This window comes from Dermacentor andersoni, chromosome 6 (genome assembly GCF_023375885.2).
Source record: "Dermacentor andersoni chromosome 6, qqDerAnde1_hic_scaffold, whole genome shotgun sequence".
NCBI lineage: Eukaryota > Metazoa > Arthropoda > Arachnida > Ixodida > Ixodidae > Dermacentor > Dermacentor andersoni.
In genome coordinates this window covers 70,761,100-70,884,145 of record NC_092819.1, presented here as the reverse complement: position 1 = coordinate 70,884,145, position 123,046 = coordinate 70,761,100, and the positions used below count along the sequence as shown (strand labels likewise).

At 45.4% G+C, this 123,046-nt stretch overlaps 2 protein-coding genes, 1 long non-coding RNA gene and 3 other non-coding genes across 10 annotated transcripts; 4 read left to right on the top strand and 2 right to left on the bottom strand.

The window, feature by feature from the left end:
* The first annotated feature begins 17,659 nt into the window (after positions 1-17,659).
* On the top strand, positions 17,660-21,795 carry LOC126522366 (uncharacterized). 2 transcript variants are annotated; one of them, XM_050171106.3, is made up of 3 exons: positions 17,660-17,967; positions 19,787-20,019; positions 21,316-21,795. In XM_050171106.3, exons 1-3 carry the CDS (start codon positions 17,662-17,664, stop codon positions 21,722-21,724), a joined length of 948 nt encoding a protein of 315 aa, XP_050027063.3. In that variant the 5' UTR covers positions 17,660-17,661; the 3' UTR covers positions 21,725-21,795. The 2 variants fall into 2 exon arrangements, with proteins under 2 accessions (XP_050027063.3, XP_072144623.1); XM_072288522.1 differs by lacking the exon at positions 21,316-21,795 and having other exon boundaries at positions 19,787-20,228.
* Positions 21,796-24,264: 2,469 nt separating this feature from the next.
* Positions 24,265-52,689, bottom strand: LOC126522950 (sodium-coupled monocarboxylate transporter 2-like). 4 transcript variants are annotated; one of them, XM_055066379.2, is made up of 11 exons: positions 52,416-52,689; positions 51,146-51,286; positions 43,470-43,558; positions 41,551-41,746; positions 39,509-39,618; positions 35,666-35,733; positions 34,288-34,374; positions 33,632-33,804; positions 26,999-27,102; positions 25,351-25,493; positions 24,265-24,469 (listed from the first exon to the last, which is right to left on the bottom strand). In XM_055066379.2, exons 4-11 carry the CDS (start codon positions 41,646-41,648, stop codon positions 24,383-24,385), a joined length of 870 nt encoding a protein of 289 aa, XP_054922354.1. In that variant the 5' UTR covers positions 41,649-41,746; positions 43,470-43,558; positions 51,146-51,286; positions 52,416-52,689; the 3' UTR covers positions 24,265-24,382. The 4 variants fall into 4 exon arrangements, with proteins under 4 accessions (XP_054922354.1, XP_054922353.1, XP_054922355.1 ...); XM_055066378.2 differs by lacking the exon at positions 52,416-52,689 and having other exon boundaries at positions 51,146-51,724; XM_055066380.2 differs by lacking the exon at positions 52,416-52,689 and having other exon boundaries at positions 35,666-35,699; positions 51,146-51,717.
* Positions 52,690-53,230: 541 nt separating this feature from the next.
* On the bottom strand, positions 53,231-65,544 carry LOC129382365 (uncharacterized). Its single transcript, XR_008610439.1, has 3 exons — positions 65,476-65,544; positions 62,133-62,184; positions 53,231-53,299 (listed from the first exon to the last, which is right to left on the bottom strand). It is a non-coding gene; the product is annotated as an uncharacterized lncRNA (long non-coding RNA).
* Positions 65,545-102,132: 36,588 nt separating this feature from the next.
* TRNAT-AGU (transfer RNA threonine (anticodon AGU)) lies at positions 102,133-102,206 on the top strand. The gene has a single exon. It is a non-coding gene; the product is annotated as a tRNA-Thr (tRNA).
* An 8,447-nt stretch (positions 102,207-110,653) lies between these two features.
* On the top strand, positions 110,654-110,727 carry TRNAT-AGU (transfer RNA threonine (anticodon AGU)). Its single transcript has one exon. It is a non-coding gene; the product is annotated as a tRNA-Thr (tRNA).
* An 8,020-nt stretch (positions 110,728-118,747) lies between these two features.
* Positions 118,748-118,821, top strand: TRNAT-AGU (transfer RNA threonine (anticodon AGU)). The gene has a single exon. It is a non-coding gene; the product is annotated as a tRNA-Thr (tRNA).
* Positions 118,822-123,046: the final 4,225 nt, after the last annotated feature.

The following is a 123,046-nucleotide window of genomic DNA, read 5'->3' as shown; positions in this document are numbered from 1 at the left end:
AAGCGCTTGTTCCTGCGACGAGCGTCGTCGTCGGCGTAACCGAACCAACAAGCTAGCACAGCGAAAGATGAAAGCGAACGCGGAGCGCAGCGAGGGGACGAAAGACGCGAGGAGGAAAGTGTTGAGGAGAGTGCTGCGCAACCAGAAGGCGGAAAGCGCAGAAGGGAATGGCGAAAAGGGCGAGGAGGAAAGCGGAGTGCCGACAGAAACAGGCATGCGGCCAGCGCGTAAACAAAGAGCTGGCGTGGGCTTCGGACCCGCTGCGCATGCGCTACTGCGCCTGTGGCGCCACCACCGCTATAGAGTATGCGCTCTGCGCGAGCCACGAGTTCCACCGTGTTCACGCTTTCTTTCGGAACAGTGAGCGACGCAACCGGTGGAAATGCATCATTTGCCGCTGCTGCTAAATGAGCTGCGCAAGCAGGGGCTCGGCGATACCGCCGAGAGCACTTTGTCATTCAGGATCAAATCCTTTCCCATAATATATCGCGAATTCGCAACACCTAAACAGCTGCGCTCGAAATTCGCATCAGGAAGTACCGTATAATCGTCGGTGTTTTTTTCTTCTTTTTTTGCTTAATATGTAATCCCTTCTTAGGATATAGTTCGTGTAATCACAAAATAACTCAAGCTGGTGCCTGTGCCCTTAAGGGCGGCCCCCTGGCGGCTCCCGGTAACTTCAGCGCGTACGACGCGAATTTTCGGTACGAATCGGCCGGGGATTCGGGCGTTGCTGTCTCGTCGGCTGAACCTTTGATGCCGCAAAGAGAACTGCATATGCACAGCATTCAGCACATGTACAGTGCAGTTTTTCAGGCATAATAATCGTGCTTCCAACACTTATCTATCTTAAATTTTCGATGTATACTTTAAAGGCACTTCAACGCAGTCGGAACACTTCAATATATATAGATTGGTCCCGGATTGTAGGCATGCTCCGGTTGTTTGAGAAGCCATTACAAGCACTGGCTATTCCATTGACCCAACTTTAGTCCTATATAAGGAAAAGGTACGTGGCCGAAAGCCTAAATTTTGTCAAAGGTAATCTAACAAACTGGCAATGGTGGCGATAATTGCTACACAAAAAATTTAGCCGCCGTGTCCTTCGATGGTACTTTGTGGGTTTGTAGTTTTCAATATATGTTACAAAACGCTGAAAGTTTTGACTGCACACAAAGCATAACATAAAAAAAATATGGGGTCTAACGGGCAAAAATCACGCACATGACTATGAGGCACGCAGTAGTGCGGCTTACGCGTTAATTTTGACCAACTGCGGTCATAATCTATAATCATATAATTAATTTTATTATATAATTAATTATAGTGTAGCATAAGTCTGCTACGCAGAACCTGAAGGACAAATTAGTCCTTTTCAAGCTGCCGTTTGAGGCCTGGCTGAGTGGCCGCTGCCGCTAGGTGGCGGTAGCACAGCATGCATCTGCGCATCCTTGTAGGCCCTCCGCCTAACGCAAGTGTGTTATGGAAATAATTAAATTTCACAAAGTAAAATGCGTCAGACAATTCATAAAGTATGACTTGCACGCAACCTACAGATATGGTAGCATCGAACTGTAATTTGAATATACGAGAAAACATAATTCTGTTACGCGTTAACTCAAACACCTTTTCCAGCTCCCGTTTAGTACGCCACGAAAAATCCCGACCAACTAGAGACTAAAGGCTAAACCCCATTAACGTGATTTCGTGCGCGACAGCGACGAGCGACGGCTTCGAGCGACGGATCGGGCCGTCGCTTTACTTGAACAGATCGCTCGGTCTTGTCGCGCGATCACGCGGTTCTGCAAATCTAGAATTTGTCGCCCGGAAGTGCTATGAGCGACTAGCCAATAGTAGGCAGCCGGAACGGGATGTACATTAGTGACGTACTACCGGTTTGCGCACGTGCGTGCTTTTCAGTATACAAACGGAACGAGCGGAACGAGCGAACTACCGAATTTTGATATGTAAACGAAAAAAAAAACCTACTGCAAGACCTTCAGAAATACTTTACGTTGCTTTGTACAGCCAAACAAATCAACTTAAATAATTACAGCAAGTGCCACGCCAGGTTTGGCGCTAACTCAATCCCCTAATACCGGCAACACTGGAGAGCCGTCGCACGAAGCGGTCACTCGCTTGGTCACTCACTCGCGGTCACTTCTGGGCGACGAGCTAACGCGACAGCCATCTCCATCGCGTCGCTTGTCGCTGTCGCGCGAAAAATCGCTTGCATGGGGTTTATACTTAAAGGAACACTAAAGCGAAACAATAAATCAGTTTAGACTAATGAAGCATTGTTTGAGAAGCCTGCAGGCAGTCATTTAAAAAAAAAATAGTTTGATTATTAGATGATAATATGAAGGTCCAAGTATCAGTATTTGAATTTCGCGCCGAAACCCCAGCGCCGGTACGTCATCGTGACGTCAGGGATTCCAAAGTAATGTTTTCGCATTTGGGCCGCGTTGGCTGAATAAAGGTTCCCGAAACTTGCTATGTTTGATATTTGGTTCCTTTAGGACACAATGTAGTCAATGTGTACAGATAAATATAATTAGTAGGCCCTAGAAGATGCCATCAAAATCCAATCCAGGTGCGGGAACTTAAGTAGGCGTCGCCACCCGTATTTCGTTCTTGCGCTTTTTCTGGCTTACCAAACGTCTTTTCGTTGTAAGAGTGGTGTTTTTGGTGTTGTAGAACCATAATTTACTGATGCAGAAGAAATCATTTTTCACTTTAGTGTCCCTTTAACAACGTCCCTACAGTAAAAAGTTTGTCGATGTGCCTCCTGATGACCTACGGCACTCCGTATTAAGCATCAAGGTACATATTAAGTGTAAGGGAGAAAACCCGTTCCAGTCACGCACACACACAAACGACTCTTACGCTAGATTTGTTTCGAAGAGAAAATTCTAGCCAGTACTGTTGCTGGACATATCGTTTAAGACGGCGGCCGGCCAATATCCAAGAGCACTTATAGAAACGAACAGCTTTGCGAAGTCAGCCCCAGAACAAGTAAGACCATGTACCTCACTGTCCGGATTCCATGTTGTCTCTTCCGTTGTTTCAGGAGCACCATGAGTCGCAGTGGCCGGTACTTCTGTCTCCTTGCCGGTGGTTTCAGACACTGCGTCCTCATCAGCATATCTTGGTCCGTGGTGGTGGACATCTGTCCTCAGCGTCGACGAGTCACGTGAGGATCTCGATGTGCCGACCATACCGCGATGCGTCGAAACCTTTTCACCGCGAGTCAGAATCTTCGTGTGTAGTTCAATATCTGATGGAGGACTCCACGATATGGGCTCTAAATCGTCGTATTCCACAAAGCCGTGCTCTTTGTGGGGCCAAATATTCGCTACAATGTCCTCGTTCATCATGAACAGTCCAATGACAGCGATGAGAAACATCGCAGCGAGCGCCGTGATCACAAGGGTAACCTGTGTTGGGGAGTACTACGTCACCTATCTTGTACATAAGCTGGCCTCATAAAAAAAAAGCAAAGGGCAAGCAAAAAAAAAAAAAGGGAAAATTTGGAGCACGCTTAAGCTTCGTCTCTTAGAGTGGAACGCGATAGCATTCAAAGAACCCTGACTGGTTCTCACGCTTCCCGGCAACTGGAGCGTATGTAACCGTCATGTTTACCTGGAAACGGTGGCGGCGAACGGTATGCACGAAGGCGGGCTTTGTGGTAGAACCACGATTTCTTTGCGTGGTCCACGATGCGGTAAGGCCCCTTGAACTTCGTAAAGTAGCGACACTCTCTTCCTCCGCCTTCACTCCTCCTCGTTTCTCCTCTTTCATGCTCCCTCCTCGACCGTGACGCCGCCTACACCGCTCGAGCGTAGCAACGGCGCCAACATGAGCTCCTCGCCACTCTGTAGACGCTTCTCGAGCGAAAATGGCGCTGAAGCACGGCGCGAGGGCCCACGTGATGCTATTAGGCCAATAGCGACGCGGCGTTGGCCTCGGCCAGAGCGCGCGAGTAGGAGGCGGCATTCTTCAAAGCGTGGTGCTACTTTACGAAGTTTAAGGAGCTAGCGCCAGCTGGAGTTCATGCAAGGAACCGAATGCGCCTCGCCGTGGCCCCCAAGACACCCACCGTGCCGGTGTGCGCGAAATGGCGGACGCCGCGGCCGGTTTGTGCATGTGTGTGAAGGGGTTTCTTTGAGTTTTCGCGGAACAGAATTATGTTTTCTCGTAAAGTCAAATTACAATCGGAGAGCTGTCATTTCTGTAGCTTGTGTGCAAGTGGCAGTGTACGATTTTTCTGTGTATTTTAGCTTGAGAAATTAAATTAGTTCACTCAGCTCCTTGCATAATGTGGAAGGCCTGGGTATATGTGGTTAGAAAATAGCTTGCCGACGTGACGTCTGAAGGCGACGGCGACCCGGGACGCTGTCGCGTTAAAATCAGCATTGAAGATGATTGTAAATGTAAGTGAATTGCCGGAAAGAGCTGACAAATGGGCGAAGAGCGGGTGACCGTCCCCCCTCCTCTCTTTCCCACTCGCCCATCTTCGCCACGCGGTTGCCCGAGAGCACACGCCCTTTTTCTCGTTGCCTTCCCTCACCTTCACGGAGTGCTGTCATGGAGGGGAATGCGTTCACTTCTTGCTCTCCGTGATGCGTCGGCGTCAACGCCTTTAGCGTTCTATGAAATGTTCGCCTGCGGTGTATTTTTCGTGGACGAGAATCCATACAGTATCCACTATGGATTCTCGTATTCCCGTCCTCCGCATCGTCCACGATGGGCTGGCCACTACTGAGCGGCCAGCGAGTGGTGCGCAGGCGACTGAGCGCGAGCCTCAATTTCCTCCCCGTCACTAGGTTATGCGGCAGCTCACCTACGACGCCCTCAACTCATCCTCCCCACATTTTGTAACTCAGTTGCCCAAGAGCATGCGCCCTTTCCTTCGGCGCGTTCCCTCGCCTTCCCTCCACCAAACCACCGACCTACCACCAAAACGGCCGAAATAGCCAAAGAAAACTATTCGCTTTAAAAAGAAATTGGCACCTTTTCGGTATGAGAAATTTTAAGTGCCCGGTATGCATGGCAACAATGTTTGATGAGTCATTATCTTGTACTTTGACGAAAAGTTCACTACAGACAAGATGCAAGAACGCCCCCCTCCCCCCTATCCCCCAAAACAAGATAATTAGTCGAAGAACAGCGCGATAAACAAGGGACGAGAAAGAAACACGCGTTATCCTTCGTCAATATGCAATACCAATTGACTAAGCATTCAGTACTTCTAAATGAATAACGCTATGCTTTCGTTCCCTGTTCCATATGTTTGCAGTGATTGTTTCTTTTTCCAGTATGCGTACTCTAACGAAGCAAGGGACGTTGTGCGCCTCCGACCAATGCCTTCAGCGCAAAGACGAGTGTGTTATTCTGCAAAAATTTAACAAAGCTTCTTGCAGATATGTCTCAAAAGAACGTCTGTTACCAAATTACTGTTTCCATTGCGCTGCCCTTCACTACACCGCGGCTATTAAAGCTGAGTAGTTCCCTCGGCTATCTTGCGAATTACTCGCAGGCACATCGGTTGCGTAAAGATACACTTAGCGTGGACTTAAAATAGGTATAATATGTGAAAGTTTATGTACGGATAGCCTCAGTGTAATATCCGGTGTATAGTGTGGCTACTCTTTCTCATGCACTGCGCTGCAACCAACGGTTTGCATCCACACGCCTTACCCTGCACTGTGTCACGTAATAGAAGAGCCTACGCATATTTGCTACGTAGCGTGAACACGCGTACATAAAGCTTAACACGTACATAAAGCATACAGCCAGTTAACTTTTGCCTGTTGGCTTCGTGCCGAGCGCGATGTGAAGGTATCAGCTCTAAATGTGTCCCTGATTAATTAAATATGCCAATTCAAAAGATAGTATGCCACAATTTCTGCGTACCGTCGGAGGCCACGAAGCCGCGGTGTCCACGGTGCCAACCTCAAAGTCTGCGTTGTAAACTCGTGGTAGCGAGCTGGTGCCAGTGCCCTGAAGGACTTCCTCCCGGTGTCCTCCAGGAACTCCAGTGCCTACTCGTACGACGCCTATTTTCTGTACGAATCGGCCGGGGATTCGCACGTTGCTGTCCCGTCGGCTGAACCCTTGGCGCCATAAGGACGCCAAACGGGACACTGAGCTACTCGACGAGGCGTCTTCGGCTCGGGGTCTCCTGGCTGCTCCCTTGATAAAACTCATATTGAGCAGCTGTAGGCTTCCTGTCGTGGCCATGTCATACAAGTGGGGGCTGTGCACGAAGAGAAGCCGGTAGAAAGACGGTTGTATTATTCTTTTTTTCCCTCAAACCTTTAGGTACGTACCCACAGCGAGTGGTGGCGATGGTGATGATGATAGGTTTGAAGGCTATAGTAAATTTGATCGGCCAAGGCTAAAGTAAATTTCATAAATTTATTCTTTGCTTCACGTTTTTTTACACACATCATTAAAGGTTTATCCTCAAAGCCGGGGAAAACAAGATCGGCGTATCCCACGCTTATGTGAGAATAGGTGTTTAAGGAGGCTTTGCTTGATGTTGGCACAAACGCTTAACAAGTGTTATGAAAACGTAACGCTAACGATCGATATGTTTGCATAAAAAGACGCACATGAAGTGAGTTCTTACGCAAATAAATTTTTAGTGACGCAAGTGCAATACAATATTAGAAAACTTAGAGCGCAAGAAGACACTGGATGGCGCAAAGAAACGCACACCACAAGTGTTCACTCACAACTTATCTTTACTGAGCGCACGCACGCACGCACGCACACACACACACACACACACGCACACACACACACACACACACACACACACACACACACACACACACACACACGCACACACGCACGCACGCACACACACACACACACATATATATATATATATATATATATATGGTTACGAATAGGAAGCTCGATGCACACATGTATTTACAACTATTTACACGTGAAAAAGTTAGTGGTCATCGCGCAGGCTGGTTGTTGTTCTCCTGAGTGACTACAAAGGTCGCAGTTCCAGCAGATAGTTACCACTCCCGCTTGTCTCCCTCTTGCGCGCACGGTCCTGTCGAAATGCACTGCAACATAACCCGCGGGGCTGGAGCGCCGTCCCGGCGCTTTTTAAAATGATAGCGAACTAGATGAATAGTATGGCTTTAAGCGGGACACGTGGACGACGTCATTTCATAGCTGGGATGAGGATGACGTGCCTTCAACAGGGGTGATTTCGTAGTTTATTCCACTTACTTGTCGCCACATCTAGGACCCGGTATAGTGTGGCAGCAGTTTTTCGCACAGGCCACATGGAGTCCACATCAGAACAAGATTTCCGGGAGAGAACTGAAGGTTCCGGTGGCGACTGTCGTAGCGAGTCTTTTTTGATGCCTGAGCCGCTGTAAGTCGATCACAGGCAATGTGGTGAGCCATAAGAGCCCGTCCAACAGCGCCATGGGCGCATTCTGTGGTATGCCGCGACGCCGAAGGTTGCAAGGTGTCAAATGGCAGAGTGGCATGGCGACCAAAAAAGAGGTAGAAAGGCGAGAAACCCGTGTTATCATGACATGCGGAATTGTACGCAAATGTCACGCAGGGCAAAGTGCTATCTCAATCGCGTCTTCTGAAACGTGCATAGACAACATCTCTGTAAGAATGCGATTCAGTCGTTCGGTCAGTCTGTTCCCTTGTGGGTGATATGCGGTTGCGAGCTTTTGTTCGGTGGAGCAGGAACGAAATATGTCTTCGACAACTTGGGACAGGAAGTAGCGGACACGATCTTCAGCAGCTGCCTTGGCGCGCCATGGTGAAGAATCACGTCTTTAAATAAACAGTGTGCTACATCTGTAGCACAGCCGGTGGGCAGGGCACGTGTAATGGCATAGCGCGCCGCATGCATGCATTTATTTCCTTTTATGGATGTGGGAAAGACGTCAAGAAAGTCCATGCCGACACGGAAGAAAGGCTCCGTTGGAACATCGATTGGATGGAGGGGGCCAGCAGGTTGCGCACATGGCCTCGTTCGACGCTGGCAGGGGTCGCAAGCTGCAATGTAACGTCGCGCAGAGCTGTAAAGGCCTGGCCAGAAGAAGCGACGTCGAACTCTGTCGTAAGTGCGGGACGCACAAAGGTGTCCGCAGTGGGTGCGTCGTGCTCAGCAAGAACAGTAGAATGGTGATGACGAGGGACAACTAGCAGTAAATCTGGTACATCAGAGTTGAAGTTGCGTCTATAAAGAATGTTTTCATGGAGCACAAACATGCTGGTTGAGCGATCTGATTGTCCTGAAATCAAGCGATCAAAGATGGACTGGAGAGAGCCGCCCTTTCGCTGCTCAGTAACGATGTCGCGAAACTCAGAAATGACCAGAAGACAAGTGTCGGCATCCTGTTCGTCGTTGTCAGGAAGATCGAAGGTATGACGAGACAAGCAGTCGACATCCAGATGTAAGCGGCCGGACTTGCACGTCACAACGAAAGAATACTCCCGAAGTATATGAGTGCCCAGCAAACAAGGCGGCCAATCGGGTCTTTCCATGACCATAGCCAGCACAGGGCATGGTGGTCAGTGATGACAGAAAACGGGCGGCCAAACAAGTAAAGGCGAAATTTAGCCACTGCTCACACAAGAGCTAGGTACTCATGCTCGGTGATAGGAAACTTACGCTCTGAAGGGGACAAGAGGCGACTGGCGTAGGCAGTAACGCACTCGACTCCATTTTGCTGTTGGGCGAGGACAGCACCTATGCCATGGCCACTGGCGTCTGTGCGAACTTGAGTTGGTGCTGATGGATCAAAGTGGCCTATTATCGGAGGCTTTGCTAACAAGGGGATGAGGGTGTCGAAGGCGTCAAATTGTTTGCGTCCCCGATAGAACGCCGTGTCCTTCTTGAGAAGGTCAGTCAATGGCCGGGCGATATCCGCAAAATTAAAAAAAAAGAAAACGACGAAAATAGGAGCATAAGCCTACGCAGCTGCACACATCTTTTGCTGAGCAGGCTACAGGAAAGTTCTTGACTGCGTGAATCTTGTCATAATCAGAATGTATACCGGCAGCACTTACAACGTGGCCAAGAACTTTGACTTTGCGGTGTCCAAAATGGCACTAGAAGAGTTAAGTTGAAGGCCAGCCTCCCTAAAGGATTCAAGAATAGCGTCCAAGCGACCAAAGTGGCTGTCAGACCTTGGGGAGAGCACAATGACACCGTCCGGATAACATAAGCAGCTGGACAACTTATATCCCTGAAGTTTAGAGTCCCTCATTCTTTCAAAAGTTGCTGGTGCGTTGCAAAGTCCGAAAGGCACAACCTTAAATTGGTACAGGCCATCTGGTGTAACAAAAGCTGTTTTCTCATGGTCGAGTTCACCAAACAAGATCTGCCAATAGCCTGATCGGAGGTCGACTGAAGAGAAATGTTTCTTTTCGTTAAGGCAGGCGAGAGCGTCATTATTCCGCGGGAGGGAGTGCACATCCTTTTGCGTGACCAGGATCAGCTGACGGTAGTCGACTGAATATATATATATATATATATATATATATATATATATATATATATATATACATATATACATATATATATATATATATATATATATATATATATATATATATATATATATATATATGGACACTTCGTGCATGTCACGATTAGGTAAATCAAACATACATCCAAGGTACGTGTTCAACATCGATGAGTGAAACTGAATTCCCTGTCAGCGGGCAATAGAACAATTCTGTAATTCTGTAATAGAAAATGCAGCCAGAACGATGTGAATCGTCTTTGGCGATTCTGTTTCAAGAGTCATGTACAAAATTTCCCTTTCCTGTGGTCATATGTATATTGGTCAAACAGGCTGATGCGTTATTTTGTTGTAGCGCAAGCTGAACAAGGACAAGAGAAAGGCACATCTGACACACACAGCGTTAGATGTGCGTGTCAGATGTGCCTTTCTGTTGTTCTTGTTCAGCTTGCGCTACAACAAGACAAGATTTGCCGTACCAACAAATCCCTATAGCTATCCTCATCGATGTGTTAACACACGCTTCAGAGAACACAGAAATTAATTAAATGGCGCGCCGTCCTCTCATCTTGCCTCACATTGTCGATTGACATTGACATTGTCACATTGTCAAGTGTAAACTCCTCTTCGAAAACAGGATAATTTTCACTGTCACCCTGGCCAAGGCACACGAGAAATCTCGTCAGGATATCATATCATTAAGAACTACGCTCTGTGAGTAAGCCAACCATCGTTATTACTGCATGACAGAGAATTCAATTTCAATAATCGATGTTGAACATGCGCCTCAAATGTATGTTTGATTTACCTCGTCGCGACATGCGCGATGTGTCTATTTTTTATATATGTATATGCTTCCATACGTGCAGTAAAGATACGTTGTGAGTGAGCACGTGTGATGTGGGTTCTTTTTCTTCGTCGAGTGTCCTTTTGCACTCTAAGTTTTCTAACAATCAAATACCAACAAGCCTACCTATCCATCGTATTGCAATGCAATGTTTAACCAAACTTAACGCAGGCGGGCAGGTGTAACATATTGACGGAAATGTTTCGATGCAGGTACTGCCTCGGTTTCAGGTCGAAAAAAGGCAGATTTAATGCACACATTTTCTTTAAATTGCGCATTGTTAGAAATGTGACTGTTTGTAATCGCCGAGGCCATTAAAAAAAGCATCTAAACAAACTCAGGAAAACGGCAGTTGACAGAGCATACGGCCGAGGTAAGCAAAGAGGACGGCAATGAGAAGGCAACGCTCTATTGACGACAATGGAAATATCACAATGATAGTGAAGGATAGCTGCATGACGATGACGGCAAGACGACAACTGGCGTGATAACGTCAGCTGCATATTGATGCCGATAAAAGAAAAAAAATACTGCCAGTACTCAGATATCTGCGATCCGGAGAGCTACAATATTATAGCACACAATGTTGCATCAGAACTTGAAAATCCGTTAAGCAAATAAAAATCTCTTGAAAAGTCGGTGAGCAGCGCTGCGAAGCTCTTGGCAGGCGACTTGTTGTCGCCCGCAAGATGGCCGCCGCCGGCTTCACCCGAGCCCATAGGCCGGTACAGGCGACTTGCACTACAGCACTTTAACCTCCTTGGAAGGGCCGCGTGCGCATAGCCGGCTCAACGAGCAGGGTGACACGGAGCATGTATGCGCTACCACTCTCGGCACAGAACGGCGACAGCGGGAACGTGCCTCGAGTGTCTATATAAATGCTATAGACACTCGAGGGAATTAGAGCGGAAAAACGTTGGTTTGGGGGCATTACAAATCTCGTATGCAAATTTTAGAAGCCTAGAATTCTTGCACGTTGAAGTAAGTAGTAGTAGTAGTAGTAGTAGTAGTAGTAGTAGTAGTAGTAGTAGTAGTAGTAGTAGTAGTAGTAGTAGTAGTAGTAGTAGTAGTAGCAGCAGCAACAGTTCCTTGTTTTTTCAGTCGGAAGAAAAAAAAAAAAAAGAAGGTCACCGTTTTCACACCGACACCACATATTTCTCCTTCTCATCCCTACATTATACGAGGACATAATAAGAACATTACTTCGAATCCCGAGCTTCTTTTAATTAGGAGGTGTAGAACAAGGGAAAGAGCAGAGCTTTATGTAAGTTTGGCAGTGGGTGGATTCGAGAGATACTTGTTTTGTTGCTGACCTTATGTGTGGGTTATCACTCATAGATATGTCCGTCAAAAAAAAAAAAGAAGAAAGAAAGAAAGAAAGAAAGAAGAATAGAAAGGAACCTAAGTTGTTCATCTAGATTTACGAAGTTACTTTATGAAAATGAGAGTGTGCAATTGAAGAAACTTCCAGACGAAGTAGAACATTAAATTTGGATTTTCTCAGAAAAATAAAAGTCAGTCAGTCAGTCAAGAACTTCAGTGAGGCCCTGAGGAGTTTTAAGCCGTTAGAGATCCCATACGGGGAGCTCCTCGGGCCGAAACCGTAGGCGACGCCCAAGTCGGGACGGGAACGTGGTGACGCTCCGCCAGTTCTTGGGCCCTCTGGACGGCCTTGAGTTGGAGTTTGAGGTCCGGGCTTTTGAGGGCTTCTTCCCATTCGGGCTCACTAGAGAGAGGGCCCTTTGGTAACGCGGTACATTGCCATAGCATGTGCGAGAGTGAGCAATAAAGTTCTTGGCAGTCTGGGCAATTTGCCGGGATGTCTGAGTTATAGTGACTCAGTAGGCCTCGTGACGGATACGAGTCCGTTTGTAGCATTCGAAACGCGGCCGCCTGCGCGCGTTCGAGTTTGGAGTGCGGGAGCGGATATTTCATTCTGCCTTTTCGATAGTATGAGGTGATTTCGTGATAAGTGAGTAGCGGGTCATTAAACTGGATGTCCAGCCCCTCGGAGGCCGTGGGACCGTCGCGGCGGGCAAGTTCTCGCGCACGGTCGTGGGCCGTCTCATTGAGGTTCGGTTTCCGCGGGTGAATGTCTTTCCCCATGTGAGCGGGGAACCAGGAGAGGCGTCGTTTGCTCTCCTTTGAGCTCGCTAGTAGTATGTGCGCCACTTCTTTACATACGTTGCCGCTTTCGTAGGCCCGAATCGCGGCACGCGAGTCCGTGAGGACATGAGTAAATGTGGGGTCTGCCATGGCGATGGCTACGGCTATCTGTTCTGCTTTAGCGCTGGTGGTCGTTTTAACCGATGCGGATGATCGTAAGGTTCCGTTACCGTCCACGACTGCTATCGCGAAAGTGGATGTGTTGCCGTACTGGGCCGCGTCCACAAATGCGGTGGCTTCGCGATCCGCGTCGGTGCGATCGAGAATCGCGTGGGCGCGGGCCCGGCGCCTGCCCATGTTGTGTTGTGGGTGGACGTTTCTAGGAAATGGTGAGACCTTGTAGTTGTCTCTAATTTCGATCGGTAGGGTAATCGCATGCTCCAAATAGGGAGATGGGGAGATATTAGCTTCGTTTAGGATTAGTCTACCGGCTTTGGACGAGGATAGGCGTAGTATTTGCGCCATCGTCTGAGCCTCGATCACTTCGTCGATGTTGTTGTGCATGCCTAGCTGGTCAACCTTTGATGTACTTGCTCTTTGTGGAATGCCCAAGACCTGTTTGATGCTCTTGCGAATGAGTGTGTTTAGTTTCGTCTTTTCTATTTTCGTCCAGTTGTGAGCAGAGGCGACGTAATTAATGTGGCTCATAAGGAATGCGTGGTATACGCGCAAAAGGTTATCTTCGCAGAGACCCTTTCTGCGCCCCGAGACTCTGTGGATGAGTCTGATCATGTTTTCGGTTTTGGTGGTTAAATGTTTGATAGTGTGTCCGTGGCATCCGGTGGCTTCGATTAGGAGCCCAAGAATGCGTCTGTGGTCGACTCGCGGAATCTGTTGTCCGTCTCTTGTGTGTAGTGCGATCGGAAGTTCGTCTAGAGGTGTTAGGTAGCGGACTCCTTGGCAAGACTTGTGAAATGGTAAGAGTTCCGATTTCTTGGAGGATAGTTTCATGCCTGTGTCTAGTAGGTAGTCTTCCGTGGCATCTAGGGCAGACTATAATGCCTGCTCCATGTCTGCCAAGGAGCCTCCCGGGCTCCAAATGGTGATGTCATCTGCGTATAAAGCGCAGTTTACGTTCGGGATGTCTCGCAGTTTGTCTGCGAGTCCCTTCATCACTATATTAAATAGTAATGGAGAGATGACTGAGCCTTGAGGTGTTCCGACGGAGCCCAGCGTGTAAGGGTCCGACTTAAGTTCTAAGACTCGCAGTCGGGCTTCTCTGTCTTTCAGGAAGGAGCGTACGTACTCCTGAAATCTCTGGCCGAGGCCGAGGCCTGCAACAGACTCCAGTACGAAGCGGTGCGAGACGGTATCGAATGCTTTCGTGAGATCGAGGGCGAGGATGCCTCGAACGTCTCTTGTTTTAACGTCGAAGATCTGTCTCTTTAGGAGTAACATAACATCCTGAGTGGACAGGTGGGGTCGAAACCCTAGCATGTTGTATGGGAGGAGTTCGTGTTCCTCAATGTAGCGTGACACTCGGTTGTGAATGACGTGCTCCGCTACTTTACCCACGCATGAAGTAAGAGAGATGGGTCGTAAGTTGTCCAGGTTAAGGGGTTTGCCGGGTTTGGCAATGAGGACCACCATGGCAGTGCGCCATTGCGTTGGTACCTCTCCTGTTTCCCACACGTGGTTGATGTCTTTCGTGAGCAATGTAGTGGATTGGTCGTCTAAGTTACGTAACATTCGGTTGGTTACCCCGTCGGGTCCTGAGGCCGACCTGCTGTTTAGGTTGTGTAGCGCCTCTCGGACTTCTGCTTCCGTGAAGGCAGCGTCTAGATCGGGAGTGGATTCGCACTTTATGCTCGGGTAATCGTTGGGGTGAGCGTCGCCTAATGGAAGGTATCGTTTGGCGATTTCTTCCACGAAAGACTCCTCCGTTCCCCCTTTCTCTTTATGTGAGTGTAGAAGTCGGTCTAGCGTGTGGCTTTGATTATCCTTCTTTTGGCTGTCGTCTAAAATGCGTTTCAGGAGGTTCCACTTACCTCCGGTCCGTATGCGGCGGTCGACCGCCGAACAGAGTTCGTGCCATTGGAGTCGTGTGAGTTCCGTACAGTATTGGTCGATGTCTTGGTTGAGGATCGCGATGCGTTTGCGCAGTCGTCTGTTTAGACGTTGCTTTCTCCATCGCGTAAGTGTCGAGGCCTTGGCCTCGAGTAAGTGTGCGAGGTGAGGGTCAACCCTTGGGACCTCCAGTTCCGTTTGTATGGTTTTCGTGGCTCTAGTTACGTCGCCTTTTATCGCAGAGAGGAGTTCCGCGAAGGAGTCGTACGTGTTCGTGTCTTCCTTCCGTAACTTACGGAAGGTATCCCAGTCTGTGAGGGTGAAAGATCGGGGTGGGGCGGTCGTGTTTGGTATTTCTGTGCGTATGACGAAGTGATCGCTGCCCAGGTTCTCTTGCGTATTTGTCCATGTGTAGTTTTCTACATTGCGGAGTAACGTGAGGTCCGGCGTAGTATCGCGTCGCGTCGACGTACCCAATCTGGTGGGAAACCTGTGGTCCGTCACCAGGGTGAGGGACAGGTCGTCTATTGCGCGCGAGAGGTTGTTGCCGCTCGGCTTGATTGTGGGGTAGCCCCACGACGGGTGGGGAGCGTTGAAGTCACCTGCGATAATGAGTGGTGAGTTTCGTGCCAATGATGTGACTTTAGTAAGGATCGCGTGGAAGGATTGTTTGTAGTGCGTGGGGGAGCTGTAGACGTTCAGTACAAAAATGCTTTGTTTTAAGAGTCGGTTAGGTACAAGCTCGATTAGGATCGCCTCGATGCGACTGTTTTTCGGTAGGACGTCATGAACGATGTGCGCGAATTTTTTATTAACGATCGAGCGTGGCGATGCCTCTCCTGGCGTCCCCTCCTCTTTGGGAGACGGGGCTGTACCCTGCGAGCGTGAGGGTTTCGCATAGAGTTTCTTGTAATAGTATTACGTGCGGCTTTTTGGGTTGAATTTTGAGGTACTGTTGCAGCGAGGATTTGCGTTTCGCGTAGCTAGCGCAATTCCGCTGCCAAATTTCTAAGGTATCCCATGTCGTGTTAGCCATGATGGTTTTGCGGGGGATTTATTGCTGGTGAAGGGTGCGTCGTCGTGTCCATCTGTTGTAGCGGACTAGCTTTGTTTTTAATTCTTATGGCGACTTTGTTTTCGACCACCTCTACATGGTTTGCTAGGGTACGAATACTTTCTAGGTTCTCTCGCGTGAGGCGCAGAATTTCGCCACCATACAAGTGATTACAGAGCAGCTTAATGACGCGAAACAGCAGATTCAAAGCCTTAAAGCTCCCAAACAAGCACCACCCCAAGAGACAAACGTAAAAGTAAGCACAGCCAAACGCAAACCCCCTCCGCTCCCAGAGACGGAAGAAGAGAGTCACGCACCGCAAGACACCTTGGGAGAAAAATAAAACAAATAATTATTTGACTTAACAGAAATTCAAGAGCAAGGAAGACATAATCTGTGACGAGACCACTGGGCTCATATTAAAGTAAAATCTTCGTTTATCCTTTCTGTTGACGTAAGTCCAAAACGTTTCATCCGCATGCACGTATTATTTAATGTCGTGTAGTACGTTACAGCTTCAATATATATTTATGCTGTGAAAGTGTCTGCGCAGCATTGCGGTTCAACCGTTATCGCACTGCGTGCCATGACACTTAGCGGGTCGGGAGACCTACGCGATATGGTTCACTCTGAAAAGTTACTTGCTCACTAAGTGTTGTAGTCATTATGAGGTTGCAGCGATGCAGTAGACATCGCAGGCGAGATTTGCATTGCATAGTTGGCACGGGAAGGACGCCAAATTGATCGCGGCACCGATTATTTGTTCATGTGAATAATGCACTTTTTATATACTCTTGTTTAAATTCATGTTCAGCACATTGTGTATCTGTATAAGGCAGACGGACTTTTGCTTTGAAAAAAGAGGTGGTGAGGTGGCTTTCCTAATAATTATTTTTGCTTTTTCCTGTAGATCTTGTTACAGGTGAAACACATTCGCGAACCCATCATAGAGGATAGAAAGGAAACAGCCTAGTACGCACAGCGGTTCAAGAAAACTGTGTGCAAGGAACGTCGTTTAGAATAGCCTCGCAACGAATATTGAAACAACGTTAAATTTTTACGGGCACCTTAATCTTAGGACTGTCGTGTAAATTGATTCAGGTGACGTTAAATAACCTCAGGTGTTCGAAATTAATCCAGAACCCCTTCTTTCCAAAGCAGCCTCGTTAGAATACTTGTATTCCTTTGGAACGTTATACCCTATCATTTGAATTTAGGTTCCTCCATGGTCATTATCATTACCGTTTCCCCGAGCTAGGATTTCACCGAAGCAGCGTGTGGTTGGTCGGAGTGGAGGAAGACGTTGACGTTACTATCGCGCGTGCCAACGCGAATGCATCGGCCGATTCTTGTGACAGCGATCACCGATACAGGGGCGAGGACAATTCTCAAGAATGGCTTCAGGGTCGCAGCGAAGCCTGAAGAGTGTCAGCGAGCATTCCGCAGACGCGACTCGGCAAAAAGATGTACTTGTTGCAAACCCGGCTTTATGCAAATCTGTCTACCAGTTGTCGGAGGATCCTTTCAAGCAGCGACTTGCGTCGTCTGGCAAGAGCACGGTGGCTCTGATGGCGTCGTCCCTGCCTTCATCGCAAGGCGTTCCACCGCAGGAGACAGCGGCGCACGCGGAAGTCGGGACCGCATCGCGCCCGTCTCCGATCCTGAGCAGCACCAGCCTAGGTGGCTTCAGCGACGTGCGCAGGCTGTCGCCGGTATTCTCGCGCGACGAGGACCGCTGGAGCCCGCGAAGTATGAGCCGCCTCTTCTCGCAATCCACGTACGGCTACGACTTCGACCTGGCGTCGCTGTCGCATCACCTGAGCTCCGCGGCCGAGGAGCGCCGTCCACGCGGTCACGCGGGTGCCTGCCCGCGGTACACGCTGGTCACGTTTCTGGTTGCGGTGCTGGTCGCCTGCCTCACGGCGGTCGTGGTGGACATGAAGTGGACCGCCCTGGCCCGCGACCACTGGCGACGGCTCCTGGTAGACGGTGACCTTCCTCCGGTGGCGCCTGCCGAAGGTAACGCGTCGGTGCAGGGCACCTCGTATCTCTCGTGGACTCCCATGGCCAGAAACGAGTCGTTGTCGAAGGCCAGTCAAGAGTTCGAAGGTGCGGCGGGTGACGTAACGATTGCGCACGACGGGCGGGAGGACGCCGCCATAATCATGAAGGTCACCAAGCCGCCAAGAAGCGAGAAAGGTGGAACGAGAGGAAGGAAGCGCACCGTAGCGCTGAGGCGGGCCACGTCGTCTCTGCCGCGGCGGCCCTCGAGTACGAAACGCCCTCGCACGCCACGTCCTACGGCAACGCGACGGGAAGGGAAGTTCGATTCTCGACGGAACGTCCAGTCGGCACCGATACGCATGCCTGTAAGTTGACTGCAGCGCCGTAACCACTTCAACAGTTGGAGCTCTATATTAAGAAAGTCAAAGAAGCAGCTCTGACTTACAACTAAACTTTACAGGTCACCGCAGAGCAATGTACAGGGTGTCCCACGTAACTAGAGCCAAACTTTAAAGATATGCAAATGCCACGTAGCTGGACCGACCCAAGGTAATGTTGTTTGGCATCGCTTGGAGATACTCAGATTATTTCTTGTATTCCGCTTAATTGAATAATTAGTCCTAATTAAACGGCTTCGTAATTATTATAATTACGTCAAAGATGTCAATTAGAAAATTATAGAGCAGCTTGAAAAAACGCCCGGCACAGCTTTCTGCTGCTCAATACGTGTTACACAAAAGCATTTCTCCGAGCGTCAAGGAAGCCCGCGAATACATGCAAAATTGCCGCGCGACTGGCTGCACGAGGCACTTTGCGTGTATGCGCGGGCTTCTTTCACGCTTGAAAAAACTTTCATGTAGCACGTATTGAGCGGCAGGAAGCTATATCGGGAGTTTTCCATGCTGCTCTACAATTTTCTCATTGACAATTTTCATCTAATTATAATAACGAGGAACTTGATTAAATAGTTAGACCAATTATGCAATTAGGCGGAATGCAAGAATAATCTGAGTATCTCCAAGCGATGGCAAACAACACTACCTTGGTTTGGTACAGCTACGTGGCATTTGCTGCATATATTTAAAGTTTGGCTCTAGTTACGTGGGAACTCGCTCTCTGTACTACAAATGGGACTTAATGATATAAATGAAGAGGAAACATAAAAGGGCTAAGAACAGCTTTGCAATATAGCTCTACAGAGCAATCTTGGGCTTGCTCTGTGAAACATGGAGATCGATTTTTTTTTTTTGTTATTGACGTTACTTTGGCTGTGTGCATGCGCTTATACAGCGATATTGTAATTGTTTTTAGCTGTTTTACGTTTACTTTCTGTCTGTCATATTAATTTGTTTCTTTAAGTGTCCTTTCGTATGCAGTATGAGTGTACATTGCCTGTGGTGACGAAGAAAATTTAGTTGCAAGTCAGCGCCCCGTCCGTGTCTTTTTTCTTCTCGTGTCCCAAGTTGTTGCGCTGTTTTAGAATGTCAAGTATGTAGTACTAACTTGCCCAAGCTTCCACTTTAGCAGCATTTATGTCCTCGTTCGTTGATATGAGAAAAACGACCCTAACAAGCGGACCCAGACGCGTTATGAAAAACTACGGCCTCGACAAATGAGCGGCAGCAAATCATATGCAGGCATGCCTGGTCAGCTGGCACATTTAAGATAAGGCTCATTAGAGATCGCTCGAAGGAGCCTTCACCCTGTAGGAGGCGTAAAATTAAAATGATGACGATGGCGATTAGAAATGAATGAATGCATGACATTTTTGCCTATGTGAGCTTGGAGCATGCGGCTGTCTTTGTCGATAAAGGTCAAGAAAACTGACCTTTTGGCGTGTTGGTTTAGCCTCATCTGTGATAACAGCGCCACAAAGACAAACAGGCACGAAGGAAATGAACGGGACAAGCGCTCACCTGTCCCTTCTGTCACGTCTTTCATTCAGAGCGTGTCCCGTCACTTCTTTCGTCCCGGTCCGTGTATTTGTTGTGTTGTTACCAAAGATGTCCTTGCAGAATCGCATTAGGTATATTTATGGGACCATACTGTGCTATTATAACCTCCAATGAATATATCTCGTGGATGTCCTTTAATCTAACAGGTGTCCTACAAGCTGGAACCTAAAAAAATTTAAAGAAAAGGACCTTTGTTTTCGTTCTTGTTTCTTTTTTGCTCTTTGTACAGACTAAGCACAAGTGCGGCCTGGCCTTCTACACGTACTGTTCGACGTTCCAGCACGAGGCCTACTACCGCCACACAACACGCTCGTGCGTCCGCACTGTCACGGACGACGTGCACGTGTGCAACCACTCCCCAAACAGATTCACCTCGCGCAGCGAGTGCCAGAGAAAATGCGTCCGCAACCAGATGCCCTCGGATGCCTGCTTCGAGAAGACGCTGTTCTCCTGGTGCAACAGGTATGCACTTGCGTAATACTCGCTCACGGCGTTTGGTGCGCCGCATGAAAAAGTTGACACCGAAATGCGCTTAGTCGGCCACGAGCCATAACAGACTACGCTGCAGTCGTCATAGACTGCTACAGCATGCTACAGCTTGCTACAGCTTTGAACTGTGAGAAGGGCTGTCATTGCCAATATTATGGAAGAAATGGGTCCTGGTACAAAAATGTTTCGCGGAGATCACAAAGTTCAGCAGCTATGCGCAATTCAGAAATACGAATAAAAAGGAAATACAAACAGCAAGCAGCTGCAACACCGCAGGCAGTATATATTCGTGCATCGAAAATAACACGTGTTGTGCCGATACCATCGTTCTCGGACTAAGATCACAATGAGTATATGCGGTGTTTGTAAGGTCGACAAGCCTGGGCGCAACTACTTCTGTGGTAATCAAGGCTGTGCGTGGCAATGCATCTATTTCTCTTTTGCTGCCATTGTGTCGCCTCGTTGCCCTAGTTGAGGACTCTCATTTACTTTCGCGCAATGCAAACTGGGAGCTCCAAAGGGCCGTTGCTGCATTAAGAACTCGCACTTCGTCGAAACGATTGCGATTTCAGCGCCTTGCTGAATCTCAAGATTGAAAGTTCATCGCTAACGCCAGACGGGGGAAAAATAACAGTAGTTCAGAGAGTCCATTCTCAAGCGGGAAGTTCCAAGGATTGACACCGGTTGCGGTGCCATCTTTGCTTCAAGCTTTAGTAATCATAGTTGCGACATTATGATAAATACTACTGAGGGATGATACACGCGTTGGCTAGCATCGGCTTGGAATGCGGCAATAATATCTGCTCACATGCTTGGGTAAAAAGCAACAAAGGAAGAAAGTACAGAAACTGCGCTTCTATTATGAGTAACGTGTGCTGATGGAATAATTGGTTCATGATTCAATGTTAAATAGTGCCAAGTAAGACACGGTCGAGAATAAGACAATGACGTTTGTCTTGTCCTTGTAGTCCACGTCCTATTTTGCTCTATTCTGATGGTTGGCCTCCTCTGAGTTACAGAAACCACGGTTCTATTATGACTGCCATGTGTTGTTGGAATAACTCGTTCATGAATCAAGGATAATAACAGCGCAAAGTAAGACATGGACGAGGAGGAGAAGATGGCGCTTGTCTTGTCCGTCTCGTCCACGTCTTCTCTTGCGCTATTCTTAGGCTTGGCCCCCTGTGTGTTATGTTGCTTGCATTCGTAACTGCTCTTGTTTGACTGTTCTCAAGCCACCGTATAATATTTCTTTTTTGCTTCCATTAGACGAGACGTTAGCGCCAGCTGGTGGGTTTTCGACGGCAAGCGATGCCGGCCGTGGCATTTCCCCAAGGGCCTATGCCCGAGCCCCTACGACAGCGACGTCTTCGGCAGCCTCGGCGAATGCGAGCGCCGCTGCTCATCGCCGGTGGATGTAGGCGTTGACGGGGCCAGGCGCCGGGTCACGTGTAGGGGACCTGGAGACGGAGTCACCTGCGACTCCGACGTCCTGCGGTTCCCGTACTTTGCCGACGTGTCGGCCGGCGGTGATGGTCGCGTGCGATGCATCAGGGCATCGGCAGCGACGTTGCTCACGCACCGGTGCCTCGTCGGCTCCAACCGGTTCTCCTCGGAAGTAGCCTGCAAGCGAGCCTGCGTGGACGGCGTCACGCTCAGGCGCGGGAAGAACGTATAGTCAGCTTAATGAAGTCGCTTCTACATTTACATCCGTCTTATTTCTTTCTACGCGCGTACTTTAGTCTATTTTTGTAACGGTTACTCGCTTCTTATCTCGTGGATGAACTGACGTCTGGGTAAGTATTTCGTTAAATATACGTCATCCTCACGAGAGCCCTTCACTTCAATACAAACTATTGAAGGGATCTGTCGTCAAACTAAATTTCAGAGCGGGCACCCTGCCTTTGTTGTCCCTTGTCAGCAGGAAGCTTGAAATAATGCAACTTTATTGTTTCTGACACTTGGGTACCACGTAAAACCTACTCTACAGCGCTACATTTTATATATATTAGCCAACTATAAGTTAAATTGAGCTCTCCTAATGCTAGGTTGCTTAGGTAGCCGCTCACATGAATTATCCGCAAAACTCTTAGGGTCTGCAGGTGCCACATGAGTTTGCTTGACCAATAGAGACCTGCAGCAGGACGAGGTCGTAGGTTCAACGTTCACCAGTTGGCCTTTTTAAGTCATGCTTTATTTGCCTACCAGGTACAGATAATTTGCTGCTAGATCTGCCTGCAAGAGTGCCACTTGCGCCGGGTAGTGAGACAGTCTATGCGTGCGACTTTAACAAACGTGTGGAGTTGCTTGCCGCCTCGGCATTCAGCCACGCTCAAGTGTTGTATTCATTGTATAATGCGTTCTGGCAGATTTTCTTGGAGTTATTAAAAATGGGCGCGCGCGTAGCTAATATTCCGATAGGGAAAATCTACGGTGGCTGGTACCGGAGCAGTTGGCAATAGCGCGTTCCTCTTAAGCGTCTTCGCGATTCGAGCCATGGCCGAGAAGTTGTCTGGATTCAGATAAGTGGAGCCCGCATTCGGAGATTACCGAAATTAAGCGATTTGTGTTGAGACTTTTGCTCATGCTAAATGAATCCAGGTGGGCGTATACGATGTTGCAGGGATTCTGACAGCTCTTGTAAGCGTCTGAGCTGTGAAACCAAATCGCGAACTTTCGATCCAGTTGCGGCATGAAGCCATAAATAGTGGTAGAACAGGGACTGTTTCAGACGTAATAGTTCTACGGAAACCCGCAAGGTGGAGAGAATTAAGCTAAAGATGAGACATCCACCCAATCCTTTGTAGCAATTGCTACGATTGGGTGGATGTCTCATTCATCCCTTAATTCTCTCCATCTTGCGGGTTTCCACATAGCTGTTACGTCAAAATTTTGCCTTTGTTTCGAGTCATTGACAAATTCGACTTCGCCCTGCCATCTGCAAGCTGCCTGGTAAACTCGTATGGTAGAGCGGCTGCTCCGGAAACGCGGCGATACCGGGCTTGAGTCCCGGACCAGTAGGAATTTTACAGCGAAGCTGTATACCTCTACCGTCCAAGGAAATTTTCGTGTCGTTGGCGTGGTAAGCAAAAAAAAAAAAAAAAAAAAAAAAAAATTCCCATGCGTGGGCCGATTCCGGGGATAGCGCAATGTCGGGCCGACCCGCTGCGGAGGTTGAAGCAGGCGTTAAGCACTCCCCATACGTAGGCCGATCCCGACGATAGTGCAATGGCGGGCCGACCAGCGGCAGAGGTGCAGTTCGGCATTAAGGGGCCCACATACGTAGCTTCGCTGGTCATTCTTTTTCACAGTGTGGTAGGGCACCGAGTTTTTTTGAACTGCAATGCTTTCTTTTTAAGGATCCCATATGGGTTTCCTTTGTAGCAGTTGCTACGACTGGGCGGATGTCTCATTTTCCATTAATTACTTCTCCACACTTTGCGGGTTTCCGCATAACTATTACGTCAAAATCTTGCCTTTACTTCGAGTTGTTGACAAATTTGTCTTCGCCCTGTCATCTGCTATCCGCCTGGTTAGCTCAGATGGTAGAGCGGCTGCCCCGGAAAGGTGGTGGTCCCGTGTTCGAGTTCCGGACAAATTTTTCAACTGGAAGGTTTTTTTTTCTTTCGATGAACCCGTATGGGTTTCCTTTGTAGCAATTGCTACGATTGGGTGGATGTCTAATTCTCCCCTTAATTAAGAGGGTCTTTCAGGACAAGAGGACTTGTCTTCAGGATGCAGACAAGTCCCGTTGTTTAAACGTTGGCTTCTGAGTCAGCGCTGGAGTTTGTCTATTCTTCGTCCGTGTTTTTTAGTGCGCGCTGTGTGTAATAGTTCTGAGACATACCTTAGTCGACCCCTGTTAATAGCTTCAAGCGTCCATTGTGTACAGCTCTTGTTTGTTTATGTGCATCTATTTTTCTATAATTAAATTGATAACAAAGCTATGAAGCAGCCACACAGCCTGGTGTTGTTCTTATGCCACGTACTCCGGCTTCGTGCTAATATGTTTGGTTTTATTCCTATTATTTTACAAACCGGACGCTCACGATTCTATTGTTAAAATTGTGTGCCTATTTGGGTTTACTGTTTAAAATGTTCGCTACTTCTCTAGGCTCGACCTTCTTTAACGCATTGTCGTTCTTGTAACTGGAGAAAAGCGAACATGAAATCTTTTGAGTCTGAACATTCGGCGAAGACTTTCGATAATTCTCAGTGTCTGACAGTGATGCTTTTATTTGATATTGCCAGTAGTCATCGGAAGGCAAGAAAAATTTAGAAATTTACAGGTATTCGTCGCTTCTGTGTTAGTCAGCGGAGTTCACTGAGCGCTTGGCTAAACTTGAGAGTCCTCCTTTAACACGAGAAGGTTCTCAGCCTCAGGCACGCACTGCGCTGCTCCTTCGGAACTTGTCAATGTAACCTGGAAAGAATGCAAATTTTTTTCTTGCTTTTTCAACGCATCTTAGCATCCATTCTGCATGGTATTCACTTGCCAGCAATTGTTGTTGCGGCGGCCTTAAAACATGCATCAGACTCACGGATGATGGAGGGTTGGGGGAGGGAATTGGCTACTAGGGTAAATGAAAGGAACATAAAAAAATATTGGGCAACATATGAACAACAGCACATTGATTGGCCGTACTCTTTAACCTCCCTGCCTCTCATTTAACCTTTTCTGTATTTAGTGCTTGACCGTATTCGATAAAATAAAAAGAAATCACCTTCATCGCCAGCACTAGTAGAGCAACGTTTCAGATGCTTAGCACAGCATAAAATTAAGATAATTGAAATCGAGTGAATCTGCGGTAGCATAGCGCGAAAAGCGTCACCTAACGGTGAAATTATCACGCCGACGAACCTCCATCTCCATCTGAAGCCGCAAAAATCACTGTAAAATAGAGCAAATAAACGTTTTTCATCATCATCATCATCATACTGTCTATTTGTTGCCTTCGTCTTGCGTCACGTGTTTTGCGGTGCGTTGCATTTGTTTCTTCCGGATTCTTCAACAAACTCATGCAGAGCGATTAATAGACCGATGATCGATATCTAACTGACGTACACAAAATGCCAACAAATTTGATGTCAACAAATTTAAACCTGTACTAATAGCTCGAAGTGCAAGGAATATTCAGCGGATGGATGAGAAACGGTGGCATGAAAAAAAAATGGGATCGATTGTCTCGGTTTTCTTTACACAGACACACACACACACACCCAAAGAAAACAGAGGTTGGTCATAGAAAGACCACAGCTAAATATTTGACGCGGAACATCACAAGAGTAGTTTAACAATGTCACCTGGCATTGCCGTGAAAAGCAACTGCTGCTGCTTCGGCGCACCACAATTTTGCTTTCTTCGGTTGGCTTGGACAGCTTTCGCCAAAATCGAACGAGAGCGTCGCTACATAACGAAGACTGTGCTTGGTTTTTCTTAATTTCGCCTGCGAAAAAAAAAGAAACACGCTATTAGGCCCGATGACCACCCTTAACTTCACAAGGGGGAGAGAGAAAATGTTTTTTTTTTTTTGTGAGAACTCTGCTACTTTGCGTAGAAGAAATGGAGCAGTGGAAAGGAAAAGAGAGAAGTTTATGAATATAATGATAATAATATACCCACATATTTGTTTATTTATTTATTTATACTGTCAGTACATGCCAAGACAGGAGTTGCGGTTACATAGCTGTTGCGTACATACTAAACATACTACATGTTTATACGATTCTATAGAAAGTAATTAGGATAGGAAGGCACAACATATAAACAAATACAAAAACAATAAAGCGCACGAGTTGTAATTAACAAGTTATATCGCTACATAGGTAGGTAAACGGAAAAAACAAAAAAAAAATAAAGGAGGGGAATAAATGATGCGCCCAATAGCGGCAGCCGAAAAACCGCTAACAATAAAATGCATTTTTAGTCGTTTTCAAATAATTGGTAACACCCTTTTCAAGAGCTTGTATGTTCGGACAATCTACTATCTCTTGTGCCAAGGTGTTCCAACTGTCTATATATGCTTCGAACTAAGAACGAATGTTTGAATGCTTCCGTTCTATAAGTGGTTTAATATGTTTTGAATGCTTTGTTTTGTGGCTACCATGATTCTGTAATGTGATGTGTTTTCCTAAGCCTGCTTTATAGTCCCCGCATAACACGTGTAGAAAGAATGCCAGCTTGTTACGCTGCATTTTCTGCTTGACAGTCATGAGACCAGTTCTGCTTCTAAGTTCGGTGACGGACTGGGTTGTAGCGTATGTGTTAAAGACAAACCTCAAGGCATTTTTTTTTTGCATGCGCTCACATTTTTAACGTGTTTTGTTGAGTTTGGTTCCCATACATGACTTGCATAAGGCAGTACAGGAAGTAAAGTGATTTTATAAGCCATTGTTAAACTCCGGGGTAGCGTCGGGAAGTTTTCGTCCTAATGACGAAAGTTTACGCATGGCCTTAGTACAAATGTTGTCACCATGTACCGACCAGTTCAAATCATCCGTGAGATGAATCCCTAGATACTTTATTTCCCCAACCTCCGCTAATTCTGCTCCGTTGATACTGCATGACGAGCAAACATCGCACATTCTGTGAGCATCTTATATGAAGATTTCGCGAGTTCTGCGCTGCAAAAATGTACAGGCAGGTGAAAAAAGAAATAAGGAAAAAAAATTCTAAGGGCCACTTAGTTGTTCTTGGCCATGGGCGGGTTGAATACTCTGTTTTTTTTTTGCGATAGGCAGTAAGCGCGTTTATACGTTGGAGCGCTGAAAATTCCGGCCAGTGCCCGCGAAAGAAGTGAAATGAATGCATTCGCAGCCAGTCATTTTAAAGAGCTGGCATGTGAGCAAAATCGTCGCCGCACTTTGCCGTGAAAGTAAATGTTTGTTTCACTGTATAACACCCACGATAAGACCGCTTTACAACATGCTCCGAAATTGCCAATGGTCTTACCCGTGATAGCGCTCACCAGAACGCCGATGAATATAGTAGCAAGAATCGCAAAAAGACTGCTCCACATGGGGGACAGACGAAGCAGGAAGAACGGTGCGACGGATCTGTAATGTAGAGAAATAAATTATTCGCACAGCTCAAGGACGGAATTGTTGGCAGCTCATTGACATTTAACTCGCATCCTAAGGGTGTGAACTCTATAGTTGTCGTGTACAGAACACGCGGAAACAGCGCGTACAAGCCAGAGGAGGTTCTTACAAAGCTTAGTAGAGAAATATGTTGCATCGCGACCGTCCAGCCACCATGGGAAGGATGGTTAGTGCATCGATCTGTCTAAACTTCATGCTTGTGGGTTCATTCGTTCGTGTTGCGTTATTCGATCCGTTATTTGGTGTTTTATCTGTGAGTTTCCAATGAACCATAGTTTACTATGATGCATTAACATTATCAATACTTCGTAGGATATGACCAATTCGCAAAGTGACAAGGCCATTTGAAGCCAGAAGGACGAGGTTAGGGCGAATTCGTGTACTGCCATCATTCTCGTGCTAGCTACATTTGCGTACTTGCGGGTCCCACCACAAGCGCTGGATTTGCATATTGTAAATTTTGTGGGAAACCCAACAGATTCAGCCACTTACACGCATAAAGAGTAACCAGAGTGGTTGTGCAGGCTTGCCACGGGTGCTCTGCCGCGCACGTTTTTCTGCTAGTGAGGCCTTTCACTTAAGAGCACTGCTGGCCATTATCGAAGATACATTTATCTTAGTTCCTATCCTAGATACTCACTGCGTGGCTTGTATCTGTATCACGACGCACCTGGCAAAACGGGTATCAGTATCTGTATTTTCGATACACGCAAGAATGGATCGTGTATCTTAGGGTACAAGATGCTGAAATCGCAACATCATTGTGCTAACCTATAAGCGTTTGCTTAACTCGGCTTCTGAAGCTGATACTGCGGCCACTAAGCCACCTCAATGAAACTAAAGGAAGCGACATTCTTTTATCTGTCCACCATAGCTCTCCAGCGAGGGCAGGCGATGAGATCTGCGCGTCCCTATTGGTGGAGTAGAGTCACGTGGGAGTGCTCGTGCCGTCTCGACAAAAACGAGCACGCGAACGTGTGCGCGCAGCGAACTTTCTTTCTTGATTTTTTTGTTTTTAGTGGCGGCTGTGCCATGGCACTTGTTTGTAGCCACTGCACTGTGCTGCGTACGCCAGTGCGGGCGGCGTCTTTCGCGCAAATTCTGAGGCCGCCTTCTTAGGAGCAAGCTTTGGCTCGGGCCTAACTGCGTTGACTTACGTGGACGACTAAATTCACGACATGAATCGAAAATTCACAACAAAGAGTCACTAGATCTTGACTTTTTCCTTTAAATGCGACAAACCTCATCAAATATGGTGCACCGGTTGTAGAGAAAAACGATTCATGTTTTTCCATGTAGCTGGGAGCCTCCGAGTTAGAAACACGCGAAATGCGACAGAACGTATATGTGCAGTGTGGTATGCGAGGGAACACACAGAGCGTTATTACTAATACTCTATAAAACCTGTTGCCTTGGTAGCAGCCGCTGTGCCTCCGTGACTATGGTGTAATGCTGCTGAGCACGGATGCGTGAAAGGCATGTTTCCCGGCTGCGCGGCCGCGTTCCGATGGTGGCGGATTGCATAACATAACCCCACGTGGTCAAAATTAACCCGAAACCGGGCAATACGCCGTCTTCCATTGTGAGACTGCCAATTCAGGACGCGGACCCCGTTATTCTTTGTCTTCCTTATCCTCTTACAGTTTCCAAAGGTTTATATTTTGTTTCGTTCTAGTCTTTATGAACGGCGTTTGATGGGTGTCATCTGCCAGGCGTCAGTTTGGCAGTTTGTAGAACAGTGCCAGGGTGTCACTGTCCCCCAAACCACCCGCTTCTTCGGTCTGTTCTGTGTTGCTCATCATCATCATCTGCCTGGTTACGCCCACTGCAGGGCAAAGGCCTCTCCCACACTTCTCCAACTACCCCGGTCATGTACTAAGTGTGGCCATGATGTCCCTGCAAACTTCTAAATCTCATCCGCTCACCTAATTTTCTGCCGCCCTCTGCTACGCTTCCCTTCCCTTGGAATCCAGTCCGTAACCCTTAATGACCACCGGTTATCTTCCCTCCTCATTACATGTCATGCCCCTGCCCATTTCTTTTTCTTGATTTCAACTAAGATATCATTAACTCGCGTTTGTTCCCTCACCCAATCTGCTCTTTTCTTATCCCTTAAAGTTACAGCTATCATTCTTCTTTCCATAGCTCGTTGCTTCGTCCTCAATTTAAGTAGAACCCTTTTCGTAAGCCTCCAGGTTTCTGCCCCGTACTTGAGTACTGGTAAGACACAGCTGTTATATACTTTTCTCTTGAGGTATAATGGCAACCTGCTGTTTATGATCTGAGAATGCCTGCCAAACACACCCCAGCTCATTCTTATTCTTCTGATTATTTCAGTCGCATGATTCGGATCCGCAGTCACTACCTCTCCTAAGTAGATGTATTCCCTTACCACTTCCAGTGCCTCACTACCTATCGTAAACTGCTGTTCTCTTCCGAGACTGTTAAAGATTGCTTTAGTTTTCTGCTGATTAATTTTTAGACCCACCCTTCGGCTTTGCCTCTACAGGTCAGTGAGCTTGCATTGCAGTTGGTCCCTTGAGTTACTAAGCAAGCCAATATCATCAGCGAATCGCAAGTTACTAAGGTATTCTCCATTACCTCTTATCCCCAATTCTTCCCAATCCAGGTCTCTGAATGCCTCCTGTAAACACGCTGTAAATAACATTGGAGAGATCGTATCTCCGTGCCTGACGCCTTTCTTTATTGGGATTTGGTTGTTTTCTTTATGGAGGACTACGGTGGCTGTGGAGCCGCTATAGATATTTCAGTATTTTTACATACGGCTCGTATACACCCTGATTCCGCAATGCCTCCATGACTGCTGAGGTTTCGACTGAATTAAACGCTTTCTCGTAATCAACGAAAGCTATATATAAGGGCTGGTTATATTCCGCACATTTCTCTATCGCCTGATTGATAGCGTGAATATTGTCTATTGTTGAGTAGCCTTTACGGAATCCTGCCTGGTCCTTTGCTTGACGGAAGTTTAAGGTGTTCCTGATTTTATTTGCAATTACCTTAGTAAATACGTTGTAGGCAACGGACAATAAGCTGATTTGTCTATAATTTTTGAAGTCTCTGGCGTCCCCTTTCTTATGGATAAGCATTATGTTAGCGTTTTTCCAAGATTGCCCACCATCCTTCAACAAATCTGCTGTTACCTCATCCTCCCCAGCTGCCTTCCCCCCTTTGCATAGCTCCCAAGGCTTTCTTTACTTCTTCCGGCGTTACTTGTGGGATTTCAAATTCCTCTAGACTATTCTCTCTTTCATTATCGTCGAGGGTGCCACTAGTACTGTATAAATCTCTATAGAACTCCTCAACCACTTGAACGATCTCATCCATAATAGTATTGATATTGCCGGCTTTGTCTCTTAACGTATACATCTGATTCTTGCCTATTCCTAGCTTCTTCTTGACTGCTTTTAGGTTTCCTCCGTTCCTGAGCGCGTGTTCAATTCTATCAATATTATATTTCCTGTCTTACGCTGTCTTCCTGTTTTCCAGCTGTCTTACGCTTGTTGAATAACTTGGAAAGTTCTGCCAGTTCTATTCTGTAGGTTTAGAGGCTTTCATACATTGGCGTTTCTTGATCAGATCTTTCTTCTCCTGCGATAGCTTACTGGTATGCTGTCTAACGGAGTTGCCACCGACTTCTATTGCAGACTCCTTAATGATGCCCATAAGATTGTCGTTCATTGCTTCAACACTAAGGTTCTCTTCCTGAGTTAAAGCCGAATACCTGTTCTGTAGCTTCATCTGGAATTCCTCTATTTTCCCTCTTACCGCTAACTCATTGATCGGCTTCTTATGTAGCAGTTTCTTCCGTTCCCTACTCAAGTCTAGGCTAATTCGAGTTCTTACCATCCTATGGTCACTGCAGCGCACCTTGCCGAGCACGTGCACATCTTGTCTGATGCCAGGTGAGCGCAGAGCATAAAGTCTATTTCATTTCTAGTCTCGCCATTCGGGCTCCTCCACGTCCACTTTCGGCTATCTCGCTTGCGGAAGAAGGTATTCGTTATCCGCATCTTATTCTGTTCTGCAAAGTCTACTAATAGCTCTTTCCCGCTATTCGTAGTGCCTATGCCATATTCCCCCACTGCCTTGTCTCCAGCCTGCTTCTTGCCTACCTTGGCGTTGAAGTCGCTCATCAGTACAGTGTATTTTGTTTTGACCTTACCTATCGCCGATTCCACATCTTCATAGAAGCTTTCGACTTCCTGGTCATCATGACTGGATGTAGGGGCGTACACCTGTACGACCTTCAATTTGTGCCTCTTATTAAGGTTCACAACAAGACTTGCCACCCTCTCATTATTGATATAGAATTCCTGTACGTTACCAGCTATATTCTGATTGATCAGGAATCCGACTCCCAGTTCTCGCCTCTCCGCTAAGCCCCGGTAGCACTGGACGTGCCCGCTTTTTAGCACTGTATATGCTTCATTTGTCCTCCTAACTTCACTGAGCCCTATTATATCCCATTTACTGCCCTCTACTTCCTCCAATAGCACTGCTAGACTCGCCTCACTAGATAACGTTCTAGCGTTAAACGTTGCCGGGTTCAGATTCCAATGGCGGACTGTCCGGATCCAGGGATGTTTAGCACCCTCTTCTGCGTTAGAGGTTTGACCGCCGCCGTGGTCAGTTGCTTCGCAGCTGCTGGGGACTGAGGGCCGGGGTTTGATTGTTGTGTTCATATGGGAGGTTGTGGCCAACTACTGCACCAGGGTGGCCAATCCTGCTCTGGTGAGGGATGGTGGGGGATTCTGTGCTAAACACCAATATTGTTAATGACCTGCTGAAAAGACGACTTTGCTCGAAACAGTGAGGAAGCCGAGGTGTTGCAAGTGGTTCGCTCGGGTTTGCACTATTCGTGTGTCCGGCACTGTGCCTTCGCATGAAGGTGTTTACTGGGTATATTTTGTGCCATTCGCGTCACGTTCGTGACATTTGGTGAGTGTGCCTGATTGTCATTCATTGACTTATTGTTCAGATGTGGCCCGTGACTTTTCATGTTTGTTACTCCTAGTTTATGTAATATGCACGTGGCTTTCTGAAGACCATGGATCCTCCTCGACTGATAACTTTGAAGGCATTGCTAAGCTAACTCGCCAGCAATCCGCATCGCGATCAACGTTGATTTACTGCCCACCGCGGCCACTGAAGCAAATGTTTGATGGAGCCCGAGAGGTTTTCGTCGGAGTCGCGTTGGCAGCAGGCCCAGTGTATTTTTTTCTTAAGCTGCAGGGACAGCGACTTAGCCACACATCGCCCGCAGGTAGTGATCAAGCGATATCTCTGTACACGACGCTTACAGCCTACCAGCCACGTGCAGACCACAACGGCTTGAAAATGTCTTCGCTGTGAACTCCTTAATTACTGCAGCAGCAGCAAGAACGAACTCTGTGGTGTAATTTGCAAGCAATCGTCATTGAGAATGTGAGACAAGGCGGTTCAGTATGTAGACTATATTGACACACCCTTATAGAGGTTTTCTTTTTTTTTTTGCGATAGTATTTTCAATATTTTAATAACCTCCGCTTGTGGTGCACTTGAATTTTAGTAAAAGATTAGTCTGATTTGGTTCCCAGAGTACCTGCTATTCGTTCCACGGTTATGACAGTGTCTGTAACTAAGCCGCCGACAGGCCCAAGACAAATTGTTGAGGAACGGTTTTCGCATAATTCTGTTGTGCCAGCCTGACGCCTTTTCCCTTAGAAGCTGTTTCTATAGGCGTACCTGTTACTTTCTCTTTTGAACTCAATTAGTGCGGCGTCACATAGAAAATACGCTGAGGCCATCTTAGACTCTTTGTCGGAAGCCGTGGTGTGCACTCCTTGCTTCGTTTTCATGTTGATGAGAAGAAGAATGTACTCCACTCAGTCGTTCAAGAATACCCGGCAATGGGGAATTTCGCATTTACTGATAGGGCAAGTATCCATCTTTTGGAACGGGCCAATGGTCAGGAACAGCTGAAACATAGGAGCAGGCGCACACGGGAATTGCCTGAGCCGTTTGATGAAAATACAAACTGTTGTTCGTATTGACACGTGCACTTATTCACCTTTCTCCGGCGACCTGTTTTGACCAGTTAACAAATGTTAAACGCCATCGCTTGGTGCAGCCACGCCTGCTTACGTCAGAAGTTCCTCGTGTTATTGATTGCTGTATCCGTTGTCCGTTTTCACCGACCCTTGCGCAATCTGATTGGATGCGCTACGAGAATTGTGCAGCATTCTTGAAGGCAGCAGCGATTACGCTGGAACCTTCGACGAGCCATGCATAAAAGCCCACGCGCTTCACTCGTTTACCAGAGTTTCGACGACCACTGACTGTGCTCGCCGCTATCGTTGTGCTCGGCTGTCGCTTGTTTTTCATGAGCGCAGGTTCGTCCAATAAGGAGTTACTTTCGTGATTCATAGTTTTCGCTACTGTGTTCTACACCGTCACGACACCGTGGCGGTATTGTACCTACTCGTTGCTTTCCAAAACGGGGCTGGTGTTCGACGATGTGGTGTCTGAAGTATGATTTCCGGGACAGTAATCCAGTGACACGGGCATTCTCGGAGGCGTTTTTCCGATTCGTATTACTTGTGTCATGTGCCAAAGTTGGAATGCTGCTGTGACAGATGTCGCAACTCCGGCACCCTGCGAATGTTTGCACGCAAGCTAGATTCACTTTCAGACTTTCAGCGACACCGAGGTAGTATTTTTCGGCCTTTCGAACAAAAAGTAGGCGACACTGCTACTCGTCACGGAGTAAAATTTGGTATTTGGATTAACGTAACACTCCACTCGCTTGTACATTAACCTTTATCTTGCATATTTCATTGGATTGTTAGGGCGGATGCACTCAAATAAATTAGGGAGAGAGAAGAAGGTATCTTTGACATTCTTATTTGGTTATTAGCTCCGTATCTACTATTATTATACTCATTAAATAGGTTGAGAACTCAATGATTTAGCTTGCGTTTTTAATACCATAGCATCCCTACATTACGATTCTCAAGTAGTGCTGAAACGGGAACAGCGTTCGGCATTTAGGTAGCCTGCATATTCAGTGAAAGCTGTTGTTATGTCTACTGCGATTAGGTGAAATAGAAGCTCTGAACATGAAGGAAGACTACGTACCTTAGAATGAACGAAAGGAAACAGGGCAGCCAACAGACATAACCCCACAAAAGGCGCTGTGATCGAAGCGTACACCATTATAAACAGCTAGAGGAGAGAAAAATAAAATGGTTGTATAAGAGATGGTTGCTTACGCATTTGGGGTCGCGTCAGAAGGCCGTGCAAGAAGATACAAACTATTACGCCATAAATTATTCTTTTTTTTCTCGGAACATGGCGCAGGCTCGTGCTGCCTGCCGTTGAGAGCACCAACACGCTGGTATCGTCAGCTTCGTGAAACTGCCGATAAACGTCCAGCTCGTACTATTCCTTTAGCTTTATTCACGGTTTCTTTGAGGATAGCTTACCATGTGCACAGCACCTACGCATGGCTGGTTTCTTATCCTCTCTACTCTTGGTTGGAGGTTTCGAGACACAGCACGAAACAGACATTGTATGATGAAGTCGAGGTTTTGACGGAAACCCGTCCGGTCGGGCATTGTATGATGCTTCGCAGAATGTGTTGGAGCGAGCCACTTCTCCAAAATTTAATTATTTCACTCGAATGCCGAATTGCGAGGAACGCAGTAGGAAAAATTTGCTGCGACCTTGAAGCGTAATGTGCAGTTACGCGAATATACCCGCCTGTGTCTGCATTGCATAGTTTCACCATAGGGTTTGCAAAGTTGCAGGTATCTTGAGGTCTCCGCGGAAACTACCGTTGAAGAGAGTCGCGTCCCCCCACATATTTCCTCTTCGACTGCGGCGTATATCATAATGGCTTGAACTATACGATATTGGAGATGAAGCGTTTATTGTACCTGGTGCGTATTGGAGACCTTCGTACAGCGCCTATAAAAACAGACATTGAATGTATTTAGGCTCACTTATAATTCGTTAAGGTCGACTACGCATGACGGCTCTTTTCTGTACTTTCGTATTCTTTTAGTTCATCATACGTACAGTTCCCACCACAAGCAGCCATAGTGGTAACGTCTTTGTTATCGGTGTTCTTGTAGCACGTCTTTCGATTTTAGGCATTTTTTTGCGTTATTGAAATAGGGTGTCTACATTTCACAGTCTGTATATTATAAAAATGAAGGAAGACAAAAAGCGACAATCGCAATATGATAAAACATTTTCTTGGGCGAATTGGTTCATAACTCAGATGCAAAACAGATTAGCGAAAGAAATAAGGACTAGACAAATGCACACGGCTGGTACCAGTCCTCTGTACTCATCTCGTCCTTGCTTCTTTCGCACGTCTGCTTTCCTTCTGTAAATCTGATGAGTGGAGTAATCTTGCGTGTAAAACCCAAAATCAGAAAGAAACGGAACTAGTTTCTCTGACGATGTAAGACAGGACGACATGAAATGAATTTGAGATTGCCGTACTCACCCTTGTCAAAGATCCCATGTATACGCAGAGGGTACTGTAAACGGTCATGATGACGCCTAAAATTAGGACTGTGAAACGAGTTATGTTAAGTTGTATAGAAATCAGTTCAGTTAAGAATTCATACGCTTACGGTCCTCTGTGCAAGAATATGTTGTCAGCTTGACCTAAGCCTACCAAATTCCATTACATGACACTACATACATATGTTACAGCTGGTAAAACTTAAGGCAATTTGCAAAGCCGCCCTTTCCTAGAAACATACGTCACAGATCTTAAAAAGAAGGTATTTCGCAACAGCACTTTGCAGTAATAAGAAAGTGAATTTCACTCGTTCATTGATATTAAACATCGACACCCATACTATGGAGACAGTTATATCAGTTAAAGATTCCTTAACCAACTGCACCAATAATTATAACCGTGCAAAAGTTTATCACAATGCAATAAACAAATACTACTAAAACACTATAGTTGCAAAGTCAGAAGTAGCTGTGTAAACTGTTCTTTATAAATCCTGTGTATGTTAGAATGTGCACTTGGGACTGTATTTCCTATTAAGTGTGATTGTTCAGCACTTGCGCGTGCACGTTCTACATTTGGGGAGTTCGTCCGCATTAATTGCTGGTACGGTGTCCTAAGGTGGCCAATACGGAAACTTCTAGCATGTGCCGCAAAAAAATAAACGCATTATAGTTATCTGTGCTCGTAAATGTTGCTTATACGTAAATAAAAATTAAGGGCGAGAGCTTATCCCCATCCCACATGGTTTGGACATCAATGTTATGCCAATAATTTTGCTCGTAACCGGCTATCCAGCATTGTTTGTGGTTTTGCAAAGTGTTATCCGATGGCACAGAATGCCCACGTGAGACGAGCAACTAAGCATGTCACGCCAGCGTGAGTGTGTCGACAACGGCGAGGCGAGAGCGTGCAACGACCCATTAATTCTACACTAGCGATGAAACATTACAAACCTGTTCCGTCACTACCTGGGCCATTGAGGAAGGTGCCCAATCACTGTGAAAACTGGACCGATCCCGATGGCGGTGCAATGTCACATAGAGTTTCAAAGCGCCACCTGCCACGAGGCAGTAACGAGAGACACATGCGTGCTTTCTTACGAATAGAACGAACGTTTCTATGCGCTAGGCAATGCATGGCCTTTGAGATCAAGCACGCAAGCAGCAGGCTTCGTGACACAAGCGGCAACACCATCTAAACGCTATAGGGTTGCGCATGGGAAGGACTGTCGCAAGGTGCAGCGTTAACGGCCCGATTCGGAGACCATCGGACTGTTGCGCTGTGAAACGCTGGTGTAAATCCTACCATCCCGCAGATAATTTTCTGTTGAAAAGCCCCCAAACGAAGCGAGACTAGAACTTCAGAAAGGTGCAGAGGGGGGCTAGTGGGCGCATATCTGTGGTATTGAAGCATGAATAAAGGCCCGACAAGCGCTTGTTTTGTCTCGGTTTTCCGTGCGCGTCTTTGTTTGCCCGTTTCAATATCATGAAAACAAAAACCCATCGTAGAGTGCCTGGCCAGAGGCAAAGGATGTTTCGCAATAAAATGCGCTTTCCTTATTGCAGAAGTGAACTAAATGTTTCTTATATTACACACGAAATTGAAGCACCAAAGCCTTCCTAGGTTAATCTGTATTGCCGAATGCGGTGAAAATTGCACAATAATTTAACCAAGACAAAATTAGCGCGCCGTGTATCTACCTTCGCGAGAAGAATAGCTATGCAACGTGCCATATCACCATGCAACTGCAAAAAGTTTAATATATAACTTGCCGTGAACGCCCGAGCCTAGATGACAAAAATTTAGACCAAAATGTTTTCTTGTCTATACGTCTCTAAGGTTCAATTCCAAAAATAATAACACTTGATAACAAAGTTTGCGTTTCCCTTCACTAAAACCAGTTTTTATCGTTGTTGCAGGCAAAATGTGCCTGTGCCGGTCTAGAACGGCTTTAATAGGCTTTCTGGCAGCCTCAGGCCATTTCATATTGACTTTGTAAAGAGCTCATTGTGCTGTCCTGGCTTGTCGAAGCTGCACACTTAACTTGGTTATCAACTTTCTGAATATATGCAGTACTATTTGTGATCGTGAGCGAGACAATAATGATATGGATTATCATTTATAACCGCAATTCTTTTCTGTTCGCCCTTGCGACATGGTTTCATAGTTTTCTTGATTGCATATATGTTTTTTTATGGATTGAAGAATGCTGTCTATAAAAGCAGGGATAATCCTCGATACGTTTGTTGACTTGGTTAGGCCCTACGTCGGGTACCTAACACAGTATATTAGGGCGGGGGTGCGGGATTGAAGTCGTGCAGAATATCATTGAGAGAGACGTGTCAGTCTATGACATACACGATGCGTTTGTATACATCGCAGCCGGAAAGAAAATAAGCTAGCAATGGTAATTGTTATCCAGCAGTCATCGTATTCATGTGGTAGCACAAATCAGTACGCCTTTTAGGAAGGTAAGATGAACCTGATGTCCGAAACTTTATGCAGCACCAACCGTCCGTATTCTTCAGTGCAGCGACAACGGCCTATCACATACTGAATATATGTTATTGGGAGCAAGGTAAGCCGTAGGCGTGAGTGGTTGGGCAAGAGCAGGAGAGCGAGCGATGTATGCAACTGGTCTGGCCCTTAGCTTCTTAGCTGGTACAGTCCCTGAAGTGGCGCATGGTGCCTGGGTATCTGTGCAGCTGAAGAGATCTCTCCAGCCGTAAGCTATAGGGTTTGAAGTTTACGCTCTGTGTCTGCCGTTCCTTGGTAGCTTATGGTGGTTACACGGCAGAACGTGTTCTTTCTTGGTAATAACCTGACCACCTTATGTGTCATTGTAGCTTTGCGAGCCAACAAAAAGCCTGGAAGCCTCAGCAAGTCAAGTGGAACCACCACGAGCGTACTTGAAGCTTATGCTCAAGTATTACCGGTAGTTGCAATGCTACGGGTGTCAGCTGCACCTTGATCACAAGCATTTGAGACTCCATGGTTGCCCTTTACCCGTAAGGGGCAACATTGAGTCGTTGATAGAGACAAAAGAAGTTGTCTGTTTTGGTGACCTTTTGTGGTACGTAAACATGATGAGGGCGAGGACAGACGACCCTAAAACTACCTAAATAAAACATAGTTGCTATTGATTCCACACTGTCATGTCAGTTACTTCGATGTGCACTAGGTGGTCAGACACAGTTTTCACCAGCGGCTTCTCTAATCTGAGCAGTGGTTTCACTTCGCCACACTTAGGAGCTAAGAATTTCACTTTCTAACTACCGGACTTAATCTCTGGGCGCCTGTCTTTGGTTTAAACAAGGTGCCGCATTCGCATGAGCCAGCTTTCTTGATGGAACAGCAGTCTTGGGGGGCCATTCTGGACATTGTCAAATTCGGCGCTATCGTGAAGTTCGTCATCTTGTACCCTCTCATTCGCCCACAGGGCTGCTATAGCCCTTTTCACGGGCGCAAATCGCCTCCATTAGAAAATTCCACAATATTGTGAAATTTCGCAAGGCCAATAACAGCACACTTGGTAAATATATGATCCTTTTGAAGTCGAACCTAGTTGTGATGTAACAAAATGCAAGAGCTTGGCAGGGCCATTCCTGCGCGTAAGGGTCGTCGTCTTGGATCTCATTTGCAATGTTTCCAGTTCGTAATTCTCCAAGCCTTACAGGTACAAGGCACAGGTGGCATAGATGAAAGCAAGTCAAAAGAAAATGTAGCCCTCAATCGAAAGAATTAGGCAACAAATAGTTTGTCAAAGAGTTCATCACACTATGTTAAAGTTTGTGGGGGCGAATATACACGCTTTGTTCTCACCTGTGCATCGCGTAATCCATAACACGTGTTGGTCAGCGTTCTTGCAGTGAGGAGATATGACGTCGACATATATTATAGTCGCCTGAGAATTGATTGTCGAAGATATTGTGCTAGGAGTTGAAGATAAAGAAAAATACCAAAATTAGCATAAGCACAGCTTTGTAACCATAAATGCGTTTGAGTGCGTTGCGCTTACTAAAATGATGCCGGGTAGCGAAAAAAATCGCCTTCTGTTATTCAAAGCCACGACAAGTTTTATGCTTAGGTAAAATTCGGAAATGCCAATAACATAACACTTTCAACAAGATCATAACCTTAATAATTGTTACTAGCATACACAGTTATTTCAATGTGAGCAAGCGTTCTAGTGCAATCTATATCGCAAACGGCATCGAGGAAACAAGCGCGAACGATGTGTACAGAGTATGATATGTCGAGTAACTTGTGCGTTAGAATAATAAAATTTCAATACAAGAACAAATGACCCGTAAATTATAGCATGTAGCGCTTGCGAATACTTGATAATAAAAATAGCAGGACTTGCATAACTCCTTTTCCATAGTCATAGTACAAGAGCAACACCTTGACCAGAGTTATGACTCCGTCCACTCACTGGTCAGTGCCCAATAGCCGTAAAAGCTAGCTATTCTGCTAATACAACGCTATTTGTCCAAGTATACCGGGTGTTGAAAATTGAGCTTTATGGTTTTCTTAAAGTTGGGCACTGGGAGGCACGCGAAGACCACCTGTGCAAATAAATTATGCGGCCAGGGGGACGCAACGTGAGATGATAAATATCGCTGTCAGCAGCTCAATTGACTAAAACTGAATAATTAACCTTTTGTTAACTGCAGTAAGTGGGTATGTTTGCAGTCTAAAATTAGAGTCAGTCGTGTTTCTACACAATATCAGTTGGAAGAATTCTTCTAGCGTGTCTGTGCCCCGAGATATCCGACTCCAAATTTTAATTGTCGTTCGCATGATTACGCATGCAGGATAGTGGGGATCGGCGCAAAGCCCCTCCTCGATGTGACGCGGTTGTTGCGTGCGGTGTTCAGTCTGACAACAGGGCGGAGATGATAACTGTTCTCCTTCCCCTCTCGGCTGACGAAATCGAGATATGACAGCGTGGTGTGCCGTGCAGTTGTTGCTTTTGATTCCAACAAAACTTACTGGAAATCAGCAGTCACTTTATTTGCGTAGCCCAGGCAAGGGCCATGCCCGCTCGTCCAGTCACTATTACGCACGCAGACTGCCCTCCGGTTTCTCCACTCGCGCCATTACCTGCTTGGCAGCTGCTGCCTTGTTACAGGCTGCGCGGTCGCGTGTTACGACAGCCGTTCCGGGTTCTTCGATTTTTTATTTCGCCAGCCGAAAGCGGAAGGGGGTCAGTTATGCTTGCCAATGCCTCCGCCTCGTTGTCAGACTAAACGCCGCACGGAACAGCCGCATCACATCATGAAGGAGCTTTGCGCCAATCCTAACTCTCTGACATGAGTAATCATGCGAATGACAATTAAAATTTCGGGTAGGATATCTCGAAGCACAGACACGCTAGAAGAATTCTTCCAATTGGTACTGTGTAGGAACACGACTGCCTCTTAACTTTTTAGTACAAACATACCCCCTTACTGCAGTCAACAAATGTTCACCATTTGATTTGGTTAATTGGGCTGCTGACAGCAATAATTATCATTTCACTTTGTGTCCCCCTGGTCACATAACATATTTTCACAGGCGGTCTTCGCGCGCCTCACAGTGCCTAATTTGAAGAAAGCCATAAAGCTTAATTTTGAACGCCCTCTACATGACATTTGAACACTTCGTCATCATGTAGCAAGGCCGAAACTTGCCTTCTTCATTTGCATTACTCTGTCAAGCGATTTTCTTTATTTCTTTATCTGTGCTTAGCATGGAATCATTTAAAAAGACGGAGGAAGCTTAAGCTTCGCCTTTAAGAGTGTAACTCGATAGCATTCAAAGATCCCTGACTACTTCTCACGCTTCCCGGCAACTGGAGCGTATGTAACCGTAACGTTTACCGGGAAACGCTGGCCGCGAACGCTATGCGCGAAGATGGGCTTTCTGGTAGAAACGCGGCCTCTTGCGTGGGCCGCGATGCGGTGGAGGCGAGCGCCATCTGGAGGTATTCCAAGGAACCGGACGCGGCGCTCCGTGGCCACCGAGATACTGACGCGCCGGCGCGCGCAAATGGCGGACGCCGTAGCCGGTCTATGTCTGGTGAAAAGATGGAAAAGGGGTTTCTTTGAGCTTTCGTGTAACAGAAGTATGTTTTCTCGTATAGTCAAATTACACTCCGACGCTATTATGTCTGTAGCTTGTGTGTAAGTCGTACTTAGGTATTTTTCTGCGTATTTTAGTGTGAGAAATTCAATTACTTCAGTAGCTTCCTTGCGCCACATGAAGGGCCGGGGTACGGCTGGTTCGAAAATAATTTTGCCGACTCGATGTCCGACGCCTTACGCGGGACGCCGAAGTGTGATTTTTTTTTTGCAACACGGGACCCTTAACGCTGTCGCGTTAAAAATTGACTCGACATACCGTCCCAGCGAAAGCGGATGTCCAGCGAACCTGTTGAAAACGAGCCCTACAACTGCTGAGGGCGGTATGCAATTCTTTATTGCTGTGGAGTATTCGTAGCAACGGTGATTTAGAGTAATAATAGTAATGCCAGTAATAATTATGACAGCATGCCGCCGCTGATCGTATTGTCGTTTCTTTTTCACTTTGCCGCTCTTCGTATTCACGTTGTTGCTCGGGAGTCCTAACTATGCGTTGCCTACCCATAGTGGTGCTGCAACAATAAAATTAGTTGCTAGGCTGAATCTTTCACATACGAATGGCTGGTGACGTCACTCCTCACGTCGCAAGCTGCCGTCACCGCGGCAGCTTGAGCAACAGTAATCTTTACCGGCAAACGTATGCCGGGAGGGCTAAGTGCTTCACATTTATATCAGGAACGCCTTATCATCAATTAGGTGGTTAGGATGCTTGTTTTGTGCTCGTTCTTTATTGAAACGAATGATGTTATGTATGTTGTGCATGTGATTGCCAAGAATTTATGCACTTTTCGCATCACTTTGCCTAGCACTTGAAGCCTGCTTCAACTCCGCCATGGGTTGGTCCAATATTGCGCTACCTCAGGGATAGGCCCATATTTATGCCCCCGGACACGGACGCGAAAAATGACGACCAACAGGAAGGTAACAGCTTCCGTGTAAAAGCACTTTTCATGGCAAAATAATTTTAACGCTAGTGTCACGGGCCCCGTGTCACAGAAAATCCGTGAACTAACATTTCAGTATATATTTAGGCCTATGTATATGTCACGCCTTACTATAGCATGCGGTATATGCGGGTTATATTGCCACACCATTCTACCACTAAAGTTGCTCATACCATTTCTTACATACTTAACAAAGTTATTCCTCGGAATTTTTACAATAACAGCCCACCAAAAGATGTCATGAAACAAGACAACGACAGCGCTTGCCTTTTATGTCAAATCTTTTCATACTTAAATATTGAAAGCAGAAAACAATAACAGAAACCTGAAAATGATGTACTTTCCACTACCTTTTGCACTAAATTAAGCTTTGCACAAACTCCGGAATCGGCCCACGCAAGAGGCCGCTTTTCTACCAGAAAGCTCGTCTTCGAGCTTAGCGTTCACCGCCAGTGTTTCACAGTAAACACCACGGCTACATAAGTCGCAGTTGCCGGGAAGCGGAAGAAGCAGTCAGAGACTTTTGAGTGCCATCGCGTTCCACTGTTAAAGGCGAAGCTTAAGCGTCCTCCAAGATTTTATGCTGTATGACCGCAAAATGCAGCGCCGAAGCCACACAGTTTTGTAGCATTTGATAATAATTCATGAAAAAAATGGGAATAATCGGGAATAAAAATTGGGAATAACGAAAATTAGGAAATACACCCGTCATACCTTGTGGCAGCACAGACGACTCCAGCAAGAAATAGGCCTAGAAAACCGGGTATGTGCACCAAGTATGTGTTAATATAGTAGGGCAGAATCTGCAACAGAGGAAATATTTATAAAATATACGTAGCTCTCGAGTTAAGTCACATGTTTGATTAGAATGCCTCAAAGGTGCTTTGTGGCGGGAAAATATATTGCGTGGACTACACAACAATCTCCAAAGCACATGCAGTACATTAAAAATATTGTTTGTTCCATTCTACCCATTATATCAAGAAAACGTCAGCGGGTTCACCATATCTTATATGCCGTCATAGCTCTTACGGCTGCACACCTGAGCTTAACAACTTAATATAAGCAAAAAAAGGAGATTGAAGTGAAAATTAGGCTATAGGAATATGAAAGGAAGCAAACAACTGCATCGTCATTCCTTCTAGTAAAATCAAATAAAACAAAAACAGATATTAGTTCAATCCGAGGAAGCATATAGTAAGTTAGGGGTGATTTTTGATAAAGAAAACTTCGATTACCGGTGCACATCACTTAACGTTTTGTGCGGTCTCTGCTTTCTTCGCGATCTATGTTTCTGTAACTTAACGAGGTTCATTCGTTGCAGTATCCGAGGGAACAATTCGAGCAACTCTGAGCAGTAACGTTAAAACAATGACTTAGTGGAAACTACGTCTTCGGCCTAACAAAGCATAACGAAAGCCATTTTGACCTTCGTTATTGCCTCGAGCAGCAAAGCGCTTACGCCTTCACCTAGATGTGCATGAACTGGAACAAAACGTGATATTGGATGTTTTAGACACAAGTTGGAGATACGCCGATCGACTAGGAACATTGGCAAAAGGCCATATGGCAACTTTAGTGAAATTTTAAGAAAGTATTCAACATATCCCGAATAACTCACATGAAGGTTTGGGAAACGATTGTCTCATAATTAAAGCGCGTAATTAAGTATCGTAATTGTAAACGCGGACTTGAGCGGAAAATGCGGGAAGCCAGTATCTTTTGTTGGAAGATTGACGTGTTTTAACATGTTGCTCTTAGGTCCAGCGCACCTGGTTCAGCGGAAGTTTTCCAAGATACCAAAGCTTCAGTGAAGCCTTTCTGACGGGCAGCATGGGAGGCTTGGTGTTCTACTTGCTCGTTTAAAATGACAAGGAAGTCCTCACTAGTGTAGGCACCCCTAAAAGTCTTCAATGAATGGCCGCATGAAGGAATCCTTGTATACAAAAAGGGATGTCTGCGAGAAAACAGATGTTGAGTAATCGTTGAGCGTTGTTGAGAACACTAGTTCTTTTTCAGTAGTGTCAGTTAGGAGAAAGGTAAAAAGAGGACAGTGCTCGCGTAAGAATCTTCCTCGATAGATTCAGCAAATCTATATTAAGGAAATGTAGCTGCAAAATAGCTAATTATCGCCTGCATAAATGTTTGCAAGAGCGAACCTAGCAATAAGTCAAAAATGGCTCTATTGTTGAATTTTGCCGGATGTATCACCTCACAGACACTCGCATCCACTTTAAAATACGAGAGAGGCTGCAAAACATTCGTCATGCATAATGACAACCTTTAGAATGAAGCCTTGTGCGAACATGGTGCTGGTGAGCTAGAAATGTTGATAGTGTCTGTCTGCAATATTTGTTTGTTCAATAAACTGTTCTTCACGGTGAGTACGGCAGATCACTTGATGAAGAAGTGTGGCTTGTAGTCAGCGTTGCCATAATTTCTTTAAGGGTGTCGATAAAGTGAGATGAAAAAGTTGCTAAATGTCTGCAAAATTTTGCTGCAACATAGGTAAAATGGTGACTAGAGCTTGTGAGTAAATTTTGGGTTACGTAGGCATATTGGAACATCATATATAAGCTAGTATGGCGAACATCATTTACTCATACGTATGGCGTTTGCCTAGGATTTGTGTGAGTGCGGGAGAAGCAGTGAATTCACCAACAGTTTATAGGGGTCTTTACTTTCATATTCAATTTACATAACAACGGATGATGAGAGCACAAATTTGTTGTTTGCCCTCAGATTGGGAGGTTCCAAGTGCAGCACGATTCGAAAGAACACAAGCTATCTGATTTTACTAGCATAAAGAGGCACTTGGGGCTCCACATTATTCCTGAAAATGTTCTGGTCAAAATGTTCGGCTCTCCTGAATATAGCAATGTGCTGCAAGATTCACAAGGCAGCTTATTAAGAGGGTGATGGCATTTAAGTGACCTTTATACAGGTCAATTACTGTGCTTCCATGCCGCTCTCTGAACTACTGATTTGTCCAAAATCCATGCGATGAGAAAGTAGTTTGTTTAGGCTCTCATGTATCAGCCCAGCCACTCCTATGTACACGCCTTTATAAGGTTGATATATCATCCACGCACTTCGTGCAAGATCTCACAATAAAATTTGTAAATGTCCACCAATCGAACGTATTTAGTGAGAATGCATAATCCCGAGCCCTAAGGCCCTTTCAGCTTGGTTTCGTGAAAAAAAGAACGCATTTTGTGAGCACACTGATTGCTTTTACGGCAAGCATTGTTTCATCGTGTTTGCAAAGACTACACGTCATACATCCCGTTTTGGCCGTTCACATGTCGTTTTTAAATAATAAAGTATGTTCTACAAGGCTGTTCTTGAATCAAATTCCCTAAATTTGATGACGCTAAAATGTTGCCGATTGCTGCGTCACGTCACTAAAAAAAGCTACCGGTCACTGCATAGAAAAGTTGTTTGCTAAACAGACAAGAGAGTCGCTAAATCTAGCGAAGGAATTGCTAAAAATAGGAACACTGCTTGTAGCAAAATATGTTTCATTATTCGCTCTGTGTACTGTCTGTCTGTTTCTGCCTGTTGTCAGATGACGGAGATTGCATAAGAAACAGGCTGTAAAACAGAAAAGGGCCAGACTTTAGCTGGAGCGAAATTGAAAGTTTAGGAACATGGCCCTTATTTTAAAATGATCCCAAAAATAGCCAAATAATTAAAAGATCAGCTATAAAAATTATAAACGATAAACTTTCGCACACCATCACGCGAAGCGTTTGCGAAAGAAGAATGAAAGCAAGTCTCCAGTCGCCCCTGTAGAAATACACGAGATCATCGCCCGCAACACCACGTAAGAATACCATCTCAGCGGGTGACACACGTTCTCGACTTTCATAACGATGAGAAAGCTGACAACCTGGAGTACAAATGGGTCGAAAAGGGCGATTAGAAACTCTGTACCCACTTGGTCAATGCTTTTGATGACGCCGAGCAGCCCAGGGTCGCAGCCACGAAACCATACGGTCAGAGAAACGCCCATTGTCAAACACAGGGAGTACATGAGCACCAAGAGAAGCATACCTGTGCGTGCAGTTCTGCGCAGAAAGTCAAGATAGTTTGACCGAAAACGTATGTGCCCCCCATTGAAAGAAAATATTTACTTCCGAGATGCGGGCGATTCGGAAATGAGTCTATAGTGAGCGAGTGAAATCGCATTCAAGTTTAGTTCTCCAGCAAGCACATTTCTTTGTATTTTACGATGAAGCTGTTTGAGATGCTAGAGGCGCTCGACTACTTTGTACGCATGCTTGTTCTCCTGGTGTCCTAGAGAAATAAACTGATTATTAGGAATGAAAGAGCCGAAGATAGGGCACGCGATCCGCCCCGCGTTCAAAAGAACGCGAAGAGATTACAAAAGTACACAAAGTATTCCCAATGACGTTAGCGCTCTTGCGTGTGCAAATCCTCGAAGGTCCGGTATTTCATAACCTCTTCAATATTGCGCCGAGATTAAATTTGGGGGTAAAGGAAAGCACGTTAAGGTTGATGTGCGGAGAAAGGTTGGGTGTTTGAGTTAAGTGACAGCTATATAAGACTTGCTAAAATTTGTTTTCTGCCTAATTAGAGGCATGCCTGGAACGCATAAAACGTTAAAATTTTTTGGGAGAACCAAATCTGGCTGCGACAATATTTTTGACGACAGAGGTGTTAGGCATGACAGGCACTGAAAGCGTAAAGTGTGTAAGCTAATTTACCAGCTTGAGAAACAATTATTAAACAGTCCTTCCATTTCATTTTAGTGGTCTTATACAGAACGTGTACTTTATTTTTCCGTATGGTGCTCGGAGAACTAATCGTGACACTGAGGTTCAATTTTCACACAGATGAAGAAGTATTATGGAAGGTGCACGATTAAAGTTTATCCTGTGTAGGTTTATCAGAGCCTTTGCAGAGCATAACTTATACAACCGTTCGAAAGCAGTAGAAACGCGTTTAAGAACTTCGTTGAATGTTTACACAGCGTTTTAAGTGAGCTGAGTAAAAAAAATAATACGTTTAGGGAAAATATGAATAATGTTGTGGGTAATATGCTTGCAAAGCTTGTAAGCTAGCGATTGGCTTTGCAAAAGAAGGACGAAAATAACTTTTCGAAAATACCTCTTAAACCGCTATGCAGCAGTTATACACATATTTTCAGAGTTGAAGAACTTTGTACGGTGTACGGACTTCACGTTTTTGTTAAAGGTAGTGTAATGGAAATGTTTAAAATTTCGACTTAATTATTGCCTTGGCAGATAATCACACGATACTCGCTTTCCACCGATTTTCATGCGCTGCACACAGCACGTAGTACCAGTGACGTAGCCGGAAATTTCGTTCGGGGGAGGGGGGGAGGTTACGTTGCAGCTGGGCCTCATCCTCATAGAATTTGTCGAGGGATCAAATACATGAAAAATAACTGCATTGCCATTGCCAAAGATGCTGCAAATGAATTCTTGAACGTTACGCACTGTCAATACAAGTAAAATAAGTAATTTTCACGAAGGAATATATTCGTATGTCCCAAACATGGTGCCAGAAATAACTGATATCAATGATTCCATGTTTTTTGTCTATTTAGAAAGTAAAGAAAATACCACATGGGAGCTTTAGAACTATATCGGTTCAAACCAGATAAGCAGTGCATGCTGCTGATATCAAAAACGTAAAGGCCATGAAATCAACGAGTTGAGGACAAATATTTCAGTGAGGCTTTGTCATTCAAGAACCTTGTTTACATTTGGTACATATGCAAAGGCCAGCGAAACATCTCAATGACGCTGTCCTTAGTTCCAGTGTATTTCGCAGGAGCAGCTGTCACTGTTCGTGTATTGTAATTGCATCGAAATTATAGTCGCAACAGAGAGCACATATAGAAAGCAGGAGTTATGCAAAATTTACATTAGAAATTCGAATAAACAATGGAATACACAAACGCGAAGATACAGCTTGATAAAGGTCACAAAAGACTCACTGGAAAAAAAGTTCACTGCATGTATACACGAAGCCTCGCAACAGGTTATTTAATGTACGTATAAGTCTCCAGTAAATCTTCGTATCTAAGCAAAAGTCACTCTATACCGAGTGTTCGAAACTATGCTTTATGGTTTTCGTAAAGTTAGGAACTGGGAAGCACGCGAAGAGCACCTGTACAAACAAGTTTTGTGGCCAGGGGAACACAAAGTGAGATGATGATTATCGCTGTCAGTAGCCCAATTAACTAAAATTCAATAATTAACCTTTTGTTGAATGCAGTAAGTGTGTATATTTTTATTGAAAAGTTAGAGACAGTAGTAAGAGTCGTGGCCTGTGCGGCAGGAAATACGAATTCACGCTAATGTCATCAGCACATAAGCACTGAGCTGCCACACTGGCGACTTGCGAAATAGTGGCAACTGCAGTCATTGAAAACACACGCGCGCAGTGAAACGGGAGTTCGGTACACTTCAGCATTGTAAATAAGGTGGCTAGTTGGGGCGACATTTCGTGCAAAGGGGAGCGCTAAAGTGGTACGGAAAGAAGCAGACAACATAAACAGAAAATATAAACATAAAATAGGCTCACGCAAGGTCAGACTTCCTAAAAATTATGCTCTACCACCGAGGAACGAAACGCTACCTGAGGTAACACACAGCGTGTATTATAAAAAGCGTCAAAATTTAGCCTAGCGGCGTCACTCCACAGGTTTACCAGGTATTGGAAGAATCAATTAGCGACAAGATCGACGTTCTACGGTGAGCTCCACCCAATACCTCATGCACCTGCATGGTACAGCAGCCTTTCTTCGGAAGTCTAAATTTCAGTGACCGTCTTTTATCGTCATGTTGAATGCTTTTTCAAGCGAAGCCTTCTTTGTCTCTCCATCCGACTTTCCCACTGCTGCTGCTGCTGTCTGCCACACCGCGTCGGGGGGGGGGGGGGGTAGTTCTGAGCGTGTGCATTCATGACAGAAGTGCGGCAGTAAGGAAAGGCGACGTGAGAAACTCGTTTGGACCTTTGCAGCACGTCTAATGTGAACGATTCTCTCGAGAGCTCTCTGGACATCGCCACGTTAGCTTTTTGACAGCTGTAATTATCCGTGACCTCCAGCAAAAGCATTGCAGAAATTGCAGCGCTCAACTTTCTGCTAGCATGCAAGTCCAGAGGGAAGCTTGATAGAATGATAGAAAAGAGGGGGAGAGAATGTAGAGAATAGTTAGAACAGGCGCAGTCACGAACCCAGTGAATAACAGCCTTGCCACTATTCGCTCGCAGTTCTCACAGAAGAGGAGGAAGGAGAGAGAAAAGCGTGACGTGGGAAGGCAAGGAAGCGCTACTACTACAGACACAACAGCGGCTGCGTGAAAACGGTGTTAATGTAAGTTCAAGGTACGGAACGTTACGTTAGTTGTGCTATTTCTGACGAATAAACATCACTAGATGTGTCCGGGTGTGAAGAAGAAGAGCCGTATTAAGGCGCACCATGGGGTCTAGGTGACACTATGGAAGCGGTCACAGGTCAAATCAACACTTCCTTGCCCGACTCCGTGGCTTGGCGTCTATGGCATTGCTTGAGATCGGGTTTTATCCCGACAGCGGTAGCCGTGTTTCTACAGGAACGAAATAAAAAAAGAACGCTCATGCACTTACATTTAGGTGCATATTAAAGAACGTCATATTGACAAAATTAATCCGGAGGCTGCCACTATGGCGTGCCTCATAATCCGATTGTGGTTTTGGCACGCACAACCTCACAATCCAGTTAAGCTTTAATACTTCTGTCACGATGCGATGTGCCATGTGAGGCAATGAATATGCTAAACCCTCTCAGAGGTTATGAAGTATGGCGCACAACAACACCTCAAGCAAACACATCCCCCTGTGTGTTCTTTGTACTACTCAGGCAAACAACAGTGGTACACGCAAGGTAACATTTAGCTTCAACTCACCACTCTCCTGTTGGGCTAAACGCTGAAGAAATTAAACATTTACGGTCAACATCACTGCTAAGTAACGTCACTTAAAGCAAACAGTACAGAAAGCTTCGCTTACAACTATTCTCACAGTGCGTGGGATCCGCATTTTCCGTAAAGCTTTCACGCTCTTGTTTGCACAGGAAGTTGCGTACACTTTTGTTCGATATAGCGTGACAAGATGAAGCCATTGTTATTGTTGTTGACCAGTGTGTACCCGCACCAATAATTAATTAATTTCTGAATAGGCCAAATTTCTGAGTAGGCTCTAGGTATTGCTGATGTTGCTTTAGTGAAATGCTAAAATTAGAAAAAAAGAATCACGAAAAAAGGTAAAATGTATTATTTGTGCATGGGGAATATTTTCTGGACAAGAGCCGCATTTCTTTCAGAAGGTTAAATGAGCAAAATATTAGCCCTTACCTTTTTGCTTCATTCAGTGTTCGCGATGCTAGCAGCCGTTGAGTCACAACCTGATCGAGGCATAATCTGTAGATTGTTACTGCTGAGCCGCCCACAAAATAGGACCACACGTTTTCGTCATTGGTCAAATCAAAACTGAAGCTGTCAAGACAAAGTTGTAAAAAAAACAAAACAAATGTCAGGAGGGTGTAGCATGCTCAGAATATTAACATTGAAAGCGGCAGGATTATGCCCTTACTTTTTTCATATAATGGCATTACCAAAGTTTTTAAATAAATTAGCTGCAGAAAACAAGGCGTCGAAGAATACAATTTCTATTGCACTTCTCAGTAATTTCAGCAACGCGACGTTTTCCTGCTTCATGTTCGTTCTCATCAATGACAGCAGTGCTTCGGATGCCGACTACACATGCTTCCTGGTGTCATCCATGACAAGTACTGTCATTCAGGTAGACGGGCCATTGTGAAGATGCATTACGCTTTGTTTATACATCTTCAGTAAAATGAAATACTCAAGCAGAATGAATCGTTACAGAGGAGTGGTCATTGTTTGCCACTATGCCGGTTTTGCTGGTGCACAATCAGCCCAGAAACTACTTTGGACGTCGTCATAATGCATTCGCGCAAATAATTTTACAAGCACGTAATAGAATATTTTTTGCATGATACATTGCTCCATCGCGTTTTAGCAATGGTGCATGAAAAATAAGATCATGCGTTTACTTTTGTATAAGATATTACGATGATTGTTTATAATAGTAATAATAATAAAAATAATAATAATAATAATAATAATAATAATAATATACCAAATTTAGTAATATTGTTATATTGTTAATTATTATATTGTCGTATTTGTGAAAAGAAATACGCAAAGTTATATAGGCATCCTTAAATTGAACAACACCATTATTCCAAATAAAATGCTATGCAAAGAAAATAAAAAGCCTACGTTAGAGTGAACACGAATATTACACGGTAGCGAAAATAAAAATAAGCATGCAGCAGTATCACGAAGAGCACAAACACCGAAAGCATGGTTAAGTTGTTTAGTACGACCACTGCATCACATTAGAACTAGGTCACACATCAGTCTTATCAAATATATACACGATGTGTAAGCTTGCAAGTAAACATCATAAACGAAAAGCGTAACAGTAAACTGACATTCCGAAGCAGTCCATGCGATCACATTTCACAATATGGGTGGTAGCGTGTCCACTCATGTGCATTCAATACACGAATGGGAAGGAAACTACACACGAACTCACTCGCCAATGTAGGTCCATAAATTCATGTCACGTAGTGGCTGGATCATGGAACCTTGTGATAATGAACCAACTACGATATTTGCGATAATCGTAGCCTGCGCCACGATTATAAACAAGAACTGCATGCAGTCTGTCCAAACCACACCTCGGAGTCCTCCCTGGGCAGAAAAAAAACAGTGCAGTTGACAATGTTTGGCGCCTTCATCCTCAAAGCTTCTTGTGTAACTCAGTAGGAAGGGTGAGCGGATCTTCTTCAACAACAAATTTGGCGCTTCTCTCGGAAGAAGGCGAGAAGGCGACACTCTGCGAAAAGTCAGATTGTTTATTTGTAAGCACATTTGGAAAGTTGTGGGCGTTGTACTGCCAACGCTATGGTTGCCCATAAAGGGCTCAATAAATTATACGAAATCTGCGATAGGTTGTTTCTTCCTACCGTGTATTAGATTTTTTTTAAAGTTTACTACACTCAATGAGTTAGCGCTCCTTTCTGCAAAATATCATCCACAATGAAATTAATCTGCAGACGCAATGGCCTGATTGTTGTTTATAGGATAACTGTCCGGCCAACAGACGGTTTTGAAAACTGCCTGTCATGAGGGGACGGCAAAATACTCGTCGTAAATTTTATCAGCCATCCAAAAAATCTTGAATTCCGATTGTACGACTTTTTCTGCGCGTTTCCTACTTCAGTAGCACTATAGTTCTGTTTGTCATTGGTGCACGCATAAGGTGGCCAAATGGAGCGACGTATTTGGAGTTGCTGCAAGATATGCCCAGATATTAAAGGCGGGCACTTATTCAGTGACGTTTCCTTACCATTGCTGTGTAGAAGGTTGCAGAAAATCCAATGCCAATAGTGCACCAAAGGAGCGGTACGTGCAAGGCTGCAAGGTGTCAAAAGGGCATTATATGAAAGATGCAATAAACTGCGCTTAAAAATGCGCACCCTTAATTACTGCGCATAAAAAAAATTCCCCAGGAACAATTTACCCGATCAATGTTACTACACTACTACATAATTCGCATTTCCCATTGATAGGAACTAATACATATTGCAAAGAACTCTAAGTTTTCATTGGCACTGCTTTAACTTCTCACTCACTGCGACAAAAGGCCAAAACGACGCCGAAATCACTTCGCGGTTGATGCTAAGTCATACAAGCGAAGTGCGTGGCTTTTCTGGTTTATCATTGGCCACATGCAAAATCAATCTCTTCTCAAGTGAGAGACTTCTCGTTACAGGGGAGTGGCCACTGATTGGATTGGATTGGAGCAAACTTTATTTGTGCCTGCAGCTGGGCGCTCGCGCGCCCCGATAACTGCCCACGTCATCTACGAAGTTGCCGTTACTCGGCGCGGGTCTCCGCACGCTGTTGCCGGCTCACTGGGTCCTTGCCTTTCGAGCGCCTCGAGGACCTGCTAGACGGCCCAGAGCGGTTGGTCTTGGTCGTAGCTCTTCGCGGCTGCCTCGAGCCTCTGCGGGATCGTGCTTGATCTTGCTTCGTCTGGATTTTTGTTGCAGTCCCACAAGATGTGCGTGTAATCTGCCGTCGCCCTCCGGCAGACCCTGCACTTATCGGTCGGGTATGTCTCGGGGTACATGCGATGCATCAGTCTTGGGCTCGGTAGGAATCCGGTCTGGAGTTGTCTCAGTATTACCGCCTCCCCTCGACTCAGCCTCGGAAGCGGGGTTGGGAGAGTCCTGCGAGCCGGGCGGTAGGCCTTTGTGATGTCGTTGTAGTCCGTCATGCGGTCCGTGGCTCCGAACCACGTCGTATGGTCTGTCGCCGGGGCGCGGTTGGTTAGCGCTAGCGCCGCTGCGTGTGCCGTCTCATTGAGGTTCTCATTACGTTCCGACGCCTCGCCCGCGTGCGCCAGCAACCACTTGATTCTTACTTTTCTGTCTTGCAGTTTGGCCGCTCGCTGTACGCGCTTGGCCTCCATGCAGATTTGGCATTTGGCGAAGTTTCGCACCGCCTGTCTCAAGTCACTCAGCACCGTGTGGCAGTCTGCGTCGGCGATGGCCAGGGCGGTGACTACCTCCTGTGCTTGTTCCGCTCCGGCGCTTCTCACGCTCGCTGCCGTTCTCGTGACGCCGGTTGACGCCTTTATGACGGCCACTGCGAAGGCGTTCCGTTGGTATACGGCCGCGTCCACGTACCGCGCGTGCTCGTCGTTGGAGTGCAGGTCGATGAGAGCCTTGGCCCTCGCCGCTCTTGTTCCCTTGTTGAACTCGGGATATGAACTCGGAACTCGGTTCTTGGGTATGGGGTCAATTCAGGTCTGGTGTCGGACCTCTTCGACGACGAGGAGCTTCATCTCCGCCTTGTTCGAGCGTCCTATTCCCAGGTCGTCCAGTATCTTCCTTCCCGCTTTGGTCGTGGACAGCGCTCCAGTTGAGAGGACCGTTGCGATTCGGCTATTTCTTCGAGCGTGTTGTGCATCCCGAGTTGTAATAAGCGTGTCGTGCTCGCGGACTCGTACAGGCCCAGCGCCGTCTTGTGCGCTCTTCTGATGACTACGTTGATTTGATTGCCTTCGTGTTGCAGCCATCTGTGGTAGGCTGCAACGTACGCGACGTGGCTGATGATGAAGGATTGGACGAGCCTAATTATGCCAGCCTTCCGAGAAGTGAATTGTTTGAGGAGTCGAATCGCGTTGGGCGCTTTTGTTGTGAGACGGGCGATGGTTTCGCCGTTTATTCCGTGGTTTTCGATGACCATGCCTAGGATCCTGATTTTGCCCACCTCGGGGATCACGTTGCAGGATTTGGTTACGATTATGATTTTTTTTGTATCCGCGTTCTCTGGTGTTGCAACTGCTTTTGTTGGTAGGTAGGAGTATGAGAAGCCCCGATTAGCTCGGCAAGCATCTCAGTCTGGTGCCTTCCAGCTGGTCTTCTATCGCGTCGACGGCGGCTTGCAGCACGCCCTCGATGTGGGCATCGCTGGTGCCGGTCACCCACAGCGTGATATAGTCCGCGCAGATAGTGTGCCTGATGTATTCGATGTGCGCGAGCTTCTCGGCCACTCCGATCATTACTAGGTTGAACAGCATCGGCGAAATGACCGATCCCTGCGGTGTGCCGTTGCTCCCGAGCTTCCTCTTGCGTCTGTTGGTCACCTGCTCGTAGCTCGGCGGTCCTGTCCGTGAGGAAATCCTTGATGTAGTTGTAAGATCTTTCGCCCATGTTGAGCTTGGAGACTTGGTACAGAACCGTCGAGTGTTTCACCTTATCAAAGGCGCTCTGCAGGTCGAGCCCCAGGATTGCCTTGTTGTCGCGGGCGCTGCCGCCATCGTCGATGGTTTGGTGTTTGAGCTGCAGCATCTCGTCCTGTCGATTTAGGTGCTGTCTGAAGCCGATCACTGTGGCCGGGTACAGCCCTTCTCGTTCTAAGTAGTCTTGCCACCTGTTGAGCAGGACGTGCTCCTGCAACTTGCACACGCAAGACGTGAGCTAGATTGGCCGGAGGTTGCCCGTGTCCGGCGGCTTCTCCAGCTTGGAGATAAGGATGATCTTGGCTGTCTTTCACTGCTTTGGCAGCGCGCCCGCTCTCCAGCACTTGTTGAGGTATCTTGCGAAGTTCTCAATCAAGCCGTCGTCGAGGTTCTTGAGCGCCTTGTTCGTGACGCGGTCCGGGCCGGCTGCCGACCGGCTGTTGAGGTCGTGCAGGGCCGCGCGAGCCACCACGGCGTCGATGTCCCGATCGAGCTTCGCGTTGGGTGGGCCGCCGTACGGCGCATCGTGTTCGGTGGGTGTAAGCGGCAGGTATTTGTCGTTAATGCGCCTGGTGAATTCGTCGGCGCCGTATACCCAGACACACGATGTATGAGCTTGACGACTTTATCCCTTTAGTGCGACTTGATCTTGGTTTCGTCGAGCAGGTGCCGCAGCAGGTTCCCCGTCTTCCCGCTGTGCATCTATCTGCCCGTATGCCGCGTTGCAGATCTCGTTCCACTGTTGCGTGCTGAGAGCGCGCGGCAGTGCTCCTCGATCGCTCGGTTGAACTCCGCCCCATACTTTTGAGTCTGCGGTTGAGCCGTTGTTTCTTCCAGCGATCAAGTATCGTCTGTTTGGCTTCAATAAGGTGCGCTAGCCGGCTGTCTACTTTGTCGATCTCCACGTCCATTTCAATTTCTTTGGTCGCGTCGCGTACGCTCTTGGTGCTATCGGTGATCCACGAGTCGATGTCTTCGATCTCGTCGTCACCGTCTGTCTTCTGGCTTGTGGCGTCTCGGAAGGCATCCCAGTCTATCCATCTGTGTTTGATGCTGGTGTCGTTGAGTCCCGGTATGCCGATTTCCACGATGATGTGGTCGCTGCCGAGGTCGGTCCACGTGTTTCTCAAGGTGATAGTGCCCCGGACGTCGTTCTTGACGAACGTGAGGTCCGGAATGGCGTCCTGGGACACGGAGTTACCAATTCTCATCGGATGCGTCGGGTCCGTGATGAGGGTGAAGTCGAGTTCTGTGGCTTCTTGGTAAAGGTCGCGGCCCTTTGCTGTGTACTTGTTGTAGCCCCAGGCAGGGCTTCATCGCGTTGAAGTCACCGGATTCGATCAGCGTGCTGCGGCCCACTGCGGTGCTGGCTCTGTGCAGTAATGTCTTGAATCTCCGTTTTCTCTGCGATGGGTTGCTGTACACTTTGAGCAGAAATACGCTTCCTTTTCTCTTTTTGCCCGGGATGATTTAGGTGAGTGCGTGGTCGATCTTGATATTGATTAGCAGCTCGTGTTCGACGAACGTGAGTCCTCTCCTGACCAGGGTGCACAGGCCTCTCCCAACGGGCGGGCCCTTGTGCACTCTGTAGCCGGGGAGGGACGGTGGGTCGGTTAGTGTTTCATGCACTAGTATAACGTCCGGCTTGTGCGCGGCATGTGCGATGTGCTCTTGGATGACTGCCGTCTTCCTTCCGAGGCCGCGACAATTCCACTGCCACGCTGTTACACCTGCTGCTGCTGGTTCTGTGGTGGCGCCCATGATTGTGTAGGCGTTTACGGGGTTCCCTGGTTGGGTGGATGTTGCGCGAAGAGGGGCGCAAACCTCGCGTGGCACACCATCGGCTGTAGGGCCCTTTCGATGTAGACGAATCTGTTCGTGTTCTCGGCTTGGTATGTCTCCATTGTTTGTTTCATTGCTGTCACTGCTGCGATGTTCGCCGCGATTATCTGTTCGAGTTCGGTGAATCTCGCTTCGAATTTGGCTTCGTGGTTGTCGATGTGATCGTTTTCTGTTTGGTTGCGCGTGGCCTGGACAGCTCGCTTCTTCGGTGCCAGTTCCTCTATGGCTGTCTCCTGGATGTTCGTGGTTGTTTCCTCGGTCATGCTTGTGCTTGGCGTGGGTCTCTGTAGAGGCTCGTTATAGCATAGCAGCAACTGATGGATCTCGGCGATCTCTCTCGTCAGATATGGTCGTTCACCACGCCGCGTTATCTTGTCTTAGTGTCTCATATGCTTCTCGCACCTTGTTCATATCGTTTTTCTTCGTGGCTTCGGTGATTTTCTGCGCGTTCCTTATACTGTTCCCTTTCGCTGCGTCGACCCAGCTCACTCGCTCACGTGATGGTGACCTTTTTCTTCTGAGGCTTCTCTTGCAGCAACTGCTGTCTCTGGATTTAGGCGCGTGGTTCTCCGATGGGGTCCTTCACTTTCGCGCAGCTGGCGACTTGTCGAGGGGTGGGAAATCGCTCTCCAACAGGAGCTGGCGTTTGGCCTGTGGGCGCTCCCATTGTCGCCTGCGCGCTACGTAGGGGATATTGTATTTCGCCTTGAACGTTCAGTCTCCGGTCGGGTGTTCGTTCCCACACAACTTACATTTTAGGGTACAGCGATGGTCTTCTGTAGGGTTCGCGAGTCCGCAAGGCCAGGCACGTCTTGATTGGGGGGGTCAGGCACACGTCCTTGCGGTGTCCCACTCGGCCGCACTGCTTGCAAACGTCGATCTGTTTCCTGTAGAGGCCGCATGGCATCAGGGTGACTCCGCATCAGACGAAGTTCGCTACCTTGGGTCCCTGGAACACCACGACCGCGTTGGTCGTGCGGCCAATCCTGTTTGCGCCCACGGCTAGCGGGTTCCTCTCGTTGACGATGTTCCTAACTAGCTCGTCGGCGCTCGCGTCGATTTGGATGCCTCTGATGACAGCCTTTACGGTGTGGTGAGGTGCCGTGCGATATGCGTTGACCTGCCACGGTCATTGCCTATTGCGGTCATTGCCACGGTCATTGCCTATTCAAGGCAAGACCTCGTAGGTCTTGCCTTGAATAGAGATTTCCTGGATTTTAGCATACCTTGCCGCATTGTCTTCGTTTGGTGTACGGACGACCATAAAGTTCTGTTGCGTGTTAGGGCAGATGGTGTCCGCGGCGCTTTCCTCGCTCGTGATATTGGCCGCGGCGAATATGGTTGCAGCGACGATGGTGGTGCCGGTCTTGACGATGTCCAGCCCCCCTCTGGGTCTGACGACTATCTTGCTTTCTTCCAGTGGCATGGCTGGCATGCGTGCTGACTTGATGACTGAGGCTCGGATGTTCTTGTTGAATTTCGATTTCGGGCTTGTTTGACTCCCGCCGGGTCTGTCGGGCTTGCCGCTGGCGTGGGTCCGCTGGCGCAGCCTCGACATGCGTTCCCCCGCGAGCGTCCATCCGGCATCGTTGTGGTATTCCTCGGGTGACATCTCTTTTCCTTGAACTTGAACGCACATTTGGTTGTCCACGATCACTGTTGTCCGAGCGGACGTCTCCATCTCGGAGCTGACGAGCAGCCACCGCTGAGGAGTACGGCAAGCAGCGGCCGGTGCGACGGCGTTGGGTCTAGCGTCCGCGGAACACGCCTACGCCTAGCAATCCTTCGCACGGCGGTGGTAGAAGAAGTCACGAAATTAGGCAAAGAAAAACGCACCTCTGGGGTCAGCTGGTATTGGTCGATGCCGCTCGCCTTCACAGACACATTGGTGCAAGGAAAACTTTGGTTCGAGGTAATTAGCACTGCGTAATTGGTTAGCAATGAGGGAGCCGATCTGTAGCTGGAGACGAGCGCTAGTACGAACGCATGGGCATCGCATACTCTATGCTTCGGCACAGCGGAAAACGTGCGCAATGAATATCAAGTTCAAATTCTTAAGTTAACCTAATTACATACTTCAGAAGAGTGATTCAGGAGGCGAACTACCCACAAGTCCTTCTTTAGTTAATAGGATCAGGTTGCACTTCACCTCAATATCAGTTTGCCACTTGGCAGCAGCCATACCTACTAATACCTACTAATGAGTTCGTCAAGGCGAAAATTCAGCGATTACCTTTCTAGACATTTCTCTGCTTTATCAATGCCATCTAAAGGGCTATCAATCAAATGACAGTTCACACAGAAACGTGGTTTGCAAAGAGAAGTGGTGGAAAATCCTGGTACAAAAGCTATTAGTGAAAACTGCTAAAAAATGCCGAACTGTTCTTACGCCTAACAATTCTTGCAAAGTCGGCGTCAGGTTTAGTTATTGATCTGGCTCGTAGGCACGGACATGCTCAGTCAGATGCGAGGCATGACCCCGACATTTGCCGCTTAATTGGTACTCCCAATACCTATTTGGACGAACGGCATTTGACTTCTGACAGAACTTCGAAGAGTACATACTTTTCCTCAGTTTGCATTAGTGAGTACAGCCCGTTTGGCCGAAAAGCACGTGATTTGAAAAAAAAAAAAAAAGCTTCACTCTCTGCGATGTCAGCCCCCAGAAATTGCCTTGACGCCTGGTACAGCAGTTGCAAGCCACAACACACGAGCTATTGTAGCAAGCATCGGTTTTTAGGCTAATAAGGGTTGAAGAAATCGGGAAACGTAGCGCACACCAAGCATCTCAAGAAATTTAAGGTGATCATTGTGAGCATATAATGCAGGGCTAGGTGCCACTGTATGTCTGCTGCGGCTCCGCTCAACCTCCCTTTTAGGGCAAGCATAACGCTCGATTTGTTCGAGGAGGCTTTGTGCTGCGTTAGCCTGTAGAGCCTTACTTCAAGTATCGCGTTCACGCCATTAGAATAAGGTTAACATTTGTTGGTTGAGGCAGAAACTGAAACATTGAAATTAATATACGCACGCATATATTTTCACTGTGAAGCCTGTTTCAAACCTTCTCCACTCGCGGGAAAGAAATTATTCACGATTCGCGAAATATAAATACCCGAAGCAATTCTGGGACTATGAGAGATATGAGAGACACCATAGCGAAGGGCCCCGGATCAATTCCGACACCCTGTGACATTTTAACGTGCACTTAAATCTCACAAATGAGAGTTTTTTTTTTGCATTTCGCTTTCATCAAATTGTGGCTATCGCGGCGGCAGAAAAATGAACCGGCAACCCTGTGCTTAACAGAAGAATGCCGTAGGCTTTCAGCTACCGCGGCAGGAACTCGTGGAAGGGAAAGAAAATACAGAAAAAGGTAAAGCCCAGCTGCTCGCAGGCGCGCAGTATGGTCTTCGCAGGTGCACAGCATCCTGTTGCCATAAAGTGACTTTAGTGGTGCTTTTCGCTAGCAGGTCTGTCGTTCATATTTATCTGGCTCATGTTTGCAAGGTTTTATAGTGACTTCATAGGATATTGGTGAAAACATAAGCGTTGCTTTTAGGAAGAGTTCCTAACGTTTGAAGTAGTGATGTCTATAACTGTTTGTGCGGGCAATGTTGTGCTTTTTACACATTGTTTCTGGTACGCTGCCGGCACTGCACGGGAATTTCTCCAGTGTTGATCCGTCGCTACTATTAACGAATCAATCAATTATTTGAGGATGCGCCAATGATACTTGGTGGCTACAGTCAAAAAGTAATCTTTTAGGCTTGACAGGGTCAAGGACGACACCACGCGCATTGGCAAACAGGGCGCGTGATAATACATGAGCAAAACAAGTAGCTTCTCCTAAGAAGAGTGGGGCTATCGGGCGAATAAGCTATCGGAAGCGACCTCCTTCGTATACGTGGACCATTCTAGAGGAGTTTGACTCTGAGAGCTTGGCTCACACTCTGTTTTGAGTATAAGCCACTTTCTCGTGGGACAATGACAAGTAACTTTATACGCTAAAGCATGAGTTGACATCCATGCACAGTTGCTAGGAATATAGACAATCGACATCATTTTCCAGAAAACTCGACGTAGTATTTGTCACCAGCTAGTAGCGATGACCTCAACACAGAGCATCCGATAGTTGCTGACAGAAGGAAAAAATAAAAATAAATAAAATAAAAGAGAGATTCGTCGGTCCCGTTCTCGCAGCTGCAGCGAAAGGTCATCAGATTTAGACGCTTACAGATAGGTAGGGCACATTCTCTTTCTCGCCACTTTAATATTCGTCCGTTATTAATTAGAGCGCGACAAAACGATAAATTGCAAGAACGAAGTGAACATACAGATGTTTGAATCTCAACTGCTTCTATTTCAACAAACAAACAAGAGGCAAAATATGATACGGATTACCGTGCTGTGCTTTGTCTGTATTGTCTCTTCACCTACTTAATGCATTGCGATAACACAAGTTACTGGAGACGTTGTGTTTGCTACCATGTCTTTACATACCCTTTACCTCTGTAATACGAAAGTCATGAGTGTAATAAACATGGCAAAAAAAATGAAATAAAGTTGTAGCATGGAGCGCCATGCGTGTGACTTCGTAATAGTTCGCAACAAAAAGAATTAGGTAGGAAGAAGCAACTGCAAAATATCCAACTGTACCTGTCACAAGAGTCAGTGATGCAGCAAAAATAGAGATGGCCCCTATGCTTTGCTGGAAAAGATAAGGAATGGGCACATGGGACTTAATCTAGCTCAAACAACACTGTACAATCCGTCTGTTTTCGTCACATCTAGAACAATCTGTTATTAAAAGTTAAAGTTGCAGCTGCAGCAAGCAAATCCGCATTAATTATGTGATAAGTAAGGATGACGTTGTAATTAACAGCTTTTGGGAAGCGAACAATGCCAACGGCGTCTTGCATGATCGCCACATTTGCAAATTTTTACTTTGAACCCCAGTCTATTCCCTTCTACAGAGTCAGTGCAAGTTAAGTTTACGTCAACTGTTTTACAATGAAGCTGTACACCTCTACCCTCCAAGGAAATTTTCGTGTCGTAAGCAGGAAACTCCCCATACGTGGACCGATCCCGAAGATAGTGCAATACCGGGCAGACCCGCGGCGTAGGGGAACCAGGCGTTAAGCGCTCCCCATACGTGGACCGATCCAGAAGGTCGTGCAATGCCGGGCCGACCCGCGGCGGAGGTGAAGCAGGCGTTAAGCGCTCCCCATACGTGGACCGATCCCGAAGATAGTGCAATGACGGGCAGAGTCATGGCGGAGGTGAAGCAGGCGTTAAGCACTCCTCATACATGGGCCGATCCCGAAGATAGTGCAATGACGGGAATACCCGCGGCGTAGGGGAACCAGGCGTTAAGCGCTCCCCATACGTGGGCCGATCCAGAAGGTAGTGCAATGCCGGGCCGACCCGCGGCGGAGGTGAAGCAGGCGTTAAGCACTCCTCATACGTTGGCCGATCCCGATAAAGCTTCCTATGAAAAATACTAGAGGGCACTCTGGCTTTGCGATCATTCAGATACCATGGCATGGCAATGATGGTTGGTACATGTATTTGTCTGATCTTCGTGTTCGTGGTCGAGGATTGCCTCGTCGCGCTAGAGCACAACTGCTCAAGCTTAGGGTTGGTTGCGTGAACGTGCACGAACGTTTATACAGACAAGGGCGTGTGGCAAGTCCATTGTGTACGTCTTGTGGCTGCTACGAGACACTTCAGCACCTTATATTTGAGTGTCCCGCTTTCAGTGCGCAGCGCATGTCGCTAGTGAGAAACTATTACCTCCTTGGCCGGCGGTGTGCGACACTCGAGGAATATTCATACCCCAGTGGTTGTGCATCTAAACGTGATCAGGCCCATCGCGCCCTACTAACCTTTCTAGAGTTAACTAACTTAGGTTCACGTTTGTGGCGTGAACATTTAACATTCTGTAGTAGCGTGACCTTCAGTGACCGGCCCTACTGTGTGTGTGTGCCGTAACGCTTCTTCTTTCGAAGATGGGAGGTGGCGGGTTCAAACACCTTGTAGTGCATATTGTGAACCGACTACCGGTGAAACGGTGATTGCGTGCAGCTGTACTTGGCGTCTCATCGTGGAGAGCACAATTAGCCGCATAGCGAACTAGCCATGGATTTGGTTGATAATTGTGGAGGCTGTTCGACGCGGCGTCACTTTAATTCCGGCTGCAGAGTCGAAACTCGGCAGAACAACGTGCGTAGTGTACTGTGTTCTACTTTAGTCTTTCGATTTGACCTGTTGCTCGTTCTTTCCTCTTTCCTCTTTCCTCCCCTCCTTCCTATTTTCCATTTCTGTGTTGCTGTCACCTCCCTTCAGAAGAGTAGGCAGGCGTTGTGCCTCTTCCGGTGGTAGTTGCCAGCCTGCTCCTCGCTTTCCCTTTCCTGTTAACTGTGTATATGTGTATATGTGTTCAAAACAAATAATAATAAATTCACACGTTCGTTTGGCTTTGTTTACTACGCTTTGTCTGCCATTATGGGACGAGATTTCCAAGCAGGCTATTATTTTCCGAAATGAAGAAGGGAATAAGACTCTGCAAGCTTACACATTGGCGGCGTATTGCAGTGACTTCACCTGCTCAGGAATGCGTACGTGGTCAAATCGAAACGCGTCAATCGTCTCTACGCACTGGCTTACCCAAAGGAAATTATAGGCATGTGAACACCTGGGTCTGTAGCATGGTAGTTTCAATATCGGGCTTGTGTGCTAGAGGTTCTCTGTTCGAATCTATCCGTGCGACGGTTTTGTCGATGTTTATTTATTTACATTCATTTATAACGCACTACTTTGTTGAAAATGATGAGTTTTCACAGTGATGAAGCCCTTTATAAAGTCAGAAGGTCAAAATTTAGGCAAATTCATGTCACTAGCCATCATTTCCATGCTGGCTGAACCACCATATTTGCAACTCCCCTAGAAAAACTCGCGCCAAAGTTTCCTCTAAGAACTTTAGTTGGAAGCTCTAGGAGCAAGCATTTCGGCACTCACTCCGTTCACAACGAAAAACGCTTGTGTGTTTTGGAAGCAATTATGTACTACTGTTGCTTTTTTAGGCCGAGTTCTACGTAAAAAGGGGATTAGATTCTTAAACACTGACTAACTGTGATATATGGCTATTACTAGGTGGATATCAATCATTTTGCATCTCGTTGCACTCCATTATGGCTTCACCATTCTCAGCCTGTCTCGGCAGCCTCACGTGCACCTTCGGCTGACGACAATCTCCTGGCGCACCGCGAAGCATATTACCCGTTAGGTGTTCTTGGAGCGCCAAAACGCAATACTATTCCAATCTGTTTTTATTTCACTTCCGCCATTAGTCATCCGCTATTGGTCAACATGTTTCCGGCCATGGCCACTTCGTGTCTCTGTCGGGTGACGTCGCAAAACCACGAGAACTGGCGACGTCAAAATGACGCGTAGGCACTAAAGGTGTATTAATATGCCAGACCAAACTGTATTAATCATTTTCGCAATAGCCGCCGAGAAATTCAGAGAGGAATAAAAGATGGCTACCCGCCGATTGATCTGGTGAAGGCTACTCGGAGCTACCAGCAAGAATGAATTTCTTGTGTATAATAGAAATTTTGCGACCTTATTACGTTTCACCCAGATAACGCTTTCAACCAGTATAAGAAATCGCTCTGCTAACTATTCTTCGCCCAGGACCCGCTTTCGAGGCGTTTTTAATTCCCCGTAGTGCGCCGCAACGATTTTTGACAAGTTACCTCTAGATAAACTGAGGGAAGCGGGCCAATCCCAGACGGCGGCGCATGACGGCACGAAAAAATTTTGGGGGCGGGGGGCGGGGAGGAGGGCTGAAGCCCCATAAGCCCCCTCCCCCAACTGGCTATGCCTCTGCTTCTGTGCATACTCGACCTGTATACCTATACTCGTGCATTTAGCGTCGTTACTCTCGGACTCCATACCCAGAGAATAAAATCAGAGTTCCTGCCTATCACTGACTTACCGTGAGAATAATGTAGATGGCACATGCTGTCAAAGAAATGCCGTCGTTGAAACGAAGGCGCAGGTACTGCGAAAGAAGAAGAAAAACAATATTTCAGCTATTGAAGCATCCCTTAAAGGAAAGTCACTTTGAAATAAGTTACAACAAAAAGACAACACCTGTTGTTTCACCTCGATACTTACATGTTGTAACACAAGGCTCAAGGAACGTACGTTGTTTAATTAGTTTATGTTGGGTGAACTTGCCACCGACATAGAAACAGCTAAGTGAGAGTGTTTCTTGCGCCTCTAAAGTACACTGTACACTGTTTTCCTCGAGTTCCACGCCTTTCCTTCTTGTCAGCAAGTCCCGCACTGGTCACGCGCTAGACTAGAGTGCTGCGAAGCCACCTGCCAAGCAAGCACGTGTGTTCCCGGTATCACTGTTGCTATGTTTCGCACGTGCGTGTGTCATGATAAAACTGGCAGGGCGCAGGAACCGGCACGCGTTATTTGGAGAAGCCAGCTTGAGCCGATATGAAAGACAGTTCGCAGCGCTTTTGGGGACTCGATATTCGCTAGTCATACGGGAAATAATTGTTTAACCTCCTTTAATGAAAGTATTAACGCTGTCGTAATGGCGGCCGTCAAGATTGGAGCCCAATTTCAGCGAGAATAGCATCACCAGTGTTTTAGTCCCAAGATCCCGCCACCAACGGCACATACTCGCAACGAATATACTAAGTGACTTTAAAAGAGGTGCTTAAACACTTGACCCCCCCCCCCCCCCCCCTAAAAAGAAGGAGAAAAACTTGCAGCAGCACTTCGTGAACTTCAAGTGTTGCCACACCAAATCATAATTTTTCTAAAGCAGTAACTATTTTGAGACACACCAGACTTTACAACAGTTCTTTACAACAAAGGTCGAAGAAAAGACGATCACTCTGGTGAGAACCTAGGAAGCAAATGAGGATCAAGCACCAGTTCTGCGCGCTAGCTCCTTGTCTGCAAGGTACAGTGTGGGAAAGGCAGGTTGAGCTGGACGAAGCGACAGAGATATAAAGAGAGAGGAACAGAAAGCAGAAGGGCCATGCCCGGCGGTTGTTCAGTTTTCCACTCAAGACAATAATGCTTCAGACTTCTGGTGAACCTGTCAATGACGCTTTACGTTCCCTAGGCTTTAACTCGAGGTGGGCGAGTATTTGAAACTTTGAATACGGATAGGCTAATATTTCCTGCCTGATTCGTACTCGATTTGATAATTTACTATTTGAAGTAGTCATCTCTGTTAGAGTATGTAGGATAACGTCAATAATTGGCGTATAGAGGGAGCAAGACTTATGCAAGCAGAGGTTGTTCCGAATGATTCTGGTGCAGTGTGTCCAGGGCTGCGGAAAAATCATCTATTATTTACTCAGTCTCACCATATTTCTATCCAGTGAAACCGACGTGGTATTACGCTCTGCTCTTTAAACGAGCACGTAGAGCACTGTAAAACAGGTATGGTGAGTGGTGTTCCTGTGTTTTATTGCTCCCATTCTCATGATGCAGGGAATATGACCACGTTTCAGTTGTTTCCTACAAGCGACTGGACTTCAAGTTCTCTAGAAATGACAATATACCGTGCATAAGGGGCAATACTGGAAGATATTATTTCGTAAATGTTCTTTTATACCCCGCAGAAATTTTGCCATTTGAACCCCTTTGTATCTTTCACGCAAAGAGCACTGTATTAGAGACGTTCCAGTGCGTCAAAAGTAAAAAGAAGCAAGATAATTAAGGAATTTGTGCTTATTTATGAATCTTGAGAGAATGAATCGTTCTCCATGTTATTTCTGTTGTTTTATTTTTCATTTTTCTTTAACAGGGAAAATATAGCCAGAACAAGTATTGTGAATTATGAGTATTCTCCGTTTATTTTGAGAAAATTAGGGGCAAATTGGAACTGGGAGTCCTAGTCACTAAAGTCGTTTTCACAGATACAGTGAAAATTGAAGGGAAGTGGATACTGCGGACCCACTGAACAGTTTTGAGGGCTAGGTGTCGCTAGGCTGCCGATTAAAAACGGCCAGAAAAGACAGAACTCACCGCTAAGAACACGAAAAGCACCTACCGTCCAAAGCAGTTGTTATTTATGTTAACCTCAATGCCCAATGGCATTACGAAGGAAAATGATGGAAAGGAAGCATAACAAAGCACCAGAAAGAAGCTAAACAATATAGTTTAGCAATAATTCGTTATTAAACAATGTTATCTATTACCTTCCGTTTTATATGAATTGAAATATAAATCAATAGCTACATTTCCAACACCAAAGGAACGAATAAGATAGTTGTGGTATTTTACATGTAGGTCTGTGTTTCATTCATCAGAAAAAAGTCTTTACAAATGTTTCATGTAGACCCGTAGTGCTAGCGTCACTTGCAGTCGGGTCACTTGACACGTTCTTTAAGGTAGTGAAACTGGCACAAGGTGGACTAATGATGGTGCAAAATTTTAGGACAAATGCATAAAGCATTTCAGTAAGCTGTGGAATAAGGAATATTATTGAGCGCTTTTTGTGTAGTTATAGAGACTTGAATAATAGCCTCATAAAGTTCTTAGAGAGTTCTACTTGCCAATGATCCTGCCACGACAGAAAGGTGTTTCTTTCTGTTACATAGGTGCTTGACGTAAGAGTTGTACCAAGATTTTGCGCATTAGAAGTGATGACGTGGTTAGGACTTTAACATTTTCGTCATCACGCGTATCTGAACTACAAATAGACCTCAATTAGAGCGGACCCAACGTTTGTCAAACGAACGCCTCCAGAATTGTCGGTGACTATCGTGTTACTTATACGAGGCGAGTTATGTTAATTGAGCTCACTCACCTCAAATATGGACGTGACACCAAGCTTGTAGAGCAGGGGCACGAAAAGGCGCGTTGCTACCGGAAACAGCAGCAGGGGCGTGATGCTCAGCCACAGCACGTGCCAGCCGTACGCGTAGAAGTGGGCCGGAAAGGCGATGAGTCCCGTCGACGAGAAGAGAGAGGCGACCGACGAAGCAGCGAGCGGTAGGTACCGCAGTGCACGGCTTCCGAGGAACACTTCCACTTTCGTCGCACCAGTGTTGGCTCGAGAAGGAGCATTACGCAGGGAGAAGTACAAGCCGAGTGCGAGGTTGGCCGCGACGAGTGTGCCGAACAATGCCCCCTCGAATACTTGCGCCATTTCGGTCGTGACACTACAATGCGAGAGAGGGAGGGGGGCGTGGTGAGCTCTCACTGGCGACTTTTGCCGCCCACACATTCCTGAATGTGCTTACAGCACAATGTTGAACATGTACAAAGACGAGAAACAGGAGGACAGCGTTGACTTCAAAGTGATTTATTTCCGTCTTCTTTCTTGTCTCTGTCCACATTTCGCCTTGAGCTGTAAGCATATTCGTGATGGCTCACAATCTTGCACAAACGCTTACTCAAGTTATATTTTTGCACGCTCTTATCATGTACGCGGTAGGAACAACAAAGACGACGACGACGACAACGATGATGACAACAACAAAGTCGCTGATTGTAGCACGGGCGGCACACACTGAAAATGAGTCCTATCTAATGTCACTCTCGCGAAGTCCTACACGACACAGTTTGCGCCAAATGTGAATTAAAGAACTTAATTAAATTACCGAGTTTCATGTGCCAAAACCACGATCTCATTATGAGGCACGTCGTGGTGAGGGAGTGTGAATCCATTTAAACCCCCTGGGGTTCTTTAAAATGCCCCTAAAGCACGGGACACTGGCGTTTTTATTTCTGCATTTTGCCTATAACGAAATGCGGCGGCCGCGGCTGGGATTCGATCCTGCCACCTCGTGCTTAGCGGCACAACGCGGTAGCCGCTAAGCCACTGCGATGGGTAAATCTCAATCCGAATGTGAATATATAATTTGCGCGATAACGGTGGTATTGAGCGAATTGATCCAGAAATGCACTGAAATCTTCCAGCAGTGGTTAGATGTTCTGTAGAAACAGCAATAAACAGCTAATGACTAGGCACTGCGTGATAAAAATGCCTCTTTCCTTCTTCTTTTTTTAGCATAAGATAGGCAGTCAAAATCACGGCGCCCTCTTTCTCGGAATCAGAAGATATTAAGCTCCCCTTGTTTTACGAAAGTATTTATGCTCCACAGGTAGAAAAAATAAAAGAAAAATTGCTTGCCTAGGACGAAAGGCAGCTTTCAGAGGAAAGCGGTCTGCAACTGCAATATTCGGCAACTGCAAAAGCCCCCCAACCCCCCCTTGTACTTAGTGCCTAAAATAATTTTCGGAAGCTTCAAGTATTGCGGATAATTACTAAAGTGTCATAACGCGTTTTGCTTGGTTCATGTTGTGCGAAGACATGATTGTGCTGCAGTTTAATGCTTCTGAAAAGTATTCCTTGATCTTGTTGCCGCTCTTTGACATACAAGTGAACTGCAAGTGATTGGTCTGTAATCTTTATTGACATTACTTGCTGCAGAAATCCTGCATCTCGTGACGCAAAATGAGATGCTTTGAACTTTGTGTGACCTATACTTCAGCATATCGGGACTTTTATTTGCATTTTACTTTATTAACATATACCGTTTGTTTGCGTGTTTGTTAGAGTCGCCATATCTTTCCCACACAATATTTGTCTTTCTTGCTCGTTTGTTTGAGCCTACATATGTTTGTTATGTATTCCTCGCCTAAAAAGCAAGGACTAGCGGGTATCAGTCATAGTACCAGCCTTTTCTACACACACATTTAAAGCAACAACAACAACAACGGCCCAAGCCGCAAGATTTATTGTGGAAAAGAACCGCAGTCGGCACCAGATGGCATATTTCAACTCCAAGGCGTCCAAGAATAAAGAAATGTTGTTTTCATGCAGATGATTCCGTGATATAAAAAATTACGAAAACGTTGGTCATCGCTTTGCTTACTGGTAATGAGGGAGAGAAGGGAGGAAGGAAAGCAGTGAGGATAACGAGACTGTCCAGTTTGCTACCCTGCACGTAGGGAGGGGGAGGGGGCGGTGAAAGAAAGATAGGGCGAAGACACGAGTCTTGATCGCACTTTCACATGCACTTAGCCAGGTGCAGCCGGGCACCCAAGCTGGTCGCTTTCCGGTATTGCGGAAGAGCTGTGAGGCCAGGCTTCCAAGACCTTTGCTTGTATAAATGGCCTATCGTCCAATCTATTCAAGACACGAGGGAGGGTCTGGCGTTGTTTATCTAAACTGGCCATTAGGTCTCCTTTAAGTGGCTATAGTTGTCTTCAGGTAGCACTGTTTTCAATGAGTTACCAGGTTGTAACTAGTTTGATAACTCGAAAGCTTCAGTGCATCGAGCGTACTGTCATTGAATGTCTTCAATAAGACCACAGCGGGTTCGCCTGCATGACCATCTGAACATCCTCGCCAGGCATCCTCACACAGTGAGCAAAATGCTGGGACCGTAGTTATGCCCCGATAAGCAGAGGTGCGTCGCAAGTACCGTTCGCGATTTTCTGGGGAGGATAATGTTATATATTAGCTACTGGCTGAGTGTCAAACCGAAGAAATATATAGGTTCGGTTTGGGTTCAGTGCACTTCGATTTTGTTCCAGTTTATTTACAGTTCGAAGAAATAAAAGTTCATAACAGTTCGGGAACTAGTTCACAACACTGAACCCCTTCGCGAAGTCGTTCGGCACATTGAACTTTATTCTGCTTACGGCGGACTCGCTGCTGTCGACTCGCATGCATGGTGCACGCGTGGACTTTGTCAGCAGATGCAAGATAATGAGCTCTTTGCACATGCTAGACAGAAATCGATGTTTATTACAGATCATCAATGAACCTTAATATTGTACGGATACAGGAGCCATACACGTAAGGACGCTCATCTTAGGCATTGTCCTCGTAAAGGTGTGCGGTACGCGCACCTTCCGCGTTTCCTTTTATTGTCATCTATATTGTGTACGAGGAAACTGTAGATATCTATAGGGGTGCTGAAATGGCAATATTTTTGAGTCAAGAATACGATGATGCAGCGTAGATTCGGGTACCTAGATGCCGACAACGCGGACAGTGGCCGCAGGAATTCGTGTTGGGACCTTTCTTTTCTTCTTAGTACACTCGTTCGAAGCGCGACGCGCGCCGCTTGAATGGACTCTTCGTGTTGCGGCAATCACCACAATTTTTGCCAATGGCATTTTCGAAAATGAGCTCTCAGACAACAGCCGAGGCACCTTGATAAGAATGAGTAACAACGTTTTTCTCTACAACGTGCAGTTTACGAATAGAGTGCACATATACTGAGAAATGTTCGTGTACATACATATAAAAGAGAGGGTTGCTTAGTAAGAATGTTTTTGCTTTCATATGGTGGGCTTTGCTTCAGCTCTTTGACAGCAGCATATTAGGCGAAGTTTTCTTTTGTTTAAAGTTATTGCTACTGGACCGGCGACGAGTGAACTGTGAGAACTGACTCAGGGCGGATTCACATTGCTGTACACAAAATACAACTCCAAACGTCTAACAAAGATGAAAACCAGCTAGTGACATTTAGGTCAGTTTATAGTTCTTTGCAATTGAAAGCAGGTGAGGACGTTGACGCTTTGAAACGATGATCGTTGACAGACTGTGCTAAACACCGCGGAGACCTTTGCGTAATTGCATGTGGCGCAAAGATTTGCGCTGACTGAACGCGCGAAGAAATGTCCAGGTCGCTCACATTGCGTCACGGGATTGATTTTAAGAATCGAAGAGCCGCTGTACTCTGCTTGGAGACGCCCAAAGTGCGTTGAGCCTGGGCACAAAAAACAACAAGAAAAAACAAAACAAAAAACAAAAAAACAAATTTACTTTGCCATTTAAAGCCGTTGTGACCCTGCACTGAGAGGTTACTTCATCCATTAGCGACCACAGTGTTGTTGTTCCAAGTACCAGAGCCGATGATACGTGATGATGAGTAATATAGCAAAGTGGCCTTTGCTATATTACGTTCTCTAGGTCACCATCCTTATTGCTCCGTGTGTGTCATGACGTTTGCGTCTCACTGTTGAGTATGCATACATAGACTCGATCACTTTAAAGCAACGATATCAAACAGGAACCGCCAGAACACTACCCTTCAACAAGCCTACACCGGTGACTTGATCAAGCCGAGGTCCTCAATCTCCGTCGTAATATCGCAGTAAGAACAATGCCGGTTCTTACTACTAAATTCTCAAACGCGCTCCCGAACATAAATAACATCCTCAGGGATTACTATCCAGTTCTCACCAACAACCAGAAATTTAGTAAGCTCTTTCCCGATACGCTCAGAGTAGCCTACAGGCGCGACACTAATTTCAAGGACAATCTTGTACATGTCAAATTAAGGACAAAGACGAAGCCACCATCCGGTCTCTGTGGCCACCCCAGGTCCTCTACATGCTAATATATTCAATCTACTACTACAGCAAAAAGTACAGCACCGGATTATCTTTACAAGAGAACTTCGAATTTCACCTGTACGTCAAGCAATATAGTATAATGTCTAGAATGTGCCGCTGGTAACAAACAACAGATAAGTGAAACTGGACAATCAATTCATGCAATACTCAATGTCCATCGCGGAGATTCGAAACTCAATTTACCTAAAGCAGTAGCATGTCACTTCACTCAATATGGTCATATATTCAATAAAGCATGGCTCTATTACTACAAAAAAAATTATGTTCACCTCGCGAGAGGAAATATGCAGAATCTTACCTCATACACAAGTCTAAACACCTACACCCGATGGGGATCAGCTTGGCACGTGGCAACTGAGAAGCGCTAAAAGCTGTAACTAGAACCTGAAAATCTCATATCATTATCAAAGGCACAAAATACGTTATCGCACCAGCTAACCTGGATTCTCAATATCACCTACTCCTCAATTTCCGGTTCTGCTCTGCCTTTCCCCCTAGACACAATTTATAATTCTCTTCCACGTTTTTATGCATATATAAATTATGCGAGTCATTGTCCTATGTACAGCTGCTTCCTCCAGTTTTTCCTGCTGTAACTCTGCTATTGGGTCTCCCGCTCTTTTTTCCTTCCTTCTGATATTTTTATACTTCTTTTTTCAAGAACCCTCACCGACACATTCCAAAGTCGCAAACGCCAGGATACCTTCTTCGGCACCTCAGTCACACAGGGTCGCGCCACTTCTGTATGCCGTCATGACGACGCCTACGCCAAAGGACTGGGGTCAGCGTCCCTTGAAGGACGAAGCTGTTGCCTTCCAAATACCCTATCCATTGCCTCCTACTCCGTGTCGCCACCTTAACACGTTCAAAATTACCCAACGCATTGCTGCTAGGCTACTCCAGTGATTCTTTCAACTGATGTCTTTTTGTTACTCCCACATTGGCCAGCTGACCCACTCTTTTAAAACTACAAACGCACGCCGCCCACGACATCTCTGAAGGCTCCCTAACATCTCGCTCCTCCAACATCCCACCATCCTATGTCCTGCTCTTTTTTTCTTTTTATTTCTTTTCTTTCTATTTTTCCGCCGCCTTCCTACACTCTTGCTCTTGTCTCCTCGTCTTAGAAACAACGCCCAGAGGCGTGAAACGACAGTGCTCATTTTCTTTTCATTCTTTGCCATTACAGCCAACCGCTACCGACAATGACCGCACGGGCCGTAACTCCACTAAGCCGTTAAATCTAGCGACCGCTGGCCACTTCGTTGTAGCCACCATTGGGTTCATTGCCCTTGCTCCGGAAATCCAGTTTGCCTCGCCGTGGGGGTCATTGTCTCCTGCTCGAAACGAAGCGACTGCCCGATTGGGGCGCCACCACTCCAACTCGGCAAACCTGCTTTTACTTTTGAATAAAGCCAGTCGACTCTCTGTGCTCAAGCTGTCAAAACGTGTATTGCTTGCCTCCGCTAAAGTGCGCTCCCAACAAAACTAGCCTGCCGTGTACGATGAGGCTGCTTTTTACGAAGATAGGTCCTACTATCCAAACGTTGACCAGACTCTCTGAGGCAATTTATCCCAGTTTATAACCTTGATACCACGTGTGATACTCAAACTCCAAAGAGGCTTGTAGTTGAGTTTTCGTGCAACACAATTATGTTTTATTGTATATTCAAATTACAATCCGACGCTATAATGTGTGCAGGTTGTGTGTAATTCGTACTTTAAGTTTTTTCTGACGCATTTTACTTTGACAAATTCAGTTATTCCGTAACTTCTTTGCGCTACACGGAGGGCCTGCGTGACTGCGTGCGGAATGATTATTTCCGAAAGGATGGTCGACGCTGGATGCTGACATATGATTTTCTGCGGCGAGGGGCCCTTAACGCTGTGGCATTTCGCACCCTTTTGCATATTATATGCTTGAGCAGATCCGTGCTGAACCGGTAGCCATTATTTTTTTTTCGGTTCTGGTTCAGTCATGTTCTAAGAATATAGGTTCTGGCTCGGGATCAGTTCCGGCTAGAATTCCGGTTCGGGTACGGTTTTCGATTCGGGATCGGCTCAACACTCCCTATATAGGGGGAAATTGCCGTTTTGTCTCCTGTAAATCGTACTACTTCTTGAACGAGCCTATTTTCCGGTCGTGCTGCCCTTATGCGTGTAGATGTGTTGACCCTTTCACTCCTGTGTACTGGGTAACCATATTATACTGAACTGTTGCGCTTGGTGCTGGTGCTCGCATAGGCATTCTTTGTGCGCATGTATGCGTGTATGTATCTAGATATTGAAATTTTGTTTTTCTTTTCCCTATTTTATTGTTACTTCGGTAATAAGTTCAGAATCTTGTGATAGCCGGCTCTGATGTAACTTACCTTTTTATGCTCCTACATCTAAAACAATAACTACTACGAGGACAACAAGAACGACGATGATGAGGACGAGAACAAGGACTCTGTTGTTTCTACAGAATTCTATGATTGAGATTGATTGCACCTCTAAATTAGGGACACACAGAATGTTTCCTGTACGCGCTTATTCCAACATAGATGATGCAAGCAGTGCCGGCCGTGTACTAAACTTTCGCCTGATAATTTAGCAAATTAATGGTACATCCTTTGATTATTGTCTACTGAACGACAAATGCTAACTTAATAATGCCTCCAGCATTAAATAGTGAGAACTTACACGATATCTTGCAGTCGTTGAGTTCCTGCCAGTCGTTCCTCCTCTGTGGTCCGACGTTATACTGTTTACACGTGTCATCGCACTACTTACGGGTGTGAGCGCTAACGACAGCAGTGACACTATATCCGCTGAAGGCACCTGTGCGCACTTTTGTGATCGGCCATTTACCCCGCAAAAAAAGTTGCTCACGGAGAACGCGGCAACCGCGAACGAGCCGACGACGTTGTCAGAGCTGTCTTCAACTGCGGTGATTCATGGCAAACCATTAGGCTCCTACAGGAAGGGTCTGGGCAATTAACTTGCGAGGGGCAATTCCTTCATGTCACCTGACATCAGCCCAAATGACCACGTCCGCGCCTCCCTCTTTCGCTGTTCATGCGCAGTAATGTGGGCGTGTTTTGGGCCGAGCTAGGCCGCCATCGGAATCTCAACCTGGCAACGTTTAAAGTTACAACGTTATCTAGTGAGGCGAGTCTAGCAGTGTTATTGGAGGAATTAGAGGGTAGTAAATGGGATATAATAGGGTTAAGTGAGGTTAGGAGGACAAAAGAAGCATATACAATGCTAAAAAGCGGGCACGTCCTGTGCTACCAGGGCTTAGCGGAGAGACGAGAACTAGGAGTCGGATTCCTCATTCATAAGGATATAGCTGGTAATATACAGAAATTCTATAGCATTACCGAGAGGGTGGCAGGTCTCGTTGTGAAACTTAATAAGAGGTACAAATTGAAGGTCGCACAGGTCTTCGCCACTACATCCACTCATGATTACCAGGAAGTAGAAAGCTTCTATGAAGACGTGGAATCGGCGATAGGTAAAGTCAAAACAAAATACACTATACTCATGGGCGACTTCAATGCCAAGGTAGGCAAGAAGCAGGCTGGAGACAAGTCAGTGGAAAAATATGGCATAGGCTCTAGGAATAGCAGGCGAGAGTTATTAGTAGAGTTTGCAGAACAGAATAATATGCGGATAATGAATACCTTCTTTCGCAAGCGGGATAGCCGAAAGTGGACGCGGAGGAGCCCGAATGGCGAGACTAGAAATGAAATGGAATTCATACTCTGCGCTAACCCTGGCATCATACAAGATGTGGATGTGCTCGGCAAGGTGCGCTGCAGTGACCATGGGATGGTAAGAACTCGAATTAGCCTAAACTTGAGGAGGGAACGGAAGAAACTCGTACATAAGAAGCCAATCAATGAGTTAGCGGTAAGAGGCAAACTAGAGGAATTCTAGATCAAGCTACAGAGCAGAAACTCGGCATTAACTCAGGAAGAGTACCTTAGTGTTGAAGCAATGAACGACAATCTTATGGGCATCATTAAGGAGTGTGCAATAGAAGTCGGTGGTAAATCCGTTAGACAGGACACCAGTAAGCTATCGCAGGAGACGAAAAATCTGATCAAGAAACGCCAATGTATGAAAGCATCTAACCCTACAGCTAGAATAGAACTGGCAGAACTTTCGAAGTTAATCAACAAGCGTAAGGCAGCTGACATAAGGAAGTATAATATGGATAGAATTGAGCATGCTTTCAGGAACGCAGGAAGCTTAAAAGCAGTGCAGAAGAAACTAGGAATAGGCAAGAATCAGATGTATCCCTTAAGAGACAAAGCCGGCGATATCATTACTAATATGGATGAAATTGTTCAAGTGGCTGAGGAGTTCTGTAGAGATCTATGCAGTACCAGTAGCACCCACGACGATAATGTGAGTGAGAATAGTCTAGATGAAATTGAAATCCCACAAGTAACGCCGGAAGAAGTAAAGAACGCCTTGGCAGCTATGCAAAGGGGGAAGGCAGTGGGGGAGGATCAAGTAACAGCAGATTTGTTGGAGGATGGTGGGCACATTGTTCTAGAAAAACTAGCCACCCTGTATACACAATGACCTCGAGCGTACCGGAATCTTGGAAGAACGCTAACATAATCCTAATCCATAAGAAAGGTGACGCCAATGACTTGAAAAATTATAGACCGATCAGCTCACTGTCCGTTGCCTACAAAGTATTTACTAAGGTAATCGCAAATAGAATCAGGAACACCTTAGACTTCTGTCAACCAAAGGACCAGGCAGAATTCCGTAAAGGCTACTCAACAATAGACCATATTCGCACTATCAATCAGGTGATAGAGAAATGTGCTGAATATAACCAACCCTTATATATAGCTTTCATTGATTACAAAAAAGCGTTTGATTTAGTCGAAACCTCAGCAGTCATGGAGGCACTACGGAATCAGGGTGTAGACGAGCCATATGTAAAAATACTGAAAGATATCTATAGCGGCTCCACAGCCACCGTAGTCCTCCATAAAGAAAGCAACAAAATCCCAATAAAGAAAGGCGTCAGGCAGGGAGATACAATCTATCCAATGCTATTCACAGCGTGTTTACAGGATGTATTCAGAGACCTGGAGTGGGAAGAATTGGTGATAAGAGTTAATGGAGAATACCTTAGTAACTTGAGATTCGCTGATGATATTGCCTTGCTTAGTAATTCAGGGGACCAATCGCAATGCATGCTCACTGACCTGGAGAGGCAAAGCTGAAGGGTGGTTCTAAAAATTAATCTGCAGAAAACTAAAGTAATGTTTAACAGTCTCGGAAGAGAACAGCAGTTTACGATAGGTCGCGAGACACTGGAAGTGGTAAGGAATCCGGATCATGAGACTGAAATTATCAGAAGAATTAGAATGGGCTAGGGTGCGTTTGGCAGGCATTCTCAAATCATCAACAGCAGGTTGCCACTATCCCCCAAGAGAAAATTATACAACAGCTGTGTCTTACCAGTACTCACGAACGGGGCAGAAAATTGGAGGCTTACGAAAAGGGGCTTACGAAAAGGGTTCTGCTTAAATTGAGGACGACGCAACGAGCTATGGAAAGAAGAATGATGGGTGTAACGTTAAGGAATAAGAAAAGAGCAGATTTGGTGAAGGAACAAACGCGAGTTAAGGACATGTTAGTTGAAATCAAGAAAAAGAAATGGGGCATGGGCAGAACATGTAATGAGGAGGGAAGGTAACCGATGGTCATTAAGGGTTACGGACTGGATCCCAAGGGAAGGGAAGCGTAGCAGCGGGCGACAGAAAGTTAGGTGGGCGGATGAGATTAAGAAGTTTGCAGGGACAACATGGCCGCAATCAGTACATGACCGGAGTAGTTGGTCAAGTATGGGAGAGGCCTTTGCCCTGCATTGGGCGTACCCAGGCTGATGATGATGATGATCCTCGGAGGAAAAGGGCTACCAACCTCCGTATTGACAGGGGAGGATGCCATCCATTTCGTGTCACCACCGGACTAGGGAATGCGATGGGACCAGGACAATGAAGGGGTTGACAGAGGGGGCGCACACTTGGTGAAAGACCAGAAGCTGTTTAAAGAGGAAATGCACCGCAACTTCATACAGGACGTAAGACGAGGGAGCGGATAGGGCCGCTCGTCTTGTCCACTCCTTTGTCTTACGTCCCATCTGCAATTGCGGTTCATTTCCTCTTTAAGCACGTCGGATCAACTGGCCCAATTTTCTCCCCTCTTGAATCAGAAGCTGGAACTTGAACATGATCATCTTGCCTTCAGTATTGGTCCTCGTTCTTGCACGAAATGTAAATATAAACGCGTTTTTAAAACGTCCTGGACGTCAGGCCCAGCCCCATGTTACGTCACTCCTCCACCCAACCCATTCGTCATTTAAGCATATCCTGTTTAGCTGTGCGTGTGTGAAGCAGACAACAATGATTTACGACATTCACGGCAAAATTCTGACAACGCAATTGCGGCTATGGAAAGGCTCGATTTAGAAGTAATGCGTACTTTTATGTAGTTAAGTAGAAGCTTAGCATTGCTCACAGTGACATACCCGGAAAAACAAAATATTTGTGCTCGCTTACCTGAATTGCCATCTCTCTCTTCTTTTGTGATCGCACACGTGACAACAGTGATATAGTGAAAAATGCCAATTTTGAGAGCGCCATTTTATTTTTGTGTATTGCTGTCCACATACAATAGCGTAACACGACTGATTCATGTACTTTAATGTACCAGAGCTATACGCGGGTTGTAACAGACGCCGCAGTGAGGTGTAGTCGCCGGCTTCATGCCTGCTTTCACATGCACACACACATACGGCGCGTGGCGACGGTGTTAAAGCCCTTGGACTTTAAGCGGAACCTTAAATATAATTGTTATTGCAATAAAGGATGAAAAAAATAAAAAAAAAATATGTAGAGCAGCCTCACGCCTAAGGAATCAGTAGCATTGTCTCCTCAATTTCTTGCGTTTTCAAGGTTCTACTAACTACTGCGCGCCTGAGGGGTTGTCGGTGTGAGTGGGAGGGGATCGACTTAAGCGAAGCGGCATACTTTCGAGTACGGACTAAGCTTGCCTTGCTTAATTAGCAATCTATCAATGGTTTCTTGCTCGAAGTTTTCAGTGTACTCGAATTGAACGAAAGGACGAATTAACCGACATAGAAATAACGGGAGCCGACTGTACATGTGAAACGTAGAAATATTCACACACTCCAGCCACTGGACCAACTTGAGAGAAACTTGTTGCCTTCGAGACAGGGAGTGAAATTCTACTGGGACTTTAGGCAGGAAGATTTTCACTTGAGGTCTAAATTACGGGCCCCTGAGGTAGACCTTCATCTAAGAGTGTCGCCTGACAGCGCTTCGCTTCCAAAGTTTTACTGACTGACGTCATGGCCGAGCCAGTGTGCTGTAAAAGCACCGTGTTTGTAACAAGGCAAAATATTTTTGAAGCCTGCCTTTATGCGATGAGGTAGTGGGTTGGAAGTTTGTGTTTACTAACATCGAGCACAAGATGAGTCCAGAAGAACAAATGGTAAATTAGAGCACGCCTCTTCATTCGGAAGTTAGGCGGCCGATGCTTGCAAAATAAGTGGAATTAAGAAACGTGCAGGAACGGCCATGCATGACTGATTTTGTTCATGTTCAGAAAGCAGGTGCAGGGCAGATAGAGGTGCACTTTGCGCTAGGGCGCATAACAGGTGTTCTGGTGAATTATTTTCTTGTTTTAATTTCTGTGGGTGATTCACAGCAGTGAGCAAAGGCTCGCATGCTACAATGCCCTCGTAGCCGTTTGCGTAGGGATCTGTGCCGTTATAGTTAGAATGACGAAACTAACATTTTATTGGGTGAACTTGTGCTCCCAAAAACAGGCAACACTCAAATAACGGCGACAGCGGCGAACACAGTCGGCGATCGTCGAAAATATGATCGCGTCAAATAAGCGTGTCAGCTTTTATACCTGAGCCATCGAAGGTTCCAGATTATTCGCTGGTGTCTGGGCGTCTTCCAGAAAGTTCTACACGATTCGCGTCGCACATGCAATCAGGTTACACAAGCTTGGTTGACAACAGACAGCAGAAAGAACAATAGATAACATTCGACAAATTTCCGATACATGCGGGCGCGTCCCGCGCTGAGCGATAACATTTTGTAGACGGTGCAAAGCGGTCACCCGAAAAACATACACAACTACACGTGTCAATATAATCATCTACAAACGAAAAAGGCAGCATAGGCAGCTATTTTACATCTAATGTACCCTTATCTGGCAATTTTTCTAGTGCACCTCTGACATAGTATGCCGTTGTTGTAATCTTCAGCCTGTGACTGAGACCAGGGGGTCACCTTCCCTAAACCGCAACATCAGTGACAAAATGTTGGTCTGATAAAAACTCTGCCCGTTTTAGAGAGACCCGAAATGTTGTGCTAGTTGTACAAGCAAGGTACGCACGCCTAAGAGGCACTCTTGCGCGTGCGCGTATGTGAAAGCTACCTAAAGCAGAGTGCGCTTGCATAAATATACGAATGAGCCGCTGGCGCGGATTTCTTGGCGTGACGCAATACGGGATTGGGCTGCTCTGGCAGAAACACACAGAAAATGCGAATATCGTGGCATATTCAGGCTTCGCCGCGCCAAAAAGCAAACGCCGGTAGACTTGCATGGGAAGTTGTTCGGTGCCTATTGGTTCGGCGTCGTGAGTTACGGTATATGGGCAGGCGATGGTGCAGGCGGTTTCCAGCAGGGGGCAGACGATCATGTGTAACGAGAAAGACCGCAATAGCCGGCCATGCATCGTAATGCTAGCGTAATACAAGGGGGGGGGGGGGGGGGAGTGACGTTTGCTATGGCCTTTCTTCAGAGGGAGTTGAGGTGAAGTGGAGGATGTTCCTGCCTGCTCAAAAATCACTTGCAGCTTACGTTCTGGGCGCTCCTCGCATTAGCGAAAGTTCAATCGCTAAGGTCTTGCCGTTGGCGGCGTCTTCTGCACTTCGTCGCCCCTTGTTATTGTGCGTTTGCACTGTATATATGTGACACGGCTTGCATCAGAGTAAACAGTTGTGACTCTAGCGTCAGTCTTCCTGCCCGCTCTATCACTGTTTTTTTTCTTTTTGGAATTTTCGCACTACTAAAATCACGTCTTACAATAAGTACCAACTCAACTCACCCACTGAGTTATCTTGTGGGCATTATTCGCACGGAAAATCGAAATGCGTGGCCGACTGATTACAAAAGTTACGCCAAATATATTTTATACTAATGACATTATGGCACATATTAGAATTTAGGATTATTAGCCAGTGTGCCTGCAAACGATACCCACTTTGACCAAATCCTGAGGATGATACTAGTTTCGATACACGCGTTCCTTAAATGAGTGATAAAATACATTGGCTCTTCAGTTATTTTTTGTTTCAGTTCACAAAAGGTCGTGCTTTAAGAGTAACTAGAATTACAGCACATGCTTTTCCGTAAGTTTTACAGCGTTTGTGCGAAAAAAGAACTGGCGCTAGTTGCAAAATTCGATTCAAATGGACTAGCATAGAGAACTTACTAGCTGCAGTTCACAAGTTCGAATGTGTCCTAATGTAATTAGGTAAAAAGACAAGTCGTCAAGCTCGTTTATTAGTGTATTATGCCTTGGTGTTACATTGTGGAAGTAATGTCCTACTATTTCGCTAACCTAGTTCAAGAAGTTGATTCCTCCATTGAGAGCATCACGCACTGTCCGGCACGTCCATAGGTTTTCTAACCTGTCTCCTGCCAATGTGGGTCACTGGGCATGTGACCGAATTGGCAACTTGGACCATTGTGTTTGCGCAACTAGGCACGTGGCACTAGATGTGTCGACATTTTCGCCAATCTTCTGGAATGGGCCCCTGCCACTGGGTGGGTGCTCGGATATGCAAGCTCCTTAATAGACAAGCGAAGAAGTCGGCAGCAAGAAATCGAAGGAGTCTGCTGCAGAGAACAGAGAAAGTCGGCATCAAAAGCAGCCGAGTGGGGAGGAAAAGGTAGAGTGAACACAAAAGGACCAGAGTTCGGATTGAGCGAGGAGCTTTTATCTGCAGAGAAGCGAAGATGGTGCCGGGAAGCGAAAATTGACGTCAGCTACACAGAAGTGAATAATTTGGCAACACATTGTGTCGCTACATTGCATCAATGCTAACCACATTATAACGTTGACATTTGTCGTTCGGTGAGTTCTGCGGTACTTTGAAGTCCTTTTAATAAAGAAATTAAAGAAAAATAACGTACGGAGTTGGTTAGCCACCGAGGCACCTTTGCTGTAGTTAATTTTACGTAAAAAAAGGATTAGACATTAAGAGAATCTGCTCACAGCACTGAGAGGCCATTTTCCTTCAGTTCACTCCTTTTTTTTGTCCTCGTCTTGCCATGCTGCCTTATCTAGCGATGAATCCGCTCAAGCTCAGATCTGTTGTTTTGCGAGCTTGATTGTATCGGTAGCCACGGAGTGCGTTGAGGCAATACGTTGCATTGGCCAAACTGTATGCTAGTGCCACACTAGTACAAGCAGATGTGGTTAATCTATCCAGGTAGGTGAGGATGATACCATATCAACCACGCCGGCATCAATGCGAACATGCAGCAGCATGTCACGCTCGAGATAGTGCATGGTGACGTGATGGTATTTGCCATTGAAATGTTTGAAGTTTTCTAGCTACAAAATGATAGGTATTTAGAAGGAGAAACGGGTGACCGTACCGTGAGATGTGCAGGTTCACAGCAACAGCAGCCGCAGGTTGAGAAGTGCCTTGAGAATATGCTGCGGGCAAAACAGATATTAAGATGCTGTGAAATTAGTGTCGAGACTATGACAACAGTGTCGACACCAGCCGCTTCTGGGATTCATCTAGCAGGCAAATGACTGCAATGACGCGTCTCAAATGATCACACGCATGCGCCGACGCGCAGGAAAGCGGGGGAAAGGGAGATTGGTCGGTGTGCGCAAACGCACTTGACTCACTTTTGTTTCCGGTGTCAGGGAGCTTTCTTTATCAAGGTTGAAGCAAGCAGTGTAAACTGGTTGCATAGGTACGGCCATGTGTTTGACGTTCTTAAATATTACGAAGTTATTCCAGCATTGCAAGAAAAAGGAAAGCAAAACGTTTTTCAAGTGATTGTCCTTATAAAATAAAAAAAATTACAAGAAATCCTAAAACATTGCATTAAATTGAATAGGAAGGAACATCGCCAACTAAGACGATCACAACTGGGGAGAACGACACAGGACAAGCGCCATCTAGCCCAAATGAATGTTGTCCTGAACCTTGTATTAAATTTTTAGGCTTTCTTCTAACTTTGCTGCGCAATACTGATGGTATGCAATAGCTAGTCGGATGCTCTTCGTAATGATTGGTTCTTGCGTCTTATTTATTTTCCTTTAAGTGCTCTCCTAATAATTCGTTTTGTGAACCGATTTATTCAGATATACACTTTTGATGTACGTTATGCCACTATATTTGGTGTTTTAGAAAACGAAATCTTAAACGCGTTGAAAGGGAGTTGTTTGCTTACACCTCTCCTGACAGCTGCAACATGGCGTAAAATCTGGAGAATATTTTTCACCTTTCCAATATATCTTTCTGACGGTACTTAGCTGTAGTTTGGTTCTACGTTAAGCGTTGTGTTAATGATGTTCCAAGCAGTTGTATAGCAGGCCAGTTGTGACTGCAAGTGCAACAACAAAGGTAACTGCAACATAAACTTCGTCGCCTTTAGATACTCCTTGCTTTTATCCAATTCTAGTCCAAATTCTCCGAATTAAGTAAAAAAATATTGTATTGCGGCCACCTGAACATTAAAGGAGAGGGAAAAATAAAGAAACTAATCTTACTCTAGGTTTTCGGCCTTGGATCAAAGTTTGTCTTCGCGAACTGCAGACAAGTAAAGTTTGGAAGAGGCATGCGGTTCCTCAGAATCTCAAATTTATTACCACAATGGTGTAACATATTATCACGCATTATTTGCAGATCACTTTTGTGTCCCCCCTCCCTCCACCACCCTCCCCCAATTGAGGTGATAGCAATAGGCAGCAGGCTCATAAAATAGGCCTCTTTAGCTTCAGCTCTGCGCAATGCTACGTCTGGACCTTTGTGAAGTACAGGGAGCACCGCACTTATCTGTTGCACAACGTCGACAATTTGTGTACTTAGCATTGCGGACACTCGCATTTGTGAGATCAGTTTTACTGCTACTTCCAGATGTTAGATATCTCCTCACAAATTATAGTTTGTTCAGTTGGATGGAGGTCGTTTGTGGACTATAGCAATATAAACTGTGGGTCCTTTTTGTCCGACCTTTGCGGAAATTGAATAATATCTTAGCTAACATATGTAACTGTTCTATAGGAATTTCATAGGTAGAGATATAAAAGACTCCTGTGGGATATTTCTGTGCGCCCAAGGCTGTCAGAATGATTACATAGCTTTCAACTACATCTTTTGTTATCGCACGTCTAGCTAAAGTTCCGTTGTCGCCCTCTATAAACATTTGTGGGGCCCTAACATTAACGCTGTTACCAGTGAGACAAAAAAAAATCCCTTAAAGGTATACAAATTTTTAGAGTGTATTTACTGGGTAAAAGCTGCATATTGCAGCTTCAAAGGGCAACGCTCCCCATTAGAAACTGGAGATATCTAAACACAATAATTTAGAAAAGCACGATCATAATATTCACCGTGTAGATGCGAAAAAATTCAAGCCAATGCAATTCATTAACCATAAAAAATTCAGAATTTGAGAAATTGGGGAAAGAAAGCCACTTACTGAATTACAAACACATGAACGACCGTGCATATAGCGTTTATTGTCGTCACGGAGTGGCGGCAGGGGCACGTGGGTTACACCGCTTGCATATTCACTACAAAATAAATGAGCATCACAAACTCTGTTTTATGACACCTGTTGTTATTCCGAAACAAAAAAAAAGATAATGAGCTCGCTAGATCACAGTATAAAAATTTTGAAATGCAATTGTCGAATTTTTCCTCTGACACCGCAGCATAGTGAAAGGGCCGGAAAAACATGTTTTTTTTCCCGCTTACCTGTTCACTTTACACACATCACCTTCATTCCCTCCGTTTACGCTGCCGCTTTCATATGAAAGCAGGGGCCCTGTACTGCAAAACAATTCCAATCTGTTTGTATTCCAATCTCCTGACGTCAAATATGCGTAGCCACCGACGCAAGCATCGGGCGGTAACCCGCCATCGCTGGTTGAAAAACCCGAACAAACGCGCTCCTCGTTTCTAGGAGGTAACTCTTTAGCATTGAAAATGGATAGTATTGCCTAGATTAAGCAATATTTCTTATCTAATTGGATGACAAGAGGCGAGGAGCACGCCCAAGTGGAGAGGGTTTTGATGGGGCGGAGCCAGCAAAGCGAAAGTAGATAACCGGATGAAGAGGGTGCACGATGCCGGCGTCTATGCGCTTACTCTACATAGCTTGCGGTGGCTAGTCGAAAATCGCGGTGGCTTGCAACGAAACGTTAAAAATGCCGCTAAAATTAGTCCTCTGTAAAGAAGAGTTAGCATAGCGATGTCGTATGCGAGCCGAAAAGGCTTGTTAACGTTATAGTGCCACGCAAAAATTATTATTATACGCAAATAAATCCAGTCTTCTAGGCAGCTCCAGTACCTATAGTGTCGCTGCAATCGGTGGGCAGCCATCTTCTATTCCTTGGGAACGGAACAGTCTTAGGCTACGCAGAAAAAAAAATCAAGACCCGTATTCACAAAAATGTTCTTGCGCTAAAAGAGCTCGTGCCAGCCAATAGTGATGTGGGACGTATTATTATCGAAGGCGATCAGCCAATGATATACAGTACTTACGAACGAAGAGCTTTGTGAATTCGGACCCAGTTTTGTTCGCCATATTAATGCGTCTTTAAGGCGCACACGTCGCTTTGACACGGTGAGTTCTCGCGGTTTTGTGACGTCGAGTGACAGACAGGCGAAGTGGGCTCAGCCTGAAAATATTTGACCAACTGCAGAGCGCTAAAGGCGAAAAAAAAAGCATCGAATCAGAAATAATCGTTTTTCTTTCGGTCAGTTCAATTATGTGCCATCGGTGTGCACATATCATATCAGATGGGGCGTTTGTGGGGTTTTCGTGACGTCTTGTGAAAGACAGGCGAAGCGGGGGCGGGCTGAATTTTTTTTTATTAATCCTGGATGGCTGATTGCAGAATTGGAATAGGAAAGTTTGCACTAGTTTTACGCTATGGCACCTCTAGAAAAAGAAATCTTGTCAGTGCTCCGTTGCTAATTGTCAAAAGTATTACTAGAGAAAACTATTAAGCGGTACGTGGCCTAAAAGCTACCAGTGAGTAATTTTACATTGTGACAAAATCGTCACATTACCTCTGGAGCACCGGCTGCTTTTCAGGACAACCGCATCCCGTATATTTGTGTATTTCTTCCTGTTGGAAAATGATTATCGAATCAGCTTTATATATGTCTTTTCTGAATAAATTATGCAAGCAAATCGCTAGTACAGAAGGCTCGAACATAAATATCTTCGTTACTACAGGTTTGCCTCCTGTGGGGAAGTTTGTGACAAGGTTTTTATGACAGCGAAAACTTTACTGTATATATGCGAATTACTCGATAACAGTGCAATGGGAATTTTGTGCTGGTTAGAACACTACTGCTCCGGCACTGTGGCTTAGAAAAAAAAAAGTGCTTTACATGAACATTTGTGCTACGACAGTTCATCAGTGAATTGGCGCATGATATAAAGAACTTGAAAATATTTGAGAAAAGTAGAAATATACTCTACCTAAGGCACTAGTCACGCTCGAAGCCCAATCACGTGTTATTTAAAGATCGCATGTGTGTGCAAGGGAACCGATCGTGCATTTCAGCTATTTAAATGTATATTTAACAGATGCCCTGCGAATAAAGCTAGTCCTGCGTGAGAAAAGTTTGTTGCTCGCTTTGTACGGATAATATTTACGCTATCTGGTTCAAAGAATACAACAGTGGATGGTACGAAGCAATGTTTCCGTTGTTTACTGACTGTAGTTAATCGCCAGCATATTTATGGCCGCACTACAGTGTGAATACATCTCCAACTACCTTAGTCTATCGTCAGCTGACATCACCCTATGGCTGATAATTTCCTAATTGCATCACACCACTTTTTTCTCTGGCGCCTTCACCTGTACTTCTCTTCTCTTGGTACCAATTTTTAAACTCTGCAACAGACCACCGGTTATTTGGCCTACGCTTCACACGGCCTGGTCAACTTGATTTGTTTCTATTAATATCAACGAGCAATTACACCTTCTCACTGCAAATATGAATGCCCGTCTTCAGTTGGTCTGTACATTAGCTAAGTTTCCCTGACTGAATTTCGCTTGCTTTTCCCAAACGGTTTTCCTAGCCTTACCCAAGCAAATCGTTGGCAGTTTCACCAAGGCCGTAATCAAACTTCTTGCTGCTGAATATTCAAGAAGTTGTTACACTTGTCTTGCACCAGCTGACCCAATCTTGCGTCTTAAGTTGACGATGAGGATTCTTTATTCGCCTCCCCTTTGACATGGGGCAGGAACAAATATTCAACTAGCCTGCTTGAGCTGATAAGGTAAACTATAACGGCTTATCAGTCTAGCATTCTGCTTATTTCTCGTCGCTTTTGTCCCTTTCTCTTAACATCTCTACAGCTAACTTGTGCAGTTACTGTGCCTCCTATGGATGCTGGCTTTGCAATTTTTCACTTTCCGTTTTCCCTCTTTTATTCTAAATATTTTTTGTTTATCTTGATTGTTGACTGATTAATGTTTCCATGCGCTTTGAATTTCAGCGCTTCTGCAAGAGGGACGTTTCCTACCGGTCTCGATGTGTGAATACCTTCGCATTCCGTTAGGATGCGCTGAGTTGCATGTGCAAGTTTGCTGCAGCACACACATGCCTCATCTTGTTGCGAATAGTCGCTCCGGCACGTTTTGGTCTTCGCCCAACCAGCTCAGACCTCAAATAGCAAGGAGGCAAGGATGCCCTTTGTGTTATAGTAGATTTTTATTTATTTTTTGTTTCTTTATAGTTGTAAATCTTCATGGTCTTTTTTGTTTTGCATCTTTGCATTCATATTTACTGTCAGTGTTTCTACCAATTTATTTATCACTACTCATTCCTTATTGCGTAAGCTTCATAATTTCATGAGATCACCTAGTTCTCAGCCGTCCTTGACTGCACTTTCCTTACTTTCACACCCATTCTTTAACAGTAAGAGACCACAAGTTATTTTCCCTAACTTGTGGTCTTTTCCCTAACTTGTGGTTTTCCCTAACAGCGGTAAGATGCCGTTGTTGCTTTGAAAATGTCTACCGTACGCACTACAACCAATTTTCGCTTTTTGTCTATATTTAGTTCTCATGATCAGGATTTTCTGAGAATAATGGGCTTATATAAAAGGGCTATCGGGCATATTTTAGAGGTCGACTGCCAATTAGAAATACTCATTTTATTCAGCCAGGCTAGTGTATAACACCTCAGTCTTCTGCCCATGAACTTTACAAACTACTATTAAGGCTTTGCCGGCTCAGGTCCTGAATCGTTTGTCACATCACCAGCGTTGCTTAATAGGACTGTAGTTCACTATCTTGGAAACGTAATGCACATATTACGCGCATACACGTGGTAAACGTGGCCAGATGCTTAATATATTTCACCTTTTGTCCCCATCTTCTTTCACAACAATGCGATCCGCACGTGCACTCAGAATGGATCATACATGTGCACTAGAGTTGCTGCTCCAGCAATTCTCATTTTCCTCTACTGTGAATAAAAAAAAAACAAGTTTGGTAGTTTGCCAGATAGTGAAGCATACAAAGTCCTTCCCATTCGCACCGGTGCGTAGACCACGGCATGCTAGGCACACAGCTGATCAGCAGGGATGCTAATGGGTACGCCGAGCGGTCTTGTAGGCAGTGGTAAGCAGAACGATGCCCTGGCCCCGACAGAGCCCATTGAGAAGATCGCGGTGATGCGTTCTCTTGGATTCATTGCTGAGCTCTCTGGAGACCTGCTAACTTTCTGCGCATTCATACCGTGACAGCAAGCCGGCGCCAGACGGCAATGGCACAAACGCCTCTTGGATGTCGCCATAATTATTTTTGCAATAAAACAAGAAGCAAATTCTAATATACCGGTATATGCCGCATCGTGAGCTGATGTGGTGGCGCGATCGATGATGATAATGATGATGACCACTTAGCCTGCTTCAGTTACTCAGGAATGCTATACACGCTTTTCATTGTAGCATTTTTGTATAAATCTTTTCAATCTGTTTTCTGTTCCTCAAAACTTCTGTCTACCTTGTACCGCTACCTACTCCTGTAACGAATCCGGCCATGTCAATCCCTTACCAGCTTCTTTTCCACCAATGCACCAATGGTCTCTTGCTTGTCTCGACTGCTGACCGGTTGGTGCTTCCGTGCACGTTATGTACAGTGGAAAATGTACGTTACTATCGCTCCGCTGCCCCCAGCGTAACCACGAGGCCTGGCGGAGATGTTTGTGTATGTTTACTGGCAGATTCTACCAACGCGCTAACAGGTCAAGCATTCTATTACTGCGGCACTTCCGTGACACCAAAGGAAAAAAAAACAAGCGATCAAATAAACAAACGAAAGCACCTAGCGCCATCCTTCCTAGGCTAGACAACTTCCCTCTCTCGTAGCGTCATAGCTAATGTTTTACACATTCCCTCTCTCTGTTTTTTATATTTTTTCGGCTATCGCCGATAGCAACGACACAGCCGACGGTACTATCTTTTTGTGATGCGTGGCTTCGTTCGATAACTTCCGAGGTTCGGACGTTTTGGCGATTATATTGTCCTTACAGACTCGCTACATGAAGGATCATGGCTCTTGCATTCATTCAAATTTCGCATTTTGGTGCTGTCGGTGAGGTGACAGCTGCCACGGTGACGTGATTGCTATTCCGCCGCGGCTGCTAAAGCGCATGAAAAACAGGAAAGACCACAAGCCACGCATCGGACGGCGTCGTTCCGTGATCGATACCATCGACTGTCTGCTTGCAGCCAGTGTGCGGACATCGTTGTTTCGAAGACGTTAGAAGTGGATATTGCTACTTTAGATAAAAAGGAACAGAAAGCTCGTGGTGCAAGAAATTGAAAAGTGTATTAGTAATTTTCGACTGAGATCATCATCATCATCATCATCATCATCATCATCATCATCATCATAATCATCATCATCAGCAGCAGCAGCAGCAGCAGCAGCACAAGCAGCAGCTTATTTTATGTTCACTGCAGGACGAAGGCCTCTCCCGGCGATCTCCAATTACCTCTGTCCTACGTTAACCGATTACAACTAGCGCCTTCGAATTTCTTAATTTGCCCACCTTACCTAGTCTTCTGCCGTCCTCAACTGCGCTTCCCTTCTCTTGGCACCCATTCTCCAACCCTAATGGTCCACCAGTTATATAACCTACGCATTAGATGACCTGCCAAGCTCCATTTTTTTTCTCTTAATGTCAGACTATCGGCTATTCTCGTTTGCTCTCTGACACAAACCGTTCTCTTCCTATCTCTTAATGTTACTCCTAACATACATTCCATCTCTTTGCGCGATATTAAACTTGTTATCGAGCTTCTTTGTCAATCTCCAAGTTTTTTCCCCATATTTGAATGGTTGAGAACTGCTAAATTCCTTCGAAGAACGCATTTTGTCTGTAGCTTTACCTAGCTCTGTGGCGTTTCACATATAAAAACCGCACGTTACACATGTTAACATAATACTGCTCCAATTCTTGGTGGCCCTATGAGTAATTCAAAGCGCATAACAGAGCAATATAGATTATTTCAGAAAAAAGTACTTGACTTGCTTTTCTGAGAGATGCGATTCTGGCACAGTTCAAAGTTGCTATATGCCCCGATGTAAAAAAAAAAGGTGTGAAATATCGTTGCGCTGTAGTAGTAGTAAAGAATTTTATTAGGTGAGTTGGTTTTTAAGAAAGAAGGACGAAACAGTTGCCAGAATATACAGACACGACCAGTACACAGTAATGTTTGAAAGCGTGGTTGAAAATTAGGACCGTATTCCAGGCAGGACGTCTAAAATTACCAAAACAACTTAGTTTCTGGCATGTGCGTATTTATTTGACCCATATGAACTCAAAGTATATATAGGACCGACAGGAATATGTTTTAATGATAGGGTAAAAGTGTACACGTTTTTGATGAAGAAAAAAGGAGGGAACCTAGTCGTACACTTAAAAAGGTGCGGGTGCATCCCGGAAGTTCGCGGAAGAACCTTCATTCTAAAGCGGTCTTGGTATAGAACAGAGAGAAATATTGTTTATGGTTTTCATATTTTGAAGCCGAGTTATTAGTGCAACAGTGGAAATACACTTCATGGTAGGAAATGCATACCTAGGGTCCACGTTTAGTTAAGCAGCGCTTGTTTTAACGCGACAGCGTTAAGGGCTCCGTGTCGGCGTCTCGCGTCACACGTCGTTTCGGTAAAAAAATTTTTGAACTAAATACCCAGGCCCTCCATATGGCGCAAGGAAGTTACTTGACTAATTGAATTTTTCAAGCTAAAATATATAGAAAAAGTGTGAAGTATGGCTTACGCACAACCTACAGTCTTGATAGCGTCGGATTGCAATTTGACTATACACGAAAACATAATTCTGTTGCGCGAAAACTCAGAGAAAGCCCCTTTTCCAGCGTTTCTACCATTCATAGACAGGCCACGGCGTCCGCCATTTGCGCGCGCCCGTGCGCGAGTGTCTTGGGGGCCATGGAGCGGCACGCCCAGCTCTTCGCAATACCTCCAGATGGCGCTCGCCCATAGAATAAAGAACCAACTTCAGAGAAGAGAAACTGTAACTTCCGCAGTGGTACGAAAATAAGCAGTGGCAGCGCTTGGAAATTAGCGGGACGGACGCCAGATGGCGTTGCTCAACCAGGAAGCGGAAGTATTTTTTTTAGAGCAAAATCCAATATGGCAGTTTTTCGCCGGTGGCGTTCGCTGGTACGCGCCGTCTTCGCCCTCCTGCCTATGCGGCATGCCTCGTTGCCTAGGCTGCCGCGTAGCTGGTGCGTTCTAATTGCCAGGAGACCAAAGAGCTTCTACTGACTGCCATAGAAAGAAGCCAGAATTGAGTGAACAGGACGTGCGACTTTATTGGCAGAAAAGCAGCGCACCTTCTCATGCAAGAGCAGAAATAAAATTTGCATTTCAAGATGCGCTGAAAAGCTCGTTTACGTCGTCGCACATGGCGGTCTGGTAACGAGCGACAATCAGCAGCGCAAGCAAATTGGGCAGTGCCCCACCTGTTTGCATCGACAGTCACCGTAACTTGCATTGCGAAGCAATCAGGTGACGCAGGCATCTGCTGCCGCAGCCAACAGAGCGACATGTACTACCCGGCCTTTTAGCGTTACCTACTTTCCAACCTGAACGTTTCTTTTTGTTTTTTCGCGTGCCGCTAATGCGTAACTCACACTTGGTGCCCCACATTCTCAATATGGGCATGGTCAGTTTTGTGGGCATCGCCATTTTGCCGCCACTTTTGCATGCCTTTTCACCTATGTAGATATCAACTTCATACACTCGGATCATGTCATCACGTATGCTGTTCTCCGTTCACGCCATATCACGGCCGATGAAGGCCCACAAGCATAATTTGCCCACTGCTGCAGCAGGAAAGGCGAACGGGGAGCACCAATTACGGTGTGCGTAAATTGGGAGTCATTGTCACCGTGTGGACTGCAGGAACAGATGGTTACCTCGTGAGATTGTTGCCCAATACAGCTGACCAAGTCACCACATCCAAGAAACAACGCGGTGACAATGATCAAATGTGACTCGGCATTCAATCACCGCATAAGGTTCAGACAATACACTGTACATTGGCTAAGATCCACATGACAACAGGGAGCATTCACGCACTATGAGTCGCTTACAGCACATTCAGTTATCCGACTTCAGGCACAGGGCTTGCCTTCATCGCACATGGCGTTCTCGTAATGAGTGACAACCAGCGGCGCAAGCAGATTGGACAGTGTCCCACCTGTTTGCATCGACAGTCGCTGTAAGTTGCATTGGGAATAAAGTGGGTGATGCGCGCATGTGCTGCCATAGCCAACACAGCGACATGAAATACCTGTCATTTTAGCGTAACCTCCTTTGACACCTGCACGTTTATTTTTATTCTTTCGGTGGCCTCTAATGTGTCGCTCACACTTGGTGCAGCACCTGCTCTCAATATGGACATGTTTTTTTTTTTTTTTTGTGGGAATCACCACTTTGCAGCCACTTTTGGAGGACTTTTCACCCATGTGGATATCAACTTCATACACTTCGGACCATGTAATCACGTATGATTATATGGTTCGATTACATGACGCCAAATCATGTACGAGGAAGGCGACAAGCAAAATTTGCACACGGTTGCAGCAGGAAAGGACGGAACGGGGAGCATCAACCACGGTGCATGTAAACAGGAAGTCTATGTCGCTGTGCGGACTGCACGAGCAGGTGCTTGCCGCGAGAGACTGTTTCCCAATGAAACTGACCGTGCTCCCACATAAGAGTGACGTAACACGGTGACGAGTACCAAGTGGCACAGCAGTGAAACAAGATTCCGCAATGAATCACTTCAATGTAGTTTGCGCAAGAACACAGGCTGTCGAGCAAGGATAGGAATCCTGAACAAGACAAGGAATTAAATATGGGAATGAGAAAGCTTGCATTCAAGAAAAGCCACTCTACCTTGCAAGCACTGACTGCCAAACATTAATAAAATTTGAATGCTACATAGCACACGGTGCACAGGGTAATGCAAAACACACACCAATGCCGCATAAGCTATTTCAGGAGAGGAATTGTACATGCAACGTACACTATATAAAATACTGCTACGGATATGTTATGCTACTAGACAGTGACTGGTATTAAGTATCAGCAAAGAATCAGTTGACCTTTAATGTTTGGATGAGGAAGAGGAATGATGTCTAACAAGAATGTAGTATGAAAAAGCTTGCTTTGGTTGAAAAAAAATTATGCTTGGAACAAATGGTATTTGACAACCCGAGGAAGCTCATTAAGGAAGCGCAAGCTGACGGAACTCTTTTGGCCAGCTTCACCTGTGCTTGTTCAGAGGTTGCAGGCACATCTGAAGACAGAATTTTTGTTGCTGAGGTACCTGGATGACTCGGCCAATATCCATGCTGGTGGAATGATGACCGAGGCTCTTCTCACTCTTGACACAGTTGTCTGTAGACTTGATATTTCATCCAAACACTTCTGGAACGACTTCTTTGTTCGTGGTGTAAAGCCTTGAGATTTTCGCTCCAGCCCCTTCCTGTTGGCGTAGATGAGGGCTCCCGTGAGAACCAAGATGTGCTTGGCACGGAGTGATGGGACAGAACAGTGACACATGAGATATAGCAGAGAGTATCCAAACTCACGTATTGTTTTGTTTTATGTTCGAACCAATTATGCTGAACTGTAAATACGAACAAACGTTCATATCATCTGATACAAACATATGACATGTATCTCAAGAGTAACAAGCCAACACAGCATACATCTAGCATATTTATTTCTTAACCAAGTGTTGTTTACCTTGCAGTAGCAGCCAAAGTCCGCACAATGACCTTGTTGCAGGCAGCAGCTTCTATTTAGTGCGTGGAGTGTGTTGCTTTGTACTGGTGCCATCCTCGTTACTGCATGTCTGGAACAGAAATTTTGACTGCATCAGAAATTGAATGAGCGCTACTTTGCAATATGAAATGCGAAAACGTGTGACACATACATCGTCATTGTTTCTGACTACAGAACACATGCAACTGTACAATGTTCTAGGATGCTTAGTAGCATGGTAAATAAATATTGCTATTCTCCATAAAATTGATGTCTGCCTAACTACAATGCATGTCAGCAGCTTAAGTATTCAGTTTTCAGTATTAAGATCAGAAATGAGAACATTTGTGCGCCCATTTATACACTAGAAGAAATCACACTGTTGGTTTCACAAGCAAACGCATGAAAGACATGAAGTTATTAGAAATGATGCATTCTTTTTCTGCATGAACGTGATGCACCACTTCACTGCTACAAAAATAAATGCCCTCAGGTAAACCAAACTCAACAGCAAAAACATTTGGAAACAACAGGTAAGAAATATGTGTGGATTATCATGCCTGCAACTGTTAATACATTAAATTCAGTACTTCAGCTTCAGTTTATCAAAGGGTTATTCGGTTCTGTGGACGAAAGAACTTGCAGGTGTACTCGAAAAAAGATATATTGATAAGGCTAGTCAGTCACCCATAGCCATGGCTACAACGAGATATAAAATGTGACGGGCGTTGTGATATCGCTTTCTCTTTCGTGAAAGAGAATGGCCTCGCAACTAAATGTTTATTTTGGAAACAGCAGCGGAGGGTTCTGACTGCCCATATGTAATGCAGCATCTAGTTCGTTAATTTGTCTCCGCGTGTAAGTTAACGAGAGCAACATTACATAAGGATTCAGGCAGCGATATTAAACGACTCTCAGCCGCAGAATACGGTTCCCGTTTCGATGCAGATGCATGGCTCAAAACCGGAACATAGCTTTCGGGCTTACATGTCCGCTTGAAAGCACGTAATTTCGCCACAAGTTAAAGCAGGCCCAGGGTCTTACTTGAGCCCGATCCCTCAGCCACGTCCCCCTTTACCCTTCCCCCTTTCAATAAAGTTTACCACCACCACAAAAAACGTGACACACCGAAGCACAATAAAATAGTTTTAGCAACAAAGAAGCAATCAGTGTACGAACGAATGAATCCGTGCCGCTGTGCACTAAAAAATACCGGTAAAATTTTAAATCCAGGCCAGAGGTCACGTGGAAGATCGATGATGCTGAACGCTATTTGCGTTTATAATGGCAAAAACAATAAACTTACTAATAAAGAGTGCGATATCTAGTTTGCAATCATATTTTTTATACTCATTTTTATGTAATAAAAATGCTTCGGTAATTGTAGGAGAAAGTTTGTAAGAAAAAAGATTAGGCTTATTACGGCACCTCTTGCGGGAGATAAACTAGCTCGGGCATCCCTTGAGTGCTTCTACTATGCCGGTTTTGTTAGCATCGGCGCGCGGTCGATTTTTCGCCCTCTGTGGCCGTTTGTTGAACTTGAGAGTGTGCGGAGGCCTGGCTCGGCCTCCGGCCACGGCCCACTGCGGCCCATGCAAGAGGCCGCATTTCTACCAGAAAGCCCGCCTTCGTGCGAAGCGTTCGCGACCTGCGTTTCCCGTTAAACATTACGGTTACACACGCTCCAGTTGTCGGGAAGCATGAGAAGCAGTCAGGGATCGCTGAATGCTATCCCGTTCCTCTCCTATATATAAAGGCGAAGCCTAAGCAACCCCCCAATTTTTTTATTATTATTGAAAACCCGTTTCCTTCTGCTCAAGTAGATCCGGTTTTATTTTTCTTTCGTGGTATTTTGTTATACATGCTTTTTTTCTGTATTCATCACGTGTTAAGGTTGTCGATAGAGCCTTTGCTTTTTTAGCGCATGTGCCTCTTTTACTTACCTTGGCGTACATTTCTAAAAGATCACCCGCCGTGGTTGCTCAGTGGCTATGGTGTTGGGCTGCTGTGCACGAGGTCGCGGGATCAAATGCCGGCGACGGCGGCCGCAATTCGATGGGGGCGAAATGCGAGAACACCCGTGTACTTAGATTTAGGTGCACGTTAAAGAACACCAGGTGGTCGAAATTTCCGGAGTCCTCCACTGCGGCGTGCCTCATAATCAGAAAGTGGTTTTGGCACGTAAAACCCCACAATTTTTTAATTTCTAAAAGATAGTTTTGTTCAGCGCTATCACGATGGCCGTTAATCATTTCTGCCATGGGGTAAAATGCACTGCTCGAGGTTTTTGCCCAGGGGGAACTGGTCGTTTACAAATCTGGTGTAGTGGTTGCTTTATCACAAGTGTGACACGCGATGCAGGTCATGTGCATGTATTTGATTTCCCATTATTCATGAAGTAAGCGCCAGTCCTGTCTCATGTCGTCATCGTTTATTTCCCGCTGCATATTTATCCTTATTTGTCAGTGTACGTTTGCGCATGGAGTCTGCAGCTGCATATGACGCTACGTAAAGAGTTCCATCTGTGCAGCAATACGTGGTCAACAGCAAGTTATTACAGATACTTGAATATTTTATTGCATGCTTGTAAAAATGATGCTTTTGTGTTTCCTTTTTTGTTGTTGTCTACGCAGTGTGATAAATATCATAGACTCTTCACTTTTGCCAGAATTTGAGATGCGAACAACTTGAATAGAATTGTATCGCCACGCTTTGAATTGACTACTTTTTTCTGTATAATGAGTGAAGGTTCATTTAGGTGTCTTAGCGTTACATGTTAATATGTTATTTATTTAGTTTTATGTCAAGAATTTTTGTGTTAAACCAGACCCGCATGTATATGGTTCACTTTTGTGTATTTACCAAGCAGGTACGACACCGTAACTTGTAGTGTGCTTATGCTGTTAAGGTTTACAACGAAACAAGGCCACTGATGTTCTCTGTTGCATCTGGACTTTATTGGTTTTGTCTTTGTATAAGTTCTGTCACGAACGGTAGCAATCGCAAATACTTACTGCAGGCACACAATTCGCGGCGCGTGGATAACGACACAACGCATCACATAGGAGCGCAAATGCGTAAAAGCAACGTGCGCAAGAAAAGGAAAGAAAAAAAAAGCGTCGCCGCACTAAAACAAAAAAGCAAAGTAACAAAACGTCACTGCATGACACGCGAGATGGCAAGTGGTGTCGGCATCTGAAAAAAAAAAATCAAAGCCCCTCTTATAAAGAAAGAAGGTTCAACACCAAGCTTTCCCCCAATACAAACTGAATGAAAGTCCGAAGCCAACGACCACGCAACGAACCCAAGAAACGCGCAGCGACGTGAAGCTATGCATATTTCATTTGATTACATGCTTGAGATTATAGGTTGTGAACGTTGAAGTTCAATAAAGGCACATTTCGTTGAGTTGCATTGCCTTATTTTTAGATTATGTAGCCGTTGATTACACGCATACATGCACGCTTTCACGGATGGCTCTTCATTTGCACACTTTATATATATACATACATATATATATATATATATATATATATATATATATATATATATATATATATATATATATATATATATATATATATATATTGCCACGATTCACAAGCAGCAGGAAGTGATAAAAAGGCAGGAAACCTTAATTGCAGGCCAACTGAAAAACGATCGTGCTGAGACCTCTGCTTCTCTTCCGCATTGCGCGACATCTTCGTCTACCTCTACGTGCCGCGTACTGGATGTGGCATTTGCCTCCCTCCAGAGAAAGCATGTAGTGGGCACTTCATTCCGAACAATAGGGCTTCATGCGCACAATGTGCACAACCTCTGGTGGACGCTGCCTCGCTCTGGAGGAAGCAGGACTGTCAGGGATAACCTCATAGTTCAGGTCGCTGAGGCGCCGTAAAACGTTGTGCGGACCAAAGTACGGCCTGAATAGCTTTTCTGAAAGCCCTCGCCGACGGAAGGGACTCCAAACCCACACTTTGTCGCCTGGCTGATACGTGATGTCGCGGCGCCGTACATTGTAGCGTTGAGCGTCGTAGTCTTGGGCAATTCTGACGCGGGCGAGTTGTCTCGCTTCTTCAGCACGTTGAGCGAAAGCTTCAACGCCCGTGCCTGTATCCCCGCAGTCATGTGACAAAATCGCATCGACCATCGTCGTCATTTCACAGCCACGAAGAAGGCTAAATGGTGTTTTTCACGTTGTTTCCTGTTGAGCAGTGTTGTAAGCGGATGTGATGTACGGTAGAATGTCATCCCAATTTTTGTGCTCCACGTGTACGTACATACTCAGCATGTCGGCGATAGTCTTGGTCAAGCGTTCTGTTAAGCCGTTCGTTTGGAGGTAATAGGCTGTGGTCTTTCGGTGAGCCGTGCCGCTGAGGCTAAGCACTCTCTTTAGCAGTGTAGCCGTAAAGGCAGTCCCTCTGTCCGTTATTATCACCGCTGGTGTACCGGGCCTCACAACCACGTTTTCAATAAAGAGTCGCGCTGCTTCGACTGCGATGCCACTTGGAAGGGCCTTGGTTTCTGCATAGCGTGGCAGGTAATCGGTGACAACTATTACCCACTTATTGCCAGTATTGGAAGTCGGGAATGGTCCGAGAAGCTCCATCCCGATTTGGGCAAATGGGGTCGTGGGCACCTGGACTGGTTGTTGTAGCCCAGCTGGTTTTATATATGGTGGTTTGCGTCGCTGACAATCGAGGCACGTGCGCACGTAATGTTTCACAAAGGTGGCAATACTTGGCCAGTAATATTTGTCTTTGATTCGGGCCATTGTTCACGTGTAGCCGAGGTGGCCGGATGTCGGTTAATTGTGGCAGGCTTGCAAGACCTCATGACGGAAGCACGTTGGGACGACAAGTAGGCGGCTGCTTCCGCTTGCAGAGAAGTACTTCTTGTATAGAACAGCATTATGATGATGATTATTATGAATGATGGCAAGCTCCTTGCAAAGGTCTTGGGCGGGCTTGTAATCAGGCCTTATAAAAATTCAATAAGCGGAATCAGTTCGCTGCCTTCCCGCTGCTGACGAGCCATCGTGGCCGTGTCTAGAACACCTATTAAAGCCATGTCGTCGTCATCTTCTGTGACTTGCTGCTCAATCAGTGACCTTGAAAGGCAGTCAGCATCGGAGTGCTTTGATCCGGACTTGTACACCACTGTCATATCAAATTTTTGAAGCCTTATGGCTCCTTCACACCGGCGACTTGAGGAGGTCGCGCGACCATTTGCGACTCGCGATCAAAAAGCGACCGAAGGCGACTAATGTTCACACCGGCAAGCCCGGCTGAGTGCGACCCGCAAGTCGCAATCCTGGAGATTATCGTTCTCAGCGAGAACTCTCAGAATCTACGCGGAATTTGCCGCGATGCGGGAGGAGACCGGATGTAGACACATGAAAGATCACTTCCGGTGCGCCGCTGATAGGTTTATAAGTTTTGCGACCACGGTAGCGCGACTGAAAAATTGCGCAGACAGCGACTGACCCAAAATGGTCGCTTTTCTCAAAAAGCGACCATTTGCGACTGGTCACTTTGCGACCAACTTGGTCGCGTGACCACTGTCAGTCGCCGGTGTGAATGAGCCCTTAGGTTCCAACACCATAAACGACCAGACGGATCCTTCAAATTCGTCAGCCAGCAAAGTGAGTGATGATAGCTGACAACACTGAAGAAACGGCCATAGAGATACGCGAGAAACTTCATAACTGCCCATATCACCGCAAGGCATTCCTTTTCTGTGGACGTGGAAAATTCCCTTGAAATAGATATGGTTTGCGAGACCAATGCTTGTAAGTATTGAACCTCTTAAAAGATGAGGGGGGAATATGCGCTCACCCAGAGGGCATCGTACGCACGAGACCACCACCAGGCACCTTACTGAGACGTGGAGGGCTCTGCGGCCGGAAACAAAGCCTCCCTTCTCCGCCGGCCAAAAGGGGAAAACGCGCTTTCCGATCGCTCAAGGTTGCGCGGACATAGTATAACTCTAGCGTTTAGGAACAGCTTAACCAGGATATATATATATATATATATATATATATATATATATATATATATATATATATATATATATATATATATATATATATATATATATATACACACACACATATACGTGTTTGTATTCACACGCACAAACAAACGACCAAACACGCACATGCACACCCGCACGTGCCAGCGCACAGAAGCATGACGAGGTGGCCCGACATTGACACAGCCCTTCAATAGGTGTTGTCGATGACGACTACATTGGTCAGCGGAACGACATGTATAGACGGATGGACAGAAGGATGAAAGATACAAGGGAAATCTAATTTAGAAGCAATTAACCCTGTCTCATTAGGAAAAATTATCTGGATTTAGATAATCAACAGATCGATTCCGTCGTCCTTCAAAAAAGTACCCGTGTTATGGTCGGCTTGGCATGACAAAATATAAGCCCCAAACGGGTTTTCTGAAACTCCGCATTGCTACGTGATGCTCATACTAGCCTAGCTGGGGGATTACGCCTACAGATACTGACTCAATTAGGCCAGGCAGCGAAACTTGGTAATCCTAGCGAGTTCTTCCTCCACCGGCGGCTGTCGGCGCCGTGGCTTAGTTGGTTAAAGCGCCTGTCTAGTAAACAGGAGATCGTGAGTTCGAATCTCACCGGTGCCTCGCTGTGCGTACCTTTTGTTTTTTATCATGCGCATTTACTTTCTGCGCAACGTTCTACTTGCACCTGCATTCCGTTAGGCCGCCAGATAATTTAGCTTCAATTTTACAGTGTCAGTGTGATAGGGATTAACAATGGCGTTTTTGACACAGAAAAGAAAACCACTGTTTTGAAAGAAAGAAAAAAGGAAGCTGCAGCTTCCTAGAGCCCCGCTCCCCGAAGGCATGGTCTGTCTTGCGTTGTAAATATATCAGTTTGATTTCCCCGCCTAATGAAGCACTGCCATGTTGTCTCCCATAGAAGGCTTTCTTACCTTTTACAGGCAATCGGAGAGCACTACGTCTTAAGAAGGGAAAGACAATGAGTCGGATACACGAACAAATGGAGGCAGCACCACTGTTAACACCTCATGCCTGTGGCACAATATGGTACATTTTGAACGTCCACTCTTCAAAAGATTGTTTCGTTTAGACGAGGTGGCATTGTAGGCGCGTGTTTATATTTGATTTACGATAATGACACATCTATTTAATTATTTTCCGGAAAAAATGTCCTTTCTTAAAATTTCACACCAACTTGGGGTCCACAGAATCTAGCTATCTGACTGCAACTTTCTGACCATGTTCGTCAAAATACAGCGATTTGATGCCTACTAGTGCAAGTAAGACAAAACAGCCGCAAAATGATGCGCGGAACAAAATATACCGACCTATTTGTGTAGATCTATGGACGAAGCAGTAATAAATTTTTGCGCATTAATTGCCGAAGACGGCTCAAAGTATACTCAAATGCGTTCGTTCTAAGCTCGTTTGCCTAAAACCGGTACCGGAAGTTTGACTTCTCAAATTATAAACATTTGCCGATACCGGGGCTACTGAAGCGTAGAAATGTGCGTGGATCCTAATTGTGATGTAGTCTAAACAGCAGACCCTATGGTGCACTTATGCGTCCAAGAAGACCTTGTCTTTCGTCGATCTCAGCCACTGTTGACATGGATTTATTTGTTCCTGTTTATTTATAAAAATTTTCATAATACCATACAGGTATTTAGCAATGCATTGGGTAAGGGGTAACTACAATGACTTAAAGCTAAGAGAAGTATTCTTCAAAGAACATAACAAAGAATCAAACTAGCAATATCATTATTCACCCTATGTAAACACATAGAACACCTCCCCAAAGTAGTGAATACAAAAAGTACACATACAATTACAATTATTATCAGAAAGACGTACGCGGGAGGCACACAGTTTTAAATAGCACACAAAAACCATTGCACTATAAGGTGAAGGCATACAAACGCGAACATGTCTATATCAACGAAAAATTACTGGAATTGAAGACCACGAAATGGAAAGAAAGAAAGAAAGAAAGAAAGAAAGAAAGAAAGAAAGAAATGCAGGACATGTAACAATTTCAGTCTCCAAGGTAATTTGACTCACTAACTATCTAGGTAATTGATGAACAGGTTCACATCAGACATTTTGCAGATCACTGCTTGCGTTTTAATGAAGAACACGTCTGGCTGATCAAGCTTTGCTCAATACTAGAGTTCGCAGCATCCATATGCTGCCAACTTTGAAAAATGGGAGGTAATGCCAAAAGAGTGTTTTTATGAAATAAATAAGTAGAGAACCATTTTAGTTTGTTGCTGGAGCCTTTCATTACAGCTATATAGCAGAAAGTCGTTCTCCAGGCTCCAGGGCTTTCTCGAATGTGGTGCTGTCGTGTGAGGTCCTCTGTGACAAAGCTCAATAGCTTGTCCAAGACCTGCGGCGCCTTGCGAAAGAACTTGTAGAAAAATCAGTGGTCATCCTGACGTATCCGTTGCGGTTTTAAAAAGTAGTGCATTATTAGCCGGCAGTAAGACCCTGCCCTGCCCACATAAACGCGCAGGTATCAGGAGCTGTACACTTTTCACTGACACACACGTATAGCTACTAGCCATGATTAATTTCACCCCCTGCTTTATTTATATGCATGCTTGAATACAAACAGTGGTTCGGCAAAACAGGAGAGCCAGTCAACGGTATATTAAAACTTGTGCGGCCACTGCCAAGAAACTTCCGAAATTAGCCGCAAAGAATTTTAACCTGCCCCCAAGGTCAAAATTTAATTACATTACACTTCATATTCTATAGTCACACTTCTGAGAGACAGAAAATATAGGAAATCGTATCTCCTCCACAAGCTTCATATATGACAACCAACACGTGTAAAAAGTTGTTCTTGAATCTATGTGCTATACTAATGGCGCAAATATAACTAGCAGTCCTTAGCTTTTTGTAGGGGTGTGCTAATACCGAAAAGTTGATTTAGCATCGAATATCGAATCAAATGAAGAAAAAATAATCTGGATATCAAATAAAATATCGAATAGCAGGAAATGTATTACACAACTTAATCCTTACAAATCTTTTGCAAGAAAAGATGGTGCTACACAAGCTCTGTGTAAACAGTATAGTCTACTGTTAGTAATGAAGGGAACTCCAAATTAGTATTACAGATTGTGTGTAAAATAGAATCAAGTGCTTCTTCCCCTCTGAAGCTGAACAATTAGTGGCCGTATGTCGTACGGCATACACGCGTTAGACTGACGGCGGTTGAAACGTCGTGAGGTGTCGTCACCACGTATCCAATATACTATCTGTATGCTTCCGGCGGCTAATCAGCCTGATCTTCGCCTATGCTTCGCGCTTTACGAACTACACGCTGCTCTTGACGTTCCGTCTGTTCGCGTACGTCACGTTATCGTTTCGATCGCTGCTGTCAACCTGGAGCAACCTCGTACCGACGACGCAATGCTGTTCTGCGAGTTGGGCGTTCACGTGCTGCGAGTACAATCCCCGCATTACTACTTTAACCCTTTCACTTATGCGCGCACTTAAAAACGCTGATAAGTAATTGCTGTCCTAACGAAGATAAGTCCCCATGTCCAAACACTGGCTCCTAGTTCTACCACTGTAGATCATCGAAAGGAAAGAAGTTACTCACAGCCGTAAAGTCCTGCTTCTTTACGCAGTTGAAAGACTGGCCGGACCCACCATCGTCGCCGCAGACGCTTTCTGCGCTCCCGCCGCCTTTGCGAGAACAGCAGCAGCAAAAGCTGCTTTCTCATGTGGTACATTGCGGGAAGAGAACGCTGACGCCGGCGAAGCAAGAGCAAAAGCTCGACAGCAACATCGTGCGTGGTCGCGCGCAGATGTCAGCTGCAGTCGTAAGCAAGCAGACGCTATCGCTCGTGATGGTGATCATTGATGTAGCTTTTCTTGCCATAAGGATGTGTAGATACAAACGGCGTCCATTTCTCAAATTAAAATCAATGTACTAACTATAACGTTGATAAATTAAATAAAAATGGCTAGCCATAATAAAATTAAAGATAAGCTTTTTTCAAAGCCAAGGACGACGGTTTCCGCCATCTCTGAGCCACTGGTCTGTCAGCCCTGTGATACGCGCAGCGAAGCGCGCACGTGTGCGCGTATCGTGTGGCTGGACGCCCTTCCCTTCATCACCCGCGCGCGCGCACGCAAGTTGATCTGAAAGTTTAGGAATAGACGTTGTCTCTAAAGATATTTAAATAGATCTGTCATTATTGTAAATTAAGTATAACTGTCCGCCTCGAATGTTTCCTCACCTAATCGAAATAATCTTATGAGGAGGGGATGTTTAAAATGTAGCCAAGTTGTTCCACAATTGTGCCATGGTGAAGTGGTAGCAGTCCTGCTGCCTCTACTTTGTGTATCTGTCTCGTTATCTTTCCCTTCTTAAGACGTAGTTCTTTCGAATAGCGTGGTAAAGGGAACGTAACCTTCTAAGGGAGACAACGGAGGGCTCCATTGGCGCAGAAATGAAGCTGATATATATGCAGCACCATGTAGACCACGCATTCGGGGAGCGGTGCTCTAATAAACTGCATCTTTCTTTTTTCTTTCTTTCAAAACACTGGGTTTTTTTTTTTCAGTGTCAAAAGCGCCATTCTTAATTCCGGTCACACTCACATAGTAAAAATGAGGAGAATATATGCGGCGGCCTAAAGGAATGCAGCTACAAGTAGAATGGTGTGCAGAAAGCGAATGCGCACGATATAAAAAAAAAACAAAACAAAAGGTACGCACAGCAAGGCACCGGTGAGATTCGGTGAGATGAAGTGTGTTGTGATCATGTTTCCTTGTGTGCGTTTACGCCATGCTTGTTAAGACATTTAGAAAGCGAGTGTTTTCAACTTTATACGGCTGGTAATAGAACTATCCTCACTTCCTATAGCTGTCTACTAATTTGCTATTGAAATCGATGCTTCGCGCTTTGGGCGAGGCTGCGACTTTTTATTCTAGATAGCACTTCAAATGCTCTGCCAATGCTTTTTATGGCGGTAAATCATAAGGACAGGAACCTACTGTGTTGACTGTGCAGTGTGCGTTATGTAAATAACTGTTTACCGATGGAGTACACATGATTGAATTTCAAACAAACACTGACATATACCGGAGATGTATTCCTGCATCTTCGGTCAAGGAAACAAAACGGAACCACGCATTGTCTTTCGTATGATTCCGATAGACATAAAGTCTACGGTTTTATACAACTACCTTAACACTGGAATTGCAGACTACAAATAATATGTTTGGTAACACAGCAACACCTTGATTCGACAGTAACTGTCTGACGATGATGATCCGTTCCTTATGTGTTATGGAATCGTAGAGCGAGCATAGAAGACGTTCGGGTTCTTTCGCTTAAAGCATCTATCTAGCAAACAGTTGATTATATTAGGACTTGCAAAATGGTGAGCCCGATTAACAGAATTACACTCCTCGAAGCGTTTCCCGCAGGCTTGTTCAGGCAACCATTAAAGCATTAAAGTTGCACGCGATGTGCATATGATTGCTGACAATCTGAAAACGTAGTTAGGTAAGCGATTATAACCAAAACTTGTCGTCACCTTGAGAGCTTGGTGAAGAGTTCAGTTTGAAGAAGCATGGCGGTTCAAACAAGAGGAAAAGCAACAGATTCGCACACATACACACACAAGAAGGCACGCGCGCACACACACACACACACACACACACACACACACACACACACACACACACACACACACACACACACACACACACACACACACATATATATATATATATATATATATATATATATATAGGCCGCCATTGGAATATGAACCTGGCAACGTTTAACGCTAGAACCTTATCTAGTGAGGCGAGTCTAGCAGTGCTATTGGAGGAATTAGAGGGCAGTGAATGGGATATAATAGGGCTCAGTGAAGTTAGGAGGCCGAAAGAAGCATATACAGTGCTAAAAAGCGGGCACGTCCTGTGCTACCTGGGCTTAGCAGAGAGACGAGAACTAGGAGTCGGATTCCTGATTAATAAGAACATAGCTGGTAACATGCAGGAATTCTATAGCATTAACGAGAGGGTGGCATGTCTTGTTGTGAAACTTAATAAGAGGTACAAAATGAAGGTTATACAGGTCTACGCCCCTACATCCAGTCATGATGACCAGGAAGTCGAAAGCTTCTATGAAGACCTGGAATCGGCGATGGGTAAAGTCAAAACAAAATACAGTATACTGATGGGCGACTTCAATGCCAAGGTAGGCAAGAAGCAGGCTGGAGACAAGGCAGTGGGGGAATATGGCATAGGCACTAGGAATAGCAGGGGAGAGTTATTAGTAGAGTTTGCGGAACAGAATAATATGCGGATAACGCATACCTTTTTCCGCAAGTGGGTTAGCCGAAAGTGGACGTGGAGGAGCCCGAATGGTGAGACTAGAAATGAAATCGACTTCATACTCTGCGCGAACCCTGGCATCATACTAGATGTAGACGTGCTCGGCAAGGTGCGCTGCAGTGACCATAGGATGGTAAGAACTCGAATTAGCCTTGACTTGAGGAGGAAGCGGAAGAAACTGGTACATAAGAAACCAATCAATGAGTTAGCGGTAAGAGGGAAACTAGAGGAATTCCGGATCAAGCTACAGAACAGGTATTCGGCTTTAACTCAGGAAGAGGACCATAGTGTTGAAGCAATGAACGACAACCTTATGGGCATCATTAAGGAGTGCGCAATAGAAGTCGGTGGTAACGCCGTTAAACAGGAAACCAGTAAGCTATCGCAGGAGACGAAAGATCTGATCAAGAAACGCCAATGTATGAAAGCCTCTAACCCTACAGCTAGAATATAACTCGCAGAACTTTCGAAGTTAATCAACAAGCGTAAGACAGCGGACATAAGGAACTATAATATGGATAGAATTGAACAGGCTCTCAGGAACGGAGGAAGCCTAAAAGCAGTAAAGAAGAAACTAGGAATAGGCAAGAATCAGATGTGTGCGTTAAGAGACAAAGCCGGCAATATCGTTACTAATATGGATGAGATAGTTCAAGTGGCTGAAGAGTTTTATAGAGATTTATACAGTGTCAGTAACACCCACGACGATAAGGTGAGAGAGAATAGTCTAGAGGAACTTGAAATCCCACAAGTAACACCGGAAGAGGTAAAGAACGCCTTGGGAGCTATGCAAAGGGGGAAGGCAGCTGGAGAGGATCAGGTAACAGCAGATTTGTTGAAGGATGGTGGGAACACTGTCCTAGAAAGATTGGCCGCCCTATATACACAATGCCTCATGACCTCGAACGTACCGGAATCTTGGAAGAACGCTAACATAATCCTAATCCATAAGAAAGGGGATGCCAAAGACTTGAAAAATTATAGACCGATCAGCTTACTGTCTGTTGCCTACAAAGTATTTACTAAGGTAATCGCAAATAGAATCAGGAATACCTTAGACTTCTGTCAACCAAAGGACCAGGCAGGATTCCGTAAAGGCTACTCAACAATAGACCATATTCGCACTATCAATCAGGTGATAGAGAAATGTGCGGAATATAACCAACCCTTATATATAGCCTTCATTGATTACGAAAAAGCATTTGATTCAGTCGAAACCTCAGCAGTCATGAAGGCACTACGGAATCAGGGTGTAGATGAGCCATATGTAAAGATACTGGAAGCTATCTATAGCAGTTCCACAGCCACCGTAATCCTCCACAAAGAAAGCAACAAAATCCCAATAAAGAAAGGCGTCAGACAGGGAGATACGATATCCTCAATGCTATTCACAGCATGTTTACAGGAGGTATTCAGAGACCTGGAGTGGGAAGAATTGGGGATAAAAGTTGATGGAGAATACCGTAGCAACTTGCGATTCGCTGATGATATTGCCTTGCTTAGTAACTCAGGAGACCAATAGCAATGCATGCTCACTGACCTGGAGAGGCAAAGCAGAAGGGTGGGTCTGAAAATTAATCTACAGAAAACTAAAGTAATGTTTAACAGCCTCGGAAGAGAACAGCAGTTTACGATAGGTAGCGAGGCACTGGAAGTGGTAAGGGAATACATCTACTTAGGGCAGGTAGTGACCACGGATCCGGATCATGAGACTGAAATAACCAGAAGAATAAGAATGGGCTGGGGTGCGTTTGGCAGGCATTCTCAAATCATGAACAGCAGGTTGCCACTATCCCTCAAGAGGAAAGTGTATAACAGCTGTGTCTTACCAGTACTCACCTACGGGGCAGAAACCTGGAGGCTTACGAAAAGGGTTCTGCTGAAATTGAGGACGACGCAACGAGCTATGGAAAGAAGAATGATAGGTGTAACGTTAAGGGATAAGAAAAGAGCAGATTGGGTGAGGGAACAACCACGGGTAAATGACATCTTAGTTGAAATCAAGAAAAAGAAATGGGCATGGGCCGGACATGTAATGAGGAGGGAAGATAACCGATAGTCATTAAGGGTTACGGACTGGATTCCAAGGGAAGCGAAGCGTAGTAGGGGGCGGCAGAAAGTTAGGTGGGCGGATGACATTAAGACGTTTGCAGGGACAACATGGCCACAATTAGTACATGACCGGGGTAGTTGGACAAGTATGGGAGAGGCCTTTGCCCTGCAGTGGGCGTAACTAGGCTGATGACGATAATATATATATATATATATATATATATGCACGCACAGACAAACGACCAAATACAAGCACGCATACCCGCACGTGCGCGCGCACACAAACAGGACGGCGTGGCCTGACATTGACGAAAACCTCCAACAGGAGTCGTCGCGACATGTATAGACGGATGGAAGATACAAGGGAAATCAAATTTGGAGCATTTAACGGCTCTCGTATTGAAAACGTTATCTGGATTCAAGGTACGGATCAACGCCCACTTCCTTGAAAAAAGGGTACCCGTGTTATGCTCGGCATTGCATGAGAATACATATGCGCTAAACGGGTTTTCTGAGCGCTCGCCATTGCTACGTGACTGGAATCGAGGATTACTACAATTGGCCTAGCTGGGGGATTGCGCCAATCACCAATAGGCACTTGCTCAATTATGCCACGCACAGAAACTGGTGCATCGTGGCGAATTGTCGGCGCCGTGGCTTAGTTGGTTAAAGCGCCTGTCTAGTAAACAGGAGATCGTGAGTTCGAATCTCACCGGTGCCTTGCTGTGCGTAGCTTTTTGTTTTTTATCGTGCGCATTTACTTACTGTGCAACGTTCTATTACATCTGCATTGCTTTAGGCCTCCAGATAAATTGGCTTTATTTTTTGCAATGAGAGTGTCACCGCCATTAACAGTGGCGTTTTTGACACTGAAACGTGGACCACTGTTTTGAAAGAAAGAAAAAAAGAAAGCCGCAGCTTCCTAGAGCACCGCTGCCCAAAGGCATGGTCTGTCTGGCGTTGTAAATATGTCAGTTTGATTTCCGCGCCTAATGAAGCACTCCCATGTTGTCTCCCATAGAAGGCTGCCTTACCTTTTACAGGCTATCGTTTAGCACTACCTCTTAGAAGGGGCAAACAATGAGACAGATACACAAAAAAGTAGAGGTAAAAGCACCGCTACCAATTCATGCCTGTGACACAATTTGGCTACACTTTAAACGTCGACTCTTCATAAGATTGTTTCGATTAGGGGAGGAAGCGTTCTAGATGCACACTTATATTTAATTTACCATATTGACTCATCCATTTAATTATTTTAGGAGACAACATCTTTTCTAAAAAAAAGTTAAATCAGCTTGGGTTCCATAGAGTCCGGGCATCCTGCAGCCACTTTCTGACGATGTTCGTCGAAATCGGACGATTTGATGCCTACTAGTGCAAGTAAGACAAACGATGTAAAAGTCAGGCTCGGACCAAAAATTCAGACCAACTTGTGTAAAGCTATGGAAGAAGCAGAATTAGACGGCGCTATAACGTAAAACTATTCCAAACTTATCTACTCGTATTCTTCAATCCGCCGTCGTCGATTGGTAAAAAACTTTTATTGCGAAGCAATACTACTTTCGGTCGCACTTCAGCCCGTTCCGTGGCGAGGCGGTGGTAGGCACCATTGACCTTTAGCGTGACCTCGCTGCGTGACGTCACACCACGTGACCTAGAGTGACGTCACACCAGCTGTGTAGAAACGGGGCCCGATCTCACGCCTTCGCGAGGCGAGGCGGTAGCCACCAACGGCGGCCTAACTCCCGCTCCTCTCACCAGGGGCGCTACGGTCGGTGTGACGTCACACCAGCTGTGTAAAAACGGGGCCCCATCTCACGCCGTCGCGAGGCGAGGCGGTAGTCACCAACGGCGGCCTAACTCCCACTCCTCTCACCAGGGGCGCTACGGACACTTGCTTCGCAATCACCAGGCTTAACCGAGCTAAGCCACGGCCGATTTTTTGCTACCACCACCAGTTCGCCTGTAGGTCACGCGACGTCACACTAACTGCGATAGCTCCCTATCTGATATGAGGTGAACATACGTATTATACATACATGATTGGAAAGAACAAAAGAAACATCGTTAGTTATGACTCGAAGCCTTTTTGCCATTAGCCCTCGGCTATTGGTGAAAAGTTTTCGGGTGACAGCCACTTCACCAGCGTGTCACGTGGCGTCATAAAAGCGTGAGAACCCACCACGTGAAAGTGACGTGTACGCGTTAAAGATGCGTAAATATGCCGAACATAACTGAAATTTTCTCCGAATTGCCGCAGGCTGCCCCGTTCCGAAATTAATAAAAGATGGCGGCCGCCTGTCGCTAATGCACAGGCTATTCGCACCTGTCTGAGAGCATGGGTTTATTTTCATACAATAAAGCTTGTTGCGTGACCTTGTAACATTTTCAAACACTTTCGGCACGTTTACGACCTCGCTCTGCGAACTCTTCTTTGTTGAGGATGTGTGTTAGCGTCATTCTTAAGCTTTCGTTGCATGCCGCAACGATTTTCCACCAGCCACCGCAAGCTCATTAAGGGAAAGCGGACCAATCACAGACGCCGGCACCACCCTCTTCATCCGGTCATCGATTGCACTGGCCCTGGCTGGCTGGCAATGGAAGACTGGCTGGCTGACACTGGCACTTGAGTGCACTAGCTCGGCCCAATCGAATGCTTCTTCACTTGACCGTGCTCCTCGCGTCTTGTCAGCCAATTAGATAAGAAAAGCCGCTTGGCGTATGTATTGGTATTTGTTTTTAAAACAAAACAAAAGTCAGCTCTAAAAACGAAGAGAGCATTTGATTGGGCTGTTCAGATGACCCGTCAGGTCAACGCCAGATGCTTGCGTCGGCGGTTGCGCAAATTTGACGTCAGGAGATTGGAATAAGCACATCTTGGAATAGTTTTACGTTATAGATCCCAAAATGTTTCCATAAATGTACAAAATGTTCCAAACTTAACTCAAGTGCGTTCGTTCTAACAGCGCGTGCCTAAAACCGGTATCGGAAGTTTACCTTCAAAAATGAGAAATATTGGCAGATCCCGGAGCTAGTAAAGCGGAAAAATTCGGGTCGATCCTAATGATGGTGCAGTCTAAACAACAGACCGCATGGTACATTACGGCCTCCAAGAAGAACGTGTTTTTCATCGACCTCAACCACAATTAACTTGAATTTATTTGTTGAGTTTAGACTTATTAAGCTTTTATTAATACCTTACATGCACTTAGCAAAGCGTTGGTGAAGGGGTAACAACAATTACCTAAGCCTTAAAGACGTGTGAACAAAACATATAAGAAAGGATCGACCTAGCAATATCTTTATTCACCCAATGCAATGACATGGAACAACTTCCCCAAAGTAGTCAATACAGAAAGTAAAACTAAAATTACAACTGATATCACAAAGATGTACGCGGGGGTACATACTGGTAAACAGTACACGAAGATGATTGCACCATGGCGAAGGCATACAAACGCGATAATATCTATATGCCCTGGCAAATTACTACAATGGACGAGCAAAAAAAGAAAGAAAGAACTAAAAAGCAAGACAAGTAACAATTTCAGTCACCAAGCTAATTTGACTCACTAACTATCGAGGTAATTGATGGATAGGTTCAGGTTACACATTTTGCCGATGACTGCTTGCAGTTTAATGAAATTAGAGGCGCTCTTTATCAAGTTTTCTGAATACTAACGTTCGCCGCATACATATGCTGCCAAGTTTGAAAAATGTGAGTTAATGACAAAACAACCTATTTTTATTAAAGTAACTAAAAAGAGCATCATTCCAGTTTTCATTTAGAGCCTTTCATCACAGTTATCCAACAGAGGTTACCGAGTACGAATAACTATAAAAAGTGGAATTATGAAAAATGTAATGGTGGAAAAGAACTTTCATACGTGCAATGGTTTGGTAGAAATCAAACAAAGGTAAGAGAAACGGAGGCCGTACATTGGATGCAAAGGAAGGAGACAAAAAGAAAATACCACTAAAATGCACAAGAACGGGAAGAAAGAACTGAGGTAAAATATGTGTGATAAGGCAAAGGGCGGTTACTTGCTATTTCAGGCCAGAGATGACTGCCTGAGGAGAATAACGTACCGTAAAGACTACGTGGCATAGGATGAGGCATACGTGTGGTGCAAAAAAAGTTGGAAACTGCTCGGCAGATCGTAATGGAATGTCAAGATATTCACACAGCGAGACCCGTACGGAGGTCCCACCCTATAGTAACATTAAGATTGAAAGAAAGCTGAATGATTAACTTCTCAGTGTTCGAGATAAGTAGGACATGATTACAGTATTTGTGGTAAAGAAACATGGGAGAGACTGATAAAAGCAGAGTCATTGCAAGTGTAATGGTAAAATATATTAACAGAAGATGGAAATACAATATATGAGGTGTATATGTAACAGGCAAACGGGATGAGAGCCTGTTTTAACCAAGTGGGCTAGGAGACTATTTGTCACCATCACGTTTTTAAGGACATGCCAAAAAACATCATCGTCGCACTTATAGGTGGCACAATAATGAACACACTCAGGAGCTACTCAAATTTCTAATATTTGTATGTCCGCGTTTCGTTAAGCGGGCCTTCCGAGGCACAAATAAAGCCCGAATATACAGAGCAAAAATAACCAGACTAAACGTTCATTATTCAGCCGAAGCTCAAATACCCCTTTATAGAGACGATAGCCCTTTGGCCAGCAGCAGATCGATGCATTCCCGTTCCTTGCATCGGTAGCGTTTGTAAGGTGACGCCCTTGCTTCCACACACAGATCTCGGTCCGTGTAAATGCCGACAATGTGGGGAGCAATATTTTTCTCCGAAGACGGATCTTGGCCAGAGCCATAGGGGGCACTTCTGTCAAACACGTGTTGAATACTGAATAAAGGTTGCTTTGGTCGCAAATCCTTCGGCAACACTTTGAGGGATGTGGCCTTGGAGGTGGAAATAAAGCTGGAAAACAATCTGTGGCAACTTAGCCGTGAATGCGCGAGAAATGCGTCAGCTCTACTCCGCACCTCTTGGAGGTCCCAGATCGATTATTTAAATCGCGTTCACGAAATTGCAAAGTGCTATTCTGAACTCACTCGCGACACGTCCTATCTCTTCGAGGAGCTAAGTAATACCTGGAAATTGCCTCGAGCGGCAAGCAGAGGGTCAATTTTGTGTGCGTTAGCGGGCATCTTTCACGCTCAGAAAAACACTTCTACGTCGCACGTATTGCGCAACAGAAATCTCTAGAGGGAGTTTTTTTTTATGTTAGTCATGATGGCCTCGACTGCGTATCTTTGCCGTTATCCCGAACAAACGCAGCTACAGGGCTTCGTTCGCTCGCACGAGAATTTACACAGTGGAACTCGACGAGCGGAATCTACGGCTGCATTTTCCGTCAGGACTATCTATAGCTGAGGAGACGCTTTCGTACCGCTTATGGCTTGGCGTGGCCTTCACGCACGCTTACTCATTTCAGATCGGAATGGCCAACAGCTCTACATGCGATAACTGTAGGTGCGAGGAAACAATCGCCCACCTTCTCTGTGAGTGTCCCCGCTTCAGTGCGCTCAGGAAAGAACTTTCAACAGTGTTAGTCTTGACGAACTCCCTTTGTCGGAGGAAAGGGTCCTGGGACACTGGCCGAGACCGTCCTCAGCACAGAAGGCTTTGAAAGCGTTGTTGCGCTTCTTGCGGAGATCTGGTCTTTATTAGGCCATCATTTTATCCTTGACACTTTTCATCTAAGTATAACCGTTGAGAAGTTGAAGAATTAATTATGGATTATTATCTAATTAGGGGGAATGAAAAATGTAATTTGAGTATTTCAAAGCGACACCCAACAACATTACCTTTGTCCTGTCGAGCTACGTGGCGTTCGCATATTTTTGTGCTCTGGCTAAAGTTAGCTGGGACACTTTGTACATACTGTGTCCCTAACTAATGTTACCGATGCACTTCAGCGAAAAATGTAGATTTAAGAATACTGTGGAAGATACATTTTCATGACCTACGGAGTTCGATCGTTAGAGCATGGACGATCGAACACCGTAGGTCTTAAAATCGTAAATTGCACCCCGTTTTTAAACCGTTTTTCATAGAACAACCTGGCTAAAATTAGCTTAAGCAGCATTTATATTGTCGCGTATGGTGTGAAGAAGACCAGGCCTAAGCGAAGCAGAGTTGACTGGAAGGCGTTCTTCATGTGGCATCTTATTCTTCCATTGACGAGGACAGAGAGTTGGAGTCGTGCTACACAAATTCGCTGCTGTATTGCGAGTGGGCAACTGAAGGTACAATATGCTACATCAGTGTCTTTGCTTTGTAAGTCGGTAACGTGCTGCTATGGAAAAAAAAAGCCGGCTTCCTTCATACCATTCGAGTATTGCGCAGTAGTATTTAGCGACAATATGTATGCCACTTGGTCCAAAGTACGTGGTCGACGTCCGACGCTGCAGTCAGACTCTAGAGGCGTATTATCCAGCACGCGAATCTAATATTCAGGTGTTGGTTGGGGAGGAGGAGGAGGAAGTAAACTTTATTGCCCTAGAAAGAGTAATTCAGCGGTCGGGCCGGATGTCTTCATCTTCTATTGGTTGATGCCGATCTCCGGCCTGCATGGTTGGCGCCCCTATTCCAGGGCACCACTGAGCGTGGCTGCTCGTCGGGCATGATCCACCAGCCTCCGTTGGACGCTAGGGTCGCCGCTGGAGAGCACGCTCTCCCACTGCTCCGCACTCGGATGTTGGGGAACACCCATGAAATTGCTGCATTACCTATTACAAGCGTAATGTGGCAACGAAAAATGCATGGTATCTAAATTGCTCATCAATATTTCATGGAACGGTTTAGCAGTCTAGCTCGTTGGCGTGGTACTGAGGTCTTTGGTAGTGCCGTCGTAGTGACGATGGCTCAGGCGACGACATGTCCAGCACCATGTGGCCATGCGGGTTGCGCTGCACCAGTACTGTTAATATTTCAACCTGGCTAACATCTGTGGGCACCTCTGTGGTTCAGTCTTCACTGCAGTTGCTCAGTACAAGGCTCTCGGTCACCTGATGTTTCTGCAATTGCAATGCGCATTCCTGCGATTGGCCCAATTTAAACTGTGCTCCTTTCTGGAGCAGGTCAGAAAGGGAACAACTGTTTATGCGAAGTTAGCAACAAACTGCTGCAGGTAAGGCGCGATGCTCAATAACGCGTGCAGCTGTTTAATGTACGTTTGTGTTGGAGAGTTCTCGGAGATGTAGTAACGCCGATACGAGACGGCTGTAAGTTGCCATTTCTCATGGTTTATTCGCAATCCAGCGTTGTAGAGCCTTCCAGGAACTTTGTTTAGGTTCAGAGGATCTTCTGTTTTGCCCACAACTAATATATCATCCAAGTAAACAAGACTGGGGTGATCTTTAGGCTGGCGTGCCACAGTGTTTACAGCGTGCTGGAATATAATGGTAGGTGTTCTGACCTGAAGGTGGACGGATAGGTCGGAGACACAGAAAAAAGTGCAGGATCGCTTGTGGTGACATAAAATGGGTAAGAACGTTTGCTATTACGGCACTAGCAGAGAAATGTGCCAATGGTGCAAGCGGCTTCCAGGCACCCAACCTTGCCGACACACACCGATTTGAGGGTGCTTTTGTAATCAGAAAACGCCTGTGGGAGAACACTTGACTTTTTCGCAATGTGGATCATCAGGGAAGCTTGGAGAGGAGAAGAAAAAAACAGTTTCCGTGCACCTCGCTCGTTTCAAGAAGAGCACGTAAGAAAAATCTGACATTGCTGTGCGTGCAGCTTAAAAACCAAAATGTGGCAGCGTGTGATGAAGTGGAAGCATACACTCCGTAATACGGGACAAGGGCAAAAGATGGGTACACCGAAGGAGAAAATGAAGCGGTTCTTATGTTCTGGCGTTCGGTGTTTTTCTTTACGAGTATATAAAATACATATGGAGAAGGGATGGGAGAGCGTATAAGACCGTACTGTATATATATATATATATATATATATATATATATATATATATATATATATATATATATATATATATATATATATATACAAACGACCAAACACGCGCATGCACACCCGTACGTGCCATTATTTATTTAAAATAAATTTAGGGTTTTACGTGCCAAAACCACTTTCTGATTATGAGGCACGCCGTAGTGGAGGACTCCGGAAATTTCGACCACCAGGGGTTCTTTAACGTGCACCTAATTCTAAGTACACGGGTGTTTTCGCATTTCGCCCCGATCGAAATGCGGCCACCGTGGCCGGGATTCAATCCCGCGACCTCGTGCTCAGCAGCACAATACCATAGCCATTGAGTAACCATGGCGGGTACGCACAGAAGCATGACGAGGTGGCCCGACATTGACACAGCCCTTCAATAGGTGTCGCGGATGACGACTACATTTTTCAGCGGAACGACATGTATGGACGGATGGACAGAAGGATGGAAGATATAAGGGAAATCTAATTTGGAAGCAATTAACCGTGTCTCATTAAGAAAAATTATCTGGATTTAGATAATCAACAGATCGATGCCTTCTTCCTTCAGTAATGTACCCGTGTTATGGTCGGCATGGCATGACAAAATATAAGCCCCTAACGGGTTTTCTGGCCCTCCGCATTGCTACGTGATGCTCATACTAGCCTAGCTGGGGGATTACGCCTACAGATACTTACTCAATTAGGCCAGGCAGCGATACTTGGTCATCCTAGCGAGTTCTTCCTCCACCGGCGGCCGTCGGCGCCGTGGCTTAGTTGGTTAAAGCGCCTGTCTAGTAAACAGGAGATCGTGAGTTCGAATCTCACCGGCGCCTTCCTGTGCGTACCTTTTTGTTTTTTAGCGTGCGCATTTAGATTCTGCGCAACATTCTACTTGCACCTTGCATTGCTTTAGGCCGCCAGATAAATTCACTTCAATTTTACAATGTCAGTGTGACCGGGATTAACAATGGCGTTTTTGACATTGAGAAGAAAACCGCTGTTTTGAAAGAATAAAGGAAGCTGCAGCTTCCTGGAGTTCCGCTCCCCAAAGGCATGGTCTGTCTGGTTTGATAAGTATATCAGTTTTATTTCCACGCTTAATGGAGCACTCCTATGTTGTCTCCCATTGAAGGCTTTTTTACTTTTTACAGGCAATCGGAGAGCACTAAGTCTTAAGAAGGGAAAGGCAATGAGTCGTATACACGAACAAATGGAGGCAGCACCACTGTTAACACCTCATGCCTGTGGCGCAATTTGGTACATTTTAAACGTCCACTCTTCAAAAGATTGTTTCGTTTAGACGAGGTGGCATTGTAGGCGCGTGTTTATATTTGATTTACGATAATGACACATCTATTTAATTATTTTCTGGAAGAAATGTCTTTTCTTAAAATTTCAGACCAACTTGGGGTCTATAGAATCTAGCAAGCTGACTGCAACTTTCTGATCATTATCGTCAAAATACAACGATTTGATGTCTACTAGTGCAAGTAAGACAAAACGGCATCAAAATGATGAGCGGAGCAAAATATACCGAGATATTTGTGTAGAGCTATGGACGAAGCAGTAATAAATTTTTGCGCATTAATTGCTGAAGAAGGCTCAAAGTATACTCAAATGTGTTGGTTCTAAGAGCGTTTGCCTAAAACCGGTCCCGGAAGTTGGGACTTCTCAAAAAAGAAATATTTGCCGATTCCATGGCTACTGAAGCGTACAAATGTGCGTGGATCCTAATTGTGATGTAGTCTAAACAGCAGACCCTATGGCGCACTTATGCGTCCAGGCCACTCTTGACATGGATTTATTTCTTCCTGTTCATTTACAAAATTTTTCGTAATACCTTACAGGCATTTAGCAATGCATTGGGTAAGGGGTAACTACAATGACTTAAAGCTAAGAGAAGTGTTCTTCAAAAAAATAACAAAGGATCAAACTAGTAATATCATTATTCAGCCTATGTAATCACACAGAACACCTCCCCAAAGTAGTGAATACAAAAAGTACATATACAATTACAATTATTATCACAAAGACGTACACGGGGGGCGGGGGGGGCACACAGTTTTAAGTAGCACACAAAACCATTGCACTAAGATGAAGGCATACAAACGCGAACATATCTATATCAACGAAAAATTACTGGAATTGAAGAGCGATAAATGGAAAGGAAGAATGAAAAAGAGAAAGAAAGAAAGAAAGAAAGAAAGAAAGAAAGAAAGAAAGAAAGAAATGCAGGATATGTAACAATTTCAGTCTCCAAGGTAATTTGAATCCCTAAATATCTAGGTAATTGATGGACAGGTTCACATCATACATATTGCAGATAACTGCTTGCGTTTTAATGAAGAACACGTCTGGCTGATCAAGTTTTGCTCAATACTAGAGTTCGCAGCATACATATGCTGCCAACTTTGAAAAGTGGGAGGTAATGCCAAAAAGAGTGTTTTTATGAAAAAAATAAATAGAGAACCATTTTAGTTTGTTCCTGGAGCCTTTCATTACAGCTATCTAACACAAGCTACCACCGAGTACAAATGCCAATGACAAAGTGGAATTTGGAAAAAAATATAATGGTGCCAGTGTAAACTTTCGGAAGTGCTATTGTGTGCTAGGAATCAGAAATTTTGTCTGGGCAGGAGAATGGGCATAATGTGCCCACGATGATATCATAAATGAGACAATGCAAGGTGACATGGGTTCCGTTTTTTTTTTCACGTCACTGAAACGCAGAGACAGCGTAGTTTCGTGGAATGACTAAGGAACTCGGATGAAAAGAAATGGCCGGATGAAGTGCGTAAGTACCGCTACCTCAGAAGCGTGGAATGATGATGGAAGATGTCAAGAAAGATGGCAGCCAAGCACAGAAAAATTGAAAGTGGGAATAGACTTCCGGGAGACATTAGAAAAAGAGGGAGAAAGCAAGATTAAATTGGATGCAAGGGATTGAAATTAAATAAAATGCACTGAAATTCACAAAAACTGCAAGAACTGATGAGGTAAAGTATGTGTGGTAAGGCAACGGGCAGTTACTGGCTATTTTAGGTCCGAGACGGCCGCCTGCTGACCATAACATACCGGGAAGACTGTGTCGTAGGATGAGGCATGCGTGTGGGGCAAAAAAGTTGAAAACTTCTCTGCAGATCCTAATGTCAAGATATTCACCCAGCAAAACCCATAGGGAGGGCCCACCCTCAAGTAGCATTGACGTTCAAACAAAGCTGAAGGGTTAACTGGTCAATGCTCTTGATAAGTAAGAGACAATTAGAGTATTGGCGGAAAAAAAAATGCAGGGGAGAGGTTTATAGAACCAGAGTCAGTGCAAGTGTGTTGGTAAAATATGCTGACAGATGATTTAAATAAAAAAGATGAGGTTTATATTAGATAGGCAAATGGCCCGATAGCCTCTTTTAACCAAGTAGGCTAGGAGACTATTGGTCCCCGCCCATTTTTAAAAGGGATGCCAATTAACCTCATCAACATCATCGTCTTAAGTGGTACAATAATAGACTCTGCTGGAACACAATCTTCTAACATTTGCTCGTCCGCGTTTGGTTAAGCGGGCCTTCTGAGGCACAAATAAAACACGAATCTGCACAACTAAAAATTTTTAGGCTGTACGTTCATTATTAGTCCGAAGCTCGAATATGCGTTCATTGTTTGTGACACTTGTACTAAATGCAACATGCAAGCACTGAAGATGCTACAACGAAAATATGCTTGATTTATAGTACTTATGACATCATCAGACTGACTGTCCGACTATTGTTATGAATTTTAGCGAAACGAAATCATTGCATTGACCACACAAAATTTACAGTCTACAATTTCGGTTCGATGTTAAGCACAGTATGTTATTACTCAGTCCATAACCTTGCGAAATGCTGATAACATCACTAACTGCAAGGAACCAGCCAGAAGATTCCCTAAGCCCGTATAGCGTGACAAGTAAATTTTGCTAATTCTAATTTTTCATACGCACGATAAATAAATGGAATTGCCTACCTCTGTAACCCGCATACTCGGCGCCAAAAGGGAATGAAAGTCTTAAGGAATAATTTTGTAGGTTAGTACACGTATTCGGCATCGACCGTTCGTCAAGAGGAATTCAACTTTTCTATTACGGCAGAAGTTTTTGTTCCAACAAAATAAGAGGTGTTGGTAACCAGTTAAACTTTTCAATGATAGGTTCGAAGAATCTTGCATGATTGCCCGTCTTCTGAACCTAGCAGCAGTTATGAAAGCAGATACAGTTAGGATCGGGAGAATCAGACCACTAATGGCAGCTCGCCAAACTGACTGCTAATTTATTGATAGCTAATCCTTCATGACGAGGGACCCATACCAATCTAATTAGTGTTAAGTGAGAATGTATTAAACAATGAAATGTATGTGAAATATGTGAGCCACTATTTGCATTGAGAGCTGCACATAAAGATTGAGAATCCGTTATTATTACAACTTCCGACACTGATGAGTTCACTTTTCGTAGAGCCAATGTAACCGCCAGAAACTGAGCTATAAATACTGGTATGAAGTCGGGAAGTCCTAAAGAGAAGGGCGGGTTTAAAGTTGAAGAGAAAATTCCAATTGCGGATTTTTTTTTTGTTTGCAATGCATCTATCGCTGCGACAGCGTTCATTTTTAGCTCCAAAAAGTGATTCTGTAACAGCCCATTTATTGTTTAGTAAGAGAGGTATTTTGCTTTGTTTGGGTATATATTGTCAACAACAATCTGGAGGTTATGTTTCACTGGCAATAAGAGGGATCTCGCATAATCGTACATCTAAGGGGCTAACAAGTGCCTGAACGAAGATGACCTCAGCAGTGTGGAACCGAGGCCAGGAAGATTGAAAAAATTATTGCAGGCTGAGAAATGAGAATGATGTGTACTTTTATAGGGAACTCATATATATTTAGGAACGTTTCGATTGGTAATAGCTAAAATCTGCACAAAGGAGACGGTAATAATACATTCTTGGCAACGATCTTTGGTAAACAATGGCATAGGCATGAAGCTTCCGCTTCCAGAAGAACAAAGGGATGTAATTTCTATGCCGA

Excerpts from the sequence above, each read along its gene's own strand:
- LOC126522950 (XM_055066377.2), bottom strand. The coding sequence starts at position 46,809 with ATGCTTCTCTTGGTGCTCATGTACTCCCTGTGTTTGACAATGGGCGTT. Across the intron at positions 35,734-39,508 it reads ATGGATTACGCGATGCACAG|TCCTAATTTTAGGCGTCATC; the intron begins GTGAGAACAAAG and ends CTCGTTTCACAG. Across the intron at positions 33,805-34,287 it reads TTCCTTTCGTTCATTCTAAG|GGTGCCGGAGTTGCGACATC; the intron begins GTACGTAGTCTT and ends AAACATTCGCAG.
- LOC126522366 (XM_050171106.3), top strand. The coding sequence starts at position 17,662 with ATGGCCAGAAACGAGTCGTTGTCGAAGGCCAGTCAAGAGTTCGAAGGT. Across the intron at positions 17,968-19,786 it reads CGGCACCGATACGCATGCCT|ACTAAGCACAAGTGCGGCCT; the intron begins GTAAGTTGACTG and ends CTCTTTGTACAG. Across the intron at positions 20,020-21,315 it reads CTGTTCTCCTGGTGCAACAG|ACGAGACGTTAGCGCCAGCT; the intron begins GTATGCACTTGC and ends TGCTTCCATTAG.